The 144179-nt window shown below is 45.6% G+C and overlaps 2 protein-coding genes and 3 long non-coding RNA genes across 15 annotated transcripts in view; 1 reads left to right on the forward strand and 4 right to left on the reverse strand.

Moving 5' to 3' along the window:
- Positions 1-14290: 14290 nt before the first annotated feature.
- LOC140845849 (uncharacterized) lies at positions 14291-23254 on the reverse strand. Its single transcript, XR_012124760.1, has 6 exons — positions 23072-23254; positions 17907-18049; positions 17445-17638; positions 17031-17175; positions 16507-16696; positions 14291-16414 (listed from the first exon to the last, which is right to left on the reverse strand). It is a non-coding gene; the product is annotated as an uncharacterized lncRNA (long non-coding RNA).
- A 20628-nt stretch (positions 23255-43882) lies between these two features.
- C13H1orf198 (chromosome 13 C1orf198 homolog) lies at positions 43883-73844 on the reverse strand. 3 transcript variants are annotated; one of them, XM_017646513.3, is made up of 4 exons: positions 73453-73844; positions 59778-59828; positions 49152-49646; positions 43883-46705 (listed from the first exon to the last, which is right to left on the reverse strand). In XM_017646513.3, the coding sequence occupies exons 1-4, from the start codon at positions 73789-73791 to the stop codon at positions 46649-46651; spliced, it is 942 nt and encodes a 313-aa protein (XP_017502002.2). In that variant the 5' UTR covers positions 73792-73844; the 3' UTR covers positions 43883-46648. The 3 variants fall into 3 exon arrangements, with proteins under 3 accessions (XP_017502002.2, XP_017502001.2, XP_017502003.2); XM_017646512.3 differs by having other exon boundaries at positions 49152-49685; positions 73453-73843; XM_017646514.3 differs by lacking the exon at positions 73453-73844 and adding an exon at positions 59916-60058 and having other exon boundaries at positions 49152-49685.
- On the forward strand, positions 66265-68686 carry LOC140845530 (uncharacterized). The gene is made up of 3 exons (XR_012124367.1): positions 66265-66694; positions 67601-67704; positions 68112-68686. It is a non-coding gene; the product is annotated as an uncharacterized lncRNA (long non-coding RNA).
- Positions 70038-73445, reverse strand: LOC140845531 (uncharacterized). The gene is made up of 2 exons (XR_012124368.1): positions 72189-73445; positions 70038-72147 (listed from the first exon to the last, which is right to left on the reverse strand). It is a non-coding gene; the product is annotated as an uncharacterized lncRNA (long non-coding RNA).
- Positions 73845-98364: 24520 nt separating the features above from the next.
- Positions 98365-144179, reverse strand: part of TTC13 (tetratricopeptide repeat domain 13) — an 86388-nt gene continuing 40573 nt past the window's right edge. For 2 of the 9 annotated variants that reach the window (XM_037020918.2, XM_037020916.2), the window contains 17 exons: positions 136454-136570; positions 135333-135443; positions 128552-128634; positions 126911-127052; positions 126090-126264; positions 124353-124509; positions 115951-116081; positions 115273-115405; positions 114027-114119; positions 111863-111946; positions 110852-110936; positions 105627-105736; positions 103274-103409; positions 102261-102340; positions 100799-100877; positions 100566-100645; positions 98365-99147 (listed from right to left, as the gene is read on the reverse strand). In XM_037020918.2, the coding sequence (XP_036876813.2) occupies positions 99033-99147; positions 100566-100645; positions 100799-100877; positions 102261-102340; positions 103274-103409; positions 105627-105736; positions 110852-110936; positions 111863-111946; positions 114027-114119; positions 115273-115405; positions 115951-116081; positions 124353-124509; positions 126090-126264; positions 126911-127052; positions 128552-128634; positions 135333-135443; positions 136454-136570 (1911 nt within the window). In that variant the 3' untranslated portion in view covers positions 98365-99032. Of the gene's footprint in view, positions 99148-100565; positions 100646-100798; positions 100878-102260; positions 102341-103273; positions 103410-105626; positions 105737-110851; positions 110937-111862; positions 111947-114026; positions 114120-115272; positions 115406-115950; positions 116082-124352; positions 124510-126089; positions 126265-126910; positions 127053-128551; positions 128635-135332; positions 135444-136453; positions 136571-139181; positions 139275-140735; positions 140802-144179 lie in introns of those variants that run through there. The other 7 variants (XM_037020913.2, XM_037020912.2, XM_037020915.2 and 4 more) reach the window with 7 other exon arrangements.

Consider the following 144179-nt stretch of genomic DNA (forward strand, 5'->3'; position numbering starts at 1 on the left):
CCTTCCTGATGCCTAGATTGTAGACTTTTTTCCATCTTTCTTGTTTAATTTTTTTCTTGCCTTTGAGTCCTTACTCACATGTATTGTTATATATGATATTAGAGGTAGACTCATATTTATTGTCTTCCATGTGAATAGCAAATATGCCTGTACCACTAATCAAATTACTATTTTTTTCTTTTTTCCCAATAAATTGGAAGCCATCTTTTCTTCTTTTTCTATGGGTTCTCAATTCTGTTCCACTCATCCATTTGCTACCTTCTTTTGTATCAAAGTACCATTTCTTATTGAACAGTGTGGCTTTATTATATGTTTTAATATCTGTAAATCAAGCCCCACTATTTGTCTAATAAAGTAAAACTCATAATTGTCTTGGCTTATTTTGAATATTTATCTTCTCCAATTTATTTTTTATACAATTACAATATTTGGGGGATTTTAAGTAAAATGGTGTTAAATTGATATTTCTTTTGAATAATTTACATTTTAACCATATTAAACCTTCTCGTTTAAGATATTTATTTTCCATGTATTTGAATTTAGTTATATTTTTTACTAATTTTTAAACTTTTTTTAATGTAATCTTTTTCATTAAACTTATTGTAAAGAATATAAAGCAGTAATATGTTCATGTAATAATTTTTCAGTTTCTTTTTGGGCATGTATAGCTAGATTAAGAAAAATTACTACTTTTAATACTTGTTTTTAATCTGCCTACTTCATCAAATTTAATTTTTATAAATATTAAATCACCTAATTATAAAATCATTAGCAAAAGGATATAATTTCATTTTTATTTCTGACTTAATTCCAATAATTTTGAGTCCTATTTTAACTACATCTGCAAGTTTCTTGAATACTTGTTTTCAAATGCAAAGCTTTCAATGTAGTTCCTGTTCTGTTTTTTATATATTTTTCATTTTTGTGTAGTTTTTTAAATTCTTCTTTGTAATTGTTTTCATTTTAGTTATTTTTAATACTCTATTTTTAGGACTGAAAAATTGTATTTTTAGCATTAAAATAATACACTAGTTTTAGTTTTTATTTAAAAAAATATACAGAGCTTACAATTAAGGGATAGGAGTTATGCTCCACTCCCTTGAGGGTGGATTGTATAGATACATTTTTTTCTGAAATTTTCTGTAAGGGATTTGCCTATTTTCTTGCCTATTCAATAAATTTATTTGTTTAATTTAGTTTATATTCTATTGCTATTTTGTGTTGCTCAAATTGTCAAAGGCCCCCAGCAATTGGGAAGCCCAGCTAAGCCAACTTCATTTGGCTTCAAGGCCTGGGAATAATTCTCTGTGTCTCCCAGCAAACCCCTCTGGTTATTGGCTTCATACTCTGTGCTTGATAAGCCACCCTCAGAGCCATTCTCCTTTTTTTGTGAAAGCTCGCATGTATTCCCAGCTGAGTAGATTTATCAGCCTATTTCTTTTCTAAAATTTAGGTCATCTGGTAGCCTTCTTTCATTTTTTCACTTTCTTTGCCCTTTTAGTCTAAGCTGTAGTGTTTCTGGCAGTATATAATTTTTATGAACCTTGTGGGTCTCCTTTGCAACTCTATGAAGTATGGATCTTCTCCACAGTCCTTTACTGGATGGTTCTATCTCTACCTTTGAATTCTTCAGAGCTGCCTGAGAGGACCCAGGGGTCCCATGCTTAATCTCTTCAAAGAGCCTTCTGTGTGCTTGAATACTACAGTCTTTCAGTCCTTCTAAGGCATAGCAAAAAGTTGGCCAGAAGTACACGGAGCTTTCTTTCCAGAGCACATTGGCCTGAGAGTGAATCTCCTAATTACAGTACCTTTTTCAATCTGGATAGGCTGACAATTTCCTAAGATTTCAAATTCTTGCTCTTTTATTTAACAATTTTTCCCTCAAACTGATTCTTTTCTCTCGTTTTATTACAGATAGCAAGAAGTAGACCATTTCTTCAACTCTTTACTTGGAAATCTCCTCAGTTAAACATTGTAATTCATTGTTTACAAGTTAAACTTTTCGTATTATTCCCAGGACACCATTCAGCTAAGCTTTCTGCTACTTTATAACAAAGACCTCCCTTCCTTCCAGTGTCCAATAACATACTTCACATTTCATGTCCACCCTCACTGAGAAAATCTTTTTGTCCATATTTCTATCAATAGTTTGTTAGTAACAATTCTCTAACACCATGTATGTTTTCCCTACCATGCCACTCCACTTCCTTCTCAGCCCTCAGTAGCTGGGTCTTTAATATCCACATCACTCCTGACGGTCTGTTGAAGGCCGTCTTTGTCAATCTGTTCTTTGTCAATCATGCTCCTCAAATGTCTTCCACCTTCTGCTTATTGTGAAATTCCAAACCCACATCATTATACGTCAGTTAAACAGTCCCAGCCTGGTACTAAAACCTGATTTAGTTTGCTATTTGTGTGAAAAATTACCACATACTTGTTGCCTTAAAATAATGCAAATTTGTTATCTTAGACTGGAGATCAGCATACAGAAATGGAAGTCACTTGGCTAAAATGAAGATGATAAGCAGGACAGCATTTCTTTCTGGGGGATCTAGGAGAAAATATGTTTTCATGCTTTTTCCAGCTTCTGGAGACTTGCCTGTATTTCTTGACTTACGGCCTCTTCCCACCAGTACTGACCAGTCCATTCTTTCTTATATGATATAACTCTAACACTGACTTTGACACTCTCCCATTTGAACATTTTTAGAACCCCTGTGATTTATTTGGACCAATTTGGATAATTCCAGAGAAGCTCCCTATTTTAATCTTAGTTGACTAAAATCCTTAATTCCACCTGCAATTTTAAATCCTCTTTGCTATATAACCGAACATGTTGACAAATTCCAATGCTTAGAACACAAAAATATTTTAGAGGTCATTATTCTTCCTATCACATATTGTTAATAGCATTCTTTTACATTTCAAATTCCTATTATTCACTGATGGTATATAGGGAAATAACTTCATGTATTAACTTTCTATCCTACAACTTTGTTGTGCTTGCTATAAGTTACAATTTTTTTTTGTTTTGTTCTTTGGCATTTTCTACATGAACAACTAGGTCATCTACAAGCAAAGGCAGTTTTATTTTTTTCTTCCCAATCTGTGTACTTTTTATTTACTTTTTATGCCTTATTGCACTACTTAGGACTTCTAGTACAATGCCGAATAGAGGTTTTGAGAGAAGAAATCCTCACCTCATTCCTGATAATAGAATGGGGGAAAGAGTCCAGTTTCTCACCATCAGTATAATGTTAGGTGCATATTTTTTGGAGCTGTGAGAAAGTTCTTAGTTTGCTGATAGTTTCCTGATATTTTGTTCAGGAATGGGTATTGAATTTTGTCACGTGCTTTTTCTGTATTATTTGATATATGACTTGCCATCTTTAATCTGTAGATGGGATGGATTACAGCGATTGATTTTGAAATGTTGAGCTAAACTTGCATAGCTAAAAAACTTCCACTAGATATAGAATATAACTCTTTTTAAATATTTTGGATTTAATTTGCTAATGTGTTGAGGATATTTACACCTCTGCTCAGGGAAGATACTGCTCTGTGACTTTGCTTTCTTATCAGGTCTTTTTATAGTTTTAGAATTAGGGTAATGTCAATATTGTATTTAATTTAATTCTAAATTGTACGATGAATGGAAAGTGTCTTTCTTTTATAGAATGTTTAGAAAGCTTTTATTTCTGGAAGATATTGTGAAGAATTGTGTCATTTCTTCCCTAAATGTTTGGTAGAATACAGCACTGAAATCATTTGGACATAGTGTTTCTTTTTTGGAAGGTTAATTATTGATTAAATTTCTTTGATAGTTACATGATTATTTAGATTATCTATTTCTCCTTGGGTGAGTTTTAGTAGTTTGTGTCTTTCAAGGAATTGATTTGGCTCATCTAAGTTATTATTGGACAGAATCATGCACAGCATTCTTTGTTATCCTCTTAATGTTGATGGGAGCAATACTGATGACTCCTCTTTCATTTTTGATATTTGTGTTTTATTTCTTCCTTTTCTTTTTTCTTGATTAGCCTAGCTAGTGATTTTCAGTTTTACTGATATTTTCAAAGAATGAGCTTTTGTTTCACTGGTTTTCTCTATGCTTTTTTTTCTGTTTTCAGTGACACTGTTGCAATTATTTTTCTTCTGTTTGCTTTAGTCTTAAATAACTCTTAAATTTTTTAGTTTTTTAAGGCAGAGGCTTATGCTATTGATTTTAGTTCATTCTTTTCCAATACATATATTTTTATGTAAATTTCCTTCTAAAGACTATTTTTGCTGAAAATTTGAGTTTTATTTCCATTTACTTGAAAATATTTTTCAAAATAAGACTTGAGACTTGTTTAACCCAATGCTATTTATAAATGTTTAATCCCAAAATATTTTTATATATTTTGTATTTGGTATTTGTATATGGATTTACAAATATTGCATATTATCCAGCTGTCCTCTCTTGCCAATTTTGAGCATAATTTCATATGATCTGATAACATAATTTCTAGGATTTCTGTTTTTAAAAATGTGTTAAGGTGTTTCTTGGCCCAGAATGTGGTCTGTTATGGTGAATATTCCATGAAAGCTTAAGAAGAATGTGTGTTCTAATATATTCTATAAGAATATAAGAAATATTCTATAAATATAATAAATATTTTCTAATACCTACTATCTGTATATATATATACATGCATACATACCCACATATATTTATATACAAATTTCATATGCATATAAAATCAAGTTGAGATCTGCTATTCTAATCAACTTTATCTTTACTGACTTTCTTGGCTTATAAAAGGGATGTTAAAGTCTCCAACTCCAATGGTAGGTTCATCTATTTCTCCTTTCAGTTATCTCATTTTATTGCCTCACATATTGTGACAATCTTTTTTTCTTGAAAACATAATCCCTTAAGATTTCAGTGTCTTCTTGAAGAATTGATCCCTCGATCATTATGTAGTGCTCTTCTTGTATGTCTAAGAATTATCCTATTTTGAAGTCTGCTTTGTTTGAATATATTGCTACTCCAGCTGTTTTTATTCAGTATCAGCATGTGTATTACTTGGTAGACCATCATAACAAAATATCTCAGACTAGGTGACTTAAACAGAAATTTATTTTCTTTCAGTTCTGGAAGCTGGAAGTCCACAATCAAGATGTTGGCAGGTTTGGTTTCTCCAGAGGTCTGTGCTTATGATGGCTGTCTTCTCATTGTGTCTTCACATAGCATTTTCCCTGTGTGTGTCCTGTGGGTGTTTTCCTCTTCTTTTAAGGACACCAGTCACATTGGATTAGGGTCCCATTTTTATGACCTAATTTATCCTTATTTATCTCCATAAAAGCCTTATCTCTAACTACAATTACACTGAATGTAAGGGCTTCAACATATGAAATTTGAGGAGCCATAACACAGTCCATATCAGCATGATATATATATATATTTTTTTACCCTACCTGAGAATTCATATTTAATGTTTGTTTGTTATAGACAACATACAGTTTGTTCTTGTTTCTTTATCCACTCTGACAATCTCTTTTAATTGGTGGCTTTAGATCACTCATCTTTAAAGTGATTTTTGATGTATCTCAAAATCTACCATGTTTATAATGGTTTTCTAATCATTAATTCATTTCTCCCTCTTTCTCTGCCTTTTCTGATTTTAATTATATAACTAGATTATATAATTCCATTTTAATATATAATAAAAATGTGTTAGGTAATTCTTGTATTATTCTTAAATAAGACATCTTATATAATTCCAGTTTTAATACCTCTTAATCAATATCAGTGGTAACCAATTAATTTTTAATGTTTTAGTGGTTGTTCTAGAGTTTGCAATAAACATTCAAAACTAAGCCCCTCTCTAAAAACACTATACCACTTAGTGTACATTGAAGTTACCTTATGAAACATTATTCCTAATGCCTCCCTCCCATCCATTATAGCCCATTATAGCATTACCGTCATTATTTTCACTTGTTCATACACTATATGCACCCAGTATATCGCTATTATTACTTTAAAAATCATTATGTTTTAGATCAATTAAGAATAAGAAAAGCAAAATCATTTATTTAGCTTTTATTTATCCCTTTTCCAACACTCTTCCTTTCCTTATATAGATCTGAGTTTCTGACACACCATTTGCTTCTGCCTGAAGAAATTCCTTTAACATTTCTTATAGGACATGTTTGATAACAATAAATGCTCTCAGTTTTGGTTAGTGTATGAAAGTCTTTATTTTCCTTCAAATGTAAAGAGTAATTTTGCATAATATTGAATTCTTTGTTCATTTTTTGTCTTTCTACACATTAAGCATTTTGTTACATTCTTTTCCTGCTTGTGTGCTTACCATGTACATTTTTGAGTGTTCTTTCTGCTGTTCACATGTGAGGCATGGAGAAGACAGGTTCTGTTTATGAATGCACAATAAAAATGTATGCACAGAACTTACTTGCAGTAGTGGATGCAGTAAAGACAGATTTTAAAAATCCATGTCTTCTTATATTTCATAGGCTCTCGAGTTAATTTGCAGTCATGCTTCATTCTGGTTTATGGGCTGTACAGAAGTGACATGGGTCCCTTCTGAGAAAAGCAGTTAAGACTGAAATCCCTCCTCGATCTTTCTCTTCCTTGTCAGTAGTGGCTGTGAATGTCATGTGTTGAGATGGCTATGGAACAAGATAGAAACAACCTAGAGACTGCAGCCACTGCAGTGAAGTTCACTGCTCTGGAGAGTGCCCAGCTGGCATCAGATTTTGGGTGAGAGAAAACATAAAGAGATGCACCATTGCTGTGCTCTATTTAACATGTCAGGGTCTACTGGTCACACTGGCATTGCCAATGCAGAGAGAGCAGAGCTCAGTCACACTGGATGAGAAGAGCACAGATGCGTAGGGATCGGAAGGTGTTGGGGAAGGAGAGGGTGAGGGTGAGGGAGCCACTTCATGACAAAAGGAGCCTGAGTGGACAGCGGCAAGCGAGGCAGATAAAGGTAGGATGGGAGGGGATAAGGATGAGTAGAAAGGCATCTCATAGAAGGAACTGTAGATAGAATTTTAGAACTAAGTATTTTCTGGGACTTTGTTGTCATGTGTTATATAAGCAAAGCACCTTATTCTTAGGGACAGTTAGGGGAGTGTGGGAAACCAGAACATTACCAAGGGCTTTTGTCAATTTGACTGGCTCTCACTTATTCCATTTGCCTTTTTTTGTTTTAAATAATTTTAAAACCTTTGATTTTTTTTTATTCCTTTAAAATAACTATTGTGTCAGCTGCAATCCCATCAGGGAACAGAGAGCACAAATTAATTAGGATATGTAAAGAGGGTGTAAAAACGGAGTTATTTACAAAACTTTGCACAACATGAATGCAAACATCAAAAATAAGACTGTAAACCAGGTTCTTTATTATCCTGGCTTATGCAGCTGCTGTCATCATCCCACAGGCCATGAGGGATGAAGGAAGGGTGCAGGTTACTGGAACTGAAAAGAAAAGAGTCTCGTGGAAAAGCTACTTTTGGGCAGTGACTTTAATTCAAGGCAGCCAGCCAGCCGAAATCGCTCTCACAGGAAGGGAGCTAGGGAAACAAATGCCCTGATCTCACTCTCCTTTTTCTAAATATGCTGAGGATTCCTTTCGACAACATAAGACTTAAAACTATAGGCTAAGGGATCCTATTGATGCAATCTGTAGAGGTCAGCTTCCTGGAGCAGATGGCAGGGTGGAAAGAGGTCAGAGTAGAATGAAAAGTGAAACAAGACATTCAACACTACCCACACATCATCCCCCTCAATATCCAGTTTGGCTTTCATTTGGATGAAAAAACGTTCATGTCCCCGATGCAGGTAATATGCAAGTCAAATTAGCTACCTTATAATGTGGAATGATGTCAGTTTTCACATACGCCCTTGCGAACCTAAAACATGGGCCGCTATTGCCCTTGCTTCCATGCCCTCGCCGCACTGCCCGAGCTGTCACTACAGACGCCTTCGCCCCTTTCCCATTTCAGGTTCCCACTGACTTGTACGAGTATCTTGATTGTAAAAGGTTCTGTCCTTGATGGCATGATACGGGTTCTTGGTAGTCTTGTTTGTGTGGTGTGGTGTGTCCATTGTTTTGATTTTTTTTTTCACCTGGGAAGTATTTGGCAAGGAGCTATTAAGAAGTTCATTAATCAATGCTGGGACTCCAAATAAAGTCCTTCTGGCCTCATAGTGCTGTGTTTGTGACCTGCTGGGTCAGATGTTCAGTTGACGAACTGGAACCATACTGTTCCTATTGGAACCCGATTTGTCAATGCACTTACCCAGCTGCATTCAGGAGTCCAGCCGGAGCATCCTGACCTGGTGGGCCTCCTTCACAGAAAGAAGGCGGAAGCCGTCAGACCCCTGAAGAGTCAGCTAATACCTGGGACTGTGGCACTTCCACTGCGTTCTCTCGATCAGAGTCCATTGGAAGCCCGACGCAGATTCAAAGGAAAGAAAATAGTCTTCATCTTCTGATGGAAGGGCATGTACAGTTTTTGGTGAAATTAATGGTGACCATCTTTGGAAAAAGTCTACTAGAATTATGTTCTTCCATAGATAATTCCAGTGTCATTGGGTTTTCTGGGTCTGAAGGCCAAAGTTCAAAGAAGCTTGCACTGCAGCTTAAATCTGGCTGTAGAGTCCTTTCCTGCTGCAGGCCACACTCAGAATTGACATCCTCAAGGAAACTGGATAAATGGGTCTTTGAAATATGTTCGGTGTGTGATATGTGTCCTCCAAAAACCTAGAGACTCACATAATATGTCATTTTTCATGGTATTTCATGTTTTTCTCATATTAGAGGGGATAACATGACTTGCACCAGGCTTCTGGACTCTTGAAAATTTGACTGATGTGTCAGTTTCCTGAACTTCTGCAGCATTTATCTTATATCCTCTGGTATATATAGGTTTTATTAAGTCATTCAGTTTTCTTACTATTCACCAGATCCAATAAGCAGAACATAATCAATGCAATGGACTGTACTAATGGTTTGGAGCTCACAACTTTGTTCCAGATTATATCATCACAGAGATAGAAAGTTTCTGTTGCCTTGGGGTGAGATTTTACAACATTCTGCTGTCCTCTCATGTAAAATCAAACTATTTCTGATTTCCCTTAATTATGCAAATAGAAAAAAAAAGCATTTTCAAGTCAGTAATTGAAAATTATTGGCATGGGCTTAACGTTCATGGGTTTTTACCTTTCCAAGAGCTGTATTTATGGAAATCAACATTTTGGAGGACCCAAATACAGCATTTGGAGCAGCACCTGTGGTGGTCATTCAGAGATGAATTTTACACTTTCAAAGGAAGGTAAGTGTATAATCCTCCTTGAATAGTTTTCAATTTTGTCCCCAATATTTTTTATCTAATTAAACAATATTTTTAGTGACCTACTTTTATTGAATGTTTTCAATGAACTTAGTTTTTTTTCAATAACTTTATTTTCCTTCATATTGTGTTGGTTCATGTAATTTTAATTAAACCTAATTAAAATTATACTTAAACAGCAAAGTGCCCCTTAAAAATAGTGCCACTAACATAACTTGGGAAAACATAGCTGACTTTTGGCAAGGGAATGCAGAATCGGCGGGACAGGCCACACTGTCCGGGCATATCAGAGAGCAGCTGGCTACGGACTCCTCAGGGCAATGGCCACTGACCAGATGTTTTGCACAGGGAATGGAGAATGTTTTTGATATAGACAGTGGTTTACATCAAGATCAGTTAAGAAAGAGGTAGCATACATGCATTCAGAATAGACATTCTGATAAAGCAAACGGGACCTGAGAGCCTGCCCTTTCAGTCTACTCATCTTATACAAATAGAGGGAGAAACAAAAATGGAGAGATGAATTTTTCATTGGTCAACAAGCTAGTTAAATAGAGACGTATTTGCAACCTCACAAGTAGAAAACAGAATGTCAATATTTCGAATTTTGATGAGATATGTATATTGACCATATGGATATGGCACTGGGTAGAAAAGTTAGCTAAATGGAAATGTATTAGTCAACTTATTGTATTTTCCATTGTGCTGTAACAAATTACCACAAACACAATGGCTTAAAACAGCTTTTTCTTTTAGTGCTTTTGAGGTCAGAAGTCTCAAATTAAAGTTTCTGCAGGGGTGTGTATACTTTGGGGGCTTCAGGGAAGAATCTATTTCTTGTGTTTTTTAGCTTTTAGAGGCCGCCTTTATTTCTTGGCTCCTGGAACCCTCTTTATGTCATTCTAACTTCTTTCTCCTGTGTGCATCTTTCTCAATACTCTGGTCATTTTGTTTTACTCTTATAAAAAGTCTTGGGATTACATTGGGTCCACTCTCATAATTCAGGGCAACCACCCAGCTCAAGATCATTAACTTAATCACACCCGCGAGGTGTCACATAGGATAACATACTCCTACTTCTAGGGTTAGAATGTAGAACATTTATGGAAGCTATTATTCAGCCCAAGGCGCTTGGTAAGAGAAGTTTAGGAGAATGGAAGTGTCCCTATTCAAAATTGTGATGAAGTGTGTGTAACTTTTTCATTCTGTTCTTAATAGTTTTGAACTAGTCTTTCAAATTTTCCATATTCTCATCTCTCCATCAAATATTTAACACAATTTTCATATCTGCTTTCTAGTCCATTAATCTGTCCCCAACTTTTTCTAATCTACAATGTAGAGCATACTTTTTATTTATAAACAATTTGTAAAATCTTTAGTTGGTACTTTTGGATATTTCTTGCCATTTTTAAGCTCTCCAGATTCCCATTAAACATTTTTAATGTAGTCACTTTATACTTCGTACTAAATCATTATAATATCTGATGTATATCATGATATACATATATATATATATTTATGTGTTGTTTTTGTTGAATGTCAAACCTGGCTGGCCATTTCCTTGTTTGTTATTAATATATATACAGATTTTTATGCACATATATGAAATATACTATATATATATACACATATACATATATGTATATATAAATTGCAAGAATAAATCCTACTTGTTCAGATCAGTGAATTGTTAGAAAGCAACCACACTTTTCTAACCATTCCAAGTCAAGAAATAGAAAATTATTAGTTCCCACGAACAACTTTCATGCACAATTTCTACCACAAAGGTAGCACTAACTTGATGTCTAACTCTATATATTTTGTCTCAGATGTTTGTTTCTCTAATTCTTTCTCCTGACCATTATGCCGGTGTCTTTCATTCATGTTATGACTTTAACGCAGTACTTTTGTTGTTATTTGTAATTGTATTCTATGGATATGCTACAATATATTCCTTAAAACGTCGGAAGACATAATGGATTTCTTTTCTGTTTTGGTTATGATGAATAATGTTGCTAAGAATATTTTTGTATGCCTTTTGGTGGTCGTGTGCAAATTTCAGTTTGACTGTACACCTGAGAGGGAAACCGCACAGTCACAGAGGATCTGCATATTTGACTTTAGAAGAGACTATCAAACACTCATGATGGAATCTTAAGAATTTTAAAGTTATCGTATCAATTTATTCTTCCATCAGTAGTGTTTGAGAGCTTTCATTATTCTGTATGTCAAATCTAGAATTCTCAGTTTTAAAATTCAGCAATCATGATGGGTCTGTAATGACATTTCATTGTGGTTTGAATTGTCACTTCCTTGATGATTGATTTGAGTAAGTTTTTCTTGTTATATTATGTATAAAATATATTTTCCTGTCTGGTTGTTTGATACTCTTCTCTCTTAATGGTAAGTTTTTATGAGGAGATTTGTTTGTTTCTATGTAGTTCATTTTTAACTTTTCCTTTAAGGTGTCGTACTTAGCATTATCTATCTATAGTATCTCAAATACTTCTATTCCATTGTCTCTTATACATTTAGTATTTTTACATTTTATCTTTAGATCATCACATTATCAGGCACTTCTTGTTGCACATGGTGAAATATAGAGCTCAGTTGTCACTTTTTCACACACAGATAACTAGATGAATCACCATTGACCCTCCTTGAGACACTGTTCCGCAATGCCATATTTGTCCTAAATTAAGTGATAAAACATACATTGGGTGTTTTGGATTTCTATTCTATTTTTTTGTTTTCCACCTTTACATTGGTAAGACGATCTCCTTTCCCTCCCCCCTTTTTAAAAACAGCTTTATTGAGATATAACTGACTGACAGAGAACTGCACCTACCTAATGTGTACAATTTAATGAGTTTGTACAAATGTGAACACCCCTGATACCATCACTACACCCAAGGAAATAAACATATCCAGTACCTCAAAAAGTTGCCTTGTCCCTTTTTTTATGTGTGATAAGAACACTTAGCATGCTATCTATCCTCTTAAATTTTAAAGTGCATAATATCATACAGTTATTATAACTAGAATTTTATGTACATTTAACAATAACTCCCCATCTCCCCTACCTCCCCCAGTCCCTGGCCACCACTTTTATAGTTTCTACTTCTATTAGTTTTTTACTATTTTGGGTAACCTCATGTAAGTGGAATCATGCAGTATTTGTCCGGTTGTGATTGGCTTATTTCACTGAGCAAAATGTCTTCCAGGTTCATTCATGTTGCAAATGAAAAGAATCACTTTTTTCTTTCAAATTTTTAAAAATAATATTCCATTATATATTTATACTACAATTTCTTTATCCATTCATCTGTTGATAGACACTTGGATTGTTTTCCTATCCTGGATATTTTGAATAATGCTACAATAAAAATGAAAATCTAGGTATCTTTTCGAGATCTTGACTTCCATTCTTTTTGATAAATACTCAGAAGTCGGATTGCTTGAGCATAAGGTAGTTAAACTAACTGATTTTTAAATATTAAACTAAGCTTCTATTCTTGGAATAAACCCAATTTGGGTATAATATATTATTTATTTTTTATATGTCATTAGTTAGATTGCTAGTATTTTGTTTTAAATTTGTTATAATAGAAGAGATTTTCCTTTCTTGATTTACTAATGTCAAATTTGATATTGTCTCACTAGTCTCATAAGACAAGTTATCTGAAAAAGTTTTAATAATGGCATTTAAAAAAATATTTGGTAGAATTCACTGCTGAAGACTAATGTGTGTTTATATTTGTGGGAAGATATTTTTACAGACTCAGTATTTTTCTAATATTTACAGGATTGTTGATATTTATGTTTTCTTTTATCAGTTTTGGTAAATAATTATATTCTGAGAATTTGTTTATTTCCTCTAAATTATTAAAGTCACCTACGTAAAGTGACTCATCATACCGTCCTGGAACCACTCTAGCTGGATCCGCATGCTCCCTCATGCCGCATATGCATTTTGCTCTCTTCCTTTGTATCTTGACCAGCCATGGTAGTTTAACAATTTTATTTTTTTTAATAAACAAATTTGTGTTGTTCACCTCTTCTGCTTTATTTTTCTATTCTAATAAAATAATTTCTTTTTTTCCATTTCTACATTATGGTAGATTTAGTTTCTGTTTATTTTTCAATTTCTTGAAATAATGGTTAGGTGATGATTGATCTTTTCATCTTTACAATAAAATAAAACCACTAAACATTACAAATTTTCCACTAAGTGTGGTTTTTAGTTATATTCCATGAATTGGACATGTTACAATTTTAGCGTTTAGTTAGTTCCAAATATTTTCAATTTCCATTGCAATGTATTTGATCTGTCTGTTATTTAGAAATTTTTACTTTTCTTTTAAACACTTTTATGTTCCTTAGCTTAGTTTCTAGCTTAGTCCCTACAGACAAGATCAGGAAATTTGACACTTGCTGTAGGCAGTTTTTTTGGTTAATATTCATTGTACCCTTGAAAGAATAGGCACAGTGCAGATGTTGTATTGAGTCCTCTTCAGTGCTGACTATGTTCACATCTTCTATAATCTTTATTTTATTCTTTATATGTTGCTTCTCTATAAATTCTCTACAAATTTATTTAAAACATATTATCTTACTCTTACAATCCTTTCACTTTTTGTTTTACATACTACATAAAGGTAAAAAACATCAGTCTGTGTGAATACTGAAAATCTCCAAGGACTGAGGAAGGTACATAATTCACCCACAAGGCTCTTCCGAATTTGCCCCACAAATGAGTAATTTGAAAAAGAGAAACCTGCTGGTTCTTCATTTTTTAGCCCCTAAATTTTTGACAAAATATCCATCACAAGATTTCTCTTAAAACCATTTTTTATTCATTCTTTAAATGTGTTTTTTTAAATGTTAAGTGTTTTTAGATGTTTCCTTATATATTCTCTAAATGTGATTTTATTCTTTAAATGTGATTCTTTTCATGTGACTTCATGTATTAGTGACTTTAGCCTCCACTTCAGATATGAGTTATTAAATTTTAGTTTCTTCAATCAAATGTCACTCTGAATAGTGATTTTTTTTACAGGACTCAACTCTTGCTTTCATCAATATAGTAAATATGCCAACTAAATCTTTTGATTTATATTTATATTTTCTTTTACATATTTCTTTCCTTCTTATTCATTTCAACATCAGATGTTTTTCTAATGCTTACATTTTTCTCCAAAAGAGTTTCTCCTTATTTCTGCAATTATGAAATATTTAAATATAGGTATGGAAATAAGGCAAATGCCAAATACAATCAAATAGTTATAAGAGACTGTGTATCTCATTAGTTTTATGTGGAAATAACTCAATACTTTGCAATGGGCACTGGTAAAATACCTTTGATAATTAAATATGTGTATCTGGATTTTATATTATGTTTTAATCTTCATCTAATAAAAAATACAAAATGCAACATTCAAATACTACTTTTGTAGTTTTCAAAGCAACTTTACATATGACTATATGTGATGATTGAGAGAATGAGGTTTAGAGTTAGATTATTTGGGTCAAAAATCAGACTTATTAGACTTACTAGCTTTAAGATGTTGGGTAAGTAGCTTAACTTCTTTTTACATCATTTTCTATACCTGCAAAATGGAAATTAGAATGGTCTATACATGTTGATCTGATTTCAGAATTAATTAGGAAAACCTATGCAAAATTTCAAGTTAAGTTTCTGATATGTAACAGCTGGAGAATTGTTAGTTTTTGTTACTATTATTTTATAGTAATACATCTGGATGAAAATACTATTATGCCTTTTATTTATAAATAAAATCGTAGAGTTGGGACATTAATTGATTTGCCCAACATCAGAGGGTAATTTTTCAGGCCCTGATAATCTGATCACATGACCCTGCATTCAGTACATTGTCCGCCAGACTATGATCCCACTACTGCTTCAGTTGGAGAAAGGGACTGAAGGAATTTTGTGAACTTCAGCAAATAGATGTTTCTGCTTGATGTTTTTAAAATAACTGTATTGCTATGACCATGTGAGATCATAGTCAAACAACTAAAAACCTTGGTTTTTTGGTTAATTGTATTGGCATATTGATGCATCCAGCTCCTTTGGTTAGGAACTTCAAAAGGAGGAGGACTGGGAGACAGGATTTAGATATAGACAAACCACAATGTGAATCCAAGGATAGTGTCCAGATAATAATGTGTTCAATAAAATTTTTAAAATAAATTGAGAGATACTTGAAACAGCTGGCAATAGTAAAACCAGAAGGTCTAGTAGACAGGACTGAATAATATGTATGCCACCATGTATGTATATACGGAGGGCATAGGTACCTCTTATTACAGGTAAGAACCTTTCTACCTTTAGAGAGGTTTTGGGAGTCAGTATGAATTAATGAAAACATAAATGGGAAACTAGTTCATGAGAGGTTTTTGTGCTTTTTCAAAGAAAAGATATTTTCTCCTAAAGAAGAAATATGAGAGAAAAAGTTTCTACCAGGAGACTTTTACAATGTGTTTTCTAAGATAATGGGAAAAGACAATTTATGGCCAAGTTAGAGTTATGACATAATTAGAAAATAGGAATTTTCCATGGGGTACCAAAGGAAATTGAGCCCTCAAGACTCACTAACACTCACTAGTAGTAAGCCGCAGGCAATGAAGATGATGATGAACTCCCACAGTAGGGCAGAAGGCCAAAACACAAGGACACAGACCCCACTCACAAACTGGATGTCGTTGCCTTTGAAACCCAATATATTGCATTCATAACATGCATATCTATTATCAAGCTCCACTATTTTTTGGCAACCTCCTGCCCAGCCGTTGAGCTGACATCATTTTAGAACTGTCACACCGGCTCTGCACTTCACAGCGTAGGGAACACCAAGGGACAGGCCAGCACCAGCCACTGCAACAAATAACTCAAATACAATAACATTTCTTTCTCACTCTTAACAGTGTAGCGGAAGGGCTGTCACCCCCAGGGGGCCTCCGTGCGGTGATTCAGGGCTCCTTCCGGTGTGCGGCTCCAGCCCCCCCAGACCCACAGGGTAACCTGCAGGAAGCCAGCAGAGGAGGGAAAAAGGACTGAGAAGACCTCCCCACTTGCTGAAGGCCTTGACAGAAGTAACACACGTCAATGCTTACCCTGCCCCCTTCCGTGGTTCGGGGGGATGCGGTGCAGCCCCTGGCCCTGGTCTGGTGGGCGGATGTTGGTGGCTGGACAGCCATCCCTGCCTCGGGAGCCAGGAGGTGGTAAGTGGAAGAAACGTGTGGAAAGCGCGCAGGGTGTTGGAGAGGTGCTTGCAGGCGGTTGGGCTGGAAACCAGACTTGAACCTGAGTGCAGAGGCTCTGGGTTAATGACCTACCTGAAAAGAGCAAAGCTTTGGGAGGGAAGCTGGGGTCTGGAGTTGATACCCACCCCCACCCCCGCCCATGCAGTGGAGGCCCTGCAGAGGAGGGAGCCCGAGTAGGGGGCCCGTCGCTGGCCCGCACCTCGCCCTAGGGCTGCCTCCTCTGACCCATCCACGCCCCCCCACCAGCTCTGCGCCCCAGAGCAAGCCCACCGGCGACCCCCTGGCCCTCCCCCTCGGCCCCGCAGCCATCCCCCTGGGACAGCCCTGGCAGGGGCACCACCAACACCCCCACCCCGCCAGATCCGAGTGGTCACCTCCTGCAGCCCATTGTCCTCGGGGATGCGGACCGGGAGCCCCAGCTGGGCTTCCACGACGTCCTCAACTGCCTGGTCCGGGCCCCAGGGGAGATGCCGCCACCTCCCTCCCTCCGGCCCCCTCCAGGCACCTGCGACAAGCAACCTGCAGAAAACAGTGGCTAAGACAGGCCCGAGGCGCCGCGCTCTGACCCGGGCGGTGCGGGGGGGCGGGCCGGGGTGCAGGCCTGAGGCGGCCTTCAGCCACTTGCACGTGTCAGCGGGAGGCCTCCCGTGCACCCTGGGCAGGGCCGGGGTGGGTCATGTCCCGCAGCCGGGAGAGTGGGGAGCGAATCCTTTCGCTGCCCTCCCACCCGCCCTGTGTGTTTGGGGAGCCCTGAAAGCGGACCGGTTCTCTCAAACGAGATTCCTCACCCAAGAGAAGCCAGAGAGGGAGGGTGGGCGGTTCCAGAGTCCGCAGGTCACCATCATATTGTCACGAAGTCGGGGCTGGCTGAAGCGCATCCAGCCGGCGGCTCGGTTCCGGTTCCAGGGCGGCCGCTGCGGGGGGCGCCAGGGCCCCAGGGATGCCTAGCTGGGCGTCATGCTCCTGTGTTGCTATCTGGAATCTTAATAATTTTTGAATTATTTCAAAAAAAAAACATTTCCATTTTGCACTGGGCTCCACAAATTACAGAGCCAGTCCTGCTTGGCAGTTCCCGTGTGTTTGCCAGGTGACTTAAAGGCCTGCGAACCCAGGCCAGTCCCTGCTGCTGGCCCCAGGGCAAGAGCTCCCTCCATTTCCCGTGGGACCCTCAGACGGCAAGATTGTTTGCAGCCAGTCTCCACCACACTGTGAGCTCTGGGGAGCTGGACTAGGGGCCCAGCAAGGCCTACCTGCTGACTGGTGATGATTTGAGAGGTGAGCAGGTCCAACACGCTGGGCTTCCTCTGTTGCTGCCCAGTAGCTTGTGAGAGCTGCGCTTCAGAAAGACCCTCCTGAGAGGTGGTCGCTTGTTTGACGTAAAGAGTGATCAAAACTGACCCAGAAGTAATGAGATTTGTTAGCTTCTCTCTCTCACCCACCCATTTCCTTCCCGAGTCCCGTCCCCAGGCCTTTCCGCACAGTCTGCTCTGGCCACCCAGGGATATTAGGGAGATGACACGTCAGCTTAACGTCATCCACTCTAGGATCCTCACGCTAGATTCACCACCTGGAAAATTTTTAAACCAAGACTAGAGCTCTGCCCCAAGATTATTTAAACTTTTTATTCTAGAAAGTTTTAATCATACACTAAAATATAAAGAACAAAATCAATCCCCCCTGAGCCCAGCACCATCTTCTCAAACTTTGCCACACATTAAAATCCCTGTCAGAGCTTTAAAACTTTCCAATGATCAGGCTGCACAGTGGACCAGTCAAACCAGAATCAGGAGGTGCACACAGCACCAGTATTTATAAACACACCCCAGGTGCTCTGTGCTTCACACCCAGCAGAACAATTAGCATTTTGCTAATCTTTTCCATATGTTCCCCTAACACATACTATTTTTTCTGAATATTTTAATAACAGATCTCAGAAATCCAGTCCTTTCATCTGTAAATATCTCTAACAGATAGACTTGTTTTTAGCATAACAGTCGTACCATTTGCACACCTAACAAAATTCTCAGTAAGTCCTCAACATCACCTGAGACCGGGCCCATGCTGAAATTCCCAGGGCCATCTTTTTACATTTGCTTGGTTGTCTCAGGATGCACGCACTGCCTTTGGTCACTGGGTCCTGTCCCTTTTGTTTGGTGACAGCGCCCTCTGCCTTTCTGTGTTGTTTTTAAAGCCCCCTGAACGACTGTAAGGTTCTGAAGCCAGGGCTGACTGGCTGGATGGGGGAGGTGGAAGCCTGCAGAGGGAAGCAGCTTTCTCAGAGTATTCAGGGCTCTGGGTGGGGCATCCAGCACAGAAGCCCCCTCTCCCACCCTCTCTGCTCCTCCTTGAGGGAGCCCCTGCAATGCTCACCTTCTCCCGAGGCGAGACTGAACAGCGCAAGACTCATGTATAACTTTCTGTATGTCTCGCCTGAGGGTTTCAGCCCCAGGGAAGTTCACTATGAATTTGGTGGGACAGAGAAATGACAACCAAACATTCTCGGGGTAAAAGGATTTACACCTGGCTTTATTCTCCTGGTAGGTCGAGCACTAGAATCATGTGCCCATCTAGCAGTCTGAGGTCCCTAATCCTCCTCTAGCTCTGCCCAGAGCACTGGACGGAGCTGTTTACATAGCGACTCAGTCAATGAGAGCTTATTGCCAACGGATGTGGAAGCAGCAGGCCAATTACATCATCAAGTAGTTTAGGGTCAGGGGAGGGTCCTGGCCATAGGAACTTTCATTTTCCCCACAATGTACATGTGCTTTTTTCTGGAGGAAAGCTCCATGGGGTCCAGGGGATCTGTAGCCCTGCAGAAGTTAAGGCAGGGGAGCTGTTTTGTATGCAGGAGCTGGCTGGCTGGCTGACACTGTAGACGATAGCATGTGCCACCGAAAGGCTCCTGTTCACCACGAGGTGGAGCAGCTTCTCCATAGGCTTCACGGAAGGCCCGAGGTCATGGGGAAATAGTTAAACCCGTTGAAGGAACTGTCCTTACAGTGATGCCTTTCCCCTGTCGCCCCTCTCAGGGGTGTTCCAGACTCTTAGCACAGAGAACAACAAGTTCATTCATCTCAACATGAATGAGGTTTGGTCAAGCCAGACCTTGTGCTCAGGGACCAGCCAGGACTGGGCATCCCACGCTCTGTAAGCACCTGCTGAGTGAGTGCATGATGCGTGTGAGGATTCACAGCCAGCCACAGGGTTAATATCAGCAATAAAACTGCTAATATTCTGAGGTACTATTCATGTACCAGTGAGTGTAATGAGTACAATAGTCCGATGAGCTAAGGACTAATAGTATCTCCATTTTGCAGAGGTGGAAACTGGGGCATGGAGAGAACAGAGTCAGCAAACCTCACCTTCTGGTCCTTCTCTTCCTTCTGCCACAGGAGCTCCTCAGCTGCCTGCCTCCCAGCTTCCCATCTGTCCACACTCCTCCTCACATCACCTGCATCTCATGATTCTTGTTGTGAGTGTGTGTATGCAAAAGTGATGGAGGGGAGAGCATGGGTGAGAGTGTCAGAGGCTCAGAGGACGGGTCCCAGCTGTGCACAGCCATCTCCCCCTACGCAGAGTGTGGGCCGTGCCCCACAGCACGGGTGTCACCCGGGAGCTTGTCAGACATGCAGAGTAGCAGGTGGCGATTGTAGCCAACAGTAGTGTGGTGTGAACCTCAGAGCTGCTAAGGGACTGATCTTAAGTGTTCTCACCACAAAAAAGAGTGATAATTATGTGATCTCACATAGGTGTTAGCTAAAGCCGCAGTGGTAATCCTGCTCAAATATGTAGATGTATCAAATCAACGCCCTGTGCACCTTTTATTTACACTATGTGAAAATTATATCTCCATAAAATTAAATGAAAAATAAAACAAAACCAAAGAGGACATGCAGGGCGCCTGGCCCCACCACAGACTTACTACATCAGATCTTGTTCAGGCAGGTCCCTGGTGACTCCTGAACAGACCTAACTGGAGACTGCTGGTTCGACATTTCCCTGCCCACAGGGAGAGGGGCAACATTGGGACCCTTGGCTTCAGTGGTTCCTGTGATTTTCATCTCCCGTTTTCTTTCCTTTCCCTTCCTGGGTCCCTCTGCCAAGCTCTGCATTCCCTTGGGCCTGACAGCAGCCTCACCTGCTCCCCATCTCGGGCTCTTGCTGCCCTCCTCCTGTTCCCGTGCGCACACCACAAACACCGGCTCCTTTAGAGCGGCTGTGGGCATGGCTGCCATTCTCAACTGTTCCAAGACAGGCTGGCAACAGCCCCCTGCTGATTTTGGTCTAATCTCCTGCTCTGGGCCCTAATTTCACCATTTTCAGAAAAGATCTGGGCCCCAATCTTACACCAGAAGTTGGGTTTATAATAACATCATATAATCTGTCAATTTACTATGTTGACTCATCACCGCTGCTCTTGTGTGTTTCTCATATCCCTGCGTACGCTAGAATCTCACTGGGAATGGAAAGTGGACACTTTCCTTTTCTAGTATTCTCTTTCACCTTTACCATGTACAACACATGCAGTAACTATAACTGACTGGTAACTGTATAAAACATCCCAGGATTGCAAACAAACATGTACGTACTCAAACTAGTCTCTTATTAAACAAGATGGGCCCCTAGACTCCCCTTTTATTCCTCATTTACTTCAAGGTTTTGCCATCAGCAAGTACAAAGAAAGTGTGACAGTGGCCACTTGCCCATTGTGCGAGGGGAGAGTGGCAGGCTGGGTGTGCGGTTGACTCTTAGGCCGTCACAGGCATCAAAGCACTGGGAACCAGAGGAGGAATGCCATTGCTTCAGGTCCGAGGTGTTACTTCCAAGTCAGAGTCCAGGTGTGGGGGCTGCAGTGAGCTCTTTATCCTGTTCCCACTCACCTCGACAGACCTCAGTCATCTGGTTTAAGCTCTGTTCCTGGCCCACAGTTACCACCCTCCAGACAACAAGAAAACCTCCAAGTCCTGCCCTCTCCCTCTCCCAACTCTACCATCCTTACCTCTGGCTGCACACGAGCGCCACCTGGGGAGGTTTTAAAACCCCTACTGCCCTGGCCATGCCCCAGACCAATTAAATCCAAATTTCTAGGAATGGGTCCAAGTAGTGATATTTTTTGAATTCCCCTGGCGAGTCCATGGGCAGCCATGTTTGAAAGCCACTGTTTTAGATGCCCTTCCCCTCAGCCTAGGAAAAAGCCAGAGTCTTTCTCTGCCCACCTACAGTCACTCTGCTAGAAAAGCCTGTGCACCTTCCTTTACCTAGCCACTTTCCCTAACCCTGGCCTTGGTACATGCCATCCCCAGAAAAGAGGCCAGACGGGAGAGGAAAGACCATTCCACACAATCACATTGCCCCAAGTCACCATTCTGTGATAAGAAAGCTGGTGCGGAAGGGGCAGGAGGGACCTGGGACAGGGAACTGAGGGGGAGCCCATACTTCTGCGCCAGCTCACTGGTAAAGAGCCCCAGTCGCTGAGGCCATGGCCCCTCTAGGATGGCAGATCACGTCTGTCCACCCAGTAAGGGGCCCCTCATAAAGGAGGAAAAGCTCCTTATACTGCCCTGCTCAGGGGCCTCCAGGAGGCTCCCACTCTCACAAGGAGAAAGCACGTTTCTCTCTCACCATCTGCATTTGACTGAAGCTCACCAGAAAGGGCTCAGGACCTCCAGAAAACTTAACATGCTGAGGAATGATGTTGTAATGCTCCATGTTGAGGCAGAAGTGATTGTCTGTAAGCGAAAAGATCAGCTGGTGGAGCTCCCAGGACATAAACAAACCAGGGCTGGTAGGGAATTGGAGGGATAACCATCCCCCCTCTCTCTTTACTCCCAGTTCATCAGCTGGACAATGGACATCTGAGGCTCCTCTGGTGGGGATGCAGCCTGTCCACCACCACTTGACTCCTGAGCCATGAACTCTGGAATGTCTCCTGGTGCAGGGCTGTTCTTCCCAGGACTGTTTCCTCTCCACGTGACCAGCCCTCCCCTTACCCTGCCAGGCCCCAAACCATCCCAATCTTGGAATAATGAAGTGGACTCAGCTGGGCTCTCTGATTTTACACTAATTCTTTATAAAATCACTGCCCTAAGATGGCTGATGCCACTACGCACCCCTTCACCCATTCAGGTGTCACTAGCATTCCTCCCCGTACTTTCCACATCCCCTCCCCTTACTAATTATTCGAAGTGCAACTCAGCGCACGGAACCCTGGCTTCAATGCAGCATCAGTCACTGTACTCAAGCATCCTGTACAGAACAATGTTTCTATAAATGTAGCTGCCTAAGACGGGAAGGAAAGGTGTGAGGTCAGAACTAAGCATTTTCTCCATTGTAAGTGTGTTTCCTCACTGGGCACACATCAGGGAATTCCAGACGCTTACCGGCGAAGTGGAACCACACGAACATCTCTACCCACCTGTGAGAGCTGGCAGCTACGGCTTTGTGCCACCCAGGCATCCTCTGGGTCAGAGAAGCCAATGCAAGGTAACTTCTTGTCCATGAGCCCAGATTCAGGTCCAAGTTGTCCCACTCTTCTCCCCCATGATGGAGAAGAACAGAGCAGGGAAGCTTTGTTCTCACTTCCCTGACACTGAACAGGAAAATCCCACCAAACTGGATCATGGGAAATAACATGATGAGATATTGGCTCAATGAATTCTATGTCTCATTTCCTTGTTTATATAATGTGGCAGATGAGGCTGTATGGAGGGCTTGCAGAGGGAAGAAGGAGAATGGTTGGGATGAAGATCGAGTTAGAAGAGGAGTTTCATCAGAACCCTGTCCCCTGACTAATGGCTGGAGACGCATCTCTTTCTCCTCCTATTTCCCAGCCCTTCCTTAAGCACACCAGCAATGGCTGCAGGATAGGAACGTTGTGTAATAACCATGTTATCTAGTTTCTGTTATTTGACATCTTGGGGCCTTACTGCATCATGGAGGGACTGCATCTCAGAGCTAGTTAGTCAGAGTAATAGCAAACATCTTGCCTACAAGTGCGCCTTTTATATGCAAGCTGACCAGCCCAGAGCCCACACCCCAACCACCTCCTGTATCAGCCTCTCACACCCATGCCAGGCTATTGTCCAGCTGCCCTAGTCACCCCAGGGCCAGGTACTAGACAACCAGGGACGCCCCAGAGCCGTGATACCATTCACACTAGTCAATCTTCTGCCTGCCTGCCATGCCTCACCCGTTCTTTCCCATGGAAACCACAATAAAGGCTCTTGCCTCTTTGCTCTCTGCCACCTGACCAACCCTGGAGCTTCCCCGTGTGGTCCTGCTTGACAGAGCATGCCCCTCTGCCTTGAAATCTGTGAGTAGAACAAATTATATTTTCAGTGGCAATTATCTCCTGATCTGTTGGCCTCACATTGGATAATAACTTGAATTTTCAGAAAGAAGTGCAAAGCACTGGGTAATGTCATCTCTGGGTAAATATAAAGACTGCATAAATATGTATAAATATATTGTTGGGTTTATAAGATACATAAAGATATGTGATAATAACAGCACAAAGGAGAGGGGGGAAATTGAAATACATGAGAGCAATATTACTATGACTTACTAGAATTAAGGCAGTATTAATCTAAAGTGGATGGTATACATGAATATGTACATTGCAATCTGTAGAGTGACCACTGAAATAGCAAAAATGCACTAAGGCCACAGAGGAGTCAGGACAGCACACTTAAAAACATTGGCACAAAAGCAGTAAAAGAAGAACAGATTTTATTAATGAAATGTAGGAAACAAAATAGCAGAACTAAATCCAACTGTATCAATAATTGTGTAAATATAAATGGACTAAACAAAATAATCAAAAGGCAGTGATGGTCAGAATGGATAAAAAAGCAGGAGTCCATGGATACTGTTTGAAAGAGACACATGTCACACAAAAAACACAAGTAGATTGGAAGTAAAATGATATAAAGGGCAGACTGTGCAAATGGTAGCAATCAGAGCCAGAGTGACTGCATTACTGTCAGACAAAACAGACTTTAAGATGTAAAAAATATATTACCAGAGACAAGGAGGGACATTTCTGGAGATCAAAGGTAAATACATTAGGAAGATGTAACAGCTGTAAGAGTAACAGTATGTAACAGTAAAGCCTCAAAATATCTGAAGCCAAAGTGGATAGAATTGAAAGAAAAAAACAACTCAACAATGACAGGTTGTTCAGTGATAAAGGGTTCAACACCCCACTTTCAGTCACTTGTAGAACAGCTGAACACAAAGGGAGCACGGATATAGAAGACTTGACCAACACTATCAACCAGCTTAGCAGACAGACATTTGTAGAACACTCTACCTAAAAATGACAAATATATGTATTTTTCAAAAGCATATGTAACATTCTCCAGGTTACAGGATATACCAGGCCATAAACAAATTTCGGTATGTTTTAAAGGATTTAAACCATTGAGAATATGTTCTCACCCACAAAGGAATGAAATTAGAAGTCAGAAAGAGAAAGCATTTGGGGAGTCCTCAATTTTAAGAAATAAACAACACATTAGTCAAAGATAAAATCACAATGGAAATTAGAAATATTTTGAACTAAATTAAATAAGAATATAACATGTTAAAAGTAATGGGCTGGGACTAAAGTAGGACTTAGAAAAGCATAAAGTTCTCGAATCAACAATTCAAGCTTCCATCTTAAGAAAGAAGAAAGACAGAGAGAAAGAAAAGGAGGCAAATTAAACCCAAAGGAAACAATAAGAAGAAATAAAGATCAGAGCAGAAATGAATGAACTAGAAAACTGGAGAACAAAGAAAATCAAGGAAATAAAAAGTTGGTTCTTAGAAAATATCAACAATATTGACATACTTTTAGCTAAACTGACCAAGAAAAAAGAAAAGAGACACAAATTGACAAAATCAGAAATGTAGGAGGGGACATGGGTGCCAACCCTACAAAATTTAAAGAATTACAAGCAACTTTATGCCAACAGATTGGACAATGTAAATGAAATGGGAAAATTCCTAGAAAGAAAATAACCAAAACTGACAAGAGGAAACTGGAAGTCCTGAATAGATCTGTTAACAAAAAATTGAAATCATAGTTTTAAAATCCTCCATGAAGAAACTTCATTGGTGAGTTCTATATAATGTTGAAAGAAGAAATAATACAAATCTTAGACAACTCATTCAGAACACAGATGAGGGATGACTTCCCAACTCAACTCTAAAGGTTGGTATTACTCTAAAAAGCCAAAGACATCAAAGAAAACTACAGACCAATATCCCTATTGCAGCAGATGCAGAAATTCTTAACAAAATATTAGCCAACTAAATCCAGCAGCATATACAAAAGTTTATACACCATGACCACATAGATTTTATCCTAGAAATAAAAAACCGGTTAACATCCCAAAATCAATCCATGTAATACATGATAGTAACAGCATAAAGGACAGAAACTCATGGTCATCTCAATAGATGCAGAAAAACATCCAGCAAAATCCAGCACCATTCATGATTAAAACTTAAAAAGTGGAATAGAAGGAAATTTTCTCAACTGTATAAAGAAGACCTACAAAAAAATCTCACAACTACCATACTTAATGATAAAAACTGAATCCTCTCCCTCAGATATCAGGACTGCAGCAAAGATACCAGTGCTCACCACTGCTATGCAGCATTGTACTGGAGGTTACGCCCAGGCCAGCAGGGGCAAGAAAAGGCAATTAAGTACGTAAAGATTGGAAAGGAAGGCGTAAACGTGATCACAGATCCACAGTTAACATGAATCTGTCATGCAGAAAATCCTGAGGATTCTACATGAAAGCTACAAAAGGACAAAGTAAGAATACTTTGCTGCCTAATTTCAAAACTTACTGGAGTGTGGTCTTGACTTAAGGACAAAATACAGAGAAGTTGAACAGAAGTAAAACACTAGAAATAAGTTCTAACATTCATAAGCAAAGGATTTTTACAAAGGTGCCACCCTACACCATATGCAAAAGTCAACTCCAAATGCATCGATCTTAAATATAAGAGCTAAAACTATCAATCTTCTAGAACAAGACACAAGAGTCTATCTTTATGACCTTAGATGAGACAAAGACTTCTTAGATATGACACCAAAATTATGATTCATAAAGGAAAACTGGTAAATTAGATTTCATGAGGAGTAAAATATTTGCTCTTCAGAAATCACCACTGTAAAAAGAAAAGCTTCAAACTGGAAGAAAATATTTTCAAATCATGTCTGATAAATGATTTGTGTCCAAAATACATAAAGAACTCCTACAACTCAATAAGAAAACAACCCAGTTTTTGAAATGAGCAAAGATTTCAACAGATATTTTCCCAAAGATATACAAATGGCTAATATGCATGTGAACAGATGTTCACCATCATTAGTCTTTAGAGAAATGCAGACACATACCCATTAAAGCCCAGTGAGATGCCACCCAGACCCACTGTGGCTATGATGAAAAGGCTGCCAATACCTCATGTCAGGGTGTGCGGAAACCGGGGCCCTCACCCACTGCGGGTGGGAAGTAGCTCCATCACCCTGAAGAACCGCTCGGCGGTTTCTCTGTTAAGCACACACTTGCCATATAAATGAGCAATTCCACTTTTAGGTATCTACCTAGGAAAAAGGAAAATATATACAAAGATGTACATGTGACTACTTATGGCAGCATTATTTATGAAGCCAAAAAATGAAAACCATCCATGACTGGGGAATAGATAAAATTCCTTACAATGGAATTTTCTCAACTTGTGATAACAGTTTTTGAATATTGTAAAATAAACTGCTGACATATACTTATTCCATTTCCATTTACATAAAATGAGAGAAAGTAAATCTACAGAGGCAAAAAGCAAATCAGCAGGTGCCTGGGGCTGAAAGTGGGAGTGGGCTTAACTGCAAACGACATCAGGGAACTTTTTGGGGTGATGGAAACATTCTAAAAATGGATTGTGATGGTTGCAAAACCATAACTTTACTAAAGCACATTTGATTGTCCACTTATAAATGGGTGTGTTTTGTGGAATTTAAATTTACCTCAATAAAGCTACTAATAAAAAATACATGATATATGAGATAAGAGACAAAGATACAGATAGAAGAGAAAATAAGTAGGTAAATTTTATGGAATTAATGAATGTCTACCTTTGGTTTTTGTGAAATCAGTCAAAATGACAATCCATGTTTGTGTTTTTGTCTCAGTTTCAAGAATGTTGTTTTCACTCATCTTTTATGGGACAACAGCTCTTTTTAGGGTACTAGCCATCAATTCCAGAAGAAAAAAAAACTGAGCTGAGCCTCAGTACATCTCAGTAAGCTAACCTACCTATTAATTTTCAATTTCTTAATTACTCATAACTATAAGTGACTAATGACACTTATTAAAAAATCCCTCTCCTAGTGACATTTTGCAGGGAGATGAAAGCCAGAAGGGGGACTGATCCTTGGCGGGGTTTCAGCTTCGGAGAAAAGGACAGATATTATTTTGCGGTGTAGACTTTCCCCCCCTGCAAGCAGTGGCCTGTTCACCTGAACCAGCTTAGGATACAGAGGGTGGCCATATATATATGGGCATATATCTTAACTTTCTTGCAAGCTAACTGTTCAAACTGTTCAGTGGCTGATAAACTGAAATTTGTGTATGTGCTAACAATATTGACACTGTAATATTTTAAGTCCTCAATGAAAGGAAAAACGCCTCTAACTGTGGACTTCCAGGGGCCCCGAGACAGACGAGGCCTGGGACACTCCCCCGGCCCACCCGTCAGGCAGCGGGATGACTCGCCTCCGGGGACCTCTCCCCGCAGGGCGCCCACCTGGGTCACAGCTCTGTGGCCGTCCGAAGGGCCTGCCCCGCCCCCTGCTCCTCTCCGCCCTGTCCCGGGCAGAGCCCTGCCGGGCACCGAGGGGCCAGGGCTTCAGACAGCACCAGAGCCAGTGACCTGGCTGGCAGTGGCCCCGAGGTCATCCGTGCCCGCTCAGCGCAGTGTACTGGGTCACCGGGGGTAACAAAGCACCACTCTCTGCGGACCGAGGCCGCCTGCCAAGTGCCAGCGTGGAGCTCCGTGGGCACCGCAGCTGCGGGCCAGCAGTAGGCTGCCCTCGCCGCCTGCCACCGCGCCCCACCCGGGGCAGTGCCCCAGCCCCTGGGGTCTTCCTGAGAGCAGGGGAGGCAGGGAGGGAGAGACAGAGAGAGGGAAAGGGGCCTCCCTGGGGTTTGCCTGGGGCCTCCGCAAGGAGGAACGCGGCCCAGGGCTGGTCCTGAGGAGGGCGTTCGTGCATCACAAGTAGAACCGCTGGAAGAAAGGTCGCCCTCTTCCCAAGGACGGGGAACCACCATGGCCGAACCCCGTGGGGCCACTGCAGACCGACGACTGACAGAGACGGACCCTGTATTCATTCTAGTCCGCAGCCAGCTGTGTGACCCTAATCATGCCACTTAACCTCTCTGGGCCGCCTCGCACTGCGCCATTATGATTCCCTCCCTCACTCTGGGACCCTAAAGGCCAGTCAGGGTGACCCAGTCCCAGTTCAGTGAGGCGGGCGGGGACACCGGGGGCCTGAGCGTTCATTGCTCGGGTCCCTGGCAGAGCCCGGGGTTCCGAGCGCTCTCCTCAGGCCACATGGGGACGCGACCTCTGGGAAACCCTCCGCCCTTCCCCGTCTCGGCACTCCTACATCTCCGGGGCCCGCGGGGACCCAGCTGCGCGCGGCCCGGGCTCCTCCGCTCCCGGCCCCCCCGGGGGATGTCTGGGTCCCCGGGAGACAGCCGCCCCCGAGGTGCGCTCCCGGTCCCCCCCCCCACTGGGCCCGCCCCTCCCGGGCCCTCCCCTTCTGCTGGGCCCGTCCCCGTCTGCACCCTCTGGGCACGGAGCCAGCGCCGCCCCCGAGGTGCTCTCCCCGTCCCCTCCCCCCGTACTGGGCCGCACCCCTGGGGGAACCCCGTCTGCACCCGCTGGGCACGGAGCCCGCGCCGCCGGGAGCCGCCCTCCCGCGGGAACACGAGCGCGCTCACTGCTCCCCGGCCCGGGGGGCCCCGCTGCCCCCCAGCGTGTCCAGGCCCAGCTTGTCCCGGCAGCTCCCCCACCCGGAGGCAGGCCCTGGACCCGCAGGATCGCGGCCCGCCTGCACGGTGCCTCGGCCCCCGGGGCCTGCGCGAGATCCTGCGGGCCAGGAGCAGCTTGGTGGCAGGGTGCAGCCACACGCCCCTCCACGGGTCCCACGGGCGCAGCACCGCCGCTGTTCCCCGGGGGACGCCCAGTCAGTGCCCCTCGGGCACAGGGTGGAGGACGGGGGCGGGCCTAGAACGTGTGACCCTCGGCCTGGCTCCTGCGAGTACGTGAAGGGGCTGCTCACGGAACACCTGCTCAGCGTGCAGCGCTGGTTCTGCTGCCGCTGCAGAGGCGGCACGTGCCCTCCCCACACCTCGGCGGGCGGAGTGGCGCTCGCTGTGGCAGGGAGCGCTGGGTAAAAGCCCTTGACGGAGAACAGGTGCAAGGCCCTTCTTGGCAAAAGAATCACAATGCAGTTCACAGAATATGCCTGCTGAGGTCAATAATCACCATTAAAAAAATCATCTTACCCAAACAGTCCATGAAAAAAAAGTCCCTGGGAAAGTCAGAAAGTGTGGGGTTGAGATTCCCACAGAAATCCTCTCTGTTTACTTGTATCTGTTATTGCAGTTGGTCAAAATCAGTCTGTTTGCCAGGCTGACATTCCCTTTGCTGGTGGCTGGTCATGGTGGCCACAGAAACAGACGTTCCTTAGCCGAAGTCACAGATAGACGTGAGCACGGGTGACAGCATATCCCAGGGCACACATACAGCAGCCATCCGTGGGGCCCTTGCAGAGTGCTTCCAGGCCTATTATAAGCCCTGACATTTATGAAACTTACCCTGGTGTGTTTTTAAGGCATTTTATGTTTTTGTTATGTTATTATATTTATTATAAAAAGTCTAAGTGAAAGAACAAGATTGGAAAAAATCATCCCACATATCATCCAGATTAAAATAATTTCTTCCTTTATTGTAAAATAAATGTGACATAAGATGTTATCATTTTAACCATTTTTAAGTGTACGATTCAGTAGCATTAAGTACGTTCTTAATGTTGTGCAGCCAGCACCGCCATCCACCTCCAGAACTCTTTCATCATCTCAACAGAAACTCAGAAACTCTGTTACTGAACTTGCCTCTTCTCAGGACTTCAAGCAAGCAGAATCAACACAATTTTTGTCCTTTTGTGCCTGATTCCATTTTAACGCCATGTTTTCTGATGTGTGCTACAGCATCAGAGTGTCGTTCCTTTGTATGGCCCAGCATTATCCCATTGTATACCCATTTCTTTTATCCATTTATATGTCAGAGGTTTGTGTTCTTTTCCCCTTTGGGCTACTTTAAATAATGCTGCTTTGAACGTGTCTGTACAAATACCTGATTGAGTCTCTGCTTTCAGTTCTTTCAGGTATGTACCAAAGCATGGAATTGTTGGACCATGTTGTAATTCTATGCTTACTTTTTTTGAGAAACAACCATTTCCACTGCAGCTGCACCATTTTACAACCTCACTGGTAACGTACAGGGGTTCCAATTTCTCAACATCCTCACCAACAGTTGTAATTTTCTTTTTTTTTTTTTCTTAAAACTTGGAAGTGTTGATCCCCCAGCTTTGTTCTTTCTCAAGATTGTTTCGGCTATGGCCTTTGAGATTCATTATAAATTTTAGGATGAGTTTTTTAATTAATTTCCCAAGAATTGCTCTGGGATTTTAATAGGGATTGTGTTGGATCTATAGATTGGTTTGTATGTTATTGACATTGTAATGTCTTCCAGTCCCAAACATAAGATATCTTTCCATTCATTCATTTCTTTCAGCAGTGTTTTGTAGTTGTTAATGTACAAGTCTTTGCCTCCTTAGCTAAATTTATCCCTAAGTAGTTCATTCTTTTTGATACTATTATAAATGGAATTGTTTTCTCCATTTCCTTTTCAGATTGCTCATTGTTCAATGCAACAGATGTTTGTATGCTGATTTTTGTAATGTCCCACAATTCTGATGAACTCATTTATTAGTTTAACAGGTTTTTGTACAATCTTTAAATGTTCTCTGTATAAGATTATGTTAACTGCAAAACGAGATCTTTTCCCTTCCTCCTTTACGATTTGGGTTCTCTATCTAGGATTTGCACAATTGAATAGAATTAGTGAAATAAGATATCTTTGTCTTGTTCCTGACCTTTTGGGGAAATGCTTCCAATCTTTCATCATTGATTATGAAGCTAGCAGTGGGTTTTTCATGTATGTCTTTCTCATGTTGAGGACATTCTCTTCTATTCCTAGTTTATTACATATTTTTATCATGAAATTGTATTGAGTCTTGTCAATGTTTTTTCTACAATTGAGATTATCATGTGGGTCTTTACTTCATTCCATACTAATGTGGTGTGTTACGTTAATTGGTTTCATTCGTTGAACCATCATTGACTCCAGGAATAAATCCCGCATGGGCATGGTGTATAATTCTTTTAATATGCTGCTGAACTCAGTTTGCTAGTGCTTTGTGGAGGATTTCTGAATCAGCATTCATCAGGGATGTATTTGTTTGTAGTGTTCCTTTTTCAAAGTGTCTTTGTCTGGCTTTTGTATCATGGTAATACTGGCCTGATAAGATGACTTAGGAAATGTCCTCTCTCTTCAGTTTTTCGACTGAATTTGAGAAGGATTAGTGTGAAATGTTTGGTAGAATTCACCAGTGAAGCCATCAGATTCAGGGCTCTTCTTTGCTCTTTGTTTCCTTTGATTTTTGATTCCTGATTCGATCTCCTCACTAGCTAGTGTTCTTTTCAGATCTTCTATTTCTTCACGAGTTGGTTTTGATAGATTGTGTCTTGCTAGGAATTTACTCATTTCACAGAGGTTCTCAATTTGTTGGCATACAATTATTCACTGTATTCCCCTATAATCCTTATTTCTGTGAATCTGGTTGTAACGTCCCCTCTTTCATTTCCAATTCCAGTAATTTGATTCTTGCAATATTTCTGATGAGAAAGCTTCATCAGCTTTATTTTCATTCCTTTGGATACAAGGGGTCCTTTTTTCTGACTTCTTTCAAGTTTTTCCTTTGTTGCTGGTAGAAAACAATGTGAGTACAATGTGCCTTTGTCTTTGTGTTCCGTGTGCTTAGTGCCACTGAGCTTCTTGGGTGTGTGAGTTCACAGTTTTTACTGAATTTGGAAAGTGTTCAGCCATTCTTTGTCAAATACATTTGTCCTCCCACCCTTGCTTTCTGCTTTGGGAATGTTATGGCCACTTGAAGTTGTCCCATAGCTTACATGTTTGGTTTGGTTTTTTTAAGTCTTTTCTCTCTGTGTTTCACTGGAATAGTTTCTATTGTTATGTCTTCACATTTATTAATTTTTTTCTTTAACATTGACTCTGCTGTTAATACCATTCTGTGTGTTTTTTTTTTACCTAAGTCACTGTGTTTTCAACTCAATTGGGTCTCTTCATATATTCCAAGTCTCCACTTAACAAATTCAATCTTTCCTCTAGCTTCTTGAGCACGTGAGATAAGTTATAGTAAGTCTTCATGTCCTTGTCTATTCATTTTATTATCTGTGTTAGGTCTGGGTCAGTTTCATCTGACTGATTTTTTTCCTCATAATGGATTGCATTTTCCTGCTATTTTGCATGATTCATAATTTTTTTACTGAATGCCAAGCATTGACTTCTACCTTGGTCACTGGATTCTTTTGTACTATAAATAAACATTCTTGCATTTTGTTCAGGAGAGTTATTTGAAATAAGTTTGATTGTTCTGAGTCTGACTTCTTATCATGGCATCTTTTAATCAGGATTCTCCAAAAAGCTCTTACCTCCCTGTGTTCATGAAGTTGTGTATGCTTATCACCAGCAACCTCTGAGATGGAGGAGGGAGCAGTTTTTTGTTTAAACACAGCTGTAGCTGGCCAGCTATGCACACTTCTACAAGAACATCACTAGCTTTGCAAACCTTTGGAAACCAAAACCAACTCTGATTGGAGTTTTTTCCCAGATATTTCTGAGGCTGAATTTTTAAACCCCTTCCAAGATGTGTCAGAACACTTCCCTGAATCCAGAACATCGAAAGCCTCCCAGATGTCATAAGGGTTTGTGTTTGATCTTGGACTGTGGTTCTGGAACCTTCGGCACACCTTATTTTTTAAATGTAAATAGCAGAGCCATAGAATCAAATTTTCTTTATGGGCAGATTTACTCCTTGACCAAACTCTAAGCAGGTTCCATGGAATTTCTCAACTAGACCTCAATTTTCAGACCTTTGTGTTTATCTCTGCAATTGCCCAACTTCAGCAAGAAACTGGCTAGGATGGTTTAGCCGGAATCCCCCACCAGCCACCCCCAGGGAATGTCTGATCACCCTGGCCTGCCTTCAGCAAGAATCTTGTTTGGTGGGTTATCCCTGATGTCTCCTCTTGGTCGCACTCCATCCACTGGCCTCCCTGCCCTGTCCCTTGGCTGTAAACTCCCCCTTTTTACTGTTCTATTCAGGGTTGGCGTCTCCCTCCTCATCCGCAAATCCCTATTGCAGTGGTCCTGACCACTATTGCTATCGCGATGGATCTGAAGAAGGTCTGCTGTCCATCTTTACCAAGTAAAGCTTCTCTAACATCGCCTCCCAGCCCAGTCCCTCCACCTGGAAGGGGAGGTGCAGGGTCATCTTCTCCCGAGGCCCAGGGCATTGATTTTCCAGACTAAAACTTTTCCAAAAACAAACCACACCACAGGCACGCATCACCCAGTATATTTTAATTCCCACGGTGCTGTAAGAAATATGCAGTGATTGAGTGAGGCACACATATGAATTGGAACAATCACCACGTATGAAATTACTAAGTAGGAAGCTGCAAGACAGTATGTGTCTATTCAATAATGGAAAATGAAATGTGCACTTTAAAATTAAGCCTTTCACCAAGATAAATGAGATCATTTTCTTGGAAAGGACTCAGCCAAGAATGGAGGAAGGACTACACTCCTTCACACATCGGAGAATGTCAGAAGACCAGAGGCAGCAGTTCTTACCGGCATCGACCAGGGTGTGGGGTGCTACTCTCCATTGTCAGGAAGGAAGGGAGAGAGGCACAGGGAATTAGTCTCTCTCTCCCCTCATATCCTACCTATCTGGGCACCGCCCAAGGCTTGCTCCTCATGCAGTCAGACAAATGAAGACTAACTAGGCGCCTCATTTCCTCACTCCACAAGTCCGGGAACCCCAATGTTGTCTTTGGAAGACAGTGAAAAATGTGCAGAGGAGGGATTATTCATTAGTGTCTCCACAACCTTCTGGAGTTAAAGTGTGTCTTGCCTGAGGGTTTCAGCCCCAGGCACGGTCACTATGGATTCAGTGAGACCCAGAAATGACAACTGAGCATTCTTGGTGTCAAAGGGTTTATACCCAGTTGTTATTCCCCCAGAGGTAATCCTCTTCCATCTCTGCCTGAGCCCAGAGCACTGGGTGGAGCTCCTTATACAGTGACTCAGTCACTAACAGCCCGTTGCCTGGGGTGTGGAGGCAGGAGCCCAGCAGTGGGCCAGTGACAGCATCACGTGGTTTAGGGTCAGGGGAGGGTCCTGGCCACAGGAACTGCTGTGTTCCCCACAAGGTGGCAGGCTGGCCTGAAGCTTCATGGAAGAGAAAATGTGGCAGAAGTCACTGCAGGAACAAAGGTGGCTGTTGCATGACACAGGCAGCAGGTGTGGGGAGTGGCACTGCTAACAAAGATGGGTAATTGGGATGAGGAGCCTGTTCCCATTTGAAATTGAGCCAATCATGAAATACTGGTGTGAAGACCTCCTGACAGGGAATGCAAATGCGGGTGTGGGTCCTCAGCAAGATTGTGGACCTGGTCATTTGAATGTGGAAGGTACAAATTCAGACAGGCCCCTGGCAAGCCAAGCTTTAACAAGAAAATGAGTGTAGAAGGGAACACTTTAGGGGCTAGTGCCTTATGTGTTCTTGTTCAGGCACAGAAAGGAGGAGAAATTTTAAAAAAAGAAAAGGAAAGGAGATGGTCAGAGAGAAATGAGAAGTATCACGTGGCTGGGGCCTTGTTAGGATGGAGGAGAGAAGGATTTGAATCCTGGTATGTTTGGGTCTGAGTCTGTTTTTCCCGCCACTGCTTCCTGAACAAAATGCAACCCTCAGGCTGGGAGCCCCGAGTGGGCAGCAGGGCTGGGGAGGGCGTCTGGTCGAGGCTGAGAGAGGACGGCTCCCCGACGGCAGAGCACCGGGAGCTCTGAGGCTCAGGCCCACACAGCAGAACACATTGAATCTGGTCCCTCCCAGTGAGCCCCTCTGGGGGTGGCTCCATGCTGAGCCTCGGAGATGCAGTGTGACCAAGACTCCTTCACTCCTGTCCCTGCAGGAGTGGGAGCAGGAGAGCAAGGGGCCAAGGGCAGGTGCTGAAACAGACGGCTGGGCGGAGGGATGGGTGCAAAGCACACTTTGTGGAGGGGGAGGGTCGACCACCTCGGGGCCCCGTCTGCACCCCTCTGCCCCGGGCCCCCTGCCCTGCCTCTTTGTAGTGCCTCCCCTTTGACTCTGGGGCTTGCTTTGTGTTGGCCAAGGACACACGACTGGAGGGTTGGACAGGTTCGCACGCGTGGGCTTGTTCTCTGCTGCCACTGTGAGAATGTTCTGGGCCAGCTGGTGGCACAGGAGGTGGGAACCCTGACGCCCCAGTGCTGCCTGACCACAGGCACATGAGCAACCCACACACTGAGTTCTGGTGTTGTTCTGTGCAGTGTGTTGTGGCAATAGGTAACTGACACACTATTTGAAGGGAAAGAAGGGAATATTGTTGTGGTTTACTTTAGGGTAGTGGGAATGACAAAAAAGAGTAGGTAGAAAAAGAGAAAGGACACAGAGCTACATGCAAGAGCGTGAGAAGACAAGAGTGTGAGGCAGGCCTGAGGCCGGGGGTGTGTCTGGGGGACCTTGGGTCCTGTGGGGAAGGGGGTAGTCGGTCCTTGCAGGTGGCAGGGATGGGCTGTAGAGACTGTGTGGGGGTCGGTCTCAAACAGACAGAGCTGTCTCCGCGGGTGACAGAGTGAAGCGGCTCCCGTTTGCAGGGCGATTCCTACAGGCCAGGCCGTTTCCCTGCTCGCTGCTAACGCCCCCAAGGGCGCTGATTGGGCTCTGCACCACACCCACTTTACAGATGAAGAAAGCCCATCACAAGTTGACAACTTGGATGATTTGCCCGCGTTGCGTTGTGACTGACAGAGAACAAGAGGAGAGGTGGGCGAGGCCAGGCGGGGGGACAGTCCTGTGGCGGGGCGTCTGCAAAGGGATGGGGGCTTGGGGAGGGTCAGGCAGCCTGACCCCGGAGGAAGGGGGGCTAGGCCTCCCCAGGGCAGGGAAGAAAGGGCTGTGTGGGCGGCGCTCAGCACCCAGAGGCAGCAGCCGGGAGGCCGCGGGCAGACTGGGGCCTGGGGCTCGCCCACAGCTCTAGCGGGAGACCCACAGCCACAGAGCTTGAAGTGGGGCGAGGAATCCAGCAGCGGGCTGTGGAAATGGCAAATGGGAAGAAGCTGAGCCAGGGCGTCCCACACCGGTGAGTGTGGGCGAGGGACCCCAGCTCCTGTGCGAAGAGGAGGTGGCCTGAGGGGCATCTGCGTGGGGGGCAGTTTGAGGCCCTGCCCTCTGCCGTTGCTGTCCAGGTCTCAGGAGAGGCTGTCCTGGCAAACGGCGAGGCCTAGGTTGGTATCAGGGCCAGGTGGGCGTGGCCACCGGGACACCAGCCATTTGTCTCCAAGGTCTTTACGAGCTCTTCCCCAACGATGGAGATGAGGACACCCAGCCCAGGTCTGACGACTTCCATGTGGCAGGAAGAATATATTCTACTTCTTTTCCTCTGGGGCTTGGCACGTCCTTTTTCCAGGCTAGGCCCAGGCCAGGCTGACATGAAGGCCGGCGTCAGCAGCACGGGGGTAGCTCACTGCATGGGGCTCGGGAGCCTGGACTCTCTGGAAAAGCCCATCTGTTCAGCCTGTCCAGGGAAAATATTGCCTCTGTGCTCGAGGAGAGCTGGGGTCCAGCTGGTTGGTGAGGCCGCCCAGCATCTGGCAAGGTAGTTACCATGAGGCCTTCAATAGAAAAATAAAACTCCCTACCTCTCCTGCCCAAAGGATATCCAAGTCAGCAGGCCTGTTTTAAATGGGGGCTGAGTATTCTGGGAAAAGCTAAATGTATACAAAAACAATGAGCTGTCCACTAGCATGAGTCCTAAGAGAAGCAGCAGGTCGGGGAGGGCTGGGCTGGCAGGCTGGTGGGCTGAGGGACGTCTCTGGCCTGGACTTCCAGAAATGGCCAGTGGGGAGGCCTGGGCATGGGGGCCTGTTCTCCCCCAAAGTCTGGGGAGCTCCCAGTTCAGATCATTCGCCTCCAAAGATTCAAGTATTTCTTTTCTGCATCCACTTCCTGGCGGCCGACCCGGTGCTGAGGCCTGGCCTGGGTCTTACCCCCAGAAGGTTGGAAGTGTGGGGCAGGAGAGCTGGAGAAGGAGGTGGAACATCCTCAGAGGCAGGCAGCTCCCCTCAGCCTTCCACGGGCTGAACTCCCCAGGCCCCGAACAGCCCATTTGTGAATCCCTGTCCTGTGCTGACGACAGCAGAGAGAAGCAGGTTCCGTGGGGGACACCGACAGCATGAGCTCTGGGCGTCCACTACGTGGCTGGGTGGCCTGGGGAGCACCTCTTCCTCCAGCAACAGGCCCTGGGGCCCAGGCAGAAGCTACCCCAATGGGGTGCAAAGCCACAGCACATCACGCCCAGAGAACAGGACAGAGGAGATGGGGCCCCAGCCAGCTGCACGCCTGCCCGAGGAGACGCCCTGGAGCCCGGGCACAGGCAACAGAAGGAAGCGGCTCCGACAGGAGCACCTGCAGCCGGTTACTCAGGAAGAACACAGCCTTTTGGGAGGACATTTTCTTCCACAACAGAGACCGGAACTACAGGTATCATCTAATTCCCACCCAGCTTCTCCGCAGAGTCACCCCCCGGGAGCCCTCAGAGTCACCCCCCCGGGAAACCTCAGAGTCACCCCCTGGGAACCCTGAGTCACCCCCTGGGAACCGTCAGGGTCACCCCCCTGGGTTCCTCAGAGTCTCACACCCCTGGGTCCCCTCAGAGTCACGCCCTCAGAAGTCGTGCCCAGGGACAGGACCTGGACAGCACCTGTCAGTGCTAGAACCTGCAGACAGGACCGGGAGGCCTGAAGTTTAGATGTCTAGAAGGTGTACATATGGAAAGAACCCCAGTGCCCAGGCTGTATACTTTTCTGGGTCAGGGGCCCCTTTAAAAATCTGAAAAAAGTGTTTCAGGGCCCTTCCTCTAGGGGATGTTCCCACACACAGCAGGCCCCTCATTGCAGAGGGTCCCTGTGGACTGTAGGTCAAAACCCTCTGCCCCTCGGTGCCCTGGAGTTGTAGGCAGAGGCTGAGGTGCGGCTGACCACTCGCGGAGCAGGACTGGACCGAGTACTCCCACCCCAAGCCTTCTCCTCTCCCCCCACCGCCTCCCCCCACTGATGGATTCAGGGACTCCAAGCTCCAGTGGCCCTTCCTTGGGGGACTGGAAGCTTCCCTGACTCCAAGCTAACCTCAGCCTCACCCACACTTGTCCCCAGGAGTCCCGCAGGGTGGGGGTGGGCTTGCCACCCGCTCACCTTTATGGTTGGCATGAATCGCTTGGGGTTCCAAGCCCCTGGGTGGCCAGGTCGGGATCAGCTGAGGCTCAGACGTCAGCAGGCTTGTGTAGGAGCTGCCGCCTCCCTGAAGCTGCCATGAGGCCTCCTCCAGGCCGGGCCACGGGGGTCCCAAGAAGTCATGAGGTAAGCAGTAGCGATTTTTCTCAGGCCCAAATAGTAGCCGTGGAGAACAATCCAGAGATGCTGTTTTCTCTATTAACTTCAACTACAGAGCCTATGTCACGTCTCTCCTCCTTGCCTTGGACACACCCAACATACCCCAGGCCTTATCAGGACCAATGGCCCACCTCCAGCACTAACACCCAGCCAGAGCTGAGCTCCTTTCTGAGCATGCTCTTGGCCCCAGGGAGGCCCCTTCGCGCCTCAGACGGTGGAGGTGCAGGCTGCTCCCGCCACTATCTCTCTGTTGGTCCTGCCGGGAGGCCGCCCTAGCTGGCCCACCACTGCTGTGGGGCCGGTGTGGCTGCAGCGAGTTGGCAGAGAGGCGGGCAGCAGAGATGCCCGCAGACACGGCCCTAGAGGTGGGACACGCAAGACTGACCATGGTCCTGCCTTCGAGGAGCTTGTGGTCTAGGGGACATGCAGGCAAAGGTTGTTTTTAACTGGTATAGCGGGAAGGTGAATTTGCTGTGTAATATGACTCAATTATTAAGACCACAGAGAGCAGAGACTGTTACCCATGTTGAGTTTTATTAGAGTTTTATCCAGAACATTTGAGAAGGAGTCGCCCATCTGAACCGTGTTTCAGGGAAGGTGGCAGGTGGGTGCGCAGGAACCAGCGGGCTCCAGGAAGGGAAACCTGGGGCGGTGATGTAGCGAGATGAGCTTCTGCTTCTTGTCGGCATGTGCTATGTAAGATCAATACTGATGCAGTGGCCCCGTGAGCAGTTACCTGAGCCGTGGAATATCCATGCCACAAAATCGCAGGGGAAACAAAAGGTTCCAGAGAGTTTGCTCTCTGGCTTCGTAAACAACTAATAAAGAATAATTCACTAATAACAATAATGCATGCTGAGTATTTGCTGGATGCCTGGCTCTACTGACTGTGTTTCAAGTTGTCACTCATTTCGCCCTCATAGAGCAACTATTTTACCCCATGTTACAAACGAGGAACCTGGAGAACAGCAAGTCACATGAAGAGTTATGTGGGACTTACCCCAAGAAGGCGCTTAGAGACTGACGCTCGGCCGGGGACCAGGGGCGCCGTTCATCACTGTGACTCTGACGGAGGATGACTGGGGGCCCAAGAGGCTCGCGGTGAGGGGTCTGGTCCTAGAAAGTGGGAGTTTGTGGGACACCACAGACTCCTAAACGGCGCTGCCCCTCCTCCATGCAACAGCCAGGCCCTCTGCACAGGCCGCCTGCCTCCGCCTCCCACAGGCAGCCCTCCTCGCCTCACCCCCTCACTCCCGAGGCCCGGCCTGCTGCTCTTGGCTCTGCTGCTGTTGGGCAGGTGCCTCTGAACACTCAGCCTGTGTGTTCTTCTGTTTCTTCAACGGGAAAGGAGTGAGATTGCTGCTCACTATCTTTCTAGGCATGCAGGGAGCATTATACAGAGACGCCTGGAGAAGGTTTGGGGCCCGCTGCTTATTTGCAAGAAAAGCTGCTGCCATAAATAAGCTGCTCCACCTGGGGACCATTTTGTACAATTCCTTGAGGTCAGTTTTGCTCGAATTCCCAAAAGGTTGGGACGGGCCAAAAGGCAAAGCTGCCCTTGGCAGGGGCCGTCTTCTGTCACATTGATCTGACCGCCCCCTGGAGCAGCAGGTCAGGGGGACGTGCAGCCAGCTGTGAGGTTAGTGGGGGACTCCCTGCAGGAGAGAGGAAAGCCCACTGGCCCAGCATGGAGACACTTCCCTTCTCTGGGCCTCCTCATTCTCACGATGGGGTAATGACATCCACTTGAGGGTCTCACTCACTGTCTGGTCTGCGCATCACAAGAACTGTGTGGGGCCGGCCAGGGTGCTCATGTCACAGAGAAGGAAACAGACTTGCAGAAAGTCACAGGGACATAGGACATAACAGGCTGAGACTTAAGCCTTCTATCCACATGCCCGGGGGGGCATGCAGTCCATACCCCAACCCCGCATGGAGCTGCTGCACAAGCGGGCTGGGAGGGATGTGCAGGGAGATCGCTCCTGAAGGGACGGAGCTCTACGCAGTGCTACCCAACAGAAACATAATGTGCGGCACAGGTGTGATCTTTTAGAACCTTCTAACTGGAAGCTTGCACCTGTGGACCACCTTCCCCCAGTTCACCTGCCCCCAATCCTCCCACCTCTGGCAGCCACTGACCTGTTCTCTTTTTCTGAGTTTAATTTTTTTTTTAGATTCCACATATAAGTGAGATCATACAGTGTTTGTCTTTGTCTGACTTATTTCACTGAGCATAATGCCCTTGAGGTCCATCCATGTTGTCACAAATGGCATTTCGTCATGTATTTTGGCTGAATAACATTCCACTGTACATATATGTACATCACATCTTCTTTATCCATCCATCTACCCATGGACACAGGTTGCTTCCATGTCTTGGCTATTGAAAATAATGCTACAGTGAAACTGGGGGTATAAATATCTTTTCAAAAGTGATTTTTCTCCTTCAGATAAATACCCAAAATACCATGGGTCACATGGTACTTCTATTTTTAATTTTTTGAGGAACCTCCAAGCTGCTTTCCACAGTGGCTGCACCAATTCACCTCCTACTGGGATTGCACAAGGGTCCCTTTTCTCTGCATCCTTGCCAACACTTGTCACCTCTTGCCTTTTGGTAACAGCCCTCCCAGCAGGTGTGAGGTGACATCTCACTGTGATTTGGGTTTCACTTCCCTCCTGCTAAGTGATGACAGCACCTTTTCATGTACCCGTCAGCCATTTGTGTACCTTCTTTGGAAAATCTGTGATTTTCTGGCAACTACATTTAGAAATATAAAAAGAAACAAGTGAAAGTAATTTTAACATTGCATTTATTTACCTATATATCCAAAGTGTTATTTCAACAAGTAATCAGTATAACAAGATTAGCAAAGAAATACTCTACCTTCTCTTTTTCACACTGAGCCTTGGAAATCCGGTGTGCATGGTGCACTTCCAGCATGTCTCAGCACTCTCCCCATTTCAAGTGTGAGGCAGCTACTCGTAGCCAGTGGCTGCCCTAGGGGACAGCCCAGTCTATCCAACAGCAGGACCAGTACGTCCTGTAAAGCTCCTTCCAACCTGGGGCAGCTACAAGCCTGGGCCAGACCAGCACTGAGTGGGAGGCGAACGCCTTAGGCTCGGGGAATGTGCAGAACCCAAGCTCCAAGCGCTTACACTACCAGGGGTCTCCAACCTTCATTTTTTCCCTGGAACCTTTTTCAAAACAAAGATATGATGCAAAGCCTCAGTGTAGGGAAGACATCAAATTAGGGCTTCCTAATTGAAGGAGTAGAATAGTCCCCCACCCCCCGCAAGGTGGCCCCTGAAGTAGCCCCTCCGAGTTTTAGGAATTCAAATATCACAGATTGAAAACTACTTGGGGAGTCCAGTCCCCACCTAGATGTGGCCATGACTCAGTGGCATTACCACTGAACTAGCCCACCCCAGCCCCATCACCTCAAGGGCAGGGGGAAGTGAAGTGCTGATGACCACCCCTGAGGGCTGAGATTCCCAAACCTGTTCTCGGGAAGCCTCATAACGCTGAGGTGGAATGTTTGGCTCATTGCGCAGAGGCAGAACATAGGAAAATCTACCCATTACAGATCGCAGAGCTGCTAAGTGCACACGTCCCTTCACACGCACCTGTCTGCCTCCAGAGCCCACGGACTTCCCAGCAGACCACCAGGTTGGCAGACAGTGCTCACGGCAAGGTGGAGCCCAAAGGTGGGGCGGGCCAGGCACCCTTCAGGGTATTAAGATTCCTGAGGTCTGAAGAAACATGATTTTAACATGCTTCACAGGCTGTGAATTACAGGCTTTGAAATAAGTACATTTGCTCTGTGTCTAAAGCACCCTACAATTTTTTTAAATGATTTTTTAAATGTCTCATATGTAGATATATTTTGTGAAGAACATCATTTAAACGCACCTACAGGCCTAAAACCACACTATGAAGGACGGTGGGTTCCTCTCACTCTTACTGAGGGACTACTCTGTGCCAGAAACTTAAAAAATGTTATCTTATAGCAGGCTCATGCCAATTTGGAGAGAGGGGTGTGAATACTGGAGAGGGGGAATCCTGGGCCAACTGCTCTAAAAGCTACGGCGAGACAGGACAGCTCACTCCCCCTACTGCTTCTGATGCACATTTTGAAGATGACTTTTCCTCCAAGCTGGCTTGCTTGTCCCCAGAAGGAGAGGTCTTCCCTTCCCAGAGATGGCATTCTTTACAAAAGGGCCCCTTGCCATATGACAGACGCTGCCACAGCCTGCCTGCATTACAGGCACCCAGAGATGTGACCCGACTTCAGTGGATGCCCAAAACAGACACAAATAGAATAGTTTAAATGGCTTTATTAAAGGCTATTAATATAAAATACAACCAAGTTACAAGTAGTCAGGAAGAATTTTTCATTTTTGAAAACGTATCAAAGGAAGGGAGGCGCAGAGGAAAGGAGGTGGCTCTGACATCCGCATGGGGTGTGGCGCAGGCTAGGTGACAGACCCCCACAGGTCCCCAGGTGGGCAGCACCCCCAAACCAGAGCATGGGGTGAGGGGCCGCCAGGTGAAAGAACAGGCACTGGTTTCTAACTTCCTGGGGCAGAGCTCTGAAAATACCCCAAAGTTACCCAAAGCAAAACACTGAATCCTTGAGCTGAATCCCAGGTGCGGAGAAGGCTGGGGGCCGGGGCACTCAAAGCGCACACACACTAGCTGACAGTGTATTTTTTAAGTCATAGAGACAAACTTCCGGTTTTACAAAATTCGTCCTATCCATGGGGAAATAGGAGCTTAACTTCCCTTACTTGGATACACAGGACACAGACACCGAGCAGGCAGGGAAAGGGACCACCTTTGCCCAGACCACCCTGGGTTAAGAGCAGGATATGCAGGTGAGGTGGCAGGCGACCCACGAGCATGTGCCCTCCCGGGCCTCATCTCTCCCACACCCTGTATCTCCACAGGCAGCACAAGGCAGCACCGTTTGACTCCAGGACTCCCTCCAGGCCTTCTGAGGGCCGACGCTGCATTTACTCCCAGGAGGCTGCACTACATGGAACTCTACACACCATTCTAAGAGACACCTGAACACTGCTGGGTGCTGGGCCCCACGTGGTACTAAAGGGGGCAGGAGCTTTCAACAATCCCCACTCCCCCTCAGCTCCCAGGAGAACCTGAAGGGCATACTGGGCTTTACAGAAAGAGTGGGAGAGGAACTAGAACCCCCTCCCAAAAGTACAGACTGATCACTTTGGGCTAACTGTCCCAGGATATAATCTTTTTTCCCTACTACACTAACACCAAGGACTACAAACTCAAGGCTGCACATCTTTTTTAAAGGGACCCTTAAAAAAAGCCTGTGCCCCTTTCAAGCATATGGGCTCTAAAGCAGCCATTGCCCTAGGGGCTGAAGGAGGGGCAGGTGGTAAGCCCAGCAGCTGGCCAGAGGGGCTGGCACCTGCCATGCCGTTACAGCTGGATTTCTAGGATCTTATCCCCTCCCCACCATGCTAAAACCCCTTTTCCCTTGCATGTTTCAACCATCCTCAAACAGCACAGGAAGAGCCTGGATGTGCCATGATATAGTCAGCCACCAAAGAGGAAGGTCAAATCCGAGACCCCAAGGGGCCAAATGAGATTTAGGGGGATTACACAATTGACAGAAACCAAACCAAAAGTCGCCTAGGCCATAGCTTTGGCAGAAACTTTCCTGGAAAAAAAGGCTGCCATGTGCTTTACCTTAGAGCAAGATAAAATATTCTGGAAATCATTTCAGAAGATTCTATTAAACAGGCATTTTTAAAAAGACACCTTTGATGTGAAACCAGGCGCTCGCTGGAAGAACTCGTGGCATTAAGGCTTCAGGTGAGAGGAACACAGTGAGAAGTGGCGTGTGTGTCACACTCGGGCCTGTCCTGCAGGCTCGGGCAGCTCAGGGCCCACTGGTCAGGGTAAGGCGCCCACACCTCGCCGCCCTGCACCGGCCGGGGCACAGCTCGCCTGGGAGCTGCCTCCGCCTGAGAAGCAGCGGGCAGGCAGCAGGTCCAGCTCCAAGAGACGCCACAGAGGTCTCCAGGGGGCGCTGCTGGGCCGTGCAGAACGCACTCCACTTCTGCCCGTGGTCGGGGTCGGGGGACGCAGCAGAGCCGTCCTCGTCCTCGGGACCAAGGACGTCGACTGCCCCCACCAGTCTCACACGGGAAGGTTCTGACACAACTGATCAGAAGAGCTCTGTCCTCCACGCCTGAGCAGAACGGCCCTTCCTCCTGCGGAGGCCAGGACAGGGGCCGTCTGGAGGGGCACCCAAGCCTCAAAGAAGTTCCAAAAGGGAACCGCTACAAACCCAAGAAAAACAGAAGCGCTACAACCACTAAATCTAGATACAAAGTAATGAAAAGTTAACGTAAAATTTTTAAGCATGCAACTCTTCTTAAACAAGGATGTGTCGTTTGAATAGGTATCAGGGCAGCTTAAAGACAACCTCCGCCGTGCCACAGCAGTCCGTTTTCCGGAAAAGACGTAAGGGTGGAGGGTGGTGCACAACGGGAGAAATGTGGCCTTCGGCAGTGAAGCCCTGGGCGTTGGCAAGAGGTCAAGGGGGCAGATCTTCCCGCAATCACAACTAGGGTGCCAGTGTCACATGGCGGAGCCATCACCAACCGTCACCCGTCAAAGTTAACCCCATACATTTTTTAAAGGGAGGGGAAAAAAAGAAAAGGAGTTGAAAGTTACTTTTACGATTTTTGTGACACGGTTGAGGAAACTTTAAGGAGGGAGAAAATTGGGCAGAACTAACTGGAAACAGAAGTGTTAATTAACAAGACTCGCTAAAATCCTGATGGTGTTTAAAAATTCCAAATGTGAAACTTTTGTTATCAAATCCTGGGAGACAGCATATTTATCTGGTCTTACCAAAAAGGTTAGAATCTGGAAATCTGGACAAGGCAATATTACCAGTTTCCAAATGATTCCAAAAGAGTGTAGAGAAAACATGAAAACACACAGGGAAGTGTGGCCCTTTTCCCCCCTGTCTACCACACCACTGTGGAAAACATCTTGGGCTTCTGAGTTGTATTATGATTTTTTTTTGTCTCACACATTTTACCAGTTGTCCAGAAAATCAAATCCTGTCTTCAAGATGACATTACTTGAGCTGACCTGTAGAAGGGACAAAAATACCAAAGTGAGGCATGAGAATTATGCATAATCTAAAAACAGCATCTCATTTAAAATGACCCAAATGAAACAGCCTGCCTCTGTCTCCAAGGCTCCCTGACCTCAATTTGCCTCTGTGCCTGGAACCAGAAAGTTAAATAGAACTCAGGGCAAGCTACACTCTGCCAAGATCCGACACATCCCTCTTTCTGATCCCAGGCATGCCCCGCGAGCAGCTTAACAGACCCACCTGCAGAGAAAAGGAGAAAAGTGTATCTTTTCTATTTCTGAATGACAGGCATGTTTAAATTTAGTCATGGAATAACAGAAAAAATTATAAAATGGTCTTCAAATGTAAAACACACACACACATACAGACAAAACAAAAAGAACTTTCAGAGTTGAGGAAATCAAAAATATGGGGAAGGGATGTACAGCTTTTTCTTTCAGATTGTGGGAAAGGTTCTGAGGTGATTTCCCCTAACCCAGAGCCATTGTTCAGGCCAAGGATACCCCCTTGAGGAACACGGGGTTGATGGGAAGAGCCCCTCTGTGAGCACGGGCTTTCTCAAGCTGCTGCTGTATTCAGACACATTGCAGCAGGTTTCCACCAGCCACCTGTGACCTGTGAGACCCTTTCCTCTGGCCGAACACAGGCAGATATTCCCCTGGTGGGCTGCAGCCTTCCTGGGCAAGGACACTTTGACACTCTACCTTCCACACAGCTGGCAAACAGAAAATGCTTACACGGAGGAAACGGCAGGCAATAGCTGAGCAGCTTCACTTGAAGCTCATCTCAGGCCAATTTTGCTGCATCTGAGATGGATGCACAGTGAGCCAAAACATGGAATACCGGAGGTGTTCAGGCACGGTTTCCTCTTGCCGGTTTCCTACCAGTTTCTTACATGTGGTGGCAGTGCACTCTGTGCACTCAGACATCTGTTCCTTCAGAGGATTGTGTGTGCTCTATCCGACCTTTCCACTCCCCCACGCACACTTTCCTGCATTCCCTTACAATGAAGACTCACGTCTTTCATAGAACTGCTTCCTCTAGAGGACCCAGCTGCACAGCATCAGAGAAAGGTCACTAGACGGAGATAGAGGCAAGCTGAGTGGGCCTGTAAGGAGCCCATGCAGGAAGGTCAGAGACAGGGCAGGAGTGCGGGGCTGAGGGGGCGTGGGGAAGCTGGCGGGAGCTGGCGAGGCAGCTCCCACCAAGGGCTGCTCCTCCTGAGGACAGCTGGCGGGCTCAGCTGCGGAGACAGGCGTGGAAGGTGGGGTCCCACTCAGGAGACGCCCGAGGATGGCCACAACGACAGAGCACACACCCAGTGACAGCCGGGCAAGCCTCCCGAACAGACATTCTCCAGAGTATACATGCAGATGGCCGATAAGCAAGATGAAAAGATGCTGACATCCCCATTAGAGACAATCAGATCAAAGCCACACAGAGACAGAGATATCACAGCCATTAGGGTGGCTACTGTCAAAAAAAGTAGGACGAAAACAAGTGCAGCTGAGATGTGGAGGAGATGGGCTCTCGTGCGCTGCTGGCAGCTGAGCTCGCCATGAAGGAAAACAGCATGGCTTCAAAAGCTACACATAGATTCACCACATGACCCACCAATTCCTCTTCTGGTCTATATCCCAAATATATATAAAGCAGTGATTCAAACAGATATTTGTACACCCACATTCACAGCAGCAACATTCACAACAGCCAGGAGGGGGAAGCAGCCCCAATGTCCATCAACAGGTAAATGGATATACAAGATGTGGTACATCTACACAACAGAATATTACTCAGCATTAAAAAGGAAATTCTGACAGATGCTACAACTGGGGTGGATCTTAAAGACATTAAGCTAAGCAAAATAAGCCAGATGGAAAAAAACAAATACTTTAAGATTCCACTTACATGAAGTACTAGTCAAATTCACTGGCAGAAAGTATGAGCATGGGAACCAGGGAGTGCGAGGGAGGGGTTAGGGCTGGGGAGTCGGTGTTCAATGGGGACAGTTTCAGATTTTCAAGATGAAAGACATATATTTAAAAAATAAAAGGGAGTCCAGATGACACTAAAATGGAGAGAAACAGTGGGGCACACACTGATCCCCTCCTGGCCAACAGCCCAGCCCACCTCAAAGGCATCTGAACCCTCCCTCGTGGACAGCCCTCCCCTGCAAGTCCTGTAACCAACCCCTCCTGTACCTGCCCTCCGGCACCCAGGGAAGGGTAGCGGGCACCAGGGCCACACCACCTGGCAGCAAACAAGTCAGGGCATTGAGACGGACTTACAGACAGGTCTCCGTGTGCACCTGTCAGTGACCAAGCTGAGTAACAACCCAGCTCTCCTGACCTCCGAGGAGTGGGCAGGGAGTGTGGGCACCTGCAGCCGGCCATCCCAGGGAGGCCTCCCCCGTCATTCCCAGAGGAAGGCGCCACCCACCTGTGCAGGCATGGCTTCTGAGAACAGAGTGTCCTCCTTGGCCTCCTGCCTGGCCTCGGGAGGAGGCGGCTCCCCTGCGGGCTCGGAGGGGGTGGCGTCGCCTGCGGTGGCGGTGCAGGCCTGGCTGGGCTGGGGTCTCTCGTGCTCGGTGCCCATGCTGGGAAGGCCATACTGCTCCTGGTGGAGGATGCCCGGCCCTTCTGCTGTGGCCTCCTTGTCCTTCGGGGTCGGGTCCTGCCGGTAACAGGCAGGCAGGACCTTCTCTCCCTTCTCCATGGACTTGATCTGGCTGGGGGTCAGCGACGGGAACTCGGCCTGGGGCCCGTCCCCCCGGGACCGCTCTGCGTTGACCTTCCAGAAGGAGGCCTCCTCTTCCTTCCGGGCAGGTCCCAGAGCATCCAGGCTGGACGATCTGCCACCCTGGGGGGCCCGGGGCATCTGCGCCCCCTGAGAGGTTTTGCACCGCACCTCGCAGGCGGTGCCGCCACTTGGCTCCTGGATGGACAAGGAGGACACGCTGAACTCCATCTGGCTCTGCAGCCCAACACGGGAGAAAAAAAGAGAGTGGCCCTCATCACCACCCGCACAGCTGCGCCAGCCCCCTCGCCGCCGACACACCACCCCCAGCAGCAGCACTCTGGCTTTCTGCCCTGAGGGGTGACTTCCAGGACACACCGCATCCCTGCAACAGGGCGCCAGCCGCGGCTGTGCGAAGGCACCATGAATGGCTCACGCTCCAGCTCTCACTCAGGATTAACATCCTCTGCGCGGTGAGCGTCTCCTTGAGGTGGTTCCAGAACCTTCCTGAGGAGCTGCCTGGTGGGGGACGCCCTCGCTGGGAGGTGACGAGGGGGCACATGGCTCAGGCAACACAGCACCGCGGTGAGGGTCATACCTGGCCCACCTGGCCTCCCCTCCTTTACCCCAGAGCCAGACCCTGCTTTCATGGACTGAATCGAGGTCAAGGGCAGGCCTGAGGGCAGCTGCAGAGACCCAGCCCTCCACCTTCAGGCCTGCTGAGGACTGCACGTCTGTGCACCCCAAAGTCACCCGCTGCGGCTCTAAACACCCCCCAGTGGTGTGGTTAGGAGGCGGCACTTTGGGAGGTGCTTAGGTCCTGAGGGGACCCCACGATGGGACCAGCACCCTCATCAGGAGAGTAAAAGAAGACCTCCCCCTCCATGTGAGGACACAGCAGCAGGCCAGGAGGAGGGCTCCCACCAGACCTCCCACGCCAGCGCCTTGATCTTGAACTTCCAGCCTCCAGAGCTGCAAGAAATAAATGCCGTTGTTTGAGCCCCGAGCTGCGGCCTGCCGGACCAAGACCCCACGGCTGCAGGGCTCTTCTCTGAGACCCCCCAGGCGGCCCCGCTCCCGGCTCTCACCGGGTCCTGCTCCTCTCAGCCAGGGCCCCGTCACCACCTTAGATCACAGACCCCAGAGGCCAGGGCATGGCCTGGTACCTGCACAGCCCGTACCCTGCAACTGGGCGCCCCAGAAATGCTGTACTTGATTCGGTGCCACTGGCACGGCGACCTCCAAAATGACAGCGTGGAGATGTTCCGGCAAACTGGTCATTAGGTGGAACCCTAAACCCCTCACACCGGAGGATATCGTCCCCCAGATTCTGCGGAACAAGCGATTTCTGATCCCAATCATTTCTAAAATCAGTCTTGAAACCTTTTCTCCTCCTCACTATTTGTGCTCCCTCATACAATGCCCCCTTAAAAAACAATTAATAAAACTACAATACAGAAGGTTTGGGAATTAGAAAAAAGAGGAAAAAATTCGTTTCTTCCCATGACTACCACTGTTTTTTATATTCTTGTGTAATATTTTCCATGTCCATATTTTATGAGGTTGCAGTTCTGTTATGCATATAATTTGGGGCATTTTTTTCCATATAAATCACAAGCATCATCCAGGGTGTTACATAGTCTCTATAACCATCATTTTTAAGGGGTGCAAGACAGCTGAGCAGCTGGTCCCACTATCTACTTAACCACTTTTTTATTATTGGACAGACAATCTGCTGCTTCTAACCTGTGTTGTTTTAATTAAGGTTGCCACAAAACATCTGCATGCATATAGCTCTACCCCAGCGGGAGTTCATTTCTTCAGAGAGATTTCCAGAAGTGAAACATCAAAACACAAAAGCAGACTTCTCCTAAAAGCCCGAGTTCTGATGGCCAGAGGTCTCTCCTCAAGGCAGAAGATGAGATGATGAGGCCGTGAAGAACTAGAGCTCAAATCACAAAGGCTGCTTGAAGCTCTGGTTCAGAACAAATGCAGATTACTGAGAGGCATGTTTTTGTTTTTGGGTTTTTAGTTTTCTTATTTTTTAACTTCCACTCTACAAGTGAGAAAATGGGGGGTTGCAGCAACTGAGTGAACCGTCCTGGGTCACTAGCCCATTAGGAAATGGCACAGCTGGGATTTTACCCTGGATCGATGATTCCAAGGCCTGAGGCCATGCCGGGCAGCATGCCATGCATAAAAGCTAGCAGCCGCCAGGGACATCGTCCATGTTAACCAGAGCCATGCACACAACAGGATTTCCATAAGGGTGTCAACGATCTAACTTGATTTTTAAAGGACACTTTCTGGGTGAACCATTGTCAATACCTGCATTTTTCCAAATTCCACAACAGAAAACAGGGAGACTGTGGGCAGAGATGATGTTTTCTTTAAACAAACAAAATGCTAAAAATATCTCAGAAGTAGGGACCAAGACTTAGAGAACAGAGTTGACTTTTATGTGGAAACTGCAGTGTATAGAAGACACTTAAGAGTGAGCAGTGTGTCAAACCCCAGGCTTTTTAGGCAATCCCTCCAGGGGGGATCCCCGCATAGGAGCCTCCGGAAGACTAAGCTAAACATCTGTCTACGCAGAGGGCAGCCACAGGCCAAGCCGGGCACACTGGGGACACTGGGGACACAGGCGGCCGCGGCAGTTCCGAGACTGCTTCGGGCCACCGCTGCAAGGGCACCCAAGCAGCGACCTGGGCAATCGGGGACCGTGGGACAGCTCCCCCGGGAGAGCGCCATCTGGCGGGAGGAGAGGGCTCTGCTGACAGACGCGGCTAGCTGGTTTGGGGGGCTCCGGGGAAAGGGGACTAGCGACCCGGGACACTTGGAGAATAAGAAGTCCTGGCCTGTTTGCTTCTGGGCCTTTTTCCCCAGGTGTATGTTGTTTTTACTCTGCAAATAAAATGTGACTGCCATCTTCTTTAAAAGAGAGTCCTCTGATTTGGGTTTGTTATTTGTATTTAAACACACACCTGTTGGGAAGGAGGGGGAGTGAAGCGAACAGGAGCAAAGGGCCTATTTCCTGTCCGGCTCCCGTATCAGCCCCCGGCCACAACCCCAGCAGATGCCCGGCGGAGGGTGGGGAGCAGGGCAAGGCCGTTCCTCCCAGGACCGCGACCCCAGGGTGTCAGTCCCGTCCCCCCCAGAGGGGTTACGCGTGAAATGGGCTCTGGAGGTACGCAACACCAGGAGCAAGGGTGAGAAGCGGCTCCACACTCACCTGCAAAACACGCAGTGTGCGGATCCCGTGAGGCAGCACCTCCCGTGCACTTGACAGCCTTGGCTACCCCAAAGTCGTCTTACTGCCCCGGGCTTCCTTGACTCCGCCCCACCCAGGCCTTCTTCCTGCCGGCCGCTCCCCCTTCTCTCCCCGACGGGCCGGGCGGCTTCTGCTGGCTGTGCGGCCCGCTTCCCCGGGCCCCAGGCCCACTAGACACCCAGCCGGGACGCACAGAGGTGCCCCTCCTGCGCCCCCTCTGGTCACCAGGTCACGGCACGCTGCCCGTGGCTGGGACAAGCAGGTGGTGTCTGTGCCTGGAACAGCGGAGCCCACGTGACTGGAGTCCCCACTCTGGGAGCCCAGGGTCGGGCAGTGGAGTCTGAACTGGCCAGAGGCACTGCTGTGGAGCCGCTGTCCTGTCCCACGGACTCCTCTGTGACCCGGGGCTGCTGCGGGCTCTGACCTCACGCTTTTCAAGGCTGTACCCATACTGGAGGTACTGGACACGGCTTGGAGGGGGACCTGCTCTCCCCAGGGCAGGTCAGTGGGCCAGAGGGGGGCAGCCCTGCCTTGCAGAAAGGGTAGGCTAGCTGGGGGACCACTCCTGGACCCTGTGATGAGCATGGGAAAGCGCAAAGACAATGAAGTTTAAGATGCAGTTTTTTTATTTCTGGAAAAAAAAGCCTATTTTCCCAGGTGTGGAGTCGGAGCTCTTGGGAAAGGAGGTGACGCTGGCCTGGGCCCCTCACTGAGCAGCACCGAGGGGGGCCAGCAGAGGACACTGCCTGAGAAGAAAAGCTGATAGTAATGGGCTCTGGCTCTCCTGCTGGGCACGGACAGGAAGCCGGGTGGGTCCGGCCCACTGTCCTACTCCACCTGTGAGGCGGGAGCAGTGTGGGCGTAAGCAGGACGCCCACCCCCCCGCCCCCACCCCGGCGGACCCCGGACAGCCCCTCGCCGTCCAGGCGCTGGCTGCGGCCGGGGGGATGCGCCCAAGGTCAGTCCACTGCCAGGACCGGGCCAGGCAGCGGTGGCCTGCATGGGGAACTGGGTCTCAGCTGGCCACATCTGTTCTAAAAACAGAACAGAATCACCACAACTGAGGCCAGCATCTATTTTTACGGCCCCCTCACTGGAGAGGAATGTGGGATATTTCAGTAAAGGGGAGTGCATGCAGCCAAACGAACTGTTTGGCTTGGCAGCCTCCAGCCAAACTGTTTGTCTAAATTGTTGAGACAAAGGCTGCAGAAATATTGTCAGAAAATAAGATAGAATACTAGAGCAAATCTGCATAAATCCACAAACCACTGAACATCTATTCTCCCCTTCCCCCTCCAAAGAAGGAAGGGTAGAAAGAAGGGAAGATAATAGAAACTGGAAATCACAAAATTAGGGGACGTGACAGCCTAGCAGGGAAGAGACAGCAGGTTCTGGCACTGAGACAGGGTCAGGCCCTGCAGGCCAGCAGGGAGCAGCAGGGCCTGAGGGACTGGCACACCACCCCCTCCACCACAGCACCAAGGACGGGCGCATGCACTTGTCCCTGGGCTCCGGTTTCCAGCTGACACCCCTTTGCTTCTCATCTGTAGACAGGTTGTCATGAGGATCCGAGGGAAGGTGGGGGCATGTGAGCTGCTGGCCGCCGCTGGGCCTGCTCAGAGGGGCAATAGAGGTGCCGAGGTCAGAGGAACACAGTCCCAAGGAGGCCTGTGAGATGGGGCTGAGGGCTGTAGGGGGCGCCGGCCGGAAAGCCCCTGGGCGTCAGGACGTCAGGTCAGGGACCCCACAGGGAAGAGTGAGACGGCCACTGGACGGAGATGGGGGAGTCTCGGGGAGCAGGGCCCGGGGGCCAAAACGGGGATCTCGCACTGTAACAAGCAGCAGGATGGCTGCTGCTACCACGTTCCTTAGAAACGGAGGGCCAGCAAGCAGAGCCCTGGCTCGGAACCAGAGGAATCCTCCATGCAGGGAACACCCCGACTGAACGGCCTCTGTCCGCCCATGGGCAGGAGACACCCACAAGCCACAGACAGACCCAGACTGCAATCTCCCTTCAACAATTCAACTGCCTGCTAGTTACCACCATCCCTCAGCCCCGGCTGGAGCTCTGACCCACAGCGGGAACAGTGACACCCACCTCCCAAAGGCAGGATAATTCGATGTGTGTGCAAATCCCAGATGCGGAGCACGGCGCAGAGGATGTGCTCGAGCGTGAGTGCCGATCTTTCTCCCGTGGGTGTGCCTGAAAGCCCCCCTACTCTGGAAATGGTCCACATGGGTCATCAGATATCTTTTGATATCAAAGGAATCGGGGAATCTACACAACCATTCCTACTTATTACCCCCAAAATGGGCAGCTGAACATGGGGAGGACTGAGGTCAGCACAAAGGAAAAAGCCAGACAGCCTTGGCAGGGAAGCACATGTGTGTGTTGGGGGCAGGCGCTCCCCAGAGCCCAGCGGCCCAGCACCAGGGCCGGACCTGCCTCAGCAGGCACGTCCTCCAAACCCCCCAGCCCAGGCCCACTGGAGAATGCCCAGAGGCCTCTCTGCTCCCTGCCTCCCCGCCCCCGGAGCATTCCAAGGGCTGAGTTTTTTCCTCTTGAAGCATCAGAGGCATGAGAAAGGAATCCGCCAGCGGGCCCACAGGCACCCCCTCCCCGCCCACGCCTGCCAAGCTGACAGACAAGTGGGAAACCCCGCGACCATGAGCACCCGGCCCCAGCTGGGCAGGCTGCTCTCCCTGAGCCAACCTCCCACGATGGAGCCACCGAGGCCCCAGGCCCACGTCAGCCTGGGAAGGAGGTGACCCAGGTAAAGAGGGATGAGCTGGAAGACTGAGCAGGACTCAGAGCGAGGGCACAGCTGAGCACAGAGACTGCTGCACGCCTGCCCCGCCATCAAGGGCTCTCCTGCTCTGAGTGCCTTTGACTAGGCAGCGACCCCAGGTCCCAAGCCCAAACCCTGCTCATTCTCTGTAGGTGGGGCCACCATGGGCTGGCCTAAAGGAAGGAGCCCACGCAGAGGTGCAGCAACTGGGCAGGAACCCCGAATCCCTGGGATTCTTAGCTCTGCCCCCAACAGTCGGGACCGTGGGTCACGCTTACCCTGGCCTCAGACGATCTGCCTAGCAGTCCTATGAAAAGTCAGAGCTGAGAAAGAGCAGGGCACTTAGCTTATGTTGATCTGAATAGTTGGAGGAAGGCATGAGATTACAGCTACCAACACATGTATAAATATGTGTCCAGTGGGGGAAAATGACACAAGGAACAGCTGTGTGGCTAAAGCTTTTCTCCTGCAGAAGTTTTTCCACCGAAGGAAGCTGTCCACTCCCTGGGCTGTTGTTTGCAGAAGTATTTGTTCAGTGCTGGGTCTTAGTCTAACATCTGACCTAGAAAGGATACACACTATATGTCCACTGACTTTTTTTTTAAATCAATGAATGACATCATAGAGACAGAAAGTAGATGGAGGGTGGCCAGGCTGGCAGGGGCAGGTGTCAGTGTCTGCTGGGGACACAGTTTCAGTTTGCAAGATGAAAAGAGGTCCGTGGACGGACAGGGGTGATGGTCACACAAATGTGAGTGTAGTTCATGCCACTGAACTGTACACTTCCAGATGACTGAGCTGGTACATTTTATGTGTATTTTGCCACAATTAAAAAAAAAAGTCAAAGGATGGTCAATAAACAACCAAATGAAGTGACCTAGTGTCACACCTTCCAGGGTAGAGAACCTCAGACTGAAAAATCAATAAATTCTCTGCCACTTCGCCAAAGGTGTGACCTATTTCCTCACACCTTGAACCCGGCTGGGCTGGGCCTCACTTTGGCCAGAACGAAGCAGAACTACCACGGTGCAATTTCTAAGCCTAAGCCTGGAGAGGCTGTGCGGGCCTCCCCTCCCGCCCCTATTTGTTGTTCTTCCAGCTGCTGAACTCTTCCACACCCTCGTGGAGCCCGGCTGACGGCCAGCATCAACCGACAAGCAGCAGGGTCATCTCAGAGTGACCGGCTCCTGTCAGCTCTGGGATGACCTGACATCCCAGGCAAGGCCAGCAGAAGAGCAGCCAGCCGAGTACTGCCCAGACTGCCGACCCACAGAACCGAGAGCTTACGCCACGAAGCTGTGTGGCAGCCTGCTGCACATCAGCAGGGAACTGACGGAGGGAGGCAAGGGTCAAACGTGGGACAGCACGAAGCAGTGCCTGCCGGGCCTGCACTTGGAGCCTGGAGCCACATGCCCTGGCTAAAGCCACGTCCCCAAAGACGCTCCTATCAGACTGTGAGCCCCGGGGAAGGAGGCAGGCACTGGAGCCGAAGGCTGGGGAGGGGTGCACGCGAGGCCCTCTGGAACTTGGTGCCGACCATGAACAAGGGGAGGGATGCGCTCCTCTCTCTGGAATGCTCTCTCTTTTGCCTCCACAGTAGACTAAGCCTGACCTCAAGAGATCATACTGACAGGGGGGACAGAGCGAGCTCCCCACCAGTTCATGGACTCAGCTGGTTTTCCCCTGTTGAAAGGGAACATGAAACGGACTGAGAATTCTTGAGCCACAAAGCCCACACTTTCCACTAAGAGGATGCAAGTCAAAATGAGCAACTCACATTCACTTGATTTTATCAGCCTTCTCTTAAGGGCCCAGGCCTGTCACTGAGGCGGTCAGCACCAGGGCAGGGAGCCACGCTGGACTGCATTAGTTGCCCCTGTGCTCGAGCCCCTTTCCAGGCAGCTGTCCCCACATTGGCCCAGGAGCTGAGCCCCATCCCAGCCCCTGCCCCAGGCACCCTTGTCCCAAAATGTTACCTGCAGCAAGCCAGCTAACAGATGAACTGCCCGGTCCTACATACAGTGGATCCAGGAACACTGGAAGAGGTGATTCTTGAGAGAGCAGATACTCTCACAAGGCGCACATGGGCTTGGAGCTCAGGGCGTCTCAACCGCTGACTTCTCTGGGCCTGTATCGCGGTGGTATCACCAGACCCAGGGCCCAGTCCTGGGGAGTCTGCTGCTTTCTGGGCCACGACAGGCACAGCTGGCTCACCCCTGCCCTGCAGAGCATCTATTTGCCCACCACCCCGAGATGGCATCTTCTGGCTTAGAGCTCCTCACAGTCACCCCTCTGCAGAGCCCATCTACAAGGAGTACCAAGGCCCCCGGCTGAATACCAGTGTGAAGACATTCTTCCCACCCACCTACACCTGCCTTTGCAGTGTCACTTGACAAAGGATCTACTGCTGGACGTACAAGCTGCTGTACTTCCAGGCCCTCCTTGACATCCTTCACTCCTCCAACCTCAACCTTGGCTATCCCTTCCCACGGTGTCCATGTCAATAGGAAGACTCCACCTCCAGGCACACCAGTCCATCACCCTGCCCTCTGCACAAACCTAGGCTATTTAGCTGCAGTGGAAATAAAAAGTAGCACATTAAATAGGGTGCTTGGGACCCAATGTAATGGCACCCTGAAGGCAGCAGGACTCCGAGCTTGCCAAATGAGTGCATTCATCTGGATCGATGCCATGTGCTCTCAAGGCCACCTCCTAACTCTGAGAATCACCTCGCTTTCACAGGGTTCCACGTCATGAGGCGCTCCGGTTGCTTGGGCAGCAGCAATCATTTACCGAATGTCGCCCATGAGCAACGTACCAGCTGTACTCACACACTGAACCCATCAGACATCTCCTCAGACACAGGTCCCCATGGGAGGGCCTCTTGGGGCCCTGGCACCCACTCCCTCACTGCTGTGCCACGCTCTCCCCCAGTCGCCGTGCACGCCCCCTGGACGCTCATTTCTGCTGACGAGTAACTGCAGGGGCAGGTGAGAAAACGAGCCCCTCAGCTATCGGAGCCCAGTGCTGGCTGCAAGTCGAGACCTGTTCCAGCCACAGCCGCCCTCACCCCACCCACTAAGGAAAGAGCCCCCTGGCACCCAGTGCTGAGTGATCCAAGATTCTTCTCCCTCTTTTCCTTGGATCAGACAGTGGGTTGGGGGAATTAATTAAACACAGTTGAGCTTGATTCTCTCTCAAGACACTCTGGCAATAATAATAATGATAAATGAGTGACTCGGAGGTCGGGGCAGGGGCCCACGCTGGCTTGGACTGCTGCTCATGGGGGCGAGTGCATGTGTGTGCGCATCACCTGGCTCCCGGGCTCCTCAGGCACAAAGTGCGTCTTCCCTTCCCCTCCTCCACACCCAGGACTCTCGTGCCTGCAGCCGGCCTGCTCGTCCAGGCAGTTCCGGTGGATCTCCGGTCTCCTCTCGGCCATGGTCTCTCTCGGCCCCACACCTACCCAACTTACTGTCTCTGTTGCCCTCTGACTTCATTTTTTTTAAGTTAACATATTGATATAGAATCTTATGAAGGTTTCACATGAACAACACTATGGTTACCCCCCATTATTAAGCCCCCCCCACATCCCATTACAGTCACTGTCCATCAGCGTAGTCAGATGCTATGGAGTCACTACTTGTCTTCTCTGTGCTATACTGCCTTCCCCGTACCCCCCTGTATTATGTGTGCTGATCGTAATACCCCTTAATCCCCTTCTCCCTCCCTTCCCACCCACCCTCCCCAGTTCCTTCCCCTTTGGTAACCGCTAGTCCCTTCTTGGGTTCTGTGAATCTGCTGCTGTTTTGTTCCTTCAGTTTTTTTCTTTGTTCTTCTACTCCACAGATGAGTCAAATCATTTGGTGCTTGTCTTTCTCCGCCTGGCTTACTGCCCTGATTTCATTTTAATAAAAGTAGTTGTTCCCACGCCAAAAGAGGAGGCGACATAAGCTCCTTGGCTTATGGAGCGTCCCACCCAGGTGCTGCGTGCTGTGGGCGGAGGTGGGAACAGAGAAAGGGCCCCTGAAGGGCCCCCGCTGCTTCCCGCCCTGCTTCCCAAGCATGGCTGGGCACCCCAGGCAAAGGGCACCTGAAGCCGCACAACTTCCCAGCTCCCCACAACTCTCCCGCTCCTCCCTTGTCCACCAGCAGGGGGCGCGTCACCCCCAGCCTGGTCGTGGGGCCACCAGTCTATCAAATGCTGAAAAATACATAACAAAGCAATTTTTTACAAGGACAAACAAATCTAAATTTAATCCAACTTACCCTTGTTTCCCAGGAGAAGGGAGCAGAGTGTTCATCTTGCCAAGTTATGTCCTGAAATAAAAATTCAAGAATAAGTCTGAAATACAAACCCAAACATGCCCCACGCGAACATCCACCCGAGGCCACGGGGACCCAAACCTTAGGGCTCGTCCCTCCTCCCGGCTCTGGACCAGCCCGATGTTTTCACGCTCTGTGCACAGTGTGTCGACCACCTCCATCTGGCGGAGACCGCGGGCGCACCCCTCCCAGCCCTCCCCAGCCAAACACCAGGTAGCAAGCCTGGGAGGCGCCGCAGCTGGCAGCAGGGTGGAGCCGAAAGGGAGGAGAGCGAACCGCCACCGGCCCGGGCTCTGCCGGTGCCTAGACCTGCGGCCAGGGAGACATGGCCTTTGAGCCTCAGCTTCCTCATTCGTAAAAGGAGAATCATCCTCCCATTGCGGGGTTGCTGTGGAGATGAAACGAAGCAACAGGCACAGAAGGCCTGGCAGTCATCCACAGGCCAGCATGGGTTCGACTGAGCCCCACCTTGCCCCACAGGCCTACCAGATCTGAAAGGCAGTGGTAAGCAAAATCAATGAAGGAAACGCCGATTTAATACAAGTGCCTAATGGTAAGGAGAACTCTGAAATCACTCCCCACCCACACCAAGCAGAACAGATCGAAGGGACCCTTCAGAGCAGTCCCTGGGACTCTGACCCTGGGTGCACCAGGATTTGCTCACTGGCCTAAAAAATAACAGGAAATCACCTGGTCTTAGCTACCCCCAGAACCCCAGCTGTCTTCCTGGGCTAGCAACCATCTCATCTGTACCCAGCTTCTACTGCAGATCACATTTTCTGAACCAAAAACTGGGACACACTGGGTGATACAGACGGAAAATGGGACAAACTGTTTTAAATGGAGACAGCCTTGTCGTGAAGGCCCCACCCAGAGGCACCCCCAGCTTCTGCACGAGCTGCGCCACTGCCCCAGACCCTCTCCAGCGCCCCCACCCAGCGGCCTCTGACCTGCTCAGCTGGTGACCTGCCACCCCTGGCCGCCAGGCCAAACTAAAAATGATAGGAACGTGGGCCACCGCACTCCCATTTGGGACTCCAAGTTACTTCTCAATTTATAAACCATCCCTCCAAAAATGGAAATGGACTGCCTGGAGGAATGTGAGTTAACCAGCCTTTGTGAGAAGTCTCCCAGCAGAGGCTGCAGGTCCAGCCCTCAGCTGTGGGGGACAGAGGGGAGCCTGTGTCCTGAGCCTATGCTGGGGAGGGGCGGTGGCACAGATGAGCTAAATGACCTGGAAGTCCCCAAAATTCCATGACCTCGGGACCCCCTAAGTTCCTCTTTGAAGTAATAAAACAAGAAGGACTTTGTTTTCAGATGGGAAAAATAAATGAGGCTGAAAGATTGAAAACACCCTTTATTCTAGAATTGGGCCTGTGGAAAAGTGAATGCAAACTGGCAAAGGGGCTTCTTCCATCCAGCCGCAGGACAGGGGGCCTCCGCAGTGGGCAGAGGAGGTGTGTGACGATCAGCCGGGCACATAAGGCACACGGGAGCTGGGCTCTCCCACCGGGTGATAAGATCTACCTTCTAAACATTAATTATGCACCCACAGTTCCTTGGAAATCTGCAAAGAGGACAAGAAGAAGGCTTTTGGCTTTCTGAGGTGAGTGAATGCAAGACTGTGAGGAACAAAGATTCAGCCTGGAGCTTGGTGGGCCAGCAGTCTCCAGCGTGGAGCCCAAATTAGCTGGAACTCCACGGGGGTCACAGACAGAGGCAGGGTCACGCTGTGACTCTCCCCAGCTTTGTGTCGGATCAGTAGTCCTTTGTTGGCTCCATCAAGAAGCTGAGTAAAGGGCCAAATTCCTTACATTTCTACAACTCTGAGCTCATAAAAAATAATAGAGCACTTAACAAAAATAAACATGCCAAGCAAAAATGTGATGGAAGCTCAGATGTCGGCTGTGACTGCACAGTCCAGCACCGGAGGCAGGAACGGGCTCGGGGGCAGTGGATGCAAAACGGCATCAGAAGTCACACACACACACACACACACACACACACACACACACACACACACACACCTCCCTTCTATACACACACACACACACACACACCTCCCTTCTACACACACACACACACACACACACCTCCCTTCTATACACACACACACACACACACACACACACACACACCTCCCTTCTACACACACACACACACACACACACACACACACCTCCCTTCTACTCCCACAATGACCAGGAGGTCACCAAAATGTGGCCAGGCTCGTGCATGTGGACTAGCACAAATACTTTCTGGGAGGCTGTTTGGAAGGCTCCCCGCCTGCCTCCGTGGCACCCAGATCTGAGACCATCGCAGCACCGAAGCACATGTGCTGCTCCGACCCCAGGGCAGCACCGTGTGGGCTTCATCTGGGCCAAGATTTACCCTCGGAGTCAAGTTCCTCTCCAGAGAGACGGCGTACCAGACTACAGTGAATCTCCCTGGAAACTGGTATCTTCCCTGGAGCACAGCAGGGGAAGAAGCCTCAGGTCACCAAACCCAGAGGAGGACAAAACGCGGAGGGAAGCCACTGACAGCTGGACGCACAGCCAGCGCCACAGATGGTTCCGAGGCCTCTGCAACAGACACACCAAGTGTCTTACCCTCTCACGTCTCGGGCCTTAACTCGCTCTTATCTGGGAAATATTCACCCAAGACAATGTTCACCTCCTAACAGAAGCAACATGTTTTTTAAAAAGAAGAATGTATATCCTCTGCCCATAGTAGCAGAATGCGTGTTCTCATGAAGACTCTGGCATTTACTACTTGGTAAAGAATGGATGTCAGAGCGTGTTAAGATCTCTGTGTGCCCTGGACATTTCTAGTTTTGGAGGCTGCACCCAGCAGTGTACGGATGCCAGTTTGCACCAACTCACGAGAGCTGACTGTGAAATTTTTAGGAATTTTTTGAACCTGTTGTTAAAGCCATTATTAAAAATTAAATGATACAAACTTACAATCACATTGGACTACAAACCAAAGTAACATACCTCACACTCCTAAGGATGGCTGTTATTTAAAGAAAGGAAAACAGCAGTGTGAGCACGGAGATGGAGAAACGGGAATCTCGTGCATGGCTGGAGGTGACGTAAGATGGGGCAGCCACTGTGGGAAATAGGGAGGGGGTCCCTCGAAAGGAATCAGAGAATTACCATCTGATCCAGCACTTCCACTCCAAGGTACCCAGCGAAGAAAACTCAACACAGGAACACAAACATATGCACGTATGCCACGGTTCACTGCATTGTTCACAGCAGCCACCAAGCGAGAACAGAAATGTCCGTCAACAGAGGAAGCGACCAAATGTGGCATACCCACACAACAGCACCCTACTCAGCCTTAGAAAGGAAGGAGGTTCTAACAGATGCTGAAATACAGATGAGCCTTGAGGGCACCATGTCAGTCAGAGATGGACAAATGGTGCGTGACCACTCATCCGAGGTCCCTCGAACAGACAAACGAACGGAGGCAGAGCGGGTGGCGTTTACCAGCGGCGAGGGAGGGAGAACACCCTTACACAGCAGAGCTCCCCTCTGCTGAGGCGATGGGAAAGCTCTGGAAATGGACAGCTTTGATGGCTGCACAACATTGGGAAGGTACAAAACGTATACACTTAAAAATGCTTAGAATGGGAAGTTTTATGTTATATGTATTTTACCACAATAAAATGAAATCTGAAAAGACTGTATGATTCCAAGTACATGACATTCAGGCTGAGGTAAAATGATAAAGACAGTAAAAAGATCAGAGGTTGCCAGGGGGCTAGAGGAGAGGGAGGGCCACATAGGCTGGGCACAGAGAATGTTTAGAGCAGGGAAATTCTCTGTACCTGCGATAGCCTGTGATAACAGACACTTTTCTCAAAACCCATGTGTGTACCACACAGGAACGTACACCACCACGGGTAAGACTTCAGGCAACAGAGACACGTCACTGTAGGTTCATCCATTGAAACAATGTCTGGTGGGGATGCTGACAGTGGGGGAAGCCGTGTATGTGTGAGGGGGGAGGCAGGAAGGAATTCTCTCTACTTTCTGCTCAGTTTTACTGAGAAACTGCTCTAATAAGTAAAACCTGTTTTTCAAGAGTGTTTTTTTTGTCCCCCCTGCAAAAAAAACCCCACAAAGGTAAATAAATACTTAAAACTCATCACCATTTCCCGAGTACCTTAGTAGATTTTGCTACTATCTGTGCTCTTGAGGTTATTTATACCTATTGCATGTGCAGGATGTGATGCACACCTACACATGACAGCGATGTCACTGCTCCTCCCAGCCTGGCTTGGGCTCCAAGAGTCCCCTGGGGGCTTGCAACAGGCCGTAGGGGGACATGGGCTCCATCAGCATTCAGCAGGTGCCACCCATCAGCTGCTCCCCCACAGCCAGATGTTAGACCTTCACCAGCACATCTGGCTGCAACCAATACACTCAAACATACTGACGTTCACATTTCTACATTAAATGTAATTTCTGCAATTAAACTTTTAAAAGGATTTTGGTAATTTTGCTTTTCAAGTTATTTGGTACAAGTATCTCCATTGGTTATGATTTCTCTGTGCAGCTCATTACTATTCCAAAATTATAAACTGAGACACTCCGGACTTGAAATTCATTTCAAATACTGTGAAATTTTATAAATATTAAAGTGTCCTCTTAATGAATTTGATGAGAGACGATTAAGCACTTATTCCTTTACAATTTCTTTCCAAACTGAGGGCCAGTCAACTTCACTGTGGCATCTCAAGCGCATGGGATGGACAGCACTGTGTGCACCAGGGGCCCCGAGGACATCCAAGGTCAGCTCCAGACAGGAGCCTGGGCTTTCTGAGGCTGCCTCTGAGACCCCCACAAAGCCAGCCAACGGCAAGCAGACCCTTTGCTGTGACACTCGGAGAACTGCTTCTGAGGCCCCTGCAGCACTCACAAGGTCCAGTGTGCACTGTGGGCCCATCTGCGTGCCAGGCTGGGGGCCCGTCTGCCTCTAGGGCCTGAACAGCAGCACCTTCCTGCAAATGCCCTCTCAGTGGCACCCCTACCACAGGCACTCAGTGGGAGAGACCCTCCTCAGCTTCTTACTGGCCTCCGGTCCACACAGGAGCAGTTCACAGACATCAGATTCAGGACCGAAGAATGCCCAAGGCTAGCTGCCCAGAGGCCTGCCTAAGAATCAGTCATCCGGGGTGCTGTTTGCACAGCAGCAAAATCTGTGTGTCCCACCTGACTTTGTTTTTAAAATGACTCCCTAGTTAATGGAGTTGACTAGTCCAGTCCTGCACACGTGCCTCCCTCCCTCTGTGAGCCAGAAACACCCGACCGTGCAGTCAAGCAGGCTGCCTGTCCTTGCTGACCTTCAGGGCTCAGGGTCCCCTTCTGTCTGCCCAGCCACCCCATGGGCAGAAGCGGCCCTCATCATCCCCAATCAAGGACTGTACAAACCAACCTGGGTTCAGGCTGCTCTCACGGAGGACCAGCTCTCACCGCCTTACAGCAGGCAGAATCCTGGCCTGGACATCGGTATAATCAGCCAAGCACATGAACCATCTCTGATGCTGCCAAGCTCCAGCATAATGAGAATCACTTAAAAAGCTCCTTTATTTCTTCTTTGCTTCCTGGCCTTCAAAACTACTGCAACTGCATTTCTAATAACACTGTGTGTAACTAAAGTAAGTATTGAACCATAAATGTTCTTACCTAGTGGTCAGAACATGGTGCACACTTTATTAAATTTCAGTACTGAGTGTCTGGAAGTTAAAATCCCAACCAGTAAGCTCCCCAAAAAAATACTGGCTTTTTCTTGAGTGATTCAGAAACAGCCCAGAATCCTGGAACAGTACAGGGTGCCCACTGGGGCCATCAACTGTCACTATACTCCTGAAGTCCATAAACTAGGGAGGGTTTCTGAACCATACATGATGGCATCTTGGCTTGAAAGAAAGAAATTTAAACTGTGAAATACTACAAGCTACAGAACTAAGGCTCAGACGGCAAAGCCTGGGGGAAGGGGCTGTTGAAGCCCATGCTGCTGACTGTGCCGCCCTCCGGGGAGGTCAGGCGGCCTGGGCCCCTTGGCACACGACACTTCGAGCATATTCTTCCTGGAGAGCTGCTGAGTGACAGTTCTGTCCCTCAAAGATGCAGCAGTGTATTAAAAACACGTGAGGCAATCACGCTCCTTGGTATTTAGCCCAATGAGTTGCAAACATATCCACATACAACCTGCACATGGATGCTGATAGCAGCTATATCCGTTAACTGTCAGAACCTGGAAGCAACCACAATGTCCTTCAGTGAGTGGATAAATGTGGTCAGTCCAGACAATGGAATGTTATTCGGCGCTGAAAAGAAATGAGATATCAAGTCATGAAGAGACATGGAGGAACTGTGAATGCATATTGCTAAGTGAAAGAAGCCGATGTGGAAAGGCTACTACTGGACGACTCCACCCATATGACATTCCAACTACGTGACATTGGCACTGTGGAGATGTAAAAGACCAGGGCCTGCTAAGGGCTTGTGGGGGAGGGACAAACAGAGCGCAGAGGAATCTCAGGCAGTGAAAATACTCTGCATGCTCCTCTCACAGCTGGTACAGGTCATGGCACATTTGTCCAAACCCACAGACTGTATGACACCAAGAGTCAGCCCTAAGGTCAGCTACAGAATCTGGGTATGATGACGTGTCACTGTGAGGTCATCCACACTGACAGACGCACCACTGTGGTGGGGGTGGGCTAGTAGGGAGGCCGTGCCCACATGGGGGCAGCAGGTACCCAGGACTCCCCGTGCTCACTGCTCCATTTTGCTGTGAACTACAAACTACTCTAAGACATAGTCTTCTAAAAAAAAAAAAAAGAGGTGAGTTAGGAAGAAGCATGTTGAAAATAGGCCCTTGTTTACCAGACAACAGCGTATTCTCAGGGACTACTGTTTATATATTGATGGAATCGATGCCTCTCCCTTGGAGTTGCAATATACTGAACTCTGCTGAGGTAAGAGGGTTTCCATAACTGGAAGGACAAAGTTGCAGTTCCAGAAAAGCAGGTGAGAGGTAACTGCTGGGCAGGGTCCCCCATGGATGCAAATTCAACACAGAGGCCTCCCTGGACCACAGTAAAAACAAGAGCTCGCTCGAGTAAAGGGCTACAGAGTGAGGGGGGTTGCTGGGGTAGCTGGGAAGGCCCCAATGGGGAAATGACATGAGTAGATTTGAATGAAAAGAAGAGTTGTGGGTGAATAATGTTCTAAGCAGAGGTAACATCAAACACAAAAGGCCAAAGGGGGAGATATTCCTGGTGAGTTCAAGGGTACACAAGACAACTGTAGCTAGAACACAGTCCCAGACCCTGGGCAGCCAATATCCTCAAGCCCACTGGTATTTCGTAGGTGGAAGCAGGTATCCCTGACTTAGTTTAAGGTGTGTAAGGGATTGAGGATAAGAAAAGCAGTGTAACTCAGTGATCAGAAAGGTGGCTGTAGGGTCAGATGGCTTAGTTTGAATTTCAATCCTGTGCTTACAAGCTGTGTAACCACGGACAAGTTATCTAATTGGTCTGAGCCCAAGTTTCCTCAGCTGTAAAATGGACATAATAAAGTACCTGTTTCACAAAAAAAAAACAAGAGTTCAGCACCAATGTGGGAGTGGAGTGGGGAGGGGGCAGGTGGAGGAGGGGTCTAAGGAAATGAACAAGAAAACAAGCAGGAAGTTTAAACAGACAGGGCTGGCCTTCCCTTATTTTTTTGAAAAATGGATATTTTCTTCAGTACTAAGGGAATCTCCTGCTTAAAGTGACTCCTGTCAAGTATAAGAGGACTCCGGACCCGCCAGCATGCTTCCCAGGCTCTGCCCTCACCCTTCCTGCACGACGGTGAGCACATCACTTCATTTCTTTGCCAAACCTGTTCCCTGGCGGTCACTGGGCCGGGCCGCCCTCCCACAGGAGCCGGGGAGAGCCGCCTGCTCACGCCCCGTGCAGGTGCCAGGCCGGGGGCTGTGCAGGGCAGGGAAGCCGGGAGGGCAGGCCTGGCAGCCTCCCTCTCACGGCCTGCGGAAACGGACGCGGCTCATTCCCAGCTCCTGCCCAGAGCCGGGGCTCAGAACCCAGGCTGCAGGGACACAAAGGGCCACATTCACTCTGTCGTTTCTTCCAAATAAACGCATGGATCTGCCAGACAGTCAGCGGGAATTATAATTACACGTTCCACCTCTCTTAAAAACAAGTCCAAAACACTGACAAGGTAACTCTCAAATTTCCTTTTTGCATTCTTGTCAAAGGCTGGAAAAAGGCCAAGCCGCTGGAGGGGAAGGGAAAGAGGAGGCCTCATGAGTCCCAGGCCCGGGGGCCAGAAGCCACATGCCCAGCCAAACACGAGTCCAACAGAGGTGTAATGATCCAGGGAAGTTCTGGAAGAGCACTACCAACTCCTTCACGATGCTGCTTCTGCATTGTTTGAAACTTTTAAAGTAACATACTTTATAAAGTAATTTTATAAATTTTATAATAATTTAGTAAGTTTATTTTAAAACACAAACATCTAGGCTGGCCAGCCTGGACCCCAAGGGAGAAGAGGGGCAGGCCCTTTGCAGGTGGCCCCAAGGGCAATGGATGGATGGCAGAAGTTCAGCAGTTTGAACTAGGGTGCCCCTGACTGACCCCCGCCCTCTGAGGACATCAGAGAAACGTGCTTCACAGCCGCCAGGGAGCAGAAGCCGGAAGGGCAGTGGGGCTGCCTGCTGAAGGGAGAGCTGGCTCAGGCAGAAGTGTGGATGTCTGGGGGCCAGGGAGGCCAAGACCACTCCCAGAAAAGGAAGTGAAGGCCCCGAGGAGAGCAGGACTGGCCAGCAAGCCCCTAGATTCCTGCAAGAGGTGGAAGGGCAAACGCACACAGGGAAGGACACGTCCTTCCCACGGCAGCTGGGCACACAGGGCCGCTGGGGCAGAGGAGCTGCGTGGCAGCAGGGCTTTGAAAAACTGCCTTCCACGGCAGGCAGAGCCCTGATCAAGGTCCCAGGGCCTGGCATGGGGAACACACTTCTTGCCCAGGTCCACCAAGTCTACAGAGAGGTGGAAGAGGCAGGGGGGTCCACGAGAAGTAAACACACTGGATTTCCAGGAACACCTGCTGACGGCCCATTTGGAGCCGAGAATGCGGCACCGAGCTCAGAACCTCTCACTCTCAACAAGGTGCTCGGAGCCTCCTAGATGGGTGGCTATGAGTCTGGGCATAGGGGCAGGGAGCAGACAACAACACAGCCCTTAAATTCAGGTTGTTTTCTTCCTATTTGATAACAGGAAGCAGACTGGGGTGGTCTCTACACCCTTCTAAAACGAAAACCTTCCCTCTCCCAAAGTAAGCCATTCTCAGACTTCACTGCTGGCGGAAAATGCAGTAATAGAGAAGCACAGGGAAAGTCCAGCTGTTAAAAGCATCCATTTGCAAACATGCCTTAAACGTCCATAGCAAATACCTGACCCAGGGGGCACCCCCCAGTGCCTAGGGCTGCTCCAAGCCAGGCCCGCGAACCTTGGGAGCCACGCATCTCACAGAGGGACAGCATCCCCTAGGAGGCCAGCACCTCGCTGGAGGCGTGGCTGGGCTGGAGTCCAGGTCTGGGACTCAGGGTGCTCCTTCTCTTCTTCCAGGGAGCGACATGTTCCAGGGGCAGCAGCTCCAGATGCTCTGCACGGGAGGAACTGGGGGAGATGACAGTGCGGCTGGTGGCCTGGTGCTGAAGCTGTGCTGACATCATATGCTCGTCAAGGGGAATTTTTTTTTATTATTAAGGTATTATTGATACACACTCTTATGAAGGTTTCACATGGAAAAACAAAGTGGTTACGACATTTACCCATATTATCAAGTCCCCACCCATACCCCAATGCGGTGACTGTCCATCAGTGGAGTAAGATGCCACAGATTCACTGTTTGCCTTCTCTGTGCTACACTGTTCTCCCCGTGATCGCCTGCACCATGTGTACTAAACATAATACCCCTCAGTTCCCTTCTCCCTCCCTCCCCAACTGACCTCCCACACCCCTTCCCTTTGATAACCACTAGTTCATTCTTGGAGTCTCTGAGTCTGCTGCTGTTTTGTTCCTTCAGTTCTGCTTCATTGTTATACTCCACAAATGAGGGAAATCATTTGGCATTTGTCTTTCTCTGCCTGGCTTATTTCACTGAGCATAATACCCTCTAGATCCTTCTTATGGCTGAGTAATATTCCATTGTGTATATGTACCACCTCTTCTTTATCCACTCATCTACTGATGGACTCTTAGGTTGCTTCCATCTCTTGGCTATTGTAAAAAGTGCTGCAATAAACATAGGGGTGCATCTGTCTTTTTGAATCTGAGTTGTTGTATTCTTTGGGTAAATTCCTAGGAATGGAATTCCTGGGTCAAATGGTATTTCTATTTTTAGTTTTTTGAGGAACCTCCATACTGCTTTCTACAATGGTTGAACTAATTTACATTCCCACCAGCAGTGTAGGAGGGTTCCCACCAAGGGGAATTTTTAAAAGATCTGGGGAAGATTATGCTGAGGCTGGAATGCCTCTAGTTTCTAATAAAATAGGCCTTTTTTTATTGGCTCAGTTGACTCCCAGGGGAGAAAGAACTGGGAAGCCAACGTCCCCTCATGGCTTCTGTGTTCAAAGGCAGCCAACCTCCCCATGCAGCTGGGCCTGGGCCCTGGGCCCACTTTGCAGTGAGGGTAACAATGCACACAGAGGCCACACGGTCACACTGTCCTGTACAGAGTGGCTCCATCTGCAACATGGATGTGTGAGCTCAGCCACCAAGACCTACGACCATCAATACACAATCCCCCTCCCACTGGTGTAGCACAGTGGTGACTGGCTGACGGTCCCATCTGGAGTCCGTCTGCATGATCTGACTGAAAATAGTGCTGTGTCAGACAGGCCACACTGCTGGCGATGGGGAGAGGCTACTCAAAGACGCAGGTGACGCCCTGCCCTCATCCTTCAACCCAAGGCTGGAGTGACTGCTGATCAGGAGGCAGGCTATACACACAGCCACACACCCCAGCCCACCAGGACAGGGCCACTTCCCACACAGACAGCTCCGCACCTCCAACATCAGGCTTAGCAACCACAGGAATGTATTTCATGAAGCAGTGACTCAGGCCTTGTACATACATTACCTCTACTGTTATCCTGTTAATGGGATTTCCATGCAGAGATGAGTAACCTGAAACTCAGAGGGGCTCATGGTTCACCACAGCCAAAGGGCTGGGATGTGGGGGAGCCAAAATCAAAACCTAAAATTCAAACCCAAAGCTCAGGCTCTTTCTACTATCGCCTTAGGAGCGACCCTGGACCACAGTACACCAGGTGGTCTTCATCTAACTATTAACAAGGCCCACCCAGCTTATCATCTCAGGTCCCACCACCACTAAAGCGAGAGCGGTATGCAGGTCCCCTGGAGCACCCATCCATCGGAGGTCCATCTATGGGTGCTGGAGAGCCCTGGGGAGGCTCAGCGTTCTGTGACTGGCTGTGGAGGCCCTGGGACTTCATCAAAAGATGTATCAAGGGAAAAGGGGGAGAGTGCTCTCTCTATTCAGTCTGGTTCAGGGACTTTCTGGACAGCCCTGGGGCCACTTCCCTGCGCAGCTCTGCCCAGCAGCCTGCCCAGGGGTCGCCCTACCTTGTTCTTGTCCATCAACCCACATGACCAGGAGCCAGCCCTCCTCCACAGACAGCCTTCCTCCTGGGCATGAGACCACAGACTCCACTTTCACGCCAACCACTTGCCAGGCCTGGGGAATGTACATGAGACTTCATAGTGCCATGAAGGCACACAGGGCAGGCAAACATAACCCTGGGCGCTGTTCCTGTGCCCCTGCCCTCAAATGCAGTGTCTCCCTGTCTCCCTGCCATCTGTGCTGAGGCTGGTCAGAGGCATCCCAAGGCACGCTCTCAGCCTGCTCTGTAAAGTTGAGCTCAGTTCTGAAGAATAGGGCTGGTTCGCTCCTGGAAGGGCATGGAGGTACCACAGCCAACAAGCCCGTTTGCTTTTAAATCTCACTGGGTTTACAGATTCAGAAAGGGCTCAGTCTGCCCTCAGTTAAGGAACTGAGTACAAAAGTAACTTGGCCACATCTCTCGTCAGCAGTGACATCAGGCCCTTATATGGCACGAGCCTTTTGGTGATAAGCAGGCCTACGGATATTCTTAGCCAGACAGCAAGTTAAGGAAAAATGACAGTCACTCTCCAACATTTCTAAGTACTTACAGGCTTATTTCCTCTCAGATTCACTTATACTCATGCTTTTAGCATCACCCAAACCTGAGCATAAACGCAGCAAGCATCTGTACAGTGATGCACACCTGAGCATAAACGCAGCAAGCATCTGTACAGTGATGCACACTTTCACACTGAAAAAATGTTTCGGCCCTAGGAATATAGTCAAAACCTGTATTTTCCATCTCCCTGGTTTCCCACACCCTTGTCTTTCCTGGCAAAGCCTTCAGAGCTGAAAGTCCAAGGGAGACTCTTCTATTAATGGTCAGAAGAAGGCAACACTGGAAGCATCTGTCTTTTCACACTTTTCCTCATATTAAAGTGGACTTATAACCATGTGCACTTTGTAATAACAAATGGCTCGGCACACCCAAGCCTGAAACCAGATCTAAACCCCATTAGGATTCCTTCCACACTCCGCAATTCCTGGGCAAAGTTCTCTCAATACCCAGCTTCCCTTCCTGCAGCCCACACCCTTCTCAGGGCACACGCTGCATTTGTACACTTCTTGGTCCTTTTCAATTTGACCCTCACGGCAAAAGTTGCGTTTGAAAGCCCAAACCGCCACATTGCAAATTCTAATAGCACCAAACAGGTTTTAGTTAAGCACATTTCCAAGAAAAAGACCAAGTTTCTGAGCAGTACAGAACACTCAGCCCCTTGTGATACAGTGGGCATCCCTGAGTTTCTTCCTGCCCCCAAGTGTGGCACCGTGTCTAGGTCAGAGACTTAGATGTGCCCTTCTATGCAGCGAAGTTCCTGGAGCTCAGAGGAACTTCTCTCTTAGTTTTGCCGTAGAAAAATGGAGCCACCATGCTCCCCCCGAGACAAAGCTGCCCATTGTGCTCACTCAAGAAACAAACATCTCAGGGCTGGGTTTCTCCTCCTGATCCTGGAAGGCTCCTCTTCCTTGGCAATTTCACTTTCCCCATACGGCTCATCACAAATATTAGTATCAATGTTAATGCACATAATTTGCCAAGTGCCTTCCCTGGCAGGCACGGGGTGGGTGTTATTCCCGGTTTACCCGGGGTCACTGAGGCACTAAGGAGCTCAGGGCACCCACGGCCCTACAGCTGAACGGCAGGGTGGATCAGCAGCCACGCTGGTCCGCCTTAAAATTCTGCTGTTTCCACACTGAAGGCGGGGCAGCCGCCCTCAGCCCCGGGAGAAGTCTCCGGGTGCGGCGCGGCCCCGCGCAGCAAGTCCGGACGGAGCGTCTTTAAAGCAAACTGCCCGGAGAGCCCCCACCCCGACCTCCGCTCCGGGCCGCGCGCACCCCTTCCAGCGCCTCGTCCTTTCCAGCGCGGCCGCCCAGGCAGGGGCCGCCGGGCCGGGGCGCGCACCCACCTCCTCTCCGAAGCGCACCACCTTCTGGCCCGTGGGCCCGCGCAGGCCAGGGAAGCGCACGAGGTCCTCGGGGTCCCCGGGGTCGCCGGGCTGGCGGCCCAGGGCGCTCGGCCCTACCAGGCAGCGGTCGATGATCTCGTCCTGCTGCGCGGGAGGCAGCCGCGCCCACTCGGGCCCGTACTTCTCGCGGATCTTCTCCTTATCCTGCATGATCTTCCTGGCCATGGGGCTGAGCGACGAGAAGTAGGTGAAGCGCTTCCGCTCCCGGTCGTCCAGGGGCCGGTTGCCGCTCATGACGGCCGAGCGCGAGGCCGCGATCGCCGCCGCCATAGACGCCATGCCCTGTTTGCCGCTCCCGCCCGCGCTGCACCTCCCCTTCCCCTTCCCCGCCGCGCCGCGCCGCGCGCCCCCCGCCCCGGGAGCCCCGCCCTCATCCCACCCCGCCCCGCCCCGAGAGCCCCTCCCGTGTCCCGCCCCCTGGAGCCCCGCCCCTCCCCGGGAACCCCGCCCCGCCCCTGGAGCCCTTCCCCGTGTACCGCCCCGGGAGCCCCTCCCCTCCCCCTGGAGCTCCGCCCTCGATACGACACGCCCCTGAAGCCCCTCCCCATGTACCGCCCCCTGGGGCCCCGCCCCTCCTCCGGGAACCCCGCCCCACTCCCTGGAGCCCCGCCCTTATAAGCCCCGCCCCTACGCCTGCCCACGCCCCGAGGCCCCGCCCTCCGCCCGGTCCCAGCGGCTCCCGGCGCTCTCCGTCTCTGCCTTCGGGGGTTCCCGCCTCTGGGGCGTCCCTTCACCAGCCGGAGGTGGCTGGTGGTGCCCGGGGCTCGCGCCCGGGTCTGACAGCGCGGCTGGGGGCACCGCCGCAGCGCCACGCGGTCGCGTGTTTAACAAAGGGACCTTACCCTCCTGTGCCTGAGCGTCGGCTCACTGGAGCCGCCTGGCTCCGCACCGTCCGCCGCGCCGCCCGCTTCGCTGGGCCCGCGAGCAGGCCCTGGGACCGCCTGGGACACTGTGCTGGGCTCCGGATGTTGGAGGGAAACCAGTTCCCGCGCCGTGTGAAGACACAGGAGTGAAACCAAGCACCGGGCCGCTGCTCATAGTCTTTTTTTCCCCTAAATAGGGGCGTTGGGATCAGCGGGCAGGCACGGGCCCCAGCGGCGCGCCTGTACTTGCTTTGCCAATGCACTTGAAGCCCTTTTCCCCAAGTCGGCCGCCTGGCCTTTGCCCTCTCCAAAACCACAAGTGAAGTAACAAGATGTATTTTGGAATCTCAGAAAGCACAAGAACTCTCAGAAACACCATGTTTGCAAACTGAAGAGGGACAGAAAGTTTTCATAGGCAGAGAAATGACATCCCACAAATGGGGACCGGGGTCTGTCATTCTAAGTGTGAGGCAGAGCACAATTGAAGTTTTACAGAGCTCTCATTAACTTCAGCATCTGGCATATGGTAAAGACTGTAACAGGTCTCAATGAAAATTTAAATGTCCACTCTTAAAAGAAATGCATTTCAGCTGCTAACTTAGGGTCTCTGTCTCTGGAGTAACACTTGGATAATTCTGAACACCGTGGTAGCAATCACTTGGAGAGTTCTGCTTAAATGTGAGATGGCCTTACATTCTGAAGGCCCAGAAATCCTAAGAAAACATTTTTGTAATGTCATGAATATGACAAGCTCCACAATAAAAGACACTGCTATCAACAATGTCATCAGCATAGTATATTGAAGCGATGGGAAAAGCCACTAGATAGCCTGGGTTGCAGAGTATGGGGGGGACTATTTATGAAGCCACCAAGTCTAGAAGACTTTTCAGTATTATTATTCTTTATTACTTTGGTGCTATACAGACAGAGCACTAATCTGAATCCCAGATTCAGATAATAGTGATTTAATCCCAGATAATGATTTCTCCTCTCTAATCCTTAATAATATGGGTGAACTGTCTCACACCATACATAAAAATAAACTCAAGGTAGACTTAAGACCTAAAACCATAAAACTCCTAAAAGAAAACATAGGCAGTAAACTCTTGAACATCGGCATTAGCAATTTTTTTCTAATGCACAGGGAATATGTCTCCGTAGGCTAGGGAAACAAAAACAAAAATAAACAAGTGTGACTACATACAACTAAAAGGCTTCTGCACAGCAAAGGAAACAATCAACAAAAGAAAAAGGCACCTATGGGAGAAAATATTGGCAAACAATACATCTGACAAGGGGATAATGTCCAAATATATAAATAATCATACAACTCCACAGCAAAAAAAAAAAATCTGATTTAAAAATGGGCAGAGGACCTGAATAGACATTTTTCCAAAGAAGACATACGGATGGCGAAGAGACACATGAAAACATAGACCTTATCACAAATCATCAGGGAAAAGCAATTTAAAACCACAATGAAATATCAGCTCACACCAGTCACAATGGCCACTACCCAAAAGACAAGAAATAACAAGTGTTGGCAAGGATGTGGAGAAAAGGGAACCTCCTACCCTGCTGGTGGGAGTGTAGCCACTATGGAAAGCAGTATGGAGGTTTCTCAAAAAACTGAAGGTAGAAACATCAAATGACTCAGCAATTCCACCTCTGAGAATCTACCCAAAGAAAACAAAATCATTAATTCTAAAAGATGTATGCACCCCTATGTTTATTGCAGCATTATTTACAATAGCCAAGACATGGAAACAACCTTAGTGTCCATTGGTAGATGAATAGATAAAAAAGATGTGGTACATATACACAATGGAATACTATTCAGCCACAAAAAAGATGAAATCTTTCCATTTGCCACAACATGGATGGACCTAGAGGGTATTATGGTAGTGAAATAAGTCAGACAAAGGGGAATACCATATGACTTCACTTAGGTAGAAGCTAAAAAATAAAAGATGAATAAAGAAAATAGAAATAGACTCAAATATAGAGAGTGAACTGGTAGTTGCCATAAGGGAAGGGGAAGGGCAGATAGTCAAAATAGGTGAAGGGGATAAAGAGGCACAAATTCCCAATTATAAATAAGTCATGGGGATGAAAAGGGCAGCACAGGGAATATAGTCAATAGTATTGTAATAACTTTGTATGGTGATGGATGTAACTACACTTATTGTGGTGAGCATTTTGTAATGTACATAATTGTCAAATCCCATGTTTACAACTGACACCAATATAATATTATATATCAGCTACACTACAATAATGAAAAATATAACATGGTTGACATTTAAGGATATTTTCTTGAAATTAACATCTTTGAGCTTGATTTGAATCATGTCGGAAGGGTTCTGTGCCATTAGAAAGTTGGTCCTGTGTGGTTTCCAAAGCAGTTGCAAAAATAAATGTTGCCTCCAAAACACAGCCAAATTAAGTATTTCAGATCAAATAAAATGTCTTGCCAGTGAAGTTATATTATAAATATGACAGATAATTCAGGGACATCAGCCAAAGTATGCAAAATACATCATCTGGATGATACCAGGTAACTAAAATAAAACTTTTGCAGAATATAAGAAGAAACTCTTGGGAATTAAATGGCTCTGATAGATGACTTGGGTTTTCCACAGCTGGGAGACCCTGGTCTGTCTTGTTTACTCTTGGGAACAAGAATGCCTGCTTCAGAGTCAAGGCTCCATGACTGTTTGTTGAATGAATAAATGAATAAATGGATGTTACACAGTTTGCATTATCATCCCCTCTTTACTGATAAGGAGACCAAAGCCCCAGAGGAAGGACCCCACCTGAGATTATCTCCCATCCCCGCTCACAGGCTGTGAAGGAATAGAGATTCACATAACAAAGGCTCCTTTGCCTTTGTTAAATCTCTAATACTTGATTAATGTACTTTACTGGATTATTAATAATGAACTGGATGTATGGCTACAATTTACTAAAGCTTCCAAGTTACTTATTAGTGGAATACAGTGCTCATTTTTTCAGTAGAGTAAGTGAACACCCAGAATGACGCCCAACATCTCTGTTACGGGCCTGACATCTTGGCTGACAGTTGCTGTTCTGCAACTCCTTTCTCTGGGTCAGGCCCGTCTTTAAAAATCTATTCATCCACGCTGGTGAAGCCAGCCCCTCTCAGTCCACATCCCCGCGGCACTGCGTGCACTGAATCTGTCATATTCACCCACACAGAAGGTCCCTTGGTGTGCACAGATGGTTATTTTAGTCCTTTGACCCCAGCTGGAGATAAAGGCAGGGCTCCTTTCCTCTCTGTCACTCACTGCAGACTTCTTATCACACGGCTGAATGTCCAGAGGGTCCCAAGTACAAATGCTGAATGAGTTTGTTGTTCCAAACAAATGATTTGTGACCCCACTGCTCCCAGGGATGCCTGCAGGGTAACGGAAAACCAGAGGGCAAGAGTTCTAGTCCCGCTCCTACAAGCTGAGCGGCCAGAGCCAACATTGTGCAAGCCAGTTGCTGAAACTGATAGCGAAATTCCAGGCACTGTGGCAAACAGACAGCAGTTTGGGGAGGGGAGTCTTTGGTGGCATGGCAGGGCAGCCACCTTCCTTCCGGACGCCTTCAGCTTGGATGCAGGCAGGTTCCCTGAGGACGATTCGTCCCTACATCTGTCACCAGTTAATCCAGCTGCTGCCCTGCAAGGGAACTGTTCTCGCTTTTCACTCCCACACTGAGGAAGAATGGGAGAGCAGAGTGAAAACCTGGCTCACATGGAAGACCGGTACACTGTGTCGCTGGAGGACCGTGTTCACGATGAAGACAAAGGACAAAGAAGACAGAGCAAAGGACGGGACCTCACAGATCTACTGTTGGCAGGAAATATGCTTAGAACATTTTGAGGGGTGGAGTTACTTTTCCATTTGTAAGAAGAGCTTTCACTGAGACAACCATGGTCTGTCCCCAAGTCCAGGCAGGCAGAAGGCGCTGCCACAGGACAGAGTCGCCTTCTCTGGTCAAAGCCACATGACCCACATAAGGCTCAAAACAGAGCCCTTCTCTCTGCTGCCATCAGACTTTGTGTAAGCAAAGATAACTGGCTCAACTGTTCTGTCAAAAATGTTTAAAGGCCTCTTGCAAACGACAGAAATCTTCAACCTGCCTGAATGTTTGCATTTGGGAAAGCCTCTGAGATTTAGAGTCTGCTCTGAGAATATAAATAAGTCTAGAAGGAGTTGTTTATTCTCTCCCTGCACCTGAAACTCCCACCCCACTGTCTCCAGGTACAGAAATCCTATCCTACTCCCTGACTCAAACGCCTCCTTCTCCATAAAGACCTCGTGACCGCCTGCACCCAGCAGAAGGTAGGGAGGCCAAGAGAGGCAGCTTGTCTCCTTTAGAGTTTGATCTCAGATAGACTTTGGTGTCCTGGGAAAAACGATGCCAACATTTACGGCAGTGTACATGTGTCATGGACTGTGTGTCGAGTCCCCCGAAGGTCCTGTGCTGGATGGAGCCCTCACCCCCAAGGTCGGAGGCTAGGAGGCGGGGCCTTGAGAGGCCATCAGGCCCTGAGGGCGAGGCGGTCATGATGAGCAGTAGTTTGCCCCTCCCCTTGCGCTCCACTGTGTGAGGACGCAGGCCAGGCAGTCACCTGCAGACCAGAGGCAGGTCCTTCCCAGACCCTCACCTGCCAGCAGCTGGAGCTTGGGTTCCCAGCCTCCAGAACTCTAATAAATGTTTGTCCCTGAAGTATCGGTGTCACAGCAGCCTGAATGGACTGGGACAGTGGGGAAATGGCTTCTAATGCATATAAAATCTTTGGTTTAATAATAGTGTATACATGGCCTGAGAGAAAATGAGGGAGCTAGACAGGTGGGTATAAAAGCATGTGGGGATGATGTGGTGGTTGGGAAGGGAAGGGAACTCCCCTCCCTCCTCCTCTGAACTCTCTGTGCTCGACCTCTGAGCACTCCCAGATGCGGACTGCTTGTCCTGGTCTGCGCTTCGGGCTGCCCTGACCTTTGAGCAGTGGGCTCCTGGCCCTTGGCTGGCGACTGTCACCACTGTGAGATGTGGGGGGGGTCTCCCCGCTCTGCAGGGAGAGGCGTGGAACCCACCACTGTCCTCTGCTTGCCGGGAGACACGGGGCTGTTTGTTCCTTTGCCCCTTTCCACATTAGCCAGAGCTCAGGACTTGGTAAAGACGTCATGCAATTACAAAGACTGCCTTCCAGGCATCACAATACTTTCACTATACTGTCTCTGCTTAATCTCTGTCCTTGAATTCCTTTACCCTGAAATACTATCAAAATACCAAGATATGCTCTAAAGAATGGAAATGAATACAGAAAGATGAAAACCGTTTCTGTTAAGTTGCTGGGATTGTATTTTATTTTTTAATTTCTGTGAAAATATTATTTGTGTAATAGACACATTAAAATTATCAAGTGCTCCTTCACAACTCCGAGCAGATAGCAAATGCTGCCGAATTCTGATAAGAGAAAATCTGTGTGTTGACAGAGAAGCTGGGCCCTGCCTCCCCTGCATGACGGGAAGTGGGGAGGCCAGTCACCTCTCCTGAGGGTCCCCACCTATGAGTGAGTGACCCCTACTGGCCAGTGCATAAGGGGGGGGTTGCCTTAAGGAAGGCTCCTTAGATGGGGGGCAGTGGGAGAGGAGGGGCTATTACCATAAATTGCCCCAAATTTCATGTAACCCAGCACACAGCTTGATTCCACCCACCAAATATGTCACATTGCGTTTGCGGTGTTCTTCAGAGTGTCTCTTGGCCTTTCCCGCGGCCACCACCATGGCCCAGGTCTCACTGAGTCATCCGGCACGCGTGGCCCTCCCAACGCACCACTCCCTCCGACCCCCCCTGCCGCCCCTGCTGATGTACTGCCAGCCGCCTGGGCGCAGGCTGTGCCCAGGGAGCCGCCCGCCCGCCTCCCCCTGTCCCTGCCTCCTGCCGCTCTGGCTCCTACGGGCTGTCCCGTTCCATGAAGACAGTGTGGGCTCCCTGTCTACAGGGTATGTGGGGCTCCTTTTGCTCCCTGGAAGAATGTTTGGGCTGAAAACCCAGAAATACAGCAGGCTCTGATTAAGCTGTGAGAGATCAAGAGAGCTACATTTCAGAAATATTACTTATATTCCTACTCAGTAGGCAATAGCTAGATGGAATCAGTTACTGCATAACCTCTGCACTGTCCTCTAAACTATGGTCAGGAAAAACAGAAGTCAAGCTCCTCATGTGCCATGCATCTGGGAGCCGAGCCCAGGGAAGCACTTCTGAAGCCGAGTTTATCTGCTTGATGGAGACCTGCCCCTGAGCAGCTCTGGGTCCTGATGACGCCTGTGAAGAAGGCGGTTCCGTTTCCTGCACCTAATGGCCGAGGAAAGTACCACAGGCAGAGACAAGGGGCTTGCTCCAGCTCGGAGAACACAGGCTCAGAGCTGGGATCAAGCTAGCGCGCCGTCCAGGGTGTCACTGAATGCACACTTGCTCATCCACGCAGATGCCCTGCAAGCCACTGGGGAGCGACAGACAAGACCCTGAACTCACCAGGCTTTCCGCCCAACAGGGGAGGCTGAAAATAGGATAAAAAGCAAACAGGCAGATGGAAAACCAGAACAACGGAAACAAGGATCTGCAGAACCCGTGCTGCGCCTAGCATCTGCCCTCACAGCACCCCTGTGAAGATAAGGGTCTACCAGTGAGGACAAGGAGGCCCTAAAGGCCCAAAGTCTCCTGACAAGGGGGCGCAGAGCAGGAATGGGAACATATGCTATTCACCCCCATGGAGCAAGTCACGTCCACCCAACTCACAGGCCTGCCACCCAAAGGCAGACAGAGAAGCCCCAGGGCCCGGAAAGAGCCCCCTACTTTTTCTCAAGTGTTTGTTGGATGCCGCTTGAGTGTCTTCTTCCCTGTTCCCCGAGCAGAGCAGACTGCTGGGTGGTGCAGCCTAGGGAGGGAAACGGTCTCTATCTTAGTGGCTTGGGAGCTCACTACCGTGGAGGAGTCTGCAGGACGTTCTCCAAACTCCTGCTTCAAAGACTGAGCCAGCATGGTGGGGTTCAGAAGCGAGAGCAGGCCCCTTGACATCCCTCAAGGCCCACGGTGTGTCCAAGGCCTGGGAAGAGAAGCCAGCCTTGCAGGCGTCACACAGGAGCCAGGCCAGCGTCCTCCTCCCCTCCCTCGGCCTCCCCGCTGCACTCCTTCGGGGGCAGAGAACTCGCCTCACCTCCTGTGCCGTCAGCCAACCTGTGCTTCTAGCATGGGCTCTAGGCATAAAGTGTGTGCCTCATGAGAGTCAAAGCTAAGCTTCTGAGACAAAACAAAAAGAAAGCAGCTCTTTTCTCCTCCATACACTGGAGCCAAATAAACCAAAGCCACCTTGGTCATCAACTTCACTGCCTTTTCTATTTATTTAAAAACATGTTGAGAAAGACCATTGGCTCTCTGTTCTGCTGGGAACTTCCTACACCCTCGCGGTGCAGAGGATTCCCCAGCCAGAAGGCTGTGCATCCCTAGGAGTGGAGCACATGGGCAGGAGGGGAGGCGAGGGTCTCTGGGCCGCGAGCTCCAGCCTCCACCGCTGCTCCTGGTGGGGCCCCAACCATTCTGCCCTGTGCCTTGGCTTCTGTATGTGGGAACTGAGGATGGTAAATCTGAATGAATGACTTGAGCAGGTTTTTATTTGGGTTAAAGATAGAAACCACATATATACACTACTTAAAAGAGCCTGGCATGTAGTAAGCGCTCAAGGCCATTAGGATCTCGAAATTAAATCCCACCACAAGAACAGGGCTGGTACGGCTGGGTGGTGTGTGTGTACATGCCCCCACTCTTGGGGACCAGAGAGGAAGCTCGGGGAGCTGCCAGCATTCAGATAAATAGGAAGTGGCTGTGAGGGATGGAGGAGCAGGCAGTTCCGGAAGAGACGGGATCTCTCGGGAGAAAAGCGGGAAGGAAAGAAGGGAGATGGAGTGGGGGTGTCGCAAAGCAGAGCAAGGGTGCTGGAGGAACAGGGCTCCAGGATGTGGCCCCGGGTTGCTCTGGGAGGGCTGCTAGCGACCTAGGAACCCCATGGGCTCAAGCCCCAGGCACCCAGAGAGGCCCTCAGGAGCACAGCCTCCTGTCAGGGAGCACATCCTACCTTCCCCAGATGGGGAAGGTCCTTGCTTACCCAGGAAGGCTGAGAAGAGAGAGGGCCCTCTGCAGCTCAGCAGGGCACCCCTGAAGACACAGGGGCTGGGCCCAGGCAGGGGGCATACACGTGCCTGGTGAGGGGAGGGGTGTCGGGGAACACAGGGTTTGTCTCGGAGGGCCAGGTGTTCGCTCCTTGTGAGGGACCAGGCTGCTCTGCGTCTCCAGGGGACGAAGACTGTTTGTTAGGCCACACAGCAGTCAGGCTCTGGAGCCTTCTGGGCCTACCTGCTAAAGTCGCTTTAGCAAGTCAGTTTAACCAGAACCCTTCCCCTCAATACCTGATCACCCTCAATATCCTACTGGGCTCCTATCCCCCACCGCCCCCCAGGTGACCTTCCGTCACCCTGGCCTGTGTTCAGCAAGAGTCCTGTTCCCTCTGTCCAGCCAGGCTCCCCCTGACCCTGATGTCTCCCCTGACTTCCACCCAGCTCCTTGGCTATGAAGCTCAGAAACTGAGCCCAGTTCTACACTGAGGAGTCTCTTCCCTTTGCAATGGTCTTGAATAAAATCTCTTTTCACCACTAACTGGGGCCCAGCTCTGTTTTTTCTTTGACATGGGCCTTGTTCTCTCCTTCCATCCAGGATCTTTCTTTGCATCCCAGAAAGCACTGGGGCTGCTTAGCTGGCACTGTGGTCAACCTGTCATCCGAATGTGTGTGCAAGATTTCTTATGTTTCCTCTTACCTCTTAGAGGTGGACTGCATGCCTCTCCATTTCATTTTGCTCCATTTTCTCATTGCTTCCAGATTCTTGTCTTTTTCTTCCCTCTGTCCTATGAGCCAAGGCCTCCCCTCAACACCGCTGGCCCTTGTATACCGTCCCCCAATTGCCGAGCAGCAGGACTCCCTCCAGCCTTGCCCTCCCAAGCCCTCTGCTGAGTGAGACAGGGCCTGGTGGTTCTGGACCCCTGTGGGAACCTGTCCTCTCCGTATCCTTTGCCGGGCTGCTATTCTGATTTGTTTCTGCTTTTCCTCTCCTTCCCTGGGGCCCAAACCCTGGTCTCCTCTGCTCAAACGCTTTCCCTGCCCCAGGACTCTCTGTAGCATCGGCTGCCTCTGTTCTAGCACTTCCCAAATGTGTCCTTTAGGGCTCTACGGAACAGGAAATGCTGTTATTCAGGCAGCTGAGCCTGCAGTTTCACCAAGGGTCCAGATGATGCTGTGAACCACATTGCAAGAAGCAAAAATTCTAAAAAGCAGAGCACCGTGCTGAGATCTAAACTCTGTGCTTAATGAAGTAAGGAGCCTATGGGGTTTCCTTGCACCATGAGAGGGTCTAAAGGAGCCTGGAAGACGTGGAGAGAGAAGTGAGAAGAGCCGCAGAACCAGTCTGGAGATGTTTGTGCTGTGTGGCTGTGGTAAAGCCCCCCTGCTGTTTCTCCCTCCAGTTTAGGAAAATGTGCCACTACACAGCCATCCCTCCCAGCTCTCCTGGGCCCAGGGGGAGGGTACAGTGGGAGTATCACATACCATGCGTCTAAATGGCTGACAGTTATTAATCAAAGTAACAAACTATTAAAGAATTACATATTTCCTAACTTGAAAAACATACCTTCACAAAGACAGAGAAAGTCAGGTTTGATTTTAGAAGTTTCAGAACCCTTGGAGCTCCCCTGAATGGATATAGCACAGAATGACAGACCTCAGGTGCCTTCTTTGTCCACCCAGCTCTGACCAGCACTGAGGGGCCTCATGTGCAGGCATGTGGACACCATGGCCCACCCATATGGACCATGTCAGCAAAATCTGTGCTTTATTTCCACCTAATGAATTATAGATGCTTAGCAAAAATTAGAGACAAGTCTTTAAAGGAGAGAGGCAGTGTACATGATGTTCAACCATCCTTTCCATAAGTACTCGCCCCAAGTGAGCAGGAGCAGTAGTATAGGTCTGCTGTACTCTCAGCCACTTTTGAAGGGTGGCAGAGTATGCCACTCCAACATAGGTCAGTTCGGCATAAGGTTTATTTTGAGCTGAAGGCAATTGAAAATGAGCCCATATAAGAAAAGCTCCCTGCTCTCCCCCTATTTGCCTAAAATCAGAACATAAATTTACAAAGGTGTCCTTCCCCCTTTCCCATGAAGAAAGACAAAGTCTAACTCTCTGACACAACTTTAGACCCTTATCCATAGAGAAGGCATGGACTTAAGTATGCATAACAAACCTACCCTTGTTTACTGTGCTTTTTCTGGGTGATGACCCATAATTCTCCTCCCCCACACCTTTCTTTTGTCTTTAGCCAAAGATGGTTATTTAAGCCAGAGGTTAAGCCACCCCAAAGAGTTACTCATTTTTCCCTGAGCCCTTCTCATATGTTCATGAGGTATACATTGTTAATAAGCTTCTACTCATTTTTCTCTTATTAATCTGTCTTTTCTAATGGGGGTTACAGCCAAGAACTCAGAAAGATGGAGGGAAAATTGTTTCTGCTCCCCTATGGTTCCAATTCTTTCTTAATACCTTTCATAGAAGGAGTGTTTAAAAACACATTCCCACTCCCCTCCCCAAATGGCTTCTACATGCAAGCCAACTGTATTAGTAGTGCTGGACAGAAGAAAGCACAACCTATTCCCATGCTGGAAGAAAAAAATGCATGTACTCTTGTTGGACTTTTGGAGAGATGGCTTCAGTATAGCATCTTCCTAAAGGACTTTCAAAGATAATTGCCGCTATGCTCAATATTTATCTTACATGTGGACCTCTATAATCAGAACAGTTCTTTAGAAACTTTACCATAATAAAATGACCTGGGAGAAGCTCCCAGAGACTTGAGAGACCAGTTAGGAGGTGTTTGGTCCTATAACAGGATGGGGGTGGGGGGTGGGTCTCAACTAGGCTGCTGCATTAGGATGGGGAAGACACAGATGCCAGAAATCACAAACAAATGATCGACAGACTTGAAAATGGGCTAAACATGAGGGACAAAGAAAAGGAAGGAGCAACACCCCGTCAGCCTTGAGCTTGGAGAACGTGGAGACTGGTGGGCAAAGGGCAGAAGTGAAGTCAGGAGGAGGAACTGATTGGTGGGGAAGGACCTGGAGAGTTTGGCTACCCCCAGTTTGAGTTTGAGGGGCCGGTGGTACATGCAGGCATAAGGAGTGAGTAGCCAGCTGAAATGCAAGGTGCAAGCTAATAATTTCTTGAAATTGTGCACAGATGAGGGTTGAAACCATGAGAACAAATCCAGTCAGTGAAGAGCAGTAGGACAAGGAAAGGCCTTGGACAGAACCATGGAAGGTAGTCTTGGTTAAGGATCCAGCTAGGGTTGCAGAGAACAAGGCAGGGGGGGCAGGGAGAGTAGGGAGGGACCGGCCCTCTTCCAGCCATCTTTGCGATGCTCTGAACGATCTTTCTAAATGGAATCAGACGTTCCCATATTTTAATATCTACTCTCAGAGAATGAAGTCCAAGTTTCTTAGCACAACTGCAAGACCCACCACCTTCTGCTCCCCACCACCTTTCCAGCGCCATCTACAAGCAGTCCCAAGCACACCAGGCACACCAGGCACTTTCACTTGTCTGGATAATTTTTTCCCAATGTTGCCTCTGCCAGGAAGATTCTCGTATCTTACTTGGCAAATTCCTACTCACTCACCAATATCCAACACAGTACGTCACCTCCTCAGAGTAGTCGTTCCTAGCTGTCCACTTCAGGCAGAAATATTAGGTACTTTTGGTTTTCCTACAGCACTTTTTATATTGTTATTTGATAGTCCTCATCACTGTGTAATATTATTTATGTCTTCTTTCTGAATCATGCCCAAGATCAAGCCATCCAGACCAGAAACCAAGAAAAGACACCCAACAAGAACCCAGAGAGGAGTGGAAGGAAGCCAGGGCAGTAAATGCCAGGACCGCAGACAGAGGAAGAGAAGGTCCACCGGCTGAGCCTGAAACGCGAAACCAGCCGAGGACAGCACCTGAGCTTGGTCTAGAATGGTAGGCCTGGGGGTGAGGGGCAGCATTTGGACTTTGAATTACACTGATGGCAGCTGCTGGGAAAGGCTTCTGCATGCCCGCCCTGACCCTCCCAAAGCTCTGTCCTCATGGTGTCGGTAAGCAGGACAAGACCAGACACTAGTCTCTCTTCAGATCTGATAACAGGCTTTTCCAGCTCATGTTGATACTTTTCTTTCCTTGTCCAGATTTTATCTTATGTCCTAGGTTCCTAGTAAAATCTGTATCAAAACCTTTTATATGATGCTCCTGTCAGTAGTTTTATTTTTTTTGAACTTTTAAGTGCTCGCTAAGTAATAGGAGAAGGATCCACCTAACTCAGCCTCTCCATTAAGGCTTATCAGCTGGGAAATTCCATCCAGATGTCTCTCTGTCTTCAATTCTCTCCACTGCAAAGAAAGAAAAACCAGGGATTTATGTGGAACAACGCGATTGTCATTTTCTCCCTGAGTATGTTCTTTCTGCCTTGTCCATATTTTCTAATCGTATATCTATTGCTAGAATTATTGTTGTCCCTAAATTGCATGCCATGTCTAAATTATGCATCAAATACTAGAGACATAATGTTTTAAGATATTTAAAAACCTGATTGCTAAAATAAGATGTCTTCAGGCCAGGACCTTTTTCAACATCTTGACTTTAAAAGTAGCATTTAAATAGAACATTACCAATACTTAAAGCAGTTATTTCCCCAAAATATTTCTAAGAAGGGCCATTTTCTCTTTTTAGATAAACTTCATTGCATTTATTTACATAATTTTAGAAATTATAAAATATCTGAATCAGGATAAATTTGAATTTTTTTCATTTCCATCTCAGGTAATTTTACTTGTCAATTAATTTTAAAAATTAACTTTGATCATAAAAGTAATAAATGTCAACATAAAAACATTTGAAAAATAGAGAAAACACACACAATATAATTATGTGAACATTCTATTTTGTACACTGGCCCTTTCTCCATGTACATGTAGACCTACTAAAAATAATAGTAAATTTATATTCATTACATTAGTTATTTTTACTGCATCATAAAAATGAATGTTTACTCTGCAATTTGCCCTTTCAATATTATGTTTCTCTAATTTTGTTAAATATTCTAAAACATTATTTTAACAGTCATGTAGTATTCTAAAATAAGGGAATACATAATTTATCCAACAAACCCATATGTTGGGACTTTCATAAATGCCAGAAGGCAGGTTATCAGTAAAACCCACTTTTCTTGAAACTGTGTTTCCCTGCCCCCCAGTGGATGGGCTGGGGTTTTGTACCTATGATCCTGTCTCCCTGGCAATGGGGTGGCACCAATCAGAGCACGCTGCTTAGGGACCTGGGACTGAGAAAGAGGTCAGAAAATCTCTGGGCAGCAGAGATCGACAAAGAGAGAGAATCCTAGTCTTTCAATAATTGATTGTGAGGGAGAGAACTTAAAGATCCTGGCCGTTGGCCTGGCTATAGGAAGCACAAGGACCGGACTGTGTCTTTGTAGGAGATTCTCCCCTTTTGCCCCATTCAGCTTGAATAGGTTTATATTTCTTGCCCCTGAAAGGATTCCACATAATGATGAAGGAATAAACATTTTTTAAAGAATTTTGGTAGGTATTGCAAAGCTTTCCTCCAGAAAAGTCATGTCTATATTGTAAGTTTATTGAATTTTGCCACCGAGGACCTTCACTGGAAAGAGCTCCTGTTAGGAAGCAGGTCCACTGTTTAATCTTAAATTCTACCAAAGGGAAAGAAGCGAGCATATCCATTTGTAAAGCATCACCATGGCCTTTAGCTTGCATTTACAAGGATGCATGCTGTAATCATAGTTGATGTGTGTAGGCTCAGGACCCAGAAGTACAAGTGGAATTTTCCTTTTGAGAGCCTGAGGAGAGGGTAATTTTCCTAATTTGAAACAGAGAACTGTTCCTGTAAATTGCAGTAATCCAAGACCATCTGCAAAGAGGTCGAAGACTTAGGGGTCTGTTTCTGTCATCTAAGCTCATTTTAGCAACCAAATGTTAGATCCTCACTTCCTGGGAAGGGGCCTCTGCAGAGAGGGACTGGAGTACAATGAAGCTGAGCGGGGTTCAGGCACCTCGTGGCCACGTCCCCAGCACGGACTCAGATGTAATGACCCCATTGTCCACGGTCCTCACGCTCAAACCTTCCACGACTTGCTCTTTTATTAACTTGCCATCTCTTGCTTCTCATGATTTCTAACCAGCTGTTTGTTCAGTCACTGGGCACTGTGACTTTATACCAAGGCAAAGAAAGGAAAGATAAAAGCAACCTCATGAACCATAAAACTCAGGCTGCTTTCCTTGTGTTACTTTTAGAAGGAGAAATTCCCCTGCAGCTCTTTGGGCCCTTAGATACCTGGCAAGAAACAGCCCCATTTTGCAAACAAGGAATCTCTCTGTTGCCCAAAGTTAGCAAGTTGGGGTATGCCTTTGTGTCAAGCCTTAAAACTAGCTTATTTGCAATGCTCCAACACCAAATTAATGAAAGTAAGTCGAGAACAGAAGTGTCTGTCAGCACGTGGACTGAACCATTTGTCTGAGCTTAAGAGAAGAGCTCCCCTTTGCTCGGCAGGGTGTTGTGCAGAGCCTCCCTGCTGAGCCATTCTCAAAGCAGTGCCCAGGGGACCCCTCACCCTGTGGCATAGCCCTTCCCTGCTTGATCATAGTTACTGATCTCCTGACCTGAGTTCTAACACTGGTAAAGACACAGTCTCTGGATCAGCCCGCCCAGGTTCAAGCCCCAGCTCCACCACCTGCTGGCTCTGTGGTCCTGTTTTTTATGCTTTCTCCTCTTCCACTTTTTCATCGGTGCTGTTGTTCCCCGCTGTACATGTTTCACATGAGGACTAAATGAGATTCTCCAAGTAAGAGCTTGGCATAGTGCCTGGCAAATAGTAAATGCCAGCAACTCTGAGCCATAGTGATTTGCTTGTCTGTTTCCTTAGCTGGACCCTAAGCAGGCAGAGACTGTGCCTTTTCACTTCTGTTCCCCAGCGCAGCTCAGCGCGGCGCTTATGGTGGGTTCTCAGCGAACATTCGTGGGTCCGATGGATGGGAGGAATGAGCTAGAGACAGGCGGGCTTCTGCAAGCACTGTCGTGTGTCTGGTCTTGTTTCTTTTTCTCATACTGGAAAGACACTCGGGACAGAGAAAGGAGCACAGGGAAGGCTTTCAGAGCAGAGTGGCTTCCTCCTCTGCTAGGCAGACACCATGTCCCTTGTCATGTGATGGCCCGAGAGCCATCATGTCGCCATGGTCACTGATGTTTTCCCCTAGACGAAAATGAACTGTCCACAAGTCTGATCACGAAGGCAGGACAGGCAGTGAGCTAGAGGGGTTAAGCTATCTCATCAAAAGCTTGGTTCTACAAGGCCTGTTTTCTAATGATGCAAACAGCTACAGATCTATCCATAAGCAAAAATAAATCATAGAGAAACATATGTGTAGTAAAAGTATAAAGGAATGCATGGGCCATGTGACCTCAAAACTTAGGGTCAAGCTTACCCTTTGGAGGCAATGAGGGCTGCAGGTGAGATAGGGGGACAGGACACGCAGGGCTCCAGCAGCATCGGCACCGCTTTCTTCAGCCGGGCAGTGAGCACCTGGATGTCTGTGTGTCATTCTTTATGCGCCGTGTGTGTTTCTTAATAAACCAAAAGCAATAGACAAAGATCATAAAGTTCAGGAAAGAAATACAAATGGTCAATAAACACATAAAGTGACGTTAAAGTTGGGGGTGAGGAAGGAGACCAGGAGAGAGAGAGAGATCAAACTCCAAGACACCCTGGACAAAGCAGGTGAGACCTCCCCGGCCAGGAGGGGGCAGCTCTGCAGCCACAGCTCTTGTCTTATTTGTGCTTATTGAGGGATCAGGACTACGAGGCAGTGAATCAGGCCCACACACCAGCCTCCCAGTCCTGTAAGAATGGACCAATACTAATTATGATGCTTAATGGAGATAAAAAGATCAAATGTGAGGTTTTATTAAACAGAGTCAATAGCAAAGGAAGACTTAGGTTATTAGAGTATTTAATTGATTTGGGTCAATAATGTGATGAAACTGCCCTTAAAAAGCTACTGTCTTTGTTGTGATTATATACAATTTTTTTACACTTTATTTACTTTTATTTTTTTATTTTGGTATCATTAATCTACAATTACATGAGGAACATTAGGTTTACTAGATTCCCCCCATCACCAAGTTCCCCCCATATGTCCCATTGCAGTCACTGTCCATCAGTGTAGCAAGATGCTGAAGAATCACTACCTGTCCTCTCCGTGCTGTACAGCCCTCCCCATGCCCCTCCCCACATTATACATGCTAATCATAATGCCCCCTTTCTTTCCTGCCCCCCGCTTATCCCTCCCTTCCCTCCCATCCTCCCCAGTCCCTTTCCCTTTGGTAACTGTTAGTCCATTGTTGGGTTCTGTGATTCCGCTGCTGTTTTGTTCCTTCAGTTTTTGCTTTGTTCTTACACTTCACAGAAGAGTGAAATCATTTGATACTTGTCTTTCTCCACTGGCTTATCTCACTGAGCATAATAATCTCTAGCTCCATCCATGTTGTTGCAAATGGTAGGATTTGTTTTCTTCTTATGACTGAATTATAATCCATTGTGTATATGTACCACATCTTCTTTATCCATCTACTGATGGACACTTAGGTTGCTTCCATTTCGTGGCTATTGTAAATAGTGCTGTGATAAACATAGGGGTGCATGTCTTTTAAACTGGGCTGCTGCATTCTTAGGGTAAATTCCCAGGAATGGTTCCTGGGTCAAATGGTATTTCTATTTTGAGTTTTTTGAGGAATCTCCATACTGCTTTCCACAATGGTTGAACTAATTTACATTCCCACCAGCAGTGTAGGAGGGTTCCCCTTTCTCTACATCCTCACCAACATTTGTTGTTGTTTGTCTTTTGGATGGTGGCGATCCTTACTGGTGTGAGGTGATATCTCATTGTGGTTTTAATTTGCATTTCTCTCATGAATAGTGATGTGAAGGATCTTTTCATGTGTCTGTTGGCCATCTGAATTTCTTATTTGGAGAGCTGTCTGTTCAGTTCCTCTGACCATTTTTTGATTAGATTATTTGCTTTTTGTTTGTTGAGGTGCATGAGCTCTTTACATATTTTGGATGTCAACCCTTTATCGGATCTGTCATTTATGAATATATTCTCCCATACTGTAGGATGCCTTTTTTTTTCTATTGGTGGTGTCCTTTGCTGTACAGAAGCTTTTTCAGTTTGATGTAGTCCCACTTGTTTATTTTTGCTTTTGTTTCCCTTGCCCAGGCAGATATGTTCATGAAGAAGTCACTCAAAAATCCAAGAGATTTTTGCCTATGTTTTTTTCTAAGAGTTTTACGGTTTCATGACTTACATTCAGGTCTTTGATCATTTTGAATTTACTTTTGTGTATGGGGTTAGACAGTGATCCAGTTTCATTCTCTTACATGTAGCTGTCCAGTTCTGCCAGCACCAGCTGTTGAAGAGGCTGTCATTTCCCCACTGTATGTTCATGACCCCTTTATCATATATTAATTGACCACCATATATGTTTGGGTTAATGTTTGGAGTCTCTATTCTGTTCCACTGGTCTGTGGGTCTGTTCTTGTGCCATGATTATATACAACTTATGATGTATATTTATGTATGCATAGATCCATATATTTACATAGGTTTCTGGGGTGCTAGTAATGTTCTGTTTCTTCATCTAGATGCTGGCTGTAAAGGTGTGTTGCATTTGTGACAATTGATCAGTGTGTACATTAGAACATACATTTTTTCCTATGTACACTGTACTCCAATAACGAGACTTTGTTTTAAAAAGAAAAAGCTTCACATTCTATTCTGGCCAGACCATATCTGGACTATGATTTTTATGCATGTAAGTTCCATTTAAAAAGCAGGAAGGGGCACTGGAAGTAGACAGAGGACTGGGAAGAGCAATGCAAGGGGCTATTGAGCCTGAGGAAGAGGAGCCTGTGGGGGGAGGGCTGGCAGGACTTCTGTGCAACAGGACCAATGATGGTGCCATTTTCTAGGTCCATCACCCGCCCTGTGGGACCCTGGGGAGCTTATCACCACTCTATGTCCCAGTTTCTTCAGTTATTAACTGAAGGAGCTTGACTAGGTGACCTGAGAGCCTTTTAAATTCTAAAGTGCTCTATGCATTTCTGAAAGGCATGCATATAAAATGTGTTACTATCCACTTTAATAGAGTTAATTTGTTCCCTCATGCATATTAATCTTTGGTGTTACATGTATTTTTACACATTACTAAAGTTCTGTGAAATGGGATGGATGACATATATCTATTTACCTGAAGCAGAAGATGCTATATTCACTTCAGAAGGTACTTCTACAACAAACTGGTAATTTAGGAGTTAATTTGCATGTTAAGAAATGGTTTGGACCTACTAAGCCTACTAAGTGAAAGACTCATTAATCCAGAATCTATTTTGGGACAGAGGTGTTATTTTACATGCTGATCCTAGTAAGTGACAGTTCTCAGTCTTAGCTGAGAGCAGCAAGCCTGGACAAAGTGCCCATTCTTAGGTGACCCCTAGATCTGCACTGGTAACAAGCCAACCCCCTGGTGGATGAGTGCTGGGGGACCTCTAACAAATGGTGCCATTTCCGCCTGGTAACGGCTGGAAGCAATCTGTCCACTGCACGTTTAACTTGTCTGAATGACTTAGTAAGTGAAAAGTATACTGGGCTGAAGGCCAAGGGTGCTGGAGCCGATGCCCCCTGGCCCACCACACCATGCTTCACAGCATGCCTACTATGCAGCAAGCACTCTGGCAAAATTCCTGAGCTGTGCCAGGTAAGCTGCTCCCCCAACCTGAGCCCTCCACATGGGGGAACCATGGTGCTTACCTGCGGTGTGAGCCCTCACAGTCGGTTTTCTCTCTTGTAGTCCAAGGGCCTGACTTCAGCTCTGAGGCCACTGTGGAGACGGCATCCATAAATGCAGCGCCAGCCACATCCCTGAATAAGGAGCCAGGCCACCTCCCCGACTGAGGTGCCTCTGCCTTAGTTATCTTGGTTGAGTTCAGTAGCTGACCATTTGGGCCACTTGTTTTTCCTCTTCCCTTGCTTTTCCTGTTCTTATGATTTAAGTTCACCAATAAGAGCAAGCCCCCGAAACCCTAGGCCCCACCCTGGACCCCAGTAAAGGCACAGCCCCAGGCCCGGCATACTCTCTCCCCCCACCCTCCACCTCACTGTGTGGCCCTAGAGGTGCTGTGTGATTTCCAGGCCTTAGAAGTGATAAACCTCTATTTCTTTTTCCGTTTTCTGACGGCTGTTGCTGAAGGGCACCTGCAATCCTAAGAACCACAAGGACCAGTCCAACCACAAGGCTGTTGATGGGGCACAGGAACATCACCTCACAGAGCACTTGGGAGGATTAAATAAGTTAATAATGTACAACACTTAGAAAACCCACCCACTTGGGTACTTAGGTGCCCTAAATGTGTGAGCTCCCTAAGGGCCTCTCCCGCAAGATAGGGGGACACCCAGGCTTGGCCCCCACCAGGGAAAGAAGGCAGCAAGCCTCAGAGATGGCGCAGCCTGCTGGGGGCTCGGGCACAGAGGGGCGGTAGCTGGTGGGACCCCACCGGGACAGGACGGTTCACCAAGTCCCGCCTGCTGAGCATGGCGCCCAGGGGGCGGCCAAGGGCCCTGGAGTATTGAGAGGGAGGGGGAGCAGGCAGTGTTGAGGGGCATCCCAGCCAGGCAGGGTCTGGGACCTCCAGCACCAGACACAGCAAGACAGAAGCCACTGCCCAGGAACAGGGCACGAGCTGCACCTCAGTGGGGCCACCAGACCAGGACAACAGGCAGCTGAGAAGTCCGGCTCAGGAACCCAGACTGTCCCTGGAAGGCCAACGCCGGTCTGTTTGGGAACTGAAATGAGCCAGTTTAAAATGGGAGGTGTCTGAACCACCTTGAATCGGAACAGGTCAGCTTTCCCGTTGCCGGGAGAAATCAGGGCTTGTGAACCAAATTGTATTCAATTACAAAGAAAAGGAATTTATTATAGATTTGCATACCCAACTTCTATGGATTGCTGTGACTGGACAGTTTAGGCTTCCGGATCGTAGAACTGAAGCAATTTTATAATTAATGGGAACACAGCTTAAAGAAAAAAAGGGACGAGCATAATTCTAACCGCAACTATAGTGTCATTCAAGAACATAGCTGGTGTCCCAGCAGCAGTCTGCGGGGGGAAGAGCCCAAGGCAGCAAGGGGAGTTCTCGTGATACCCCAGGTTGAGCTTCTCAGTTGAGGCTCCTGGACCCCCTGGGTACCTGTGAAAGTGTGGGTCCCAGCCTGACCCCAGTACCCCTGCATGGAAGGGGGACAAAGGGAAGTTTTTCAAGCAGGTGCTGGGGATTTTGTTTTCTCTCCCCCACTCTCTGTGCTGCCACCAGACTGTGTGGCTTTTACCATGAATCCCTCAGAACCCGGGCTCTTGCCTAAAAGCACAGGGGCCCTCCAGTGCTGTCTGACACAGGCTAGCAGAAGGGCTCTCTGTTCTTGGGCTGGCAGCACCGTCCAACGGGACTCCCAGTGGGGACGCGTGTGCTGAGAGTGCCTTGTTCAGGCCGGCAGCCAGGAGCACCTGAAATGGAGTGCAATTGAGGAATAAGCATGTCCTCTCATTTAATTTTAATTAATTTAAATTTAAATAGTTTAGGCTTGGGGGAGACAGTGATGATGGCTAGAGAGGAACGCACTGGGTTATTTTTAGAGGCAAATGAATGGGATGTGACAGTGAACTGGATGGTCGTGGTTTGGAAGCCAGCGAAGGCCCAATATAGACTCAAGAAGGCCCTCTGGTTCCTGTCTGGAGCTGCCGGGTGGAAACAGCGCAGAGTGGGGGAGGGCAGAGACTTGGGGGCAAGAAATCACCAGCCCCGTCGTAGATATCTCAGCCTACACCCACGACCGCAACCGGGTCGTGCTGCTCTGGGACACGGTGGGCTTTGTTGGGTGGTGTTGCCCATCTCTGCGCTGACCCACAGAAATCTTATTTCCTGACTTCAAAGTTACTGGAAGGTAGACCGTAGAGCTGAATATTAGTTTCCTCTCCTTCACACATTCTACATTAAAACAGTCCCAATAAAATTCCCAGTTTACTAGCAAGTTTTATTAGAGGGTCTTTTTAATTTAGTCTTTTGAAAGTTTGCACATTTTGATTTGTAGGAGGAATTTTACAAATAGAGCTTAGCTATGCAGACAAGTCACCAAGCTCATAACAATACAGATCAGTGTCAGAGAACATCATCTGAGATGATTTCTGTAGGAAAAAACTTATCCTAGAGTCTGACTAGGAACTGTCTAGGCTGTGCTAGCCCAAAGAACAGCCACCAGCCACATGTGGCTCTCCAAAGTTAAATCAAGATTAAATTAGAAACTCAATCCCTGCTGTGCTGGATGAGACAGATACAGAACCCCCCCTTCATCCCAGGGCGTTCCTGTGGGTGGTGCCGAGTTAACTCTCAGGTTGGAGGGAAGCCCTGGTGAGTTGAGGGCACACAGGGAGGAGAGCTGCCAGAGTGTGTGGGTGAGGGGACAGGAGGGTGGCAGAGAAGCCAGGCAGGTGGGCCGCTGGGAGACTGGGTCTCATTTTAGGGCACGGGAAGTGTGATGGGGGCAGGCAGCGCAGCAGCAGGAAGCCAGGTCAGGTGTGGGAGAGCTCCAGGACAGAGCAGAGGCTCGGGCAAGGGGAGCCGGGGAAGCAGTCAGGGGGGCGGCTCCTGGCCGGGAGGAAGGGCCGGCTTGCACTGCCCTGGGCCTCCGGCCCTGGAGGAAGGGCCACACCCTGGGTGGCATTTCTGCAGGATCCACAGCCCCTTTAACACACACTGCCAGTTCTCTAGGGACTGCAGCGCTCCTAAGACCAACAGCTAGGAGGCAAAGGAGTTGACCCAAGTATTTCTAAAGGGAATGGCTGTGGGACAGGAGAAAGTGCAGGGACACAGTTTGGCCACCCTGCACTGCGCCAAGACCAGCCTCTCATATAACTCCTGACTGCCGGCCGGCAGAGGCCCACCTGACAAGGTGCTGCCAGTGCTTCAGCAGAGCCGGACGCACCCTGCGCTTAGGGAGGCACAGGCCTTTCTGGAGGGCCTGACTTTTACACCATGAAATCAAAAGGACAAAGGTAGCTAACAAGATAAACAACAAAAGAAGCACGGCAGTCTTGTTTCCTCAGAATGACTGAAAGTTTTTGGTATGAAGTTTTAAGGATAAAAGCAAACCTAATTTTAATTTTCAAGAAAGAGGCTTATTTTTAAAGCTTTAAGAGTACAACTTGTGATGCAACTCTGATTGATTGTTAGGTATAATTTTTCAATTTAACAGAGATGTGGTGAGAAAAGTTTAAATATCATAATATAAAAATGCATTCCCAGTCTTTATGGCCTTCCTGTGACCAAGAGCCCTCAAGGATGGGAGCTGGAGCCAGTCAGGTAGGACTGCAGTCTGATAGTTTGGCCACAGGCAACTTGGCCTGAGTTTTGGGACTTGAGGCAAAAGATGGAATGTTTTTCCAGGATATCTTGCAATCACAGAATTTAGCATTTCAGTATTTCTCATGATGTGATAACTATGCTACTTGCATGAAGGGACACTGGGCTATTTAAATAAAAATTGAAATACAGTAATTTGGAGCTGCTAAATTAGGCTTCAAGAAAAGTATGTTCCAATTCTGGGGTTTGGACATACTGTCATATTTTAGGAAAGCTGGCTAGACTTTTTGGACCATATCCCTAATTGAAAAATGGGTATCATACATGGAAAGATCTTAAAGAGCTGGTGATAAAGTGAAGAAAAATCCTGGATAAAATTGGAGGATTGTGACTTTGAGATAAGCATAAAGAGGGGAAAGTTTAAAAAATGGATTCACTCCTACTTTGTTTAATCTTTGCAATTCCCATCTTGCTTAGCAATTCTGAAGAGCATACCTGGATGGAGCTCCTTTGTGGTTCAAACATCTTCAGGTAGACCAGTGTGGTCAGAACAGCAGGAGTCATGAGTGCAAAGAAACGGAACAGGTGTATGGAAAGCCTACAATAATATGGCACAGCGTTAAGTATTCTGCATCTTCAGAAGAACCAGAGAATTGAATCTCTGGACCTGAAGACCATGGTGGGTGCAGGGCAGGCCCTGGGGTCAGACAGAGCTGGTGGGGACCCTGGCACCACCGCTTCCACAGGGGGGTGACCCTGGACAGTCACTGACCCCCAGAATCCCAGCCCCTCACCCTGGAAAATGAAAATAAAGACACTTGTTTTTCTATGAGCTCAGCCTTATTCTCAGGAGAAAGCTGACCTGCAGGTGTGAAATCTGTTATAAAATGTGCCTGATGACTTACATCATTATCCCCTTTTCCTCTCGCGATTGCCAGATGAAGCCAGACCATGAGCCCTGTCTCCGTGGCTGCTCGGAAGCACACACCAGTGCCTGAAGGCCCAGCCCCGCTGATGCCGCACCAAGACCTGCAGGTGACTCTGCTCATGTCCAGGGCTACTGAGTCTCCCATGAGGGCAAGTGCCTCGAGACCTTGCTGTGCTGACCCTTTGCGAGATTTCAAGACAAAACTAAATAACAAAAAGAAGTCAGAAGTTTTAACTCTTTAACAGAAATCCAAGAAAAATGAAAATGATTTGGAAACAGCAATATTTTAATGAGCCCATTTGACTCGTTGTCATTTACCCTGTCTGGAAAAGAAAATTAGTGATTTTCTGAACGTTCTTATGCCTGAAAGTGAAGCTAGTTCACAAAATAAAAACATACATGATCCAGTGTCAAAAACTGGTGATTTATAGAAATCACCCCCATTTATTTTTTTCTAACAAAGAGAAAAAACAAAACAAAACAAAACATGGTTCAGTAATTCAGTGTTTGGGTCACTGGCAAATACTGTCTGCATCATTCCAAACACATGCCCCTGGTGGGGCGCCCTGCGGCCCACAGTGGCGGCCCATGACCCTTCATGGTCCGAATAAAACAAGAGAGCCTGCCCGTGAAGGTCATGTGAGTTGAAGACAAGATGCCCCATCACAATGTGCAGAAAAAGAAGGCCCTTGAAAAATACTGGTTCTTCAGAGGGCTGAAAACGCTCCTGTTGTGTTGTTGTTTTGTTCCTTTTAATTGTTACTTTTTGGTTTGTGAAATGAACTGTTTTTGCCATAAGGGAGGAGAGGTATGAGTTTGAAATTGGAAACCAACAGGCCACCTGTTCATACAAACACTTTCCTCCCAAACATGCAGGTTTTTCCCCAAAAAACCCTCTTTCACGATTTTTGTTCCGGTTCAGAAAAGTAAAGAAAATGACTTCAAGTATTCAATTCCTATCAAAAATTGGTATCAAAAGTAATAAAGGACCTACTTTCTTTACAATTCCATTTAAAAAATAACTTAAGAAGCAAGAGGTCCGGCCCTTTACTTATATAAATACCACAGCATAACTAGAGTTTCTTAAGACAACGTGGAGAGGGGTCCGTGTTTAGCACCTCGATCATTGACCTTAGCGTGGGGAACGTCTCTGACACTGACGGAAGAGTCTTATAAGAAGGTGAAATACTGAAAAAGAAACACAGAGAAGGGGTATGAAAATTAGCACAATTTGACAAAAAAGGCAAAGCTTGTATTTATTCCTGCTATGACATTCCCTTTCCAACAGCCACACAGGCCCCGCGTCGGACGCTGTTAGAAAGGCAGGAGCTGTGGACACAGCCAGTCCTCCTACAGCATTTGAGGGACTCACACGAGCTGCCTGGCAGCGTGGCCAGCATCTTTAGGAAAGGAAACAAAACTCTGATCTACACTTGACTGCCCTTCACACACGTCCCGCTGGGCTGCGTGCTGGACTGGGGGTCGGGTCAGAGACCCAGGTGTCAGGCCGGCCAGCTCCTTCCAGGCTGGAGCCCCCTTCCCGCTCTGTAGTGACAGGAACGGTCCCTCACTCGTGTTGTTACATGAGTGCGGAAAGAGTAAGTATGTCATAGTGCGCTGGAAGCCATAGCCACACCCCTGTAGGTGGTGGTGGGGTTCTTTCTTTAAAGACTGGTTGAAAGATTAACATGGTAAAATTATGTCAAGTAGCAGAAACACAATCTCTTGCTTTTGGGTGATATTAATCCAACACATGTAACTAGTAAACCTGAACCAAGAACATTCTGGGACAGGTGTAACTGAAGAATGCGCATGACAAAGCTAATGGAATACTTGCAAATTGAACAAGAGTGTACTATGGACACAAATGTCTCCGTTTTAAATAGCACAAATCACTCAGCAATTTTTAGAGTGCTTGTTATGTCAAATAGACAAGGAAGGCACAGTTGGAGGTGGGCATGGTATAAACAACCATGGGGGGGGGAGCAAGGAAAAATAATGTCAGTGAGGTTTCATTTCATCTCAAATGTACACTCATCAGTGCCTCTGGAAAGAACAGCCAGGAAAGTTCAGAGTGTCTGGACTCCTCACAGGGCAAACTGTTAGGAACCCTTTCTGCCTAGTATTTACTGGCTCCCACATACTGTTTGCCTAAATTACAACAAAGTACCACCGTCTCAAAATCTAGAATGCAGTAAAAATGTAGCTGAATAGGCAAAGTCCTATCACTCCAAGTAAGTCTGAAATGGGTTCAGCTCAGTTTACAAATTCATTTCTAAATATTGAACCTAAGAGTTTGGTAATAAAGGATAAATTAGCCAAGAGAAATGAATATCTGATTACACAAGACACCTTCAACTTTTCTTTCACAAACTAGTTTCCTTATCTTTTATTCATTATTTATTTCTATCCATACATTGACCCTTCAAGGGGTCTTACCTGACAGAATATTTTAACCTTGAAAAAGTGGATTAAATTCATTGCATGATAAGAGCTCATGAGAATGAGTACAATTCCAGTCCGGGCAGCTCCCAAAGCAGCAGGAAGTCCCTTTCCTCCCTGTGTGATTGTCGGGTCCTTCTGCTGACCCCCAACAGGTAAGTTACCTTTTCAAGTCCATCCAGCTTTTAGCTATTTTGCTAAAGGCCTCTGAGCCAGGGGCTGTCATCGCTTCGAAGTCAACTAACTGAAAAAGAAGACATTTAGGAATGTAATTAAACATGGAGGAAAAAAAGGTTCACTTTGAGATCTGTTCAAAACTCATGTATCTTAACATAAAAATCCACAGATTGGGATTCAGACACACAACCACCCATTTGCCCTTCCAGTTCCAACGTACCTTCCCTTTGGGAATTTTTCCTGCGACCTCTTTTCCGCTTGCCATCACTGCTCCCACGATGACAGAGTAAGCTATCACACTGTTTAAACAGAGAACAAGTACCGGTCACTCCTGGCCTGCACACGGTCATCAAAGTAAAGCTCACCATGGATTTCCCATCATAAAAGATGAAAATTCTAAGAATTCTTTGGACATTAAACGTAAGAGTATTTTCATTTGTTTTAAAAAATATTTGCTAATTTGCTACTAATAAAAATATTTACAGACTTACTAATTTAAGAATAAAATGTGACCAAGAATATTTTTTCTGAGAAAGTGTTTCTTTTAATCAGGAGTTTTCTTCCCACTTGGTTTTTCTATCGTTATAAATTAGAGTTAAAAAAAAATCTGCCTGCTATTTTTAACAACTTCAGAGGGCTTGGCTTTAAAATACAATTTACTTTATAAATACAATCATACCAATCTGATTGTTTAAGCATTAACAATTTTGGCCCCCAAAGAAGTAAAGCAGAGTGCAGGGCGGAGTGCGGGGGGCGTGCACCGTGACGTGCGGGGGCGTGCAAGGCCAGTGCGGGGGTTGTGCAGGGCTGAGGGCGGGGATGTCACTACGGACTGCGGAGAAGTGCATGACGCCTGCGTGCGTCGCTGAGGAGAGGCGGCAGGTCCGGGCCTTAAGCACACCATGTTCAGAGGACACAACTAATGACAACAATGCTGACTTACAGTGATTACATTCCTATTTTGTTTTAATGTATTTTTAATATTACAACAAAACTGACTACCACATTTTGGAGTTTCACCTTCTAGACTAACAACTGAAGATAACAACATTCAAGTATATTATTTTAGCTAGTACATCTTAAATTCACTTATGAACTAGCAACAGCAGATGCCATTTATGTGATTTACTACACACAAAGTAAACTGCACTCGGTAAAAGAAAAAGAAAATACTACAGATGTCTCTTGCTTTGATGACACCTAAAAATTCCTTATATGAACGATAAATATCAAGAATTTATTTAAAATCATTTAAAAAGAGTGGAATGGTTTGTGACTCCAAAAGCATAAACATTAGGGCTGAAGTCAACTAATGGGAAAAACCTGGGCGAGGCGGGCGAGGAGGGCAGGCTGACAACCCGGCGAGTGTCAGAAACGTAAGTGTAGCAAGCACAGTGATTGCACACGGAAGGCCTTCAAAACATTTTTACTGGAAGAATGAATCCTTAGCTTGTAAAACCTGAGGACCCAAATTGGAACTGTCTTTCAAATTCTTCTGAAGATGTTGTGGATCAAGCAATTAATTTTGGGGGGTGGATTTTTGAATAAAAACAGAAGGGGGTTTCTTGCCATTGCCAGTAGTTTTGTATCCACACCCACAACAAGTAGTTTAAGCAAAAAAGACCACAATTTTCCAGTGTAAAAACTTAAAAAAAACTTTTAAACTGTAGGGTATCACTCACCTGGATCCTCTAGAGAGTGGCATCAAATTATAAAAGTAATAAACTAAGGATAAGATTAAGTTGCAAACAGCATCAGCCTCCTAGAAAAATAGAGACACATGCTCACAAACTGAAATACTAGATTATAAAGTTTTTTATTAGGCGACAAGGCACATAAGAATCAAGTACATCAGGAAAAGGATTATTCCTTCCTACAAGAACCTATTTTTCACATTCCTGAATATTTTATACTCTTTTGTCATTTTTTTCTAGTGAAAGGGTATACACACAGTTCAGCTTAGAGCAATATTTTCCCATTTGTTTTAAAACTGCAAGATTTTTCTAACATAAAAATGAATCTGTCTCCTTTAATGTGACTCGAAATGTCAAAATTTACATTGCGATTAAAATAAAACAAAGCAGTTATTGATACCAACTATGCTTTCTCAAACTGTGTGCCTCTCTACCCCAAGATTCTGATGTGATATTTTTGATAAATATTCTTTAATTATGTATGAACACTTAGATGCTTAATTGTAGGCATGAACTGATTAAATTCAAGAGAAATAAAGTGACTTCCCAAGACACAGGCACCTGTTCCCAAATGCAAGTGGCATGCCCACCATGCTCTCTGCACAGTGGCAGCTGCAGCCAGGAAGGTGACACACCACATCTTACCTCCAAGGAGGGCCCCTCAAGTCAGCGTGGGCAGCAGGGGGAATGCGCCACTAAGTGCAGCATAGGCCATTTTCATTATGGACCAACTTACTCATTTAAATCTTAATAAAACCTAAGCTTACAATAGTACAACATAGTAACCATATAAATTTTTCATTTCCCCTCCTCAGTTACTGCAGTTAGTAAAAATGGGAATTGTTCCTATAGGAATATTAAGGAAAAAATATTTGCAGGGCATCAATTAAAGCTGACTTCAAGCAGACGATGTATAATTCCAATGAAAGCACAGAGGCTTTAAAGAGTTCCCAGAAGGGTTATAGGGAGCATGGGTAACATGGAAACAGACAAAAACCTACCCCAAATTCTGATGAAAGAATTAGTACTTTTCCTTTTGCTGTTAGATCTTTATAAAGTGCATCTATTTCAGCATGATATAATTGAGTTCTTTCTTCTGTGGTTTGAGTTTCCACAGAAAATAGTATGTTTCCAACCCTAAAAATAAAAGAATGTGTGACAAAGGTATGTATTATAGAACTCAAAGAGCCGAACACAGAGAGCAAAAGAGGAAGCGAAGAGCGCGGTGATGGGGCGTGAGGCACATCTGCCAGTGTACCCTACCTTTCTGACTGCACACAGGTGTGGCGTGTATGCATGTTCTTCATGAAATAGGATGATTTTGCCCAGTCTAATCATACATGCTTATTATGTTAGCTTACACTAATGCAGGAGGAAACTACACACAGTAAAGGACGGATGCTGTACCATGAATGTCTTATCGGACAGCCACCCTACTATGGTCGGTGATTAGGAGCAAAGACTGTGCAGCGCGGGTTCAGACCCAACCACGCACTCCCTTTTTTCCAGGTTTCTGTGGGATGCTCGGCTCCACGTGAGGCTCCATGGAGGGCATGAATCTGATGCAACAGGTACTTACTGTAGATGCCAGCGGCGGAAAAAGAAGGACACAGCGCTGCGGCTGCCTTCACTGAGGGAGGGAGGGAGGCTGAGGCCACAAATGGCCAGGAGATCCTGCGCGGGGCCACTAACAGTTCATTAGGGGCCCAAAAACAGGGACAGTGGATCTAATTAGGAAGACAGGAAAGAAAACCGGAAGACGGGGCCTGATCTGGGGTAGTGAAGATGGGGATGGGAGGCGAAAGGCCCAGAGGCAGGAGCAGGTGGCCTCAGGGAGCGAGCAGCCCCGGGGAGCTGGCCAGCAGCGCTCCAGGAGGCACAGGGTTCAGGAGAGGCTAGCAGACGCCGCTGACCGAATGCCTCGAGCACCTGGCAGCGGGGCTGGTTCGGGGTTCAGAGGCAAGGCCAGGCTGCGGCCTGCAGGGCCTTTGGGAGGCAGGGACACCCACTGGCAGGGAGCCCCGGGGATGCTGGGGAAGCGCTGCTAAGCCACCTGGAGGCAGACCCAGGCCCTGGGCCTGCATGAGAGGCTGGAGGCTGAGGCGAGGAGGCCACACACAGGGTGAGGAGGGCAGCTGAAGGGGCTGCGGGTAGGGGGAAGGGGTTCCAGGTATTCTTCTGCCCAGGAATCCCACTTCTGCCTGGGAATGTAATCTGCGGGGACCTATATATGGTGGATGAGAATCATTTATATGTTAATAGCAAACCCTGGAGTTCCTTTTGGGGAGAGGATGGTCTTTACTGGAAAAGTACTTTGATACATGGCTTGGGGTAGAGATCCCAGGACATGGAAAAGTCACACACCTGAAGCTGTTAAACATGAGCCGTTTGCCCACGAAGGCCTCTGGAACCTGAACCTGACAGAGGGCCCCCTGCTGCGGGGGCAGCACATGCAGGGCAGAGCCTGGGGAGCAGAGGGCTGGGTGCACCACACCGCAGTGCCCGGCACGGGGTCCCAGAGACGGGCCGGCTGAGCGACTGGGTGCTGGGGGAGGGCAGCCCACGGGAGTTCGAGGCAATTCCACCCCAAAATCAAATGCTAGATATGGAAGCTCCTAGATGAAGTCTGGATAGCAGATCTAAATAAAACTGTAGTTAATGAGACATTCATGGTGGGGCAATTTATAAAGTGAAAAAATGGGAAATAACCTAACTGATCAGTAACAAAAAAGAATTAGGAGGAGAAACTCTACACAACACCCATGAAGTGGAAAACTATGCAATTATTGAAAATACTTCTAAGAACAGGATATGAGAAATATTCATGATAAAGTAATGGTAGGGGTGGAAGACAAACAGGTTCCAAACAGTATGTACAGCATAGTCTCAGTTTTTAAAGAAAATAATTTAGTGATTTTTGTTTTTATCTTTGCTTCTGTTACTCTACGTTTTCTATGCTGACTACTGTTCTTATAATGCATTTAAACCTGTATTTTTAAAAATCTTACAATGTTCTCCAGTATACCAATCTTCCATCTTTTTTCATTTTATTACTAAAAGGGTTCCCCACAATGAACTTCAAGAACCCAGAAGAATGCTTTCCATGAACCACATCAGACATTATACTTAATATCTAGGAAGTCAGATTGAGCACAGTCCAAAAATATATTCTGCTAGCATAAGACTCTAAGTATCATGTTAAAAAAGTAACTGGTTATAGTGACATGCTGTACTTTGACCATTTTTATGTCAGGATGAAGCAAAAGGCCAGCACGCTGACCCTCCTGTAACAGGAGGCACACTTGCTTCCCAACACCGGCCCCCTTTATACCTTTACCCAGGGAGCTTACGTACTTGTCTCCTGTGATTGTGATGGTGAATCCATCATACTCCTTCCCTGGATCCTTGAGGCTGGGAACTTTTGTGTTCACAGTGAACCCATCCTTCGTTTTAGTATTAAACTGCTTTCAGGGAAAAAGAAAATTCACATTACTAGTGAAAAATTTATTGTAAACCCCAACTGCTACTACGCAGTGCAGACTCCGACTTGCATGTTTTTAAGAAGGGTACAGAAAGCCCTGATGCAAGAGACCGTGTGTTCTCTGGTTCGGCAAGTGGCCAAGGACATCTCTGCCTGGTCCCCGCCTGCCCACCCACAGACTCCAGGCCCACATTTCACTGCCTGGGACCCCTGCCAGAGGGCAGCGAAGAACCTGGGCACAGAAGGCTCATGGGCTCCCATACTCAGCAGAGCTACTACTGCTCACTTCGGAGAGTGGCCCTTGGATCTTTCTCATGTTTACCTTGCTTGGCAGCAACTCTGATTCTTAGCAAAAGAATTGTACCCAATATCCTGTGACTCAAAAAGCACCTTTGGGCATGCCTGTGCTCCTTCAAAGTAGAATTTGATTTTTCTGAAAAGTACTCAGAGTTATATTTTTCAGCTGGAGAATTTACACACACACACACACACTCAAACTCCACAGACTCTAGGGAAGCATGTCAAAGGAAGTGTGCAGAGCTATGAATACCCCTCAGGAGTGAAGAGAAAGAAAACAGGTTCAGAAGTCAGCTTTTTGTTTAAAACATCTTGGACAGAGCTGAAATGCCACTAAATAGGTTTTGTCATTACTCTAGAAAAATCCTCCCCAAATTCAGTTATTTTGCATTGCTAAATTTAGGATTCTTATAGGATTTTATTTTTTTCATGATTGATGGACTTGAATAAGAGAACCAATGATAAAATAAAAGGTGATGTTTCACATAAGACACCGCTGGGGGAAGGCTGTCTAAGGTCAGCAAGGCCCAGCAGGTGTTCAGTAATGGGCCAGAGGAGGGAGGGTGGGATGGACGTGAGCAGACAGCACAAGAGGTGGAAGAAGGAGTGGGCACTCAAACAAGGAGCGTCCTTCATGAAGAAAAGCACTTTTAGTGGAAGAAATGTGTTAATGCCCACAATCTCATTCATTCATTCTTTATTGAAGCATAGTTGACGTATATTAGTTTCAGGCCCACAACATAGCAATCTGGCAATTATAAAACGTTCACCGCAGTAAGTCTATTTACCATCTGTCACCACACAAAGTTGTCAGAGTATTACTGACCACATTCCTTAAGCTGCGTGATTCATTCCCAGGACTGACTGACCTTATAACTGAAAAGTGTGCACCTCTAATCACCTTGACCTATTTTGCCTATGCCTATTCCTGCTCCTTCTTGGCAACTACCAGTTGGCTCTCTGCATTTCTGCATTTGTTTTTTTCTTTTTATTGTTTGTTTGTTTTTGTAATTTAGGTTTTTTTTAGATTTCACATATAAGTGAGATCATGCGGTATTTTTCTCTCTTATTTCACTTAGCATAATGCCCTCAAAAGTTCATCAATATTGTCCCAAATAGCACGATTTCATTTTTTTATGGCTAATATTCCATTATGTACACACACCCCAAATCTTCTTTATCCATTTATCAATCTGTGGACACTTAGGTTGCTTCCATATCTTGGCTACTGTAAATAATGCTGCAGTGAACACAGGGGTGAATATATCCTTTCAAATTAGTCATTTTGTTTTCTTCAAGTAAGTACCCAGAAGTGGAATACCGGGTCATATGGTATTTCCACTTTTAATTTTTTTGAGGAACCTCCACACTGTTTTCCATAGAGGCTACACCGATTTACACTCTCACCAACAGTGCACGAGGGTTCCCTCTTCTCCGTGTCCTTGCCAACTTTGTTACTGCTTGTCTTTTTGATAGTGGCCATTCTGACTGGTGTGAGGTGATATCTCATTGTGATTTTGATTTTCATTTCCCTGGTGATTAATGATGCTGAGCATGTTTTCATGTGCCTGTTGGCCATCAATATGTCTTCTTCGGAAAAATGTCTATTAAGGTCTTCTACCCATTTTTTAATTGGATTACTTGTGGGGATTTCTTGGTGTTGAGTTTACGAGTTTTTATCTATTTTGAGTATCAGTCATTTATCAGGTGTATCATTTACAAATAATTCCCCCAGACAGTAGGTTGCCTTTTTGTTTTGTGATGGTTTCTTCCTCTGCAGAAGCTTTTGAGGTTGCTATAGTCCCCACTTTTTATTTTTGCTTTTGTGTCCCTTGCCAGGGGAGACATGTCCAGAAATGTATTCCTAATGCCAAAGTCCCAGTTTACTGTTTACATTTTCTTCCCAGTCTTATGGTTTCGGGTCTTCCATTTAGGTCTTCAATCCACCTCGAGTTTGTTTTTGTGTATGCTGTAAGAAGTGATCCGGTTTCACTGTTTGGCAGGTGGCTGTCAAGTTCTCCCAAAGCCACTTACTGAAGAGATGGTCTTTTCCCCATGGTCTATTCTTGCGTCCTTTGTTGTAGATTAACTGACCGTGCTCATCAATACCAGTAAGACCTTATAGGTGATCACCAACTTGGCGAGGTGAGGTCCTGGCGTAAGTCAGCAAGTAGGAACGGGGACAGAGGGCTTCATAACTTGCAGTCAGTAAGCTGCTTGAGGGGAGCCAGGTGTATTTTAAGGTGGTTCTTCACCAAAAGCATGTTGTATATTTCAGGGAAGCTGTCACCAAGCACTTTAACCTGAAGGCATTTTTTTATATACTTCCATGCATGCCTTTAAAAATGCCAATATATCCATAATCTTGGGTGAGAGCTAGGAGTCCACAGCTGGGGTGGGATGGTCACCTCCAGGCAGCAACATCACACTGGGAGGAGGGCCCTAGGCCCGTGACGCTTGGCCTCTCAGCTGCCCCAAGTAAATTTTCTGTTGGGTGAGTCCCAGTGGCTCTCAGCAAAGCTGCTCTGCCCTCTGGGGGGCATGTGGAGCATTTATGGGAGAGTCTGTGGCTACTGTGACTGGGTAGGGGGGTGGCCAAGACTACTGGATGTCCCCAAGTGCACGGTGTATGGCTTCCAACATCCGACTGGACTTTCACGTAGACCAAGAACTTGTTAATAATTTAACAGTTACCCAGGACTGGAACCAGAATGTTTTACATTTATACCCTAAATACTTGTTACATAGCTTTAAGACACACTGAGTTTCCCAGTAATGCACATAGCATATAAACTGAGGAAAAAGTATATATCATATATGATTTGGAAACTTACTAAGCATAGTTAACCATTTCAGAAAACCACATCACCAGCGACATAGTGACTCACAATACGGGCTGCATCTGTAGCTGTCGTGGTCACAATTTTACACACAGATGTGAGCAACTGGCTACTTCTTCATGGCTTCTCATTATGAAGACATGCCTGAATGCTGACATGCTCTTCTATTATAAACCACTTACATTTCACAACTTCTTTATGGCACTGTGGTGACTTTTTAAAGAATTTTCTGAGGTGTGATGTATTCTCTATGAATTCCACGTTAGTGCAGTGAGTGGGTCATCTGATGGTGCTCACTGAGTGAATACAGTGGCTTGTGGGGACCGCAAGCCCCCGTGCCAATCATCAGACCCTCCCAGCAGCCCCTGTGTCGGTCCGGCCAGAAGCACCGCTCTTCAGCACGGACAGAGGCCTGGGGCTTGCCAGTCATTTTCCTCAGATTCAAAAGGTTCTGATATTGATATCACCACACCTACTTTTCATTAGTATTTGCCTGTATGTCTTCCCCCTTCAACTTTTTAAAAGCCGTTTTGTTATAAGTGCCTTCTCTCAACAGACCACTGATGGACTTTAAAACCCAATCAAGTCCTCAGTCTTTCAAAAGGGGATCTGTTATCAATGTCACGCTGAGACTTGTCCCGGCCATCACATATATTTCCTACACATCTTATTTCTCCTCCCCTTTTTATATGCTATTAGTTGAACTGTTTTCTTTATTCCATTTTCCCATTTCTATGGTTTAGAAGATTGTGTATCCCATCTCTATTATTACCATGTTTACATTTTTAATATGGACATTTTGAACTTCCATTTTTCTGTCAATATTATGGGTCAGTGAGTGATTATATTCTCTCACTGAAGCTGTAAGAACCCTAGTACATTTTTACATCCTCTTTCCTCAACCTCTAATATGTTGACATTATTTAGCATTTTAATTTCTGACAACACATATTTTTTAACATTATGCATTAGCAATTGATTTCATTGGCTAATTTCTCCCTACTATTTCTTATATCTTGTTTTCTTTTCTTGGGATCATTTAGTGAGAGTACATATATCCCTGGAGCATTTTGACAAAGAGGATCTAGGCTTGAAGAAATTTCTAAATAACTGTGTTAGAAACATTGTTTCCTTTACCCTGATACCTGGACGTTGGTTTGGTCGGTTCAACTAAATTTTCCTTATCTTTTAAAATTCACTATTGCTGGAAGAGGTCAAGCATCAGTGGGTTTTCTTCACTTAGTATTTCATGTTTTTTTCCTTTTCTGAAACCTTGGAGATTTTCTCTTTACTCTTTGTGTGTGTACGTTACACCATACATAACATCTGCCACTCTGACCCCCTGTAAAGTCGCCTGGCACTCGGGACATTCATGCTGACCTCTGGGGGCACGCGGCTCCCGCCTCCGCGTCAGCCCTGCAAGTTCCAGTCCCCCAGCTGGGCCCAAACTCCACTCCTGCCCCTTAGCTCAGCAGCACCACCGGACTCTACCTGGGCTTCCACATACCTGTGCAGCAGGAAAGCTGGGGTGCAAATGGGGCCCCCCTCCTGTGTCTCCTTCCTCTCAAGAATCAGTCTTTAATAGCTGCCTTGTATTTTACACAGTTTTAGGATCATCAGAGTGTGGAAGGGCAGTCAAGTTACCCATTACTCCACTGCGGCCAGAAGCAGAATTCAATTATGTGTATTTTTAAGTTCTCTTTGTTCCCTGTATCGGCTGCTTCCTCAGAGATCTGCCTCTGTGCTTGAGCGTCGCGCTTGGGCCTCACTTTGTTGGTTATTAGGCAGAGTGAGTTTGTCTTAGTGCTCTCCAGTAGCACGCTTTCTTAATGTTAAACCTCTTATAGCATAGTATTAATAAACATGAATTTAACAATTATGAGCGCTTTTCTAGAAAGTGCTGTGCTTTTAATTTTTTTCCTAGAAACATCTACTGCATGCAATTCTGATGATAAATTTACCTTCATGATTGGAAGAAGGTCTTCTACTTTGTGTACCTTTTCCAGAGCTTCTCTAACTTCTAACAGTCCTTTGGGATTATTAGCTCTTAAAAAGAGAGAGAAAGAGAGAGAAATGGAAACTAAAATTAATACAGTGATGTGACAATTCATTATGCTATTACCTTTAATTTAAATAAATCCCTAATTATGAGTACCTCAATATTTGAAATGGTGGGCCACAACTGAAGTATCTAAATAGCAGGATGGTTTAATCCTGATGAGTTCTGGGCTGCAGATGAGACCTAAGGAAACAGACAGCAGCCCAACTAGAATGTAAAATAGGGAAAAACATGATGGATTGTCAGCCCATGTTTTGTGTAGATGTGTACGGGTCTGGGCTGGTCATGAAACCTTGATTCTCCCATTCCAGCTCTGAAATTAGAAGTAAATGTTTTTTCTTTCTACAATTGCTCAAATGAAAGAAGTATCCTGCTAGCTTTTCATGACAAGTTTACATGTACTTAGTGATACCTAAGCATTCAGATTCCTCTTCCCCAGTGTTCTGTTCACTGTTATATCTACACCATCCTGCCTTCCAGGCAAGGAGAATGAGTAGTAAGGCTGAAATCCTTAAGTAAGAAACCCAAAGAAAGTGCACTGAGCATTGACTCCCCTATACAGAATTTTATTGTTGTTAACAACCATCTGATCAATAAATATGAGAGATGCCCTCTCAAAAAAAAAAAAGAAACCCAAAGAAACACCCTGCTTTTTCGAAGAAAGAGACTAGAAAAGTCACAATACTGTCTGTAAGATTAAAAACACTCAGTTGAGGTTCATGGATTTTGTGAAGCCATTAAAAATGAAGTTGATAAGTTATTAGTAAAGACATTATGATCCTAGACACTATGTAGAAATTTGAGATACTTAGTCTGTTAATAGGCTTAGTTTTCAAGTTTTATAAATACAATTAATGTAAAATATAGGAAATCTATCTATCCATTATTTTGAGAAAGAAAACTGAAGGATTACCCATGATAAACCAGAATTCTATCTTTAATAAAATGAAGAATTTTCTCAAAGTACTCCAGGTATCTCATGTTAATCACCTGACCCCTGCAAGAAAAAAAAAATTGAGTCGCTTTACAAAGGAATATGGTCCAAACAACATCTAATTTCAAAGTTAATTCAAAGAACAATAAGAACTGAGCGTATACAGCAAAAAAGTCTGGGAAATTCGCTTGTTTGTAAGCAATGAATGGGAGAAGCAAAGAACTGTCTTAGCAAGATCACTCATCAGCTCATGGAACTTATTCTGATGCTTCTTCTGGTAGGAATGGCACCAAACTCTGCCCAAGAGATGCCCAAGGGGGGGAAAAATCCTCAGGCACCTAAGTGAGGGTCAGACGTTCATGCCGGTTCCCTGTACGGATCCCTTCACTTTCAGCAACACGCCTCCTCCGCCTGCTTGGTTCTCCTGATAGCATCACCTGCTGGTACTCTTTCGCTTGTCTAGCTGACCAACAGTCTTCACCTCCTCTCTCCACTCTGCATATTTATCACCTTCCTCACATTTCTATCTCCATGGACCATTTTAAAATCTCTTTCCCAGAACTTCAAGTACAGCCAACATGTTGATGGACATGTCCAGCTGATGTGTGTGCATACAGCATCCAAACGCTCCCTGGACATCACTCCCTGGATCCCCCAGAGGCATCTCGAACCTCAAGTTCATGGATTGGAATTCACTCCTGGAACCACACCTTCCCCAGCCTTGCTCCAGACCCTGAATTACTACACAGCTTTCTAACCACTTCCCTTGCCTCGAGGGAAGTCGCTGTGCCCTCGCTAATCCCTTCTGCCACCTGCAGCCACGGATCATCCTCATGTGCAAATCTGATGGCACTTCTCTACATACAATCTCTGAATCGCTCTCTGTTATCTTCAGGAAAAAAAGAATGCCTTAGCATGGAGTATAAAGTTATATTTTGGGGAAAAATTTATTTATATTTTGGTCTCTGCCTGTCTTTCCAGCCTTGATTCTGGACAGTCCCTCCATGGCAGACGGATCGCCAGCCACACACTCCCGACCGCGCCGCATTCACTTGCAGCCCAGGCCTTGCCTACCTCTCTGCTTTCCATCTTGCCAAAGAGCCCAGCATCACCTGAAGGCTGGACTGGGCAGCCCCATTCTATATCCCCCAGGCGTCCTGCAGACATGGCCACACTACTCTCCACATGCTACACAGTAGTTCACTGGTCTCTGCTCCTCACGGGGCTCTGGTTCCTGAAGCCCTGGCTGTAGCTCATGTCTCACCACCAGCGCAGAGCACAGCGCTGCCTCCAGTACAGTGGCCTCCAGTACAGCTGGTTGAGGCTATTTATAAATGTCACAAATCATTCCATGGGAAACGAGGATACACAAGCCACTTGGAGAAAATAAATTTGTTTTCTAGAAATTAATAAAAAATGTTTTAATGACATTTCTATTAGACTTAAATGTCAAAGTTGTATAAAATAGTATTTTCTGAATCAGGTTTCTGGAACCAGAAGCATTTTAGATATGACACAACTAGCACATTAGTAAATTTTATCTAAAATTAAATCCAGCAGCTCCCATTGAGGCTGATGTTCTCCAATATTTGTTCATCATTTTTCCAGAGGTGAGCAAGCACATGAAGGGTGGGGTAAGGAGTCAAGTGGGTCACCCACGTCCCTAAACTGCAGGGCCTTTGGATAAAACAAATGTCCATCAATTCGCCCAGCTCAGCCTCCCAGGAAGGCAGCCGAGTGACCAGACAGTTAATGACCCAAACGCTCTGAGTGTGGGTGGTGGGTAGGCGAGCCATTCCCCCACCACACACATCAGAGAATTCTGAGTCACACAGTACCATCAGGTTACTATGGTAAATGTAACGTTCTCCATATGATTACTTTCTATGATGTTTTATGGCCTTTAAAGACCGATGTCCTAGGCAAAAATCTGGCAGTCGTCCCTCCCTCCAGTTAAGCTCTCAATCAAAGGGAAGAGCCATACACTACAGCTCCTTCTGCCACGGGAACAGGGGCAGGACCTCATGTGTATGTGCCCTCGCCACAGAGTCACCAGGAAGGAGACATGGGTCACTCATGGCCTCCATGACCTATTTAGAATAAACCCCCATGAAAACGGGAAAGAGGCACTGAAGGTTCATACCTGATTAAGTTGATGTGGTTGTTAAAGCCTCTGCTGAGACTTCGTGCTGGCATTTGATCCAGCCACAGCACTGGCTGGTCGGGGTCAGCAACCCTACAAGACAGGGCGTGTCAGAGATGGGGACCTTATCCACCTACCAGTGTTAAATAGCACTAAGAATAAACATGTAGCCCATCAGTAGATGAATGGATAAAGAAGGTGCGGTACATATACACAGTGGAATACTATTCAGCCATAAGAAAGGAACAGATTCCACCATTTGCAACAACATGGATGGAGCTAGAGGGTATTATGCTCAGTGAAATAAGGCAGGAGGAGAAAGACTCTCATTTGCAGAATATAACAATGAAGCAAAAATGAAGGAACGAAACAGTAGCAGACTAACAGACTCCAAGAAGGGACTAGTGGTTACCAAAGGGGAGGGGAGGGGTGGGGGACGGCAGGTGGGGAGGGAGGGGGAGGGAGGGAAAAGGGGATTGTGGGGTATCATGAACAGTGCACATGGTGCGTGGGGGGTCCCAGGGAAGACAGTGTAGCTCAGAGAAGACAAATAGGGACTCTGTGGCATCTAATACACTGATGGACAGTGACTGCAATGGGGTATATGGGGGAGACTCAATAATAAGGGTGAACGTAATAACCACATTGTTTTTCTTGTGAAACCTTCATAAGAGTATATATCAATGACACCTTAATAAAAAGCAAAAAAAAAAAAAAAAGAATAAACATGTAGAAGTCTGCAAAAATGGGGAGAAAGCAATTGCTCAGTCCATTACATCTAAAAATATGAAACACCGGCCTACAAACTGTAAACAGAGGTTCCAACTAGACCAAGTAAAAAGTCAGTGCAGGTTTACTAGCAGAGCAGTATTTTCTCATGTAAATGATCTTCAGTGGTTGCCCCCCTCAGAGTGGCTGTGTACACCTCCCCTACAGAGGGCCTGGTACACTGAAGTCCACTCAAAGGCAGCACAGCAATGGGGTGCTCTTTCAAAGAGACTGCTTTTTCTAAAGTATTTCACTCAAAAGTGTGCATGGAGACATGACAATAGTCACTTCTTATTTCATAAATGTGAGCTAACTGTTTTTCAAGGAATAATGACATCAGCAATTTCTGAGAAAAACTTTGAGAGGAAACATGACCTACAAAGCTTATTGTTAGTAAACAAAACAGGATTCAAGCGGAGGCTTACACTATCTTACCGTGAAAGGCCTTCTAGTTTATGTTCACTTAAATGTTAGTTACCGTCTCCACTTCACTGCGATGTCAAACATGTCTCTCCACTGCATCAGCCGTGTTTTTCCATTCATTCGAACCTTCGAGTTGGTCCATGTGCGCTGTACAGCTTGCATGACTTCCAAAGCTGCCAAACCCATGGCTAAAGGAAGGAAATAATGAGAAAATTTGTCAGCGTACATTAGAGGGACTGATTTTCGTCTACTTTACAGGGTCTCAGGGGTAACACCAGGGTCATTATATAAAGAAAGAATCACAGGTATTGGTAATTTAACAAGACCAGAGATACATGACAGCCATGATGGCCCTACTAAAGCTAAATTCCATCAGAGGAAACTAGAGACACCCCACAGTTGTCTCCTCCCAACTCTGCCTCCTACCAAAGCAACTGGAGCTTCAAATTCTCCCTTACTTCCACAGTGAGGAAGTAGCTCCCATGGGTAAGCTTTCTGGTCTACAGTGATGACCTTATGGCCTATAGTCTAGATCTACACTACAGCAATGGCACAGAAGGCACGGCTGGAATCTGTCTTCCTTCTAAATTCAGTATGAATGAATCTATACATTTCTGTTCTGCTCACGTGAGATTTTAAGTAAGCACAAGTGCCTTTTTCAAAGCATGACATGGTTTAACAATCCTTGCTCTTATGTCAGAAGCATTTCCATTTCCGGGTGGTTTCAGGATACCTCTGTGTATTCTCTTGTTTGGCAGGAAACCAGGTGTTTCGTATTGCATCAGTGATCCCATACGATCAGCTACACAGATCAGCTCCTGTACCTCGGGCTTATAACTCTCAAAATTCTGATGTAACACGTCTCTGGAAGAAATATAACGTGCATGATAAGGACTTTTACAACAGATGTCTGGTAATCCAATTTCACCTGAAAAGCAGTCACTTCATCCACTGGAAAACTAATCAAGAAACCTATGACTGCAGAATCTTTACTTCACTGCTCTGCACCCCACCATACACAAATTAAAAGATGGAATCTTTGTGAGTGTGTGTGTACAATACAATTACTATCACATGCTTGTTGGTAACACTGGTAACCAGCGTGCAGTTCAGCAAGCATCCCTGACCGTGACTTGCTTTGTAAGCTTCTGCAGAATCCATAACCTGCAAGGACTGCTCTTTTCAACAAGCAACCAGACCGTGGCCGTACATCCACCCTCTGTGCCTGCCCCAAGTTGTATGACACACGTACACCCAGAATGGTGTGGGCGACTGGCTGCTGGTCAGCTGCCAACCTGCTTGAAGTTTTTGTAACACAGATTGCAATTCTAAGTTATAGGTTACGTTGAGGTCCCCAAGACCACAGGTCTGGTGATTCACTAGAGTATTCACAGGACTCAGCGTACAGTTTTCCTCATGGCTGTGATTTATTACAGCAAGAGGACACAAGCACAATCATTGAAGGGAAAAAGTACCCGGGGCGAAGTTGAAGGACACCAGGCACAAGCTTCCCAGACTCCTAGGAGACGCCCAGGCTTGACCTTCTCATGTGAAATGCTGCCGGCCAGGGATGCTCACTAGACACTCAGTGCCCAGGGATTTTACTGGGAGCTGACCACGGAAGCAGCCTCTGCCTGGCAAGTACCCAAATTCTAGACACCCAGATGGAAAAGTAGGTGTTTAGCATAAATCCTGTTGTTTGTACAAACTGCTTAGGCAGAGAGAAGCACTCATCAGTCCTGGGAATGGCAGGGACCCTCCCAGCTGCCAGCCAAGGGCTGGCCTTACAAGTGGGCCTTCCCAAGAGCAGCAGCTCGGCCTGCTGTGCAAACTCTTCTCTGCAGATTGGTATTTCTCTAAAGATGGACAGCAGAGAATGTATACAACCTCTTTGAGCAGTCTATTTTCTTCCTATTACTTTTGGCTGTGTAATTACTGACAGAGGCAAAAGCATATAAACTTGGTACCTGACTTAGGAACCAAAACATTATATGGGTCTATCTGCTCATATATCACTTTCTTGTCCTACCCTCCTGCCTCCCAGCAAGAGGTCACTTATCTTGAATTTTGTGTTCATGATTTCCTCACCTTAAAAAAAAAAAAGTATATATATGTATATCCCTACACAACATATTCTATAGCCTTGTTTATGAGCTTGATGGGAAAAATGGCATGACATTGCAGTCTATTGTTTTTATTCAACATTGTAAGATCGATCCACATCGTGTGCGGGTCGTTGGTTTATGCTGCTGTGTGATGTCCCACTGTGTGACTGCGTCACATTTATCCATTCTGCTCACGGACATTTGGAATGACTTCCGGTTTTCAGCTGTGAGCAGAGACGGCTTGCAGAAGTCTCCTGTCAGATATGCGCTCAAGTGCAGTGTTCCCTACCGAATATACGTACAGACATACGTGAGCGAAGAACTGCCAGACTGTTGGATGTGGAAATGTCCAACTTTACAGGATAAGGACAAACTCCAGGCCAGAGTGGCTGTTAGCAAGTTACAGTCTCCCCAGGAGGATAGAAAATTTCCCTTTGATCCCCCTCTCATCATTATTACTATTATTAGACTTTGTAATATTTGTTCATCTAGTGGGTGAGAAATCCCACATGGTTTTATATATTTATGAACTGAAGCATCTTTTCATATGTTTATTTGCCATTCATGTTTTCCCCTTTTTGAAATTACCTATTAATGTCTTTTACACATTTTCCTATTGCTTGCTTGGCTTTTACTTTTTAATTGGTAGAAATTGTTCATAAATTCTGGATTCTCAGGTCACAGGTTGCAGGTACCTCTGCAGAGTTTGGGCTTATTTTTTCACTCTTCATGGTGTCATTCGAGAACGACAGTTCTCAGGTTCAATGTAGTCCAATTTTGTTTTTATTAAGGTATCATTGATATACAATCTTATGAAGGTTTCACCTGAGCAACATTGTGGTTACTACCTTCCCCACTATTATCAAGTCCCTCGACCTACCCCATTTCAGTCACTGTCCTGGGCATGGCAGGGACCCTCCCAGCTGCCAGCCAAGGGCTGGCCTTACAAGCGGGCCTTCCCAAGAGCAGCAGCGTAGTGGTATGCCATAGAGTCACTCAACGTGGTCCAGTTGATCGACCTTCCTAAGGTCTATGCTTCATGTGTCTTGATTAAGAAATCATTCTCTATCTCAAAATCACAAAAGTATTTACTTATATTTTCTCCTAAACTTTAGAAAACTTTTGCCACTCACATTTAAGATTTTCACCCATCTGGAACTGGATCTCTATCAACACCATCACAAAAATCAATTTTATTTTAGCCGTATAACAACCGATTTGTCCCATCCCCACTCCCTGACGAGGCCCACTCTGACTTCAGCAACCCCCTGCCGTCTATCTGGGCCTGTGGAGCTGTGCTGCCAGTTCCTCTCATGCCCTTCGGGCCCACCAGCCCGCCCCGCACCAACACCGCTCTGTCCTCACCACTGCTGTTTGGGAGGATGAGAACCTTCCCTGACAAACCAGGGGGCCATCTTTCTCAGGAATAACTTGCTTACTCCTGACCCTCTGTTCTTCAGTTTGATTTATAGAATCAGCTCAAGTTCCTCAGAGACCTGCTGGGAGTCTGAATGGCATTTTATTGAACTTATAATTAATTCACAGAGAAATGACTCAATGATATTGTTGATATTTCAATTCATGAACACAGTACTTTTCACAATTTATCTGCTTTCTCTTGGTAACTTTCAATAAAGTTTTGTAATGATCTCCATACAGGTTTTGCACATCTTCTGTGAAATATATTCCTAAGTATTCACTGCTATTGTACAAGGTGTTTGCTTGTGGCTGGTGTATAGATCTACAAATGATTCTTGTATATCGGTTATAACCAATAATCACCACCTTGCTAAACCCTCAACATTTCTCACAATTTGCTTGTAGATCTGGGTTTTTTTGTTTTTGCTTTTGTAAAACAACATGTGATCTGTAAATGACAGCTTTCTTCCTTTGGAATGCATCTAACTTGATTTCTTTTTCTTTTATGCATTGTCTAGGACCTGTATTTCACTGCTGTAAGAGAAGCAATGGTTTTAGGCTTTTGTCTTGTTCCTGATTTTAACATGTATGGATCTAACACTTCATTAGTTAAAATTATGTTTGCTCTATAGGTTTCTGTAGTTACCATTTGTCAGGCTAAAGTACAGTAGTCCCCCTTTATCTATGTGGTTTTGATTTCCAAGATTTCAGTTACCTGTAGTCAACCATAGTCAGAAAATATTACATAGAAAATTTCAGAAATAAACAATTTATGTTTTAAATTGCCCCAACTTAGATTACAGTATAATGTTGTTAATCTCTTTCCTGTGCCTAATTTACAGATTAAATTTTATCATAGGTATGTATGTATAGGGAAAAAACAGCATATATAGGGTTCTATAAGTGGTTTTAGGCATCCAATGGGGGTCTTAGAACATATACGCCATGGATAAGGGGGGATGGCTATACATTTCTAGTTTGCTAAAAGGTTTTATCTTTTTAAAATAGTAAATGGTTATTTAATTCTTTTTTAGTTTTTTGTATTGTTGACAAAATTACATGGTTTTTCTCCTTTAATCTGTTAACCGTCAACTATATTTGTATATTTTCTCAAGTTAGATCACTTTATTATTCCTAGGAAACACCCAATTTGCTATGGTGTCATTTTTTCTTCTACTCAGAGGAATTTGGTTTACTGATATTTTGTTTAGCATTCTTATTTCTACACTTACGAGAATGGGCTCTAATTTTCCTTTCAAGTAGAATCCTTGTCTGGTTTTGGTATCCTTATTTTATTGGCCTCACAAAATGATTTGGGAATATAACCTTCTATTCTCTTTAAAGTTTGACAGCACACTCTGTAATATCCTTTGGGCTTGGTGATTTTGGGTGTGTGTGTATGTGCATGGTGGTTATGTGATTTTTAAGTGAGAATATCTTAAAATACCATTCCAATATCTTTAATAATTCAGACTTTTACCTCTTCTCAAGTGAGTTTGGTAAATTTTGATTTTCTAGGAATTAGTCCATTTATTCTTTGTGTTTACATTTGTTTTCGTAGGATTCTCTTCTTAGCATTTTAATGTCTGCTCATCTGTGATTAAGTTTTTTAAACTTTTTTTCATTTAAAAGATCGATCTCACAATAGTAATTTCTATTAGTGAAAAAAGACAAAATTTTGACTCTGATGAACTTCTCTGTTGTATATTTAACTTTCATTAATTTTTCCCTTTCTTTCTGCTTTGTTGTTTGTCCTACTCCTTAGTTTTTATATTTATCTATTAGCTTGCTTCATTTCTAGTACAACATTTAAAGATACATATTTTTTTCACGATATCGGTTTCACTGCATTCCACAAGTGTTGGTATGTGGAATTTTCACTTTTGTTGCCTTTAAAAGTATAATCAAAGGCAACCTACTTTGTGGGAGACTATATTTGCAAATGATATATCTGATAAGGGGTTAATATTCAAAACAGATAAATACCTCATACAACCCAACACCAAAAAAAAAATTCAATTTAAAAATGGGCAGAGGACCTGAATAGACATTTCTCCAAAGGAGACACACAGATGACCAAAAGACACATGAAAAGATGCTCAATATCACTAATCATCATGGAAATGCAAGTCAAAACCATAATGAGATACCACTTCACACCAGTCAGAATGGCCACCATCCAAAAGACAGTAACAAGTGTTGGCGAGGATGTGGAGAAAAGGGAACCTTCACATACTGCCAGTGGGACTGCAAATTGGTGTAGCCACTATGCAAAGCAGTATGGAGGTTTCTCAAAAAACTAGAAAGAGAAACAGCATATGACTTAGCAATTCCATTTCTAGGAATTTACCCAAAGAAAACAAATTCACTGATCTAAAAAGATACATTAACTCTTATGCTCACTGCAGCACCATTTACAAAAGCCAAGATATGGCAACGGCCTAAATGTCCCTAGACAATGAATGGATAAAGAACATGTGATGTATAGATATATAATGGGATATCACTCAGCCATAAAAAAGAATGAAATTTTGCCATTTGCGGCATCATGGATAGACCTAGAGGGTATTATGCTAAATGAAATAAGCTAGAGAAAGACAAATACCACATGATTTCACATATATGTAGATCTAAACAACAAAGCAAACAACTAAACAAAACTGAAATACACTCATAAACACAGAGAACAGACTGGTGATTGCCACAAGGGAAGAGGGTGGGTGATGGGTTAGATAGGTGAAGGGGGATGAAAAAAGTAGTGAGAGTGTCGATATCTTGATTTGGGTGATGGTTACATGAGTGTATATACATGTCAGAACACATCAAGCTGTACACTAAGATTTGTGCATTTCACTGTATGTACCTCAGTGTAAAAAAAGTATGTTCAAATTTTCATTGTGATTTCATCTTTAATATGTATTTCAATACGTGTGATTTAAAACTTCCACACAATGGAGATTTTTTTTCCTTATATTTATTTTCATTTATATTGCAGTCCAACATGATACCAATTATTTGAAATGTATTGAAATATACATAGTAAATGGTCAACTTTGTAAATGACCTACATATACTTGAAAAGCATATGAATTCTTTAATTATTGGGTACATGGCTCCTATAGTAGACTTAGTCAAGTTTGTTAATTGTATTGTTCAAATAATCTAAGTCTTTCCTCGTTTTTTTGCGTTTGACCTATCAACACTTAGAATCTCTCATGATGATACTAAATTTGTTTATTTCTCTCTATATTTCTATCAATTTCTGAAGTTATTTTATAAGGTATATATAATTTTAGGTTTATCTCTTCCTGGTGATTTGAACCTTTGCCATTCTGCAGTAATACTCTTTATTCCTAGTAATGCTTTTACCCCTTAATTCTGATCCTATTGATTTGGCTATGCCAGGATTCTTTTAGTTAGTGTTTTCCTAATGTAATTTTTTCCATTCCTTTACTTTCTGTGTCCTTCTACATTAGATGCCTCTTGTAAAAAGCATGTAACTGGATGTCTAAAAAATCCCATCCAACTAAGTCTTTCAACTGACATTTAGTCCGTTTATATTCATTGTGATTACTGCTGTATCTGGATTTATTTCAACCTATTCTTTGTGGGTGTGTGTATCCCACTTTTCATGCCTCACTCCCCCTGCCTCCTTTTGATTGATTTTAGATTTAGTTTTTTGGTTTTTCCTCTATTTTTTTTAACTTCCCTACTAATATGGGAGTGGTACAGTCTGTTTCTAACTTGTAGTACTTACCCTAGATATTTTAAATATTAACGGATAACTTAAAGTTTTAACATATTATTTAACTCACACTCCTTTAGACTAACTCTTATTATCCCTCAACTTACCTGCTATTTTTGCCCAGTAAACTTTCTAAAACTTGAAGTTTAAAACTTACCAACTCGCTATGCTCACCACTTTTCTCTTCTCATTATTCATCCTGTCAAACTTGCTCCTGGGGCCAACTGCCTTCCTACTTAGGGACACGCCTTAGAAATTCCTTTAGTGAATGCCAGTGGGTGGTTAACTCAGTTTTTGATTATTTGAATATATACTTATAGGGTCTTTATTCTTAAAATATAGTTTTTTTGGGTACAGAATTCTAGGTTGAGAGTTAATTTCTTTCAGCACCTTGAAGATAGTATTCCATTATCATCTTGCTGCCATTGCTGATGTTGAGAGGTTTACAGTCAGTCAGTAACTGACCCTAGGAAGGTGATAGGACTTTTCTTTCTGTTTGTTAAGATTTTCCTCTTTATCTTAGGTGTCCTCTAGTTGCCTATATTGTGTCTGGATATGGAATTCTTTTAACTCTGCTTTTTAAGAAAAATCTGTGGATTTATGTATTTCCCTAGTTTTGGAAAATTCTTGGCTGTTGTTTCTTCAAAAATTGCCTCTCCTCCATTCTCTCTTTCTGACATTTCAATTAGAGGTACACTAGGCCTTATATCTTCCACATCGTCCATCTCTGTCACGTTTTCTAACTGCTTTACTCTCTGTGCTGCACTCTGGAGAATTTCTAATGCTCTGTCTTTCAATTCTGTAATTTTCTCTCAGCTATGTCTAAACATGCTGTCTAGCTTACATGCTCAATTCATTCCAATGATTATATTTTCTATTAAAACTTCCATTAAAAAAAATATGTCTGGTCATTTTTGATTATCTCGCGTTTCTTGCTCGTGTTTGTGATTTCTTCATAATTTCTTTGAATATGTCATTTGGAGCTATTTTAGAGTTTGTGTTTAACAATTCCATATCTGACGGCGTTGTGGGTCTAAGTCTGTTATTTGTTGTTCCTGTTGTTCTCACACACGGTTTGGTGATTTTGGCTTTTGCTCCTCATACTCACGCTCTCAGCCTCTGGGCCCAAATGATCTTAAACTTGGAGCCCAAGGTGGTACTAATTTCTCCCCAGGAAGGATTTGCATTTGCTTCTGTTGAGATCCTGGGAATGCCTCCAACATGAGATCACTTTACCCTTTAATGTTCAGCGAGCCCATCCTGCCTACTCCTCAAGGCATTCCGCTGTAGTAGGTGTTGATACACTAACCTCTGGCACACTTACTTTCTTTTAAATGTGCTCACCAGGACCACTCTGGTGTAAATCTCCCCACTTTCTTTCTTTAGAGAGTAAGCGGGTTGATCTTTACAGATTTTTCTTAAAATTTAAGTCATTGCTAGATTCCCAAGAACTTCTATTTTCTGTTCTAGATCTAACTGTTTTGTAATGGGATAGTCCTTTAGCATATCTGCTTTGTCCGACTGCAGCAGGAGTCAACCAGCAGTGTAATTTCAAACCTTCAATATGGTAAGTGATTTGTCTTGAAAGTTAACATGGTAAAAGAACAATACTGCCAATAAGTGTAAGTACATTTTAAGTTTGAAGGTTGCACAAAGCTAGCAAAGAGGGTCAGGCTAGAAGGAAAGGTGATATCTAAAAAGCCACAAGGTACTTTATAAGCTAAAAGAAATATTTGCAAACATATCATATCCAAAAATAAATTCATGAGAAACATGAATAGAAAGCCATTTACCAATCAGATATCATGATGAACTTACAGCTCAGTTTTGAAAAATAACAAAATCATCTTCATTTAAAGCACTTACTTTATGTGGGGTTGCAACCCTGGCTGCTCTTCATAGTCTTCTATGAGGAAAGGCAGACTTTTAGCCCAGTGGTCTTTAAAGCTTCCCGGCAGATCCACATCAATGTTGTATTCCGTAAGTGGAGTATCAAGGTGTGCATGAAGATATCGAGAATACTCTGCAGATAGGAAATGAGGTCTGACACACCCAAATATTGCTAAAGAAACATTACAGCTAGCTGCCATACAAATAATTTGTAATGAAGTGTTAATTATGAGAATTCTAAATGGAGTAAGTCACTATTATATGACAATTGGAGGAACCTGCCACTGACTTTAGTGACCCAGATCAGATACAGACAAGCTAGCCAATCTGGGTCCACTTTTGGCTAAATTTTAACTACCTTTCCATGAACACCACCAAGGACCTCACTTTTCAAATCAGTCTAAAAATCCAAGTGAAGTGTTAGAGCCTGGCTCTCTGTCAACTAACAGATCAACTATGTGGATGATTCCATCAACTGACCAACCAACTGCTGCTTATCTCTAGCGAAGCAATGTAAGAAACAACCAGGACATGGAGCGCCCCTCCTTCCATCTGGAGTTTACAAGCCCACATTCTCCTCTAAACCAGGAGAGAAGAGGGCATTCTAAATCAGAGTGCAGAGCTGTGTTGTCCAATAGGCAGCTCCTAGCCACCTGGCTACTGAGTACTGAAAATGCAGCTGGTGTGAGTGAGAAACTGAATTTTAGATTTTATTTAATCTTAATTAACTTAAACTTAAAAACTGATATTTGATATAATTATTAGTAAACTTCAGTATGTTTGGAATAGCTTGCATATATGAATTTACTTTTTCCATTTTAAATTACGAAATCTAACTTCAAATCAAGTATTTCCAATGAAAATTTAGCAGCCAAACTGAGATGTACTGTGTATAAAATATACACCAAATTTCAAAGGCTTAGGACAAAAAATGATGTAAAATATATATTGAATAGTGCTTTCATATTAATTATAGGTTGAACTAATACTGGGAATATACTGAGTTAAACCAAGTATAGTACATAAATTAACTCTACCTGCTTGTTCTTGCTTTTTTAATGTGGTTAGTAGAAATGTGAAGTCACATATGCAGCCTGCGATTTCTTTCAGAGGGACAGTATTGGTACAGAAGGCCGATGATGACAAAGGAAGGGAAAGAAATGAAAGTAGACTTGGGCTTTCTATGAAAAACAAAACTATCTTTATGCTTGGCACAGGAAGGGTAAGACTATGACTCAAAAAAAGGATGACTTAACGATTTGCCTTCTTCCTCCTCCCAGTTTAATTTCTCCAAAATCTGTGAGAATCGTGGTATGAAGGAATGACAGAGCAGAGAGGCCAGGTCACACTTAACAGTAAAAACCACCTAAAAGCTTCCCTGCCCGCCGTTCCTATGTGAGGGCGAGATGTGATGAGTCATGTATACCCAAGTGACTGTCACATTCAGTTCACAATGTGTCTTTTTGAATTGAGTAAAATTTTTTAACTTTAGAAAGAAAAAATGTAGGGAATAGTAGGAAAAGTACTGGGCTGGCTGTTAGTAGGCATGGACTCAATCTAGTCCAGATATGGCCCTTAACCAAGGGGTGTTACCAACAAGTTACGTAGCTTCTTTGAGACCCAACTGTCTCCTGTGGAATGGACGAGACAATCAGCATGATTTGTACAGCTTTGAGCATGAAAATTCAATGATTCTGCAATTTGCCGACTTACCTCGGAGATATTTCACTTTAAGATACTCTGGGCTTGCCTTCTGGCCTGGGAGGGGATCATTGAGCATAACTTTAGTTTGTGCTTTTATGCCCTCATAAAACTGTCCCATTGCAACATGGCTGAGTCCTTTCATGTACTGGCACACCTCATTGTATGGCTCCAGCTGCAGACACCGCTGAGGCATTGAAGGAGAAAATGCTGTGTTAGTATCAGTACAGTTAAAGATACCTGTGAAGTGCTGGATTCTTTATTCTGGGATTAGAGGAGTTTTCCATCCGGGTTCAATCAGACCAAATGCACACTCTGTACGTTAGTCTACTGAACAAAGCAATGGTGTTTTTTCTTTCTTTTTGCTGAAGTATAAGACCTATTCTTGGCCCCACCCTTTTTTTTATTAAGGTATCATTGATATACAATCTTATGGTTTCACATGAGCCACATTATGGTTATTACATTCACCCATATTATCGAGTCCCCCCACATACCCCATTGCAGTCATTGTCCATCAGTGTAGTCAGATGCTATAGAGTCACTACTTGTCCTCTCTGTGCTATACTGCCTTCCCCGTGAACCCCCACAACCATGCATACTGATCATAATGCCCCTAAATCCCCTTCTCCCTCCCTCCCCACCCTCTGTCCCTTTGGTAACTGCTAGTCCCTTCTTGGGGTCTGTGAGTCTGCTGCTGTTTTGTTCCTTCAGGTTTGCTTTGTTGTTATACTCCAGAGATGAGTGACCTGGCCCCTTTATTCACTCACTAAACCCTGTTGAAGAATAATCCAAGAACTCCAGGTACAGTGCTTCTCACATATGGTGCTCACCTTGAAATTTTTAAGGGCTTCCTGTAAGCTGCCATGGTGGTAAAGCATCATTCCCCGGAGCTGGAGCGTCTGGACATGATTTTGGTTAAGCAACAGTGCCTTTTGAAAGCTCTCGGTGGCTGCTTCAAAATTACCCAGTTCTCTAGGTATTTAACAACAGTTATGAACATAGTACAGACACTTTAGTAAGGATATGGTTCAATATTCATAGAAGACACCTTGAAATGAGTATTCCCTTTTTTATTTTACCGCTTCATAACTCCACAGGCTTTGACACATCACATCCCACTTACTTTTTTCTAAACCTTACCAGATTATAGAATAACCACAGAGCCCTTGAAATTCTTTGGGGAAAACTAATTTATTGATTTCCAAAAGCAAGTGCTTACTGAGCTCTCTCTCCCCAGTTCATGATGAGCTCCAACCCCTAAAAAACTGTGTGTAAATTTTAGTATTTGGATATGAACATACATTTCTCCTTTGGTAAAAAGTATGTAAGTTACAACCATACAGAGATTTATCATTCTGAATCAAATTCATAGCCTATTGTATTTTTTTTCTGTCACTGAAGTCACTTCACTTAAAATCTACTAAATCATTATGTAACTTGAAATTCTAAAAAACAGCAGCATATTTTAGAATTGTGATTATTTCAGAGTGGAAATGACTTACTGACCAGCCTTCTTTCATATGTATAAAATTTTTACAAAAAAAACCCCATACATCAATTTTCCATAAATAATGATTATTAAAAAAAATATAATAGCCGCTTACATTTATATAGCATGCTATTTACTAGGTACTTTCTAATCTTTTTTCAATTTATATTCCCAACAATTTTGTGGAACAGGAAGGATAAATATCATTCCTTAAACCCAAAACTAATCCAAACACACTTTCTTCAAGTTAACAAAGAAAGCTTCTCCAATTACCGATTCAATCAGGTAAGTAAACTCTTGAATTAATCCTTCCCAAATAAGGTAACTAAAGAGAGTTTTGAAGGGGATCTCGGTTATTGCCTTTCTTTTCTATAAGTTTCTAAGTGAGAACCCTGGGGCTCAGAGAAGTTGAGGACCCACAACTGTAGAGGAGCATTCCAGGCCTGGAACCAAATCTCCTGACTCCTAAATCATGGGTCCCTTGCCTCATACCATGCCGTCCTGTTCAGGTCTGAGTGGAACATTTTTTTGAAAGTCAAAAATCAGAATAGCTCTACTGGTCAGAGTGATGCATGGAGTGAGGAGGGCATGGCTACTCCATGATAATTGTAACTCTGGGTCACTTTATTCTAGGAATCTTCAGAAGGATCATAGTGATATGTAAATTAACTTTAGTGATCGTCCAAACAAGCAGGAGCATGTATCACTCAACAGCTCTTAATGCCAACATTCAAAACAATAACCCCTGAGGGACTGACATTTTCTAGACCAATATATACAAACTGAAGTTGTTATAGAGATAATAATATGCATCCTGATATCCTGACACATGGTTCCTTCTGTATTTCAGAGAAGACCTAAACAAGTATGTAAAAGCCTATGCGATTAAGAATGACCACCTCTCTGGGTGAAGGAATTTCTTTTTAAGGCTATCTTGTCTCCCCACACTCCCTCCTACCCCAACTATCAGAACTCTACTTACCTATAGGCCTGCCCCAGACTTTTATACGCATCAATAAAATCAACTTTCTGCTTCAAAGCTTCTTTGAAGGATTCAATAGCTTCCTATAATAAGTATATAGAAAATTAGTGTAATGGTCTGTTAAAATTGAGTTTCACTTATATATCACTAAAGGACATAAATATACATGGCCTCTGAGTGATTTTTTAAAAAAAATAGGAGTACTTAAAAAAAAGAGAGGTAGAAGGTACAACAAACTATGAGTCAGGAGGATTTAATTTCCACAGTAAACAAATGCATTACTATGAACAATAACAGAGCCTTAGAAGTTGCTCCTTCCAAAACAGGGAAACAGCATCTATCTATTTCATTAGGAGTTTACTAATGATATCATCTTCTTATTACTATCATTTCCTTAAGTAATAAAGGCCCTGCGGGGCAAAAGTAAGCCTAAAACCTGTGTAAAATAATTCAAAATGATCATGACTAGCAGCATTTAAGGTTGAACCAACCAAAGAGACAAAAAAGGAGCCTCAGTTTGAGGTCGTTAATGAAACAAGTAACAAGGCTCCCGGATCAGCTCTCTGAAGGATTCTCATGAGCTGCTTGGGAAAAGAAACAGCAAGACAAAATAAAACAGAGACCTTAACATGGGGGGCGTTTGGGCACAGCCTCGCTGGCACACCTCCAGGTCTGCGGCTCAGGGAGTGAAAGCCAGAAGGCACTGTGCTTCAGGGAGCGGCCCTGGGAAACAGCGCACCTGGCCGCCTGGGATGCTGGGAAAACGGTTCATAACATGCGCCATTCTGTTTCAGGATAAACATCCTAGGCTTGAACCGGGACAGAATGAGCTTTTCATTATGACTTGATTATTTACTGCAATAAAAATTTATGAAGACATTTTACACATTCCCAACGAAAAGACTTATCTTACTTAATGGCTACAAGCAGATTTAGATCTCTAATAGCTTTAATGAGAGACTTTAAAGCTTCTGTGATAGATCATTTCACACCTGATTAGATTGTTCATAATGGAAAACTACCAAAGATGGCATATGGTAGGCACTCAATAAATATTTAATGATTTGGCAGGCACTGAAATTAGTTACACAAAAGCAGTACGATCCTAATTTTTTTCAAAAAGTCATGCATCCCCTGCTTCTTGATTTTCTTTGAGGATACCGGCAGGGCAAGAGAGGCTGGCTTTCAGACTCTTCCAAGGCGACAGTGAGAAATGCATCAAAGAACGCCACTGGCTACTGTTTGGTAGAAAGATAAGAATGGATAAATTTGAACATTTAAGAGATATTGAGGACCCATCTTCATTAGGCGTCCTGCCATGGTACAGTCTTGAGCTTTTAGGATTTTTACAACTACGTTTTCAATTCAACAAACATGTATCAAGTGCCTACTATGTACCAGGGACAGTGTGAGGTAGAGGACACAAGGATGAGCAAGTCATTATCTCTGCCCCCTAAGAACTCAGTCTAGTTAAAAGCCAATTATGTAGCCAGGTTATTAGAATACAAACTAAGAGCTACAATAGAGAGACAAGGAAAAGTCTCCAGGAATAAAGAGAAAGGAACAAATAACTGAGCCTGGGGACACAAGGAGAGGCTCCACAGAGGGACCATGGGGCTGGGGCTTACGGGGTGAACAGGAATTCGTGAAGAATGAGTGTCTTGTGCGGGGCAGGGCTCCTGCACAGCGGCACAGAGTGGTCGGAAATGGAGGGGGTAGGTGGAGCGGTGGGGGTGCGGGGTGCTCAGGACAGGGGAGGCCAGGCCAGTGTGGCAAGCTGGTGGGTGTGTGGGCCTCTACCATGCTCTGCAGTCTGGGTGCTGCCCTGCAGGCAGTGAGAACTGGGGGGAATGTGAGCAGGTGTGCAACTTCACAAACTACTCTTCAGAGACGACTACCACTGCAACAGAGAGGACGGCTGGAGAGCGGGGCGTGAAGCCCGCGTGGGGGTCCAGGCAAGAGATAATGAGAGCTCAGATTGAGAGAGTCTCTGGGGAGAGAAAAGAAGGGTCAAGTTCAGGAGACATTTTTAAAGGCAAACTACGACAGAATTTGGTGGCTGTTTGGGTCCAGGGGATAAGGGAAAAGAGGGGGTAAAAGCTTTTAAGCTGAAGAGCCTGGGTGGAAGGCAGAGCATTAACCAATGTAAGGAAGTAGGGAGGAAGGGCAGCGGCGGGGCGGCGGGGGCTCGGCCTGGGGTGTTCGTGGACGTCTTGTGGAGACGTCTGCTGCCCACTGCACTTACAGCATGCTGGCACGCCACAGTTCTTCAAAGTCTGATCCCTCTTCAGCTTTTAAGCCTTTGGTTTCGGGGTTCCTGTCTAATCACTGCACAGCTCTCTACCTCATTCTGCCAAAAGGGGGACACAGCAGAATCACGATTTTAAGCCATTGGGAACCAAGAAACTACGTTCGAGTGAATCAGCCTCTAAGCACGTGGCCTGGCTCTGAAGTGGTTTGGTAGTGAGGGCGTCTCCACTTCAGCCGCCTTGCTAGCAGAGGCAGCCATCACTCGGGGGCTGCTCAGCATGACTAACAATCTCAGGCAGCTCTCAAAGTAAAGGCTGATAAAAACATGTGCTAGGAATGCACAATTTTTGAAATATCCTTACACCATAGATAAAACAGAATTCAATAGGAAAGTTTTTACTGTTTTATCCCCCTCTAGGAAAACCCCAAATGCCTGATACATCTACTGAATTGGACAGTCGTGCAACTTGTCATATAACAGTGCCTAATATATTTCTAATGCATTATATCATGAAGTAAATGAGCGAATCACCCACTTCATTAGTCCCTAAATTGCTCCAACCTGGAGAGACCACCTTTAGGATACAAAGAAAGCTCAAACTCATTGGTCCATTATGTACTCTGTTTCTATAGTTCACAAGAGAAATAAAGATATCTAAACTAAATTCATTAATTTAATTAAGGCATTTCACCACTGACTCAGTTTTCCAATCTGTGTAACTGGGGCACCCTCTGCTCCTTCTATACTTCATGGGATGGGGATGCCGTTGGGGTGAGTGAGACAATACGTGAACACTCAGATCTCCTCGGACAGCAGATCTATAAAAATGCAAAGAAAAAGTTCCCATCCATCACACATGCTGATGCTGTGCTCATGGGCACGGTGCCAAGCCAAGGACCAAATAATCTGGTGAGACTGGTTCACTGAGGGGCTTCTACTGCGCAGAGAATGAAGGCACTCTTTATAGGTTCTCATTGTGTAGATTTGGAGGAAACCAAACTGAAATTTAGTCCTGGTTCAACTGGTGGTTAGTCTCTATTAAAGCTCTTTTCTGAAAAATCCTCATTTCTGAGTAACACCAAGAGCCTGGGCCACATTCCTAAACCTGGCTTTAGAGTTCAAAGTGAAATCCTTTGTTTACATTTGTTTACTTTAAAACAATTTTTATGTATTTAAATATTTTTAACCTCTTAATACTAATGATTGGTCTTTTGGGTTTAAATCTTCTCTCTCCTCCAGGGAGACACTTTGCAAATAGTACTGCAATTCTGAATTTTTTTACTTAAGGTGACCCGGAGAAGATGAGAGGAATAGAGGGCAGATACAAAATAAACCCAAAAAGCCCATCTGGTAGCTGCCTGAAGCACAATTTAAATCACGGCTCCCAAAGCCTGGAGCCGCCATGTGAAGCCTGAGGCAAGAGAGGCGTCCTTGTTAGAACCACCTTCCCTGTACTAGGCAGGAAGGATCTGAGGCGTGTGATGTCAGATTTGCAAAATTCTTTTTGGTTTGGTTTTCAGTGGATGGGAGTTATTTTTTAGAGGCTATGGAATTAAATTTTCACATGTAAAAGAATCTGTAATACCTGATTCACATTTACAGTTTGTAAAGTACTTTCCACGCGCATTACATTTAATCCTCACAGTCACTTTGGAGGCAGAGTAGAAGCATCTCTACTTGACAGACACGGAGGAGAAGCTGACAGAGTTTAAGTACTTGTCCGGTCAAAAGATTTGGAGTGAGGGCTCAGGTCAACTCCAAATCCAGTGTTCTGTCCTTGAAATTCATTTATTCCACTAATATTTATTGAGTACCTACTATGTGACAGGCACTGCCCATAACACTAAGGTTTTATAGCTTGAGGCCTTATTTTTTTAAATATGTATTTTTGTGGATTTATTTTTTGTTTCACATAAACAAATGTTACCACACACTCTCAAAAAAAAGCATCACAGAAAAAGTGATCATAGAATGTTTAGCCAAAATAGATCTTGTGTTGTAGTTGACCCATTAGTAGATCCCAGAGGAGCAGCTATACAGCATTCAGATTTGAATTTAACAGCAGCTTCTTTTAGTTCCCTAGTTGTATTTTTTTCCAATTCTTGCTGCATCTTGAACAAGTATGTCTCCATTCTGTTACTTGAAGTTTGTTTGCTGAGGTGAGAAAACATTAAATATTCTCATGAAGTAAAGTCTATTGAGCAATAAATGTCAACAGATTCCAACATAAGTCAGCTCCAGCCCTGGCCTCACAGTAAGAGAGCTGAGTGAAGATGTGCTCTGTTTCTTTCCAGAAAGTGTGGTATTGATCTCTGCTAGCAGCTCATAAGTCTCATTTAGTCTAGGTGCAGATGACCTGGTAAACTTTAATTCCTCTAGGTAGAGCTGTTTATATTTTTCCAAGTTAGTTTTAATAGAATTTTCTTGAGAAGTTTTTTTGGAGAGTTCAGATTCTACGTCTTTAATTCTGAGTTCCATTTGCCCTCAGAATGAAGCATTATCAGTCGCTGTCAACTGCTCTAACGTCTCTTGCGGTGCTGGTTCTACTCAACTTCTGTATTTATTTACTGTCTTCTTTAAGTACCAGGTTTTACCTTGCACACTAATATGGCAATGTGATGCACCCGCAAGCAGAGCCTCTGACCTAGGCGGTCATACTAAGGTGTCACCCCATTGTCGCTGCAGTTCTCTCACAACTACTTCTGGTTTTCTTTTCTTATTTTCTCCTTGATTCATTCTTTCTTTCAGATGACGACAATCACTGACTAATTCTTTGTTTTTTCCTATTAACATACAACGTTTTTGTATTCAGTTTGAAGTTCTTTTACAGATTCTTGGAACTGGTTTAGGATGTTAAACAGGGCCTTTTTATTGTCTTCAGCCTCATTCTGAGTGTCATCCAGTTGCTGTCGGAGCGACTCATTTTCACGTTGTAGTTGAGATGATCTCTCTTTTAAGGACTCCTGCTTTCTGATGTATTTATTCAGTTTATCTTGTTTGATACTTGTGTTCAATTTTCTTTTGACACTGCGGGTAGTTGCATTCACTTCCATCAGGCCTTTCCTCTGATGTAATCTGTAAGTCTTGTTCGTTATTGCACTGTGGGCTCCTCGGCTTTCTGCGCTGACACTCGGTGCCATCCAGCCTGAGGCCTTTTTAAAGGTGAACCCTCTTCCCACCCTCCAAATGTGTGTGTGTGCGTGCGTGCGTGCGTGTGTGTGTGTGTGTGAACGCATGTTCTTTTGTCTGAAATTCTTCTCAGCTTTTTAATTCAGGTTAGGTACAACCTTCTCCAGGAGGGCTCTCCAGGCCTCCTGCTCAGGACGAAGCATTTCCACCTGCACAGGCTCACTGTGCAGCTCTTTGAGAGCCTGTCTCGCATCAGGCAGTTCATGTGTGCCCTGGACTAGAGCACCTCCTAAGTCCCAAGCCGTGGGCCCCGAGTCGGCACCAGGAGGTCCAGACCCCACGCCAGCTCTCCACGGAGTCTGACCCACCCCTGTTCCCGGCATAGGGCGCACGTGCTGCGCGGCAGGTTCTCGGCGTTCCCTGGGAGAAGTCAGAGTCCAGGGCAGGGTCACTCCATCCCTGCCCCACTCCAGAGGCAGCCTGGATGGCGCCTTTCCCGAGTCCCTCACCTCCTCCTCCCAGTGGCAGCCTTCAAGCCACAGTGACTTGGTCATTGCAGAAATGCCCCACAGGCTCCTGAGGGCTTCAGGGGAGCCCCTAAGTCACCACCTAACCTGGACCCTGCCAGCGTCTCCTTGTCAGTCTCTCCGTCCCTCACATCCTCAGGGCTGTCAAGCCACAGTCCACTTCCTAAATGACAGATTTGGCCTCAACTATTCATCCCCCCCACCTCCCCTGGGTCTAGATTCTATACCTTCTCTGGGCCTACAAATTAAAGTCAAAATGCATAGCACAGTACTCTAGACTTCCTAGGACCTCCGTCAGCCAGCTCTCCAGCCCCACTTCCCCAGACTGAAGCCTGACCACCAGCTGCCCCTGGAGTGGGCCGATGTCCATGCTCTGTGTCAGCACTCAGGCTGCAGGCTTCCCTTCCTCTCGGCCCCAAGTGCCTGCCCTCCCCCAGACCCACTCTGCCTTCAAGGCCCAGGACAAAGTCCACTTGTCCTCTGGAACCTCCTCTAACTCCCTAGTTTAAACAATCTTTCTTATCTTTGTTTCCAAAGCACCTTGCTACAATACTTTCTTTAGTGCATTTACTATATGATCAATTACATGTGGAAATAAACCTCTGTAAATGGTATCCTTTGTAAGTGTAAAGAATATTTCTCCCTCTTCCTGACTTTTCTGCTCTCCTCCTGTGCTTTCCTCCAATTACCTACCAAATAGTAGGAGCTCAATAAATATGCTGATTCAAACTACTTCCATTTTAAAATAAGCCAGTGAGACAGACACTTGAGATGCCATTTTAAAACATGCCAAACTAAATTCCACTAAAGTCTTCCCAACCACAAAAGAAAGGCAGAATCGCTCCATTGTGCACAGATCGTACAGCACGTTCACCTTCAAGAGTCCTCTGTGAAAGAAAGTTAGACCTTTGTATAGCATAGCTGTGGGCTGGTTTTTGTTCAGCTCTAGGGACTGCTGAAAGTCTTCATGGGCTGTTGCATAATCCTACAAAAAGGAGTGAAAAACAACAAAATAGTATTTATTAGATATTTGGACATTTCCTACTTTTGATTGGTAGAAAACAAAAGTCCTAATTCATCCTGTGCCTGTTTTCTTTGGCTCTAGAGGAAACATTTCATAACCATATACATTAGTTGAATGCTTATACTGTTTGTTTAAGTAGTTGATTTTCTTAGGAAATTGACAGGAAAAACTCAGAAAGGTTTAACTGAAGTATACTATCTCAACCACAAAAAGATTTTTTTAAAAACTGTTAAATTCATCATCTGTTAGTACACTAGAAAAGACGTAAGAAAACCCAAAATGGGTATCAGTATTCATGCAATCGATTACTACAATTATTTTCTGATACTAGCATTTTATTATATGGAATACTTCTAAAATAATTATGTAATTCATCAACTTTAAAATGCATTATGCTAAGACTTTAAAAATATTTTCCTTAGCAATAGAAATTGTTATCAAAATTACTGTAAACCCACAAAATAACTGTGGTAATCATAAATACCACTATCATGATAAAAGACAATCTTCTTAGATTTGGGTCACTTACATAGAGAAGCTACAGTCTGGGAACCAGTTAGTTCAGGTGATGGCTCTTCGGTTGTGATACCCAAAGAGATGCAAATTGTACCTCCAAATTTAATAATCATATTGGTCACAATGCTTGCCTCCCTATGCTGACATTTGCAAGAAAGGCCAAAGAATAATCGAAGAACAAAATTTCTCTTCTATTTCTCCCTCTCTCTCTTTTTTCCCCAGTCCAGAATTAGTTATTGCTGACAGCTCAATCAAGAAAATGTTTTTGGTACTCAATATTTCTGTACTAGGTTCAATTTCAGCTAAAGAAAATGCTTTTATAATTGTCTCACATCACAAGAATATTATACAGCCCCAAACCCAAACCTACCAAATAGCACAGCTTTCTGAAGTACAAGGAAAAGTGAAATCTTTACCACCATGAAAGCAAATGTTTCAAGGCAAAAATAACTCACCTCTGATATGAAGTATAAGGTCCCCCGGTGCCTATACAACCGTGCTGAAGGCTGGAGCTGAATAGCTTTAGTGAGATCATTCACTGCTTCATTAATTCGTCCCAGAGGGGACAGAATCTATAAATCCAAAAATGTAATCAGGGAAGAACAATTCCAAAGGCCAACCTTAAAACTGCCAAAACATCTCTGACTTCCCCATTCCAGTTCCCCACACTCCACTCACAGCATCACTCTCTAGGCAGACTAGGCTCCTTTACCCCACGTACTGCGCAGTGAGGCCCCAAGGCCATGAGTGGGGCCCATCTGGGGGGAGGCTGTGAAGCCATCAGGCAGCAATTGCTTTGTCACTGCTTCACATTCTGGACTCTTAACAGGTGTTACTTTTCCTGAAATGTGACCATTTTTCTCAACCTATCCTTTACATTTCAAGGCAAAATTTGTCATGTCAAAATTGTTCTGAAAGATAACTTTGAATCATTAAAATACAGAGATTATTAGGCACAGATTAGAGTCCTCCATGGCCTGTAGCCATGCCCTCTGTGCATCAGTGCTGAGAGACAATTTCTAAAATTCCAGGTGTTTTGTAAGCCCTTTTGTGTTAACTCTCAACTCCTCAGTCATGATCTGCAAAGTAGTAGCAAAAACATCTGCAAGCGTGTCTGGAGAGCTCTTTCAATCCAGCAGTTGGTAGTGTTCAGGCAACAGTGACAATACAGAAGACAATTCAGAACGCAGAAGTACACCAGAAAAGACATAAGAAAACCCAAAATGTGTATCAGTATTCATGCAATCAAGCTCAAGCATTTTATCCCAAACAAATGTCCTCAAATTAGGGTTAATTTTGTTCTCATAAGTAGGCCATTTCCATCAGGTTCTCCTATTCTGCAGGAACTTCAAATCAGCACAAGAGGTTGGATTCAGGCAGGCACATCACCGATCACAAGAACAACAGCTCAGAAAGAGGAAAGAAATAGAATATCTGCCTGAGAATTCAAAAAGCATAGTGGTCTGGGTTTATATTTTGCAAGGGACAACATCCCTACCTAGATGCATATTGAATTATCACATCCCAGCACAATAATCAGTACATACAACAATGACCTGGGTAACTAACAATGGTTAAATTATGCTATAGACAACCTTAAGAGAGTATGAAAGTGAAAGTTTTCTCATAAAATAATTTCTGACATATATAAGTGGTAGGCTATAATTTAGTTGGAAAAAATCACTATGTAGAGAGACTTGCCAGAATGATGATGCCAGAAAAGAGGAATGATACTATGAACAGTTAAAATAGTTGAAAAGTACTTTTCTGATTACCAATCTCATTTTGGGGTACACAATTAGCTTTTTATTAAATACACAAATATTTAAAAGTTGCTAAATAAGTCTTCCTAAGCACACCTAATTCATGCTTTGTTATAACATTGTAACATCACATCACAGTAGTGGAGGCAAAAGGTATGAGCACCCCTCTTACCAAGTCAGCCACCTGGGCTCACACTAAATACCAAGGCCCTCCTGCAGTAATGGACAAACCAGTCACTGAACCCTTGGGGTTATAAACCAAAATTGGCAAGAGATAAGGAATTCTATCATTAATTGAAAAAGAACTGTATTCGGAAAGCCAAATCCCCAATAAAACATAAAATGCACTTTAAACAACTGAACCATAGTGTGGAGACCAAAAACATCACAAATACGGTTTTCAAATTACTGAAAGTGTTTCCTTACTTGCTAAGTTTTCTCCCCTAAAAGGGTGCGGGGGAAAGGGAAGTCATTTTTTCCTGTATTCAACTATGAGATCCCAGTGGGTCAGATGATTAAAGTCAAGTTTTCTTCAGACTGAGTACATTAACATTAATTCTAAAGCACTTAACATGGTCAAATGTGTAGTAAAACAAACAGCACATGAAACCTAGATGACTGTTATTTTATGAACATGGTACAATGAACACATTTCATTTAAAAGTATTGCAGGGAGCACCACTGCACACACTCCTCTGACGTGAACACCTTGTTCAATTCTCTTCTCTGATTCTCCACCTTGTGCCCAAGACATGGGATCTGACAGGCTCCAGCACCATCTTCCTGAGGCCCCTGCACACTCCCCACACCTGTCCCTGCCAGCTTCTCCCAGAGCCCAGCAGGCCCTACCTTTCTGCTCCTGACTAAGCATCTCTTAGTGTTCACCGGCACAAATATTACCTGGTGTTCCCACCACATGTTACCTCTCTGTCTCCACCTCAAGTCAGAAGTTCCTCCAAAGCTTGGTTATAGTTGCTCTTATCTTATCTATGTCTCTATGTAGACAGGTATAGCTCAAAAGAATTACATATAAGCATGCACGCACATACACACACACACATATACACACGGACTTCTAATGGCTCTAAATTTCATTTTGCCCATACTATCATATAGTTTTGCAAAAGTATGTCACATATACAGTAAAACATCATGTGTGATATATTTTTCTAATGAACACTGACAGTAGTACACATCATGACCACATATTTTCAAACTAAATATTACTAATATACGTTAAAATCATAAGTATCGCTTGGCCCACAGTTCTCTAGTGATCTCAGTCATGTTTAAAGGCATTAAGTACCTATGGAGAGAAACACAATAGGTATATGGGAGCCTTAAAATCTGTAAGTAATAAAATAATAGGAAAAAAATATAATACAATAATGACAGAGGGGAAAAAGAAAACCACACTCACTTCTGCTCGCTGCTCAAATACCTCTGGACGATCTGGTTCCAAAGTAATTACTCGGCTCAGTTCGAACAGAGCAAGCTCAGCATTCTTAATATCCTTGAAAAGGCATTAGCTTAGTATGAGATGTACTGTGACTCAAACCAGGTGGAACAGATTTTCTGAAAAAACTAATAATTTAGTAATGATATAACTACTTATTTAGAAATAAATATGAACTTAGCTTCTGTATAAGAGATCTGCCCAGTTCCATGAATCATTTCACAGTTACTTGACTCACTCAAATCTACCTCCCCATCAATACCATGTTGGACCTGGCTGGCTGCCTATTACAAGTTCCACAGATGGTAGGATATTTTCTAAATTTAACCCATTTAAACACCGAGTCAACGAACTTCATGGGGCGAGTATGTGGATACCAGCGTGAAATGATGCTGACTAGTGGCAATGCAGGAAGAGAAAGGGCCAAGTCAGTGTGAGCCCCAAATCCCTGGGCCTCTACACCTACACTCTAGGAAGTCTAGGTACGTTTTAAAACCTACATGTTACTTTTACATTAAAAATGCATTACAGATACAAGCACATTTCACATCAAGACATAAAATTAAAAGAGATGAGAGTTAGGAAGAAGCAGCTTATCTCTGACGGGACAACTTCTGTCATTTACTGACACCCTGAAAGTAGATAGGGTCATTTATTGATGCTGTGAATGTAACACTATTTTCTTCCTAAACACCTGTCATTACCAAATCTGAGTTTGTCCTCAGCCCTCTATGTCTCAGGAGTATACAAAAATGTCACATAAAATTGCCCCAATAGGCCCCTTACCTGATCAGTACAATGTTTTGAATTGGCGAAGATACAAAAGTAATGTTTCTCCCTCAAACTGCAACCTCATTTGAATATTTTAACAATAGAAAAAGTTTACATAGCACATTCCAGACTGAAAATTTGGAGATCTGGATCTTAGAGCATTTCATTATTACTATAGAATCTAAGGCAAGTCTTCATTTGTATTCACAACAGTGCCTCTGAGCAAAATACTATAAACTTCCTACATTCTTCAGAGAAATAAGGGGAATAAGCTACAAAGATACACCTATCTGAGGTAAGTGTAATACACGAGAATTAAAATAAATTTACAAAAAAACTTTTGTTCTTTTACTCAACCTTCAAAAACTGCATAGGGAACTCAAGTGCTAAGTCCTACTGCACTACCCTGTCTTTGCTTTTACCAATGAATATTTCTTAAGAATTCAGTGAAGCTGTCAGGCTTTTCTTGGTCTACGTCTAGTTCATCGTGAAATAAAGTTTAGGCTGGCAAAGGTTGGCCTTTTGGAGCAGAAAGGATGGCAAAGGTGACTTCCAGAAGGCCTGGGTAGAAATTCCCAGTCCACCACACTTCCTAGCCACTTGAACTTGGGCCAATCTCTGTCGCCATCTTCCCATTTGTGAACTGGCAGGGCACACCACACGCTCTGGCAGCGGGCAGCTCTGCGGGCACCCTGTCCGTGGCATGCCACAGGGCACTACGGCAAGTGTTAACTATTCCATACTCACATGTAGTCCCTTCTTTCCATAGGCTATCCCTCGGCCATAAATTGCACTAACCAGATCAGGCTCCTCCTAGTCAGACCAAAACAGAAACACGTCAAAAACTATAAACAAAACAAAAAAACATCAGTTTCTGCTTAAAGCATGTTAACGCCACGAGTGACACGCGCTACTTTATGCTGCCACCACTCCTGAGTTGATAATAAATACCCGGCTGGAAAAGTCTGTATTCTTAAATCTCATTTGAATGAGTCACATTACAGGGGATTTGCATGAAAAATGTAATAAAGAGAGCCAATATTACTGAGCTCTGTGCTAATTTCTTTCACAGTCACCTTACTTAAAATGTAATCGTCTAGAGAACGCTGATTGGCAGCATCGATAATGACGGCTCACAGCGGAGATGGAGGCTCCGAGAGGCGAAGGGTTAGAAGGAAAGGACTGCACAATGTTGTCTTCCTAGCTTGCCTCCTTTCATAGGAAGAGCCCCTCGGTGCCGGTGCGGTGAGGACCAGGAGGGGCCCCACTCAACAGCCGGGGATCCGTGCAGGCCTTCACACCAACGGGTCAGAACAAGAACCTGCTCCCAGGCAGCGAGGTGCCCCACCTCTCAGCCCCAAGGGCACAGCATCTGTGGCCCTGCCCCCCAGGCCCACACACAGGTCGGTGGGATGAACGGTCCCACTTGCTGAGTGAAATGCCCCTCTCCACATGGAGCCTCTGCACTTTCTACCTCTTCCCTGACTCCTTCCCTATACATTTAAGAAAGAGAAGCAAGCAGCCTCTGGCTGTAAGGTGAACTCTGGACACTGCTGGAGAATTTAACAGGACTGAACAAGACAAGGCACTATGAAGACGGAGCTATTGTTTAGGTTCAAATCTGGGAGATGGTGTCTGCCATACCGCAAACAGACACATCAGCTTCAACGAGAAAACGGGAAAAAATAAAGAATATGCCATATGTTGCAAAACAAAAAAGGTTACTTTAAACAGAATGAGGCACATTTCTTATCAGGTGACACAGACGAATCGGCACACCCTTGGCTACCACCCTGCAGGCAGACTGACTCATAGTGTGTGGAAAACTGGAAAAATTCAGGTAAATAATTACAGATTTCTAGCTTCTCTTGAAAAATCAAAAAAATCCAACAATGGCCCACATTTTGGCATTCTCACATGAAAAAAACAAACAAACAGAACATTAGGGCTAAGTGCCGGCTGCCTCTGGAGATTAGGGGTTAGATTCATCAGTTTACCACAGGCCCACCCCTCTCTTCCGCATTATCAGGTCACCTGGGCCCATCTGGGTCCGGCTCCATAGAGCTCTGAATCTAAGATTTTTAACTTCTATGTGACTGGCATGAAAGGTGTCCGTGCTACTTGCTAAACAGAAAAAAAGTTCAAGTTGTAGAATAACAGAGGAATATTAGTTACTTCTTAAGAAAAAAAAAAAAGTCTATATGTGTGGGTTGGTATGCGCCCAGAAAAAATGTTCTCCAAAATACTAATCCTCGTTACAGAGTAATTTTCTTTTGGGATGGAATTACTAGATATGTCGCCCTTCTACTTAATGCACTCATGTATTCCTTTTGTTTAAAACAAACATATATATATTTATAATCAGAAAAAAAAGTTTTAAGTAATGTGTACTATGGAAAATAACAAATTTTTGTTACAAACAAAAAATTTAAATGAATACATAGAAAATCTATTATAAATTATAGAAAAATGAAGAAAACCACAAAAAGGAAAGTCAAGGGCAGCCTTTGACCCTGCCACCCAGAGATGACACTTTCAACATTTAAGTATCCTTCCTGACTCACAGACAGGCAGAGTAAGTCAGAGGGACAGGGACATAGGTACGGAGGAAGGGGAGGAGCCAAAAAAAACTGTTACCTGTTGATGAATTAAAATTAAGGAATTAAGGAATTAAATAAGACTGTCTTTGGATTTTTCCATAACACCACCACCTGCCAGAAGCTAGAGCAGTCAGCGGACAGCACCGCAGCCAGGCTGGGGTGGGCGCAGAGAGCCCACCCCGTGATGACAAGCTTCGGGAGGAAGACCCTGCTCTCAGATTCACAACAACTCAGGATTATCTACTATCTGAGAAGCTTTTCTCCCAAAACTGAGAAAAATTTTATACCAGACGACCAAGAGGTGAATCAGGAAAAGGTGTATTTAAGTAAGTGGTTATCCCACTGAAGGGCCCAGCACCCCCATATGCCTGGGGCCAGACCAGCCACTCCAAGAATCCTCATGGCCCCACCAACATGTCTACTGATAAAATCCTGGAAGTTCCACCTCCGAAATACAGCTGGTGTCTCTGCCTTCTGACCCATCAGCCACTTTCCCCGTCCCAAGCCTCCCTCTCTCACTTAGGCTCCTGTAATTGCCATAACCATTTTCCTGTTTTTCCCACCTAGTCTCTAGACTTCACTGAGTTATCTAACGGGGATGTCTGGTCACGTCACTATCCTGGCTGAAATCATTCACTGGCTCCCCGACACCTACAACAGCAACAATCAACATGTGTACTCTAACCCATGGCAAAAATATTTTACACTGTAACATTGTTATTTTTTACATATGTACATAACATACACACATACATACATACATGTATCAGAAACAAGTTTCACTAAATCATACCTAGCCTTACTATACACAATGTAATCTTATATTTCTTAGTCTAATATATTTCATGTTTTTAAAAATGCTGGCCTTGACTTGCCAATTAATTTCAGGCCCGAAGAAAGGGTAACACCTCACAGTTTGACAAGGAGGTAACACCTAAATGCCTTTGCAGAAAATACTGATCATCTTCCTGCCTTACTGCTCAGCACCTCCTTCCATTCTCCCACTCACAATTCATACTCTGGAAGTCAGCATTACTCAACAGCTCCCTAGATGCAGCATGCTCTCCCACCCTCGGCGTGTTTGCAAATGCTCTCCCATCTGCGAAGCACCCCCTCACTGCCCCCATGCCCAAGAAAGTCCTCTATTCCTGAAGTCTCAGCTCAAACACTGCCTCTTCTCTAACTCCTTCCTGACTCCCTCAGAAAGTAAATATGCTCCTTTTCCTCAACCTTATTTAGTATGTTGTATGGACAGTAGTCATTTATTCACCAGATATTTACTCAGGGCCAGCTATCAGCCACGTCTGGTTCCATGTACTGGAATGCCACAGTAAGCACAAACCAACACAGAAGGGAAAGATTCTTGCCTTCTTGGAGCACAGCCAAAAGAATCACAAATGTAAGGTTACAAGCTCAGTAAGTGCCAGAGTAGTAAATGTCGATTCTAGAAAATGCATGAAGACCTAGACAAGGTTAGGAAGGCTTCCTGAAGGAAGAGATACCTGGGCTGAGATCTGTAGGGGGCGGGGGAATCCCAGAGGGGCTGGTCAAGGCAGAGGGAGCGGGCTGTGCAAAGGTCCTGAGGGAAGCA

This window comes from Manis javanica, chromosome 13, assembly GCF_040802235.1.
Source record: "Manis javanica isolate MJ-LG chromosome 13, MJ_LKY, whole genome shotgun sequence".
In the NCBI taxonomy this organism is placed as follows: domain Eukaryota; kingdom Metazoa; phylum Chordata; class Mammalia; order Pholidota; family Manidae; genus Manis; species Manis javanica.

Bases quoted from the DNA above. Each gene is read 5' to 3' on its own strand.
- C13H1orf198 (XM_017646512.3), bottom strand. From the start codon at position 73,791: ATGGCGTCTATGGCGGCGGCGATCGCGGCCTCGCGCTCGGCCGTCATG. The intron at 49,686-59,777 runs GTAAGTTGGATT...GTTGGGCTGCAG, and splicing joins CCTTCTCCTGGGAAACAAGG to AGCCAGATGGAGTTCAGCGT. The intron at 46,706-49,151 runs GTGGGTGGCGCC...TCCCTTCTACAG, and splicing joins CAGAAGCCATGCCTGCACAG to GTCAGCTCAAGTAATGTCAT.